Source organism: Haliotis cracherodii, unplaced genomic scaffold (genome assembly GCF_022045235.1).
Source record: "Haliotis cracherodii isolate W230 unplaced genomic scaffold, xgHalCrac1.p SCAF_12, whole genome shotgun sequence".
NCBI classification, from domain to species: Eukaryota; Metazoa; Mollusca; class Gastropoda; order Lepetellida; family Haliotidae; genus Haliotis; species Haliotis cracherodii.
The window spans coordinates 44,841,415-44,983,095 of record NW_027266267.1 but is presented as its reverse complement, the minus strand read 5'-3'; the positions used below and the strand labels follow the sequence as shown (position 1 = coordinate 44,983,095).

The 141,681-nt window shown below is 40.7% G+C and overlaps 7 protein-coding genes and 1 pseudogene across 7 annotated transcripts; 7 read left to right on the top strand and 1 right to left on the bottom strand.

Moving 5' to 3' along the window:
* Window positions 1-24,457: 24,457 nt before the first annotated feature.
* On the top strand, window positions 24,458-28,051 carry LOC139457934 (funoran endo-beta-hydrolase-like). The gene is made up of 3 exons (XM_071239276.1): window positions 24,458-24,737; window positions 25,830-25,974; window positions 26,579-28,051. The coding sequence occupies exons 1-3, from the start codon at window positions 24,504-24,506 to the stop codon at window positions 28,039-28,041; spliced, it is 1,842 nt and encodes a 613-aa protein (XP_071095377.1). The 5' UTR covers window positions 24,458-24,503; the 3' UTR covers window positions 28,042-28,051.
* Window positions 28,052-40,503: 12,452 nt separating this feature from the next.
* On the top strand, window positions 40,504-46,903 carry LOC139458456 (beta-porphyranase A-like). The gene is made up of 3 exons (XM_071239897.1): window positions 40,504-40,762; window positions 44,929-45,073; window positions 45,422-46,903. Exons 1-3 carry the CDS (start codon window positions 40,529-40,531, stop codon window positions 46,882-46,884), a joined length of 1,842 nt encoding a protein of 613 aa, XP_071095998.1. The 5' UTR covers window positions 40,504-40,528; the 3' UTR covers window positions 46,885-46,903.
* A 5,213-nt stretch (window positions 46,904-52,116) lies between these two features.
* Window positions 52,117-54,994, top strand: LOC139457933 (beta-porphyranase A-like). Its single transcript, XM_071239275.1, has 3 exons — window positions 52,117-52,413; window positions 53,002-53,146; window positions 53,495-54,994. Exons 1-3 carry the CDS (start codon window positions 52,180-52,182, stop codon window positions 54,973-54,975), a joined length of 1,860 nt encoding a protein of 619 aa, XP_071095376.1. The 5' UTR covers window positions 52,117-52,179; the 3' UTR covers window positions 54,976-54,994.
* A 4,422-nt stretch (window positions 54,995-59,416) lies between these two features.
* Window positions 59,417-61,993, top strand: LOC139457932 (funoran endo-beta-hydrolase-like). The gene is made up of 3 exons (XM_071239274.1): window positions 59,417-59,653; window positions 60,062-60,206; window positions 60,546-61,993. Exons 1-3 carry the CDS (start codon window positions 59,420-59,422, stop codon window positions 61,991-61,993), a joined length of 1,827 nt encoding a protein of 608 aa, XP_071095375.1. The 5' UTR covers window positions 59,417-59,419.
* A 9,537-nt stretch (window positions 61,994-71,530) lies between these two features.
* LOC139458455 (beta-porphyranase A-like) lies at window positions 71,531-75,484 on the top strand. The gene is made up of 3 exons (XM_071239895.1): window positions 71,531-71,807; window positions 73,191-73,335; window positions 74,000-75,484. The coding sequence occupies exons 1-3, from the start codon at window positions 71,574-71,576 to the stop codon at window positions 75,463-75,465; spliced, it is 1,845 nt and encodes a 614-aa protein (XP_071095996.1). The 5' UTR covers window positions 71,531-71,573; the 3' UTR covers window positions 75,466-75,484.
* A 6,530-nt stretch (window positions 75,485-82,014) lies between these two features.
* LOC139457931 (beta-porphyranase A-like) lies at window positions 82,015-86,026 on the top strand. Its single transcript, XM_071239273.1, has 3 exons — window positions 82,015-82,272; window positions 83,970-84,114; window positions 84,325-86,026. The coding sequence occupies exons 1-3, from the start codon at window positions 82,045-82,047 to the stop codon at window positions 85,782-85,784; spliced, it is 1,833 nt and encodes a 610-aa protein (XP_071095374.1). The 5' UTR covers window positions 82,015-82,044; the 3' UTR covers window positions 85,785-86,026.
* A 2,947-nt stretch (window positions 86,027-88,973) lies between these two features.
* LOC139457930 (funoran endo-beta-hydrolase-like) lies at window positions 88,974-94,022 on the top strand. The gene is made up of 4 exons (XM_071239272.1): window positions 88,974-88,993; window positions 90,811-91,039; window positions 92,092-92,236; window positions 92,465-94,022. Exons 2-4 carry the CDS (start codon window positions 90,812-90,814, stop codon window positions 93,922-93,924), a joined length of 1,833 nt encoding a protein of 610 aa, XP_071095373.1. The 5' UTR covers window positions 88,974-88,993; window position 90,811; the 3' UTR covers window positions 93,925-94,022.
* A 5,552-nt stretch (window positions 94,023-99,574) lies between these two features.
* LOC139457436 (beta-porphyranase A-like) lies at window positions 99,575-111,470 on the bottom strand (annotated as a pseudogene).
* Window positions 111,471-141,681: the final 30,211 nt, after the last annotated feature.

The following is a 141,681-nucleotide window of genomic DNA, read 5'->3' as shown; positions in this document are numbered from 1 at the left end:
GTTAAAGCGTTCGCTCATCACGCCGAAAACACGGGTTGTGTGCTTTGATTTTGTTTCGAGATGAGTTATGTTTCAGCTACAGCTACAAAATAGGTTATTCTTTTATTTAAGACGTTGATCCTGAACTTGGTAAAGAAAAACAAATTGCAACGATGTAATTTTTGTGGTGGGCATAAAATCTCATGCTCTCCAAGAATAACCAATGATAGGTCCCAAAACAGAAAAACTTTTAATTTATTACTATTTACACACATCTTGTTAACACTACGCCAAGTACAGTCAGCCATTATATTATTATATGTCTCAGTTTCAGGAGATATTAAGATAATATCATTAACATAATCTAACATATTTGTGTCATTAAAAGACACAACTAAGGACATGTCACCAAGTTGCAGGTAACAGCGCCATGTGCATCTTGAATAACAGTGATGCCAACACGTAGCCTTGTTAAATCCCAAACTGTACATGTCACCAAGTTGCAGGTAACAGCGCCATGAGCATCTTAAATAACAGTGATGCCAACACGTAGCCTTGTTAAATCCCCAACTGTACATGTCACCAAGTTGCAGGTAACAGAGCCATGAGCATCTTACATGTAAATAACAGTGATGCCAACACGTAGCCTTGTTAAATCCCAAACTGTACATGTCACCAAGTTGCAGGTAACAGAGCCATGTGCATCTTAAATAACAGTGATGCCAACACGTAGCCTTGTTAAATCCCCAACTGTACATGTCACCAAGTTGCAGGTAACAGCGCCATGTGCATCTTAAATAACAGTGATGCCAACACGTAGCCTTGTTAAATCCCAAACTGTACATGTCACCAAGTTGCAGGTAACGGCGCCATGTGCATCTTAAATAACAGTGATGCCAACACGTAGCCTTGTTAAATCCCAAACTGTACATGTCACCAAGTTGCAGGTAAACAGCGCCATGTGCATCTTAAATAACAGTGATGGCAAAACGCAGCCTTGTTAAATCCCAAACTGTACATGTCACCAAGTTGCAGGTAACAGCGCCATGTGCATCTTAAATAACAGTGATGCCAACACGTAGCCTTGTTAAATCCCAAACTGTACATGTCACCAAGTTGCAGGTAACGGCGCCATGTGCATCTTAAATAACAGTGATGCCAACACATAGCCTTGTTAAATCCCAAACTGTACATGTCACCAAGTTGCAGGTAACGGCGCCTTGTGCATCTTAAATAACAGTGATGCTACACGTACCCTTGTTAAATCCCAAACTGTACATGTCACCAAGTTGCAGGTAACAGCACCATGTGCATCTTAAATAACAGTGATGCCAACACGTAGCCTTGTTAAATCCCAAACTGTACATGTCACCAAGTTGCAGGTAACAGCGCCATTTGCATCTTAAATAACAGTGATGCCAACACGTAGCCTTGTTAAATCCCAAACTGTACATGTCACCAAGTTGCAGGTAACAGCGCCATGTGCATCTTAAATAACAGTGATGCCAACACGTAGCCTTGTTAAATCCCAAACTGTACATGTCACCAAGTTGCAGGTAACAGCGCCATGTGCATCTTAAATAACAGTGATGCCAACACGTAGCCTTGTTAAATCCCAAACTGTACATGTCACCAAGTTGCAGGTAACAGCGCCATGTGCATCTTAAATAACAGTGATGCCAACACGTAGCCTTGTTAAATCCCAAACTGTACATGTCACCAAGTTGCAGGTAACAGCGCCATGTGCATCTTAAATAACAGTGATGCCAACACGTAGCCTTGTTAAATCCCAAACTGTACATGTCACCAAGTTGCAGGTAACAGCGCCATGTGCATCTTAAATAACAGTGATGCCAACGTAGCCTTGTTAAATCCCAAACTGTACATGTCACCAAGTTGCAGGTAACAGCGCCATGTGCATCTTAAATAACAGTGATGCCAACACGTAGCCTTGTTAAATCCCAAACTGTACATGGAACCAAAGCGTGAGTAAACCGTTCAGTCCAACAAAACACTGAACATTTGTTTATAAATATAGACAACAGCATTAAACATTTCACACATAGAATGGTCAGATGACAGTCTATGAACATGATTAATTATGAACATGTTTCTTGGTAGATCGGCCTCTCCTAGAGTTACACACAACCAAATGTTTTCCCATAGACTTCTATAGTAACGTTATATATATATATATATTTTTTTTATAACTTAGCACTCAACAGCTATTACCTGTACGTGTGTGCACAGTTTGGCCTTAGAGCAGCAATAAAAACATAAAAAAATGACTAGCTTAGCCAGCTCCTTTTCCGAGTACAGGAAGCTAAACACACCACCCCCAGTTTCGCACCAAATGTCACCTACTTGAAAATAGCTGTGGTCACATTCAGCATAAGTCATTATGTTGAAAAAAAACAGTACTAAATATATAGAAAAACATGGTCAGTTTTAATAACTGGATGGATGTACAATTGAAAGACATAAAAATCTTACAGAATATTCTCCAATCACAGCCTGCAGATATCCCTCGATCTGCACTGAAGGCTCCCTACGAAAACCGCACTGTCCAAACTGGTTCTGATTTGGTGTAGTAGAACCTGAAACCTTTCTTGATGTCCTCAATCAGCGAGTAAGACTCAAAAAAAACACTGAGTCTGATATGCAATACTCCACAGTAACGTTTGTACCCAACACTAGCATGTGTGAGAGCAGATCAGTAACAAATCTGAGCCAGACAGTGATTGAAAGAATGAATGAGTATGGTTTTACGCCGCTTTTAGTAATATTCCAGCAATATCACGGCGGAGGACACCGGAAATGGGCTTCACACATTGTATCCGCGTGGATTCGAACCCGGGTCTTCGGTGGGCAGAGCGAACGTTTTAACCACTAGGCTACCCCACCGCCCCGAAAGTGATTGTCTTATATGAGTGTTGATGTTGTGTCAGAGAGCAGATCGTCACCATATGACAGACAGGCATTGTCTCACGTGAGTCGATACTCTGTCAGAGAGCCATTCATCTATCTGTGTCAAACCAATATGTACATTCATCATTTACCTTCAAACGTGTATGCGTCACTTCAAAGACATGTTGCTATTCTACGAGTGTGCATGACAACATGTCAATAAAAGAATTGAACCTGCAATCACAATCGCACACCTTGGTAGGTTACATGCACACTGTGCATTGTCTTCTTGTGACATGTAAATTTGATGCATCAGTTACAACATTGATGTCCGATGCAATTCCCTATTTTGACTTGTTCCATATGCTCCAGTGTTTTTTCAGGTGAACAATTGACTTGTCTTTGCATGTGTTTGTGACGAGTAGAATTGGTGGGACAGGATAGGCCCACCTTTTCGCAAACACCTGGCATCATCACTATTTGATAGTGATTTATAAACACATACTCATGAGATAGTCGGAATCGTACAATCGACTCTGTTTGAGGCAGATATTTCTTATGAATACGGAATTGGTTCTGTCGCTTTTATCGACACAATGTGTATTACAGATTGTATCTTCATCAGGCTAGGGACTATGTAAGTGCATGTGCTTCTAATTGTACAGAAGTCCATGAAACCTAAATTTACATGTACTTTGATTATGCTAGAAAAGTATCAGATTTGAAAGAACTTTCTCTTTTACCAAAATAACACTTACACTGTAAAAGCCTTTAATTAAGCTGCGTCAAGGCAATAACAGTCCGTCAATCTAACAATCATAATATTAATTCAAAAGCATGTAATCATATCTTCACACATCAAAATGTTTGCCTGTGCCCTAATATTGGTTTGTTGACATGTTTTCACAAGCCATTAGTGTGGATATCAATCCTTCAAGCCGCCAATTGTCTAACGTTGAATATTGCAGAAAGTGCCGAGGGAAAACAAAAATATGTTCTTGAAACAATGTATCTTTTTGTGACAGACAATGTCTCTTTTTCAACTTTCTGAATCATAATTAAAGACCAAAGAAAATCTCTAACGCATATGTTTATAACGCTTTCAAACTACATATTAGTCCTGCACCATGACCGAGGAATATATTTATTTTATGAAAAAACATAATCTAGAAATGCATACAAAAGCAAGTCTAGCCAGCTAATCAGCATAGGGATTTTTTTAAAAAAAATTAGAGTCAAGAAGGATCTTGTGTAATATAAGATTTCAGAGACTAAATGTTAGTCTAACTACATATCTACGTAAAGACTTTTAAAGGTAGGGGCTAAAACATATGGTGTATTAAATAATGGTCATTTGAGAGGAAGGCTATGGAATGCACTTAAAAACTAACATGAATCACACAGGTTATGTGTTGTTCTGGCACATCTTCATTCATCAAAGTAGTATTCAGGATAAAGGCATAAATAACTATTCGTTGTTCTGATGTGACTGGAAATAATAACCTATTTGATAAGGTCATATTTGAACACATTCTCAAAAAGAAACGTCTGTTTCGACAATCTGTCATTTGAACATTCACGTTCATTTAATCATGACGTGGAAGTCATCAACATGTATTCTTCAAAACAAGCTTTACAAATCCAAACTAGAGTATTTATTGTTATTCAGTGGCCCCGCTCACCCAAGGTACCATTTGTTTGATTGGCATTACTTAGAAGTTGACAGATGACAACGTGGTACCTCAGGGACCACGCACTCCAGACCAAGATATGGGCGTCCTATATGCAACGACTAAATGGATATGGGAGTGTCATCGACACGTTCTGAGAATTAACAGGTTTTGTAAGTCACTAAATGGATTCAAGAAGTACTGTTGCGTCGATGTAAAAGTTTGGTCCTTTGCTTATTCCATCTCTATTCATCATTGTCGGTTGTATCGAATCTCGGATAACTCGAAATATGTATATAGGTCCCTTCAAGTTCGACACACCGGTGTTTGCTTGTATATGTGTTTGATGGATATAGATTTTGAATGATAACTGAAGACAAATCAGAACGTGGTGTTAAATACACCACGAGTTGTAAATGTCTGCAACTTCATCAATTTATTTGTTTGCTTTTGTGTTTGTTTGTTTATTGTTTCAAGCCACTCTCATCAATAATCCGACAACTTGATTGCGGCCTCTAAATAATCGGGTCTTGATCAGACAATCCAGTTAAGACGTATTCTTTTATTACAAGACAATGTGTGTACCCTGTTAGAGGGTCTGTTTCACTGCTGCTTGAAGTGCAAGTAATATTGTGTAGTACATTATACATACTAGTATCTTAACACTAAACATACTGGGTTTTCCAGATTGTAATAAGCGAAGGGGCTTAATTGACGTAAACCCACCCCCAGGTGTACATTCCGAAATTTATTAACATACTATCAGCGTTTACCAGATAGGTAGAGTTTGGTGATGGCTATCCCGTTGTATTATAAAGGTTACACTAAATACTAAATACCCTAAATATATAGCAGGGCAAATCACAAGTAATTGCAATGTGAAACATTTACGTGCTTACTATGAAATAGAATCGGGGTTGACTCGAAATAGATAATACATTATGCACACATTTTTACAGGAATAAATAAAAGATACGACATTCTACCAGGGGCTTTACGATATGGTTTACTAAAGTCAAGTTTTGTTTACGTATTTACGTTTTATACCATGTATTCCTACCTGCATGCCTAGCCATGCACACCTGACGAAAAGTAAAGTCGTTGAGCATTTGATTTATGGTTGGTATCGAGTACCTGAATTTTTGCTGTGTAGGCTTGTTACTACCTTTCTGAACTCTGCATACTACACGGGAATTTGATAGACTACTATTACGAACGCATATCGAAACAAAAACTGAAACAGAAAAATAAACATCCATGTTCGATAGTAAAACGAACAATACATGATTATTTGATAGTGATGTATTTGATACGGGCATCAGTTTGTGTTTTGGACCATAAGTTTGCAGCGTTTTGGTGACTGGTTCAGGATATAAACGTTTTGTTAACGATCGTAATGGTTTGGTCAAATCTGAAATTCCAGTGTATATTTCCTTTTGTTGGGCAATTTATCTAGAATTCCAGGAACAAAAATTCTTCAATTATCTGGCGGCACATGTATTATTACACACCTGTTTCTTCATACTTGATAACGTGTGTGCTGCATTCGGAGTTACACATACTGACACGACTTATCTGTCTGTCCAAGGTCGACAGATAGGCTTGGTGTGCTGTTAACAAGCACATACGAATGAATCAAAGGGCATGGTTCATGGTCTCCACTCAACACAACCCCTAAGACTCATTCAAAAGGACATTTATATACTTCCACGCTGATGCCCTTGTCAGGCTTTTTTTACTAGTAATACCTGTGTCTCTTGCCAAAAGAACTAACCTAAATGGACGTCCAATTGCTGACCTTGCACAATCTGCCAATATCCCACAGAATGACCTGAATCATTGCTGTTTCTATCAACCGATCGGTTATCTTATTTATTCGATTATACAGACATACTTTGCAGGATGTGTGTTACTTCTTATGCCAAGTCTATTAAGTGGAATCTGCTCTTATGTTACAGTTGCATATTCTCCATTTTGTCAGTTTCACATACAAGTTTCTCCATATTAAATTTAATTAAACTCAGGGTTTTCAATCAACAGCAGCTCAAATGCGTGGAGACCATGTTTGAACTAGTCAAATGCTCTCTTGAAGAGACAGGTTTTCAGTGTCTTTTTAAAGTTTGTCAGATTTTCTGTTTCTCGGATTTCGTTTGGCAGCTGTTCCATAGCAATGTGCGAACATGTTGAAATTACCTATCGCCATATGTTTTGGTACCTAACTTGGCACCACTAGCAAATGTTGATCTTTTGATCGGAGAGAACGTGCAGGCTATTATGTACTATAAATTCCAAACTACAAATTGCCTTGTTGCTGTATCGATGTTGTGTGTATGCTTATAACGAATTACGGTTATAACGAACTAAAATTAGTGGCCCATTTGAGTTCGTTATAACGGGTACGGTAGATTACTATATTTAATTCACTCTTTCTTTACATGGTCTTGTTTCAGGTGAGCTTTCTGAGTTTCGTTGTGTCAGAAAGCTGCTCATCAATATTTGCCAAACAGACCTTTGTTCATATGTGTGGTGATATTATGTCATAGAGCATGTTATATTTGTTGTGTGTGTCAGACAGGCAGTGTCTCGTATGTGTGTCGATATTTTATCAGAGAGCAGATCATCTTTTTGTGTCAGACAGGTAGTGTCTCATATGTGTGGTCAGAGAGCACACCAACAGTAACTTTTTGTGCCAGACATGGATTTTCTCATATCTGTGTAGATGTTGTGTCAGAGAGCAGACAGTCTCCGGCTTGCATATTCCACAATTGTGTTTAATCAATCATGTTGCAGGGGTGAGTTCCCACAATATGTAGGCATGTAGTACCTCTTGGAATCCTTTCTGAACGATTGTGGCCTTGTGGCAATACTTGCCGTAAAAGGCGATTATGCTTGTCGTAAAAGGCGACTAACGGGATCGAGTGGTCAGGCACGCTGACTTGGTTGATACATGTCATCGATACCAATTGTGGATTGTGGATGACTCGATTATTTTACAGACCGCCGTAATATAACTGGACTATTGCTGAGTGCGGCGTTAAACAACAAACAAACAAATAAACGATTGTGGTATGAACAATGAGAAATCAAGCATCTCATTACCCGCTTTCCTAGTTACTCAAAGTCATCGACATTCCACTGCACATGCATTTGATTGATTCTCAAGGCACAATGGATTCCAGACCCGACAGATCTCAACTGAAAGATTTCTTGACTTTGGTGTTGACGTTTCATAGGAGGATTATGAACATGCTTTTGTCACTTTGATTTATGTGTGGATATTAATGCATGGTATATTAGTACTAAGATGTCCATTTAGAATGACATAGGATATATTTATAAGATTATTTGTTTGGTCATTGTATCTACAACAAGTCTGTACAAGCCTTTATGTGAAATTATGTTATGTGAAGGATTCGATCTCCTAATAATATTTCTCTGAACTTATGTTTGCAAAAGATCCAATGTTATCTCCATTTACTATCCATTACATTTGTTCAATAATGAGAAGCGGACGTAGAATATACAATCTCATTTTCACCTTTCAACAAAGTCGTAAATAGAACTATATTCAATAAACACATATTTATAGTTTATCCTAAAATATAAGATCTATGACATAATTCAATATAAATTGGGAAAAGCTTGTGTAAATTCTATATCCACACAATTCTCAGCCTACAGCCAAAGTTTACAAAATCATAAAGTAAGGATCATAATAAGAGACGCCTGGGCCTAACGTAATTTGGTTTTCATATTATACTCCGGCCTGAAAATAATCGATTCCTGGGCTGACAAACCAGTGATTGATCTCATGAGCCACATCCCACAAACAATGACATACAATCAACCGTCATTCTGCCTCTTCCAGAAAATACAATGCAATAACACATTTTTGCGCTTTAGACTAAAACGATAACGAGCAGCCCACAGTAGGTCGACCGCAAAATACTTCCATTGTTTTGATTCCCTCTCTTCGCTATATACCAGAAATGTACAGTAAACTTTGAATAGCAATGATTTCAGAAATAGAGGTCAGTGGCCAGAAGACTATACATACGTTATGTTTAGGACTATACGGTTTCGAGCGAGTAACGAACGTAATATGGTTCCTTGTCAAAAATATACTGCTTGCCCTTGATAATTACAAACGACTTGTTCATGGTTACATGTTTATTGTTGTGTTCAAAGCATAATTATATTCTTACTAAATGTTCACGTTTTGCTTATGTTCCTCAATTGTGGTCCTTGTTAAACTAAAGGATCAACGCATATGTGATGATGGTGTTGTTTTTTGCGGTGTATTTTATTGTTTAACAATGGTTGTTTCTGTTGAGATTCGGTAGACGCTCATTGCCTTTTTGTTCGGACAATGATCAGTCGTCAAGAAGTAACTATTTGTCTATGCTAGTGTGGCGTGTAAACTTCCGATAGGCTGGGAACTCATGAACTATTCTGTAATGTTCTAGTGCAACTAGAGTGGCGAGGGCACTGTTTGGAACTTTCCAGTAGCTAGTTTGGCAATATTTATAATGGGACAAGAGCGTGTTTAAACATCTTTCTCGCATCTCATCACGTCAAGACCAGCTTAAATGTGAGGATCATTCATCATCCCTGATTCTCTACCTTGCCCATCTCAGGATTTTGACCACCGTCGCCGCTTGGTGAATATTTACTATTGTCATTGACTTTTGCTATCACCACTGTATTTTTGTATTTAATACTGACCACTGCCATCATATCATATACTGTCATTGGATATCGTACAAACATTCCATTGTTCACTGCCATTGTAAATGATGTGCAGTAATTTGTGTTCATTTGTAAAACAAGTTATTTTTATAATATAATTGTTAATGGTATACCATTAGTTGTTTGCTTTTCGATTCTTTTACGTACATATTTTTTGGAACACATATTGTTTTTTAATTTTGGATTGCGACAGGTAAAAGTTTCGCTTGCATGTAGGATCCCTACGTTGCCTGTGGTTTCTTGTTGAAATATGTCTGCATATTGGACTGCGGTATACCAGTCTGGTAGCTAAGGCTAATCTTTGTTTCCACACAGGCTGAGTTGTGCGACACCTGCAGCCACAAGGGTAGACATAAAATTGACATCAACGTCAACTCTCTCGACGAAACGCCTCCATCTCCTTTTGTACCGTCCGAATGTATTCTGAATCGTCACCCGGACACTGCCCAGACGGTAGTTGAAGTACGACTGCTCTGCTGTAAGCTGTCCTCTATTAGTGAGTAGTTTCGGGACCCAGGGGAACAATGGGGCTGGCTGAGTCGCCAATGAGATCTAATGGCATGTCCACAAGAGTATTGTCCATCCCAACAGGTGTTATCCACTCAGGTGACATTGTCAGGAGGCTTCCACTGTCAGCCATCGTCTGGCATAGTTGGCAATGTCTCTTGCACTCGGCATAGTCAGCCAATGAAGACGTGTGAATGGGTATGCATCATCACACAAGGTCTGCATCATGATGGATTACAATCTTTTTCTGTTCACAAAGTCAGCATGACATTAGTTTGGAGCAATAATGGAAACATGTGTAGCATCAATTGCTCCAGCACTTTTAAGTTTCATGTGTCATTATATCCACCAATAACCTCCCTTCAATAACCTTCATCACGGGGAAATCTGATCCTTGAATATATATAAATATATGGCTTCGCAGACGTTATGGGCGTTATCCTGAAAACCGTACAATATTTATTCACCAAACGAGGCACATAACATAGATCTAGTGGTGAACTGGTGCCTTTTGATAGTTTGGGATTTTAAAAAAATGTTTTTCGAGTTTCTATGGCAACGACTTTGACTTAGGCTGTAAATGGCCCTAATCCTCGTTTCCGGGGTAGATCTTGAAAATCGTACAACATTTCTTATCCAAACGTGGCACATAATGTCATCTCGCAGTATTGAATACATTTCCTTTCTTGTTGGCAAGTTCTGCATTGCTTGTGTGTATGTTCCTCCTAAAGTGTCATGGACACGGTTGTCGCATTCACTTACTAACTTCATGCAGAAACTTCAGGATCTCTCCAAGCAGTATGAATGTGAACATGTTCTAGTTACTGCGGATTTCAACTTTGATCTGAGTGAAAAATTGAAAGATTTTTAATGTGCGGAAAATGACTCAACTCATTCACTCTCCAACTCACTGTCTTGCAGCTACACTGGACTTGTTGTTTACTGATCATGCCAGTGCTGTAGCATTTCAGACTCCAGTCTACTACTCAGATCATCAGATGATTGGTGCTGTACTTCTCAGTACACATCATGGTGACCCCTGCTCTTATTGATCTCTAAGTAAAGTAAGAACTCCCTTCCTTCCCTGATTATTGTTCAAGTAATAACACAACTCATTACAAATACAAAAGTGTAACTGCACCTTAAACTTACTCACCTGTATAAACACTGCCTCCTATCCTGTATATATTTTTGTCAACCATACTCTGTACTTCACTTGCTTGATAACAGTGTTATAACCTACACCGAAATGACGCTCCTAATTGTAATAAAGAAGTTGTTCGTCCATATGTCTCATCCTTACTCATTACAAATTCAGTTACGTGTTCTATCATAAATTATTTGACGACAGTGATATACCAATAAAAAATATTCTCATACAGAAGCAACATGTTTCATGTATCCATTAGTTACAATGAGTTACATTAGCTGTAACAGACATTAGCCATAACTGGATACAAAATTTGTACAACAGATGATTTAAAACAATGTGGCCTCCACATACCTTAACTTTATCTGGTTTGGAATGCCTGCCAACTACGTACATGCTAAGAATTATCCTCACCATATTATGACATCATTAATTCATCTGAATGCGACTGATAACATAGCAGCTAAATGTGAGAGGAGAGCTATCAAACCTGGGGTGGTAATCATGATTCATCTCGTTATTCCTATCATAGTTTTAATCGTAGAATGTGTGTTCTTTTAATTTCGGCTAAATTTGCCAACGTTTGAAGGGATGATGTAAATCCTGCTGGGGTCCATGCAGGTAGCAAAAGTACTGTAAGTCCCCATGGACCCCAGCATGGTGATCTACCTTCAGCTGCTGGTGATCTATAGCCCTTTTTTACATTGTACTGTTTCATGTCCGTTTAGTGATATCTTTTTATAGTGGTATGCTAGTTTTGAATAATGATATGTGATATTCTAGTAATTAACTGTCGATCGATGACAGGTTTTTAAATAGTTTAAATATATATATGATAATGTATAACGTCTCGTCACGGTATGGCTGAAATACTGCCGATATCACGTAAAGCATAAACTCACTCACTCATGATTCATCTGGGTTCCAACCCAAGAGGCTGTTACTAAAAACATTACATAAAGGTCAGGTGTGAGAAGCAATTTTTTCCTTTTTACCTGTGAGCTAGTCGTTTTACCCTATGTAACTGGACCTCGATTTTAAGTTGTGTTTATCGCCTTTATCTTTTAGCAAGATCATTCAGATGTTTTGATCGTTTGTTTGTTGTTTAACGCCGCACTCGCAATATTCCAGCTATATGGCGGCGGTCTGTAAATAAGCGAGTTTGGACCAGACAATCCAGTGATTAATATCATGAACATCGATCCACGCAATTTGGATACGATGACATGCATCAACCAAGTCAGCGTGCCTGACCACCAGATCCCGTTAGTCGCCTCTTACAACAAGCAAAGTCGCCTTTTACGGCACGCATGGGTTGCTGAAGACCTATTCTGCTCCAGATCTTCACGGGTGCCATACAACAACAAAAGTTTTTTTTTGTATGACATTAAATACATAGACTCACCATTGTGTTCCTTGTGTAATCTGGTACCAGAGACCATAGAACACTTATTGTCTGATTGTACTTCTGCTGTAAATGTTTGGAAAGATATGAAGAAATGGCTGGAAAAGAAGGAAAAATTGATTTTACAAGTAAAAATCAGTTAAATGCAGTGTATTTCGTCATAAAACAACAAACTAATAAAATGAGCGGAAATGAACACAAACATTTTTTTTTTAGCAAAGAGAAATATTAAAGAACTACCAAATATCTAAATATATTGCCTTTTTAAATTGTAATCAGACAATTATGCCTTTCATTCCCTATTTTTAGACACTGATACATATATTTTAGGAGAAGGAGGAATGTATATACTCAGTGCTAACTGGTAACACTTCTGTTAGGTTGAACTGAATGTTTTGGAACTATCACTATACTTTTTACAATGTATACACAGTTTCAGCTGATGCAAATATAAGGTTACATATATAAAATGTACTATGGGGAAATTAAAAAACAGTTTCATTGATCACAGTACTGGCTTACATAATAATAACAAAGGGCATCCTAGCAATAATGTTGGCAAAGCAATATGGCATTATTAAAACACAAAGTCTTAGACACTAGGGGTATGATTCTCCAAGTCTGCGTCATACATCATTGTTGCACAGTTGTAAATAGTTGAAGGCGCTTCAACAATATCTTAGTTTTTGTCAGCCCTGACATGGTTACAATTTCACACACAGAGTAACATAATAGATGGAGGATGTAACACATCAGGCTGTTTCACCACCAAATTACAAACACCATTGCCCTTCTTCAATAATCACAAGTGTTTTAAAATGCTTTGCCGATAAGCTATCTACTTTCACCGAAACAAAAAATCTATTCGATTGAATCAATCTGTACATTCAATTTACATGAAATTCACTCAGCTGGATGCCCCTTGCCTAAAGTCAAGTCTAATGGGAGGTCTGATGTTCTGCGAGTCTGGTGTTGGTCCATCAGTGCTCATCTACGAGCAAATGGCAGAGGCGCAAGGGGCGCAAGTCCCAATCCCTAAGGATGTATGTACCAGATACAATGCAACTGTGACCACCAATACATTGGAAAAACCCGCAGACCCCATCAACACAATGACTCAAAGAACATCAGACCTCTGCCAACAGACTAGACATGAGATCCGCTATTTCCGAGCACATCCTCAAGAACCAAGACCATAACATCATGAACAAGAACTGGCGAAAAAGAAAACTACAAGAAGCCATTGACATCAGGAGACATCAGCCAGCCTTTGAATCGTGACCGGGGAACCTATCTGCCCAATGATTGCAATTTATTGCTTTGATCATTGTCGGTGCTAATTATCCAGATTGTTTCGATTTGTCCTTTATCATATCCATTCTATTACCTAAACTAGAAAACTAGAAGCCAGGACTTAAAATATCACTGATTGGTATTTGGTAGTTCTTACATCTCTATGCTCTCTGCCTCATAGCATTCATTCACCTGTTGAAGGAGTAAGCATATACCCCGAAACGTTGTGTTCCTCATAATAAATAACTTGACATCCATACATTCTCTTCCTTATGTGTATCACTTCAAAATGCCTTTCAAAGACTTCATTCTTATCAGTTCCACATAAAATCCCCAGTTCTTGAAGTCTTCAATGATAAGGTCGTTTTGATTCCTGCAATTGCCAATATAAGGTTCATGCTGCAGGTGCGCTTTCTGCGGTCCGCGACACTTGCACCATATTGTCCAGAAGCATACATTCCAAAGTTCAGATAAGTCGACAATCAATCATTCTTTAGAGTGAGTGAGTATGGTTTTACGCCGTTTTTAGCAATATTCCAGCAATATCACAGCGGGGGTCACCAGAAATGGGCTTCACACATTGTACACATGTCGGGAATCGAACCCGGGTCTTCGGCGTGACGAGCAAACGCTTTAACCACTAGGCTACCCGACCGCCCCTCATTCTTTAGAACTGTGTTTCCAAGCTTAAAACAAAGGAACATAATTCTTGTAGGCAAAGTGTTATCAAAGGCAGGATCATTATCATCTTTGTACCGTTAAGATTCTAAGTTTCATATAGATAATCTCACCCTCGTGTCTTTTGATATCAAATATATCATCGAGTGTTGATATATTTGATATCCAAAGACACGAGGAGGACATTGTGTATATTTTGTTATATCATCAAACATCATTCTTCCAACTGGTTCAGTTTGTAGACAGTAATAAGCAGTGTCTTAAGTGTAAAAGGTACTGCTAACAGCTTCAGTACCAGAGCCATCAGTGATCTCATTTGATCGTGACGTCATGGTAACCAATGACGTCACAATGGTCTGCAAAGCATTGTGATGCAATTTCATTGCAGTGATATCTGCAATATAGATATCGCTTGATCTCACCTAAGCGATATCTCCTGTGGGAGCCAGTTTCGAAAGGTGAAATAATATAATAATTGTGTCTTGTGACATGAGCTCGTTTGAAAACAATTTCTACGCCCCTCTTGTAAAATTAACATCATCACACCAACTCACTAATATCTTCTTGTGGAGAAAATAGTAAAATAGTTCCCCTTCAACCTGTGCTTGTCGTAAGAGGTGGCCTAATGGATGGTGTCGTTAGCTACATGTATATGAAATGTTGAATAAAGTCTGCACCAAAAACAAATAGGAATAAATTTGACTAAACCCACCAACGCCGTCGTACACACACTCAACCAAGGCAACGAGCCTGACCACCTGATATGTTTAGTTTAGGGGTTGCTGGGGACCCCTTGTCCGGAATCACCACAGCCACAAATGTTTTATCAGTTATGCACGGTAAATGTGTTGGAGCAAGAACCTGTATGTTGTTGTTTTTGTTTAACTTTACAACAAACAGCATCATTTCATATTCCATATGGTGTTTTTGAATATAACACTTATTAGTGCAACCAGTCTGAACCCTCTTGAAAGGGTGGGTTTTCAATTTGTAAAACTGACGGAGAGACACAATCTGAAGATCATATTGACGTGTATTGACTATGCATTTCATAACAAACCTAAAGGAGTAGGTCAGAGTATATTTTTAGATCCAACTGCCTTGTTATCTATGGCAGGAATGTTGCCACGCTCCTGTCGACCTAGCCTAACTATCGAAAGAACTATCTTGAACACAAGGACACCAAATTGGCATGATACACCCAAGGCTAAAACCTCCATGTGCTTCTATTCACACAAAGACCACACTTATGTATAAGACAGCTTCAAACCTATTATCTTGATTAACATGCTGCTCTTATTAGAAAATGTTGGTCAACAAAATACGTTCAGGTGCAATGCTTTCCTGCGTTGCTATCACGCTAACTTAAGTTAATGTCATAAATTGTTACCGCCCATGCATTCTTTCAATAAACACTTAAAACAATGTGATGTTAAACACAAACGTATTAGAATATGACAGATATGATTTCATATCTTTCATGTGTTGACAAATCGAGATTGACCATTTCTAAATAAAAGACCCTGTTTATTGTATTAAACTGTTCGTAGACAATACTATGTGACTGGACTAGGTTTATTTTTTCGTTATACTTAAGAACCTTATATCCCCCACTTATTGATGATTGTAGAACGTACAAAAAGAAAACTGAATGAGGGTGTGTGTAATCTGCTTCATACCACGTTTAGCAATGTCCAACAAATGATTTGAAGATATTTATTTTCACAAAAATGTGAAAATGGATTGGTAAACAAATGGTAAAGAAGCGAAGCGCTTATGTTAGTACCGTTCCATTACACAGAAGACATGGTACAATAAAAACATCAATGAAGGTTAGATGTAACAAATGAATTGTACACGCCAAGCTAGATGTGTATATATAATAAATACATTTGCAGTTTATCTCAAACAATTCATTCAATTGAAAATCTGCCAGCTTTGAATAGAATCTAGTGTTTGGATTTGCCCTTCCCTACTCAAATGAGAATTTCAAATAGCATTGTTTGTAAAGAATAACCGTGTTGGTAAAAATACATTTCATTTCGAAGAACAGAGTTATTTGTACACACAAAAAAGAAGTGTAAAGCATCTTCGATATGATATCCTTAGGAACAATTTTTTGTATCCAAAATATATCTATCATACTGATCTGCGATACGATCGCTGCAGCCTAGTTTGAGGCGACTGCCAAGTTTGACATAACCTGTTTCCATAAGTTTAATCCCAGTGTGTACCATTATCTCCCCTTATGTGAAGCAAATTCTACATTTGTGTAACGGTCTCTGGTTTTCTGGTAACATATTTGTTGTGTTATAGCTGGTATAAATGAATCTGCATAAGCTATTGATTTACGCTTCACTTTTTGGTGATAAGTTTTATCCCTTAAGTAATAATTTGTGTTTTACGAAACTTTTAGGAATAAGCCTGCAAAGATATTTCGGGGAGAAATTAGTATTCATTTTGTAAAACATTACCAATTTTGAATTGTATCTTCGGTCTTTTAGTGACTTACAATTTCTCTTATTGTAAATCTTTTGATGACTCGTACCCCGTATAACGCCACATATGGTTCTAAGAACATCTAAGTTTATTTTTTCAATGAATTGGCATGTTCATTTTAACAGCTGTCCCAAATATGACAACAATAGTAAAGAATGGTAAAATAAATGATTTGTACATAGTTTCTAAGGTAGTTCAGGATAGACGATATTAATAACTTCTTAAACATTTGACCAGAGGACAACATGTCCTTGCAATATCATCAATGTGCATTTTCCATTTACGCATACAAAGCCGACCATGAATTCATGACATGAAGTGTCTCTTTTGTGTGTTAGAGCAACGAGGCTACATCTGATCATCATGATCACTTCCTGTTGAAAAAAGAGCCCGACGCACGAAAACAGATTTCGGAGAGGCCCTTAACATATAAACAAGCTAATGTATGCGTATGGGCATATGAATGGAAATGGTCGAATAACGAAATTACATGTAGTTAGTTATTTCTTACATTAAATAAAACCGAACCTCTTAATGCTATGTATCACTACTATAACTATTCACTACATGTGTACTGCGCCAAAGAATATCACAGGATCTACCGAACCTCTTAATGCTATGTATCACTACTATAACTATTCACTACATGTGTACTGCGCCAAAGAATATCACAGGATCTACCGAACCTCTTAATGCTATGTATCACTATTATAACTATTCACTACATGTGTACTGCGCCAAAGAATATCACAAGATCTACCGAACCTCTTAATGCTATGTATCACTACTATAACTATTCACTGAATGTGTACTGCGCCAAAGAATATCACAGGATCTACCGAACCTCTTAATGCTATGTATCACTACTATAACTATTCACTACATGTGTACTGCGCCAAAGAATATCACAGGATCTACCTGGACAATTTTTATTATCCACCAGTGGTGAAATATAATCTCGAGAAGATGTTTAGCATGCGGCATGGACAAAGATAGATTCTCCGAATTGAAATTATTTCATACAAAAGTTTAATTGTCATTAGCTATATTTTCAAAAGTGAAGTCTCAAGGAAAAAATGTAGAAAAACAATTATAGACTCGCATGGGGTCTTTTGGAATGTTGTGTTTCAAGAATAGACGAATTATCATTGAAAACATATCATTTTAATGGAAATATGGCTTCTTCATTTACGACCCGTGAAGATCCGGGTGAGAATTGGTCTTCAGCATCCCATGCTTGCTGTAATAGGCGACTAATGGGATTAGGCGGTCAGGCTCGCTGACTTGGTTCATGCATGTCATCGTATCCTATGCTTGTCGTATAAGAGGAGACATAATGAGTGAGTGATTGAGTGAGTGAGTGAGTATAGTTTTACGCCGCTTTTAGTAATAGTCCAACACTGTCAAAATCAGAAATGAGCTCCACATGTTGTACCAATGTCGGGAAAAGAATCCGGGTCTTTGGCGTGACGAACGAACGCTTTAACCACTAGACTACGCTACCGCCCCAAAAATTAATTGGGTGGTCGGGATCAATGTCTTGGTTGATTGCGTGTCATCTAACTCCGGCTTGGCGGATAGTTGCTCATGATATCGATCACTAGATTAATAACTGGCCGCTGTCATATCGCTGAAATATTGCTTACAAACAAATAGGTAAACAGACACACAGACATCTGTCACAATTGTAATTCTTTTGTGACTGATCTAAAGGACACTTTTGCATATTCGTGTTAGGCGGTTCTCATAATAAATGTGTAATTAGGACAAGACACGTTCGCATTGTCTTTTACAGTTTCCAGGCTATCTGTATCGCTTGTAAAAACTGTAGCGGATCCTTGATTTTCAGTCTCTATAGATGACAAGCAGGCAGAGTTAGACAATTTAAAAAAGAATATGAATTCTTAGTCTTTGGCTATGTTTGGTTAGAATGTAAATATTAGTATGTCACATAAAGATTGTCCCTATAAACTTTCAGATAAGACTAACTATAGTTGTCTTAATTGATGAGTCGTAGTGGTTGAGTTGCGTGGGGACCACAGACATGTTTCAAGGCTGTGTGAGTCTGTAATATGTGCTGGATAACGCTACACCAAGCTTATCTGTGAACCATTGGATAGAATTGCAAGTCGTGACAGTAAAAACACAGTGTATGTCAAAATGTGTAACTCCGCATGCGACTCACATGCTATCAAGTGATAATAGGCAGGTGTGTCATAAAACAGGTGTTCGAGGAATGTGACATAAATTGTCCAGCAAAGAAAGTATACACTTGAAACTTGGTTTTGACCAATTGATATGAAATGTTTCTAGGATGAAAACAGTCACCAACATTGTGCAAACTTAAGGCCCATAACACAACAATGTGCCCCGTATCAAATACACATCTCTCGAATAATTATGTATTGTCTATTGAAGTGTTGCAGGCTGATCTGTCTGCATTGGTAAGCACCGTCAGTGCATCATGTGCCGTCCCCATGCAATGAAGTCAAAGGTCAATATTCAAAGGTCAATACTGAACGTACGGACTGCTTTATAACATCCTCCGGTGTACCACGGGGTTGTGTTTTAAGTCCGTTGTTGTTTATATTTTTCATAAATGACCTTGCTATAGAGTTGCAAAATAGTTGTCAAGTTGGGATACTTGTAACACAAGAAATAATGGACATTAAGCTCCTTCTCTTTGCTGATGATGTTGTAATGTTTTCCTATTCTGTAAAGTGTTGAGTGTAGTCACTTACTATAAATATTTAGGTCTTATGTTCTCCTCTAGATTGTCATGTAAGCAATTAGCTGTTCAGACGTCGAAAGCAATTATGCCTCTTTATAATTTATTCAGGAAAAATAGTAGTGTGTCTTTTTCCACTTTTGTATGGTTCTGAAATATGGGGTGCATAGAATTACGCTGCAATTGAAAAAGTTCACACTTCATATTTGAAATGTTTTCTAGGTGTTGGTAAGTTTGCCACAAACAAGGCAATCCTTGGTGAAACAGGCTGTAGTAATATTGTTGTAGCCAGCCAATTAAGGGTAATTAAGTATTGGATTAAGTTACTTAGAATAATGCCTGATAGATACCCATATCAGTGTAACAAAATGTTGAAGGTACTTGATGATAATTGAAAAAAGTAATTGGGTTTCAGATGTTAGAAATCTATTATTTGTTAGTGGCTTTTCATACGTATGGATTTCTCAAGATGTGGGAGATCCACAGTTATTTTTATATTCATTTAAGCAGAGACTGAAGGATATATTTGTCAACAGTGGCACCAAAGTATTTCTGAATCACTTTATCTTAGCAATTACAGCAAAGTAAAATCATTGTTACAAACTGAAAGATATTTAACTTGTTTAAATGATACAAGTTTAATCAGAGCTTATTGTAAACTTGGAATTTCATTACACAATTTTAATGTTAATGTATGTCGCAGGTCCAAAGACGGTGATAACTCAAGCTCCATTGGTACAAACTGTTCATCCGGAGAAGTAGAGGATGAATACCATGTCTTACTTATATGTGAAACGCATTCCCATTTAAGGTATACATTTTTCCCAATGTTTCAAGGTATATTTAAAGACCGTCAGTTAATGATAAATCTGTTAAACTCTGAAATCCTGATATAATCCATGCTGTTTCTGTATTCTTAAAACATGTCTTTGTAATGAGGAATGTGTAACTTGATTTAAAATCTAATCATGTACATAACGTGACAAATGTTAATATCCAATCTGAATTGTACTATGGGCCTCGATGCCTAAATTACTGAATAAACCGTCTGTCTGTCTGTTTGAAGTCAAAATGAGCCCTTGCCTTCCATCTGAGGTAGAGACACGGGGCTGCGGTATCTTGTGGATGCAGAGGCTGGTGACAGAGTTTGAAGCTCTACATGTTGCATCCCCTTGGTCACCTGCTCCCCAAATCGCTTTATCACAATCCAGTCCTTCCTCCTTAGATTAGCCATACACAGGCACAAATGCAGGGTCACCTGGCTCGATGATAATATCGTCATCCTCCATTTCATATGTTTGGCTGAAACATCATTCCCGATTGTCAATGCTGGACCCTTTCCAAGGCAAAATGGGCGAACAGTGGTATAACAACCAATAATTGCATGTAAATAAGAACACATACTTCTTTGGCGAGCTGGGGCACGGGTGGCCCAGTCGTCTAAGGCGCCGGGATTCGCTGTGCAGAGTTGCGTCCCTTGGGCACGCCAGAAACCTATGATTGTGGGTTCGAATCCCAGTTCGCCCAAATTATGTTTCTAGGTTTGTCAGCGCCATACCCGTGCTCGTGGGTTTCACCGAAGTAGTAAACGTCTGAGACCTGCATCACGTGGGGCTTTCCTCCCACATTAAGCTGACACGCCGCGATATAACTGGAATTATGTTCAAAGCGGCGTTAAACCTAACTCACTCACTCACTCACTCACTGATCCTTCCAATTATCGACCCATTTCATTGACTAGCTGCGTTTGCAAAACCATGGAACGCATGGTCAATAATAGATTAACTTGGTTCTTAGAATCCAATAACTTAATCACAAATATTCAATGTGGATTTCGTAAAAATAGCAGTTCCATCGACCATTTAGTTCAATTGGAGTCATTCGTTAAGAATGCCATTATAAACAAACAACATACAGTGTCCATCTTTTTCGATCCAGAAAAAGCATATGACACTAGATGGAAGTATGGTATTTTAAAATATTTACATGATTTTGGATTGCGAGTCCGTTTGCCTCAATTTATATCCAAGTTTTTAACTGACAAGCAATTTCAAGTCCGCATGGCGTCCACCCTGTCAGATCATTATTATCAGGATCAGGGTGTCCCACAAGCAATATTTTGTCTGTCACTTTGTTTAGCATCAAAACCAACAGTTTAGCAAAGTTTTTAAAAGATTCAATTGATGGATCGTTGTTTGTGGATGACTTTAATGTTTCTTGTCGTGGTAAGAACATGCATACGATTGAGAGGCAATTGCAATTGTGTTTAGATAAAATCCAAAAATGATGTCTAGAAAATGGCTTTAAATTTTCCAAATCTAAAACTAACTGTGTTCATTTTTGCAGAAAATATAAACCTCACAAAGACCCAGAACTAATATTAGACAACACCAGCATTAAAGTTGTAAAAGAATCAAAGTTTCAAACTATACCGAGCTCTTATACGCTCTAAACTTGATTATGGCTCCACCATCTATGGTGGGGCTCATAAGAGCAATTTTAAATTATTAGACACCATTCATCACCAAGGCCTGAGGCTTTGTCTTGGAGCCCTCCGAACTTCACCTATTCACAGTTTTTATGTGGAGGCTGATGAGCCATCCCTCAAACACCGACGCATTAAATTATCCTTACAGTATATCTCTAAATTACGTTCTACTAAATCAAATCCAGCATATGACTGTGTTTTAAATCCTCTGTACAATAATCTCTACAAAATAAAGACATCTCTTTTTCCACCACTTGGAATAAGAATACAATCTGATGTTTCTGCTGCCCAAATCAATCTTGAAACCGTAGCCCCCACCCGGCTGTTCACTTCTCCACCATGATAGTTAGTGAAGCCAGGGGTGGACATAACATGAAGTAAACTCAATAAATCCGACACAAATCAACTAATTTATCAACATCAATTTAATGAATTACGAAGCACGTATGACACTATATTTACAGATGGATCCAAGGATGGTGACACTGTTGCCAGCGCCACCGTCATTGGATCCAGAACTATCTGAACCAGATTACCAGATAAATGTTCTATTTTCACAGCAGAGGCAAATGCTATTTTAACAGCTCTAAAATACATCCACAACCACAATAAACATAAACAGTTCATTATTTTTTCAGACTCTCTTTCTTGCATTCAAGCTTTTTAAAACATGTCTTCCACGCATCCACTTTTAATAGAAATTGTTGAATTGTTTAATGATGTTGCTACTGGCCAATACGCCATCGTTTTCTGTTGGCTACCCAGCCATATCGGTATCACAATGACCTATGCTGCTGCAGAAGCAGCACTCAACAAATCTGTGACACCACTTTTGCTCCCATACACTGATTACAAGCCAGTGATTAGATCCTATTTTCGTGATCTGATGCAAGTGGGACACCCAAGTAGGTATTAATAAATTACATGAAATAAAAACAACTCTTGGTTACACCTACTGGGGATGTCAGTCCACATTTGAAATGTCATAATACAACGATGTCGTATTGGCCATAGCAGGTATATTCATGAATATCTCTTGAGGATCCTCCATTGTGTATCCCTTGTGATTAGAGAATCACAGTCAAGCATATCCTGCTTGACTGTATTGATTTTGCCATCACAAGGGATAAATATTTCAAATCGTCATTTGTTAAGGATCTCTTTAGCAGTATCAATTCTTTTAGTTCTAAAAAAATTGTACGTTTACTGTCCTTCGTTGGCAGGTTTTTATATCAGTTTAATTGTATTTATAAATTTTAACCCTTGATAGTCACGATATGGCTGAAATATTGCCGATTTGACATAGAATTTCAACTCACTCACTCACTCACTCAACGCCCGGACTCTTATTGCTCGACTTGTTCAGGATTCTCTTCAACAAAACAACGTGAATGTCATCCCCTGGCCGGCCAGCTCTCCTGATCTCTCACAAATCGAGCACATGTGGGATTAGATGGATCGGCGCCTTCGACGTCAACCACGTGTTCCACAGACACTCCAGGAACTTCGAAACATGCTCCAGCAGATATCCCACAGGACTTTGTGCGACGCCTGGTCCATTCCATGAGTGAGTGAGTGAGTGAGGTTTTACGCCGCTTTTAGCAATATTCCAGCAATATCACGGCGGGGGACACCACAAATTGCCATTCCATGAGACGAAGATGTGTTGCTTGCATCGCAACCAGAGGTGGATTTGTAAATTGACATTTTGGCATGTTCATGTTTTTTTTTATGAAATCACGCATTTTCTGAAGTCAGTATGGCAAATTCAACCATTTGAATACTTACAGGAGTCTTTTATCTGTTGCAAACCGAAATTGTTTCAGATTTGGTAAAAAACATAACTTTGCAGTCAATCTTATTCAATGTCACAGGAACTTTTGTTGTTCAGTATATATGTTCTGTATTCCTTGTAATAAAATCTACAAAACCTTTAACTGCTTATAAACGACATCTTGGTCGGTTGGAGCAGTTATCTTGATAAATTTACAAAAGGAAAACTGTCTCACCTGGTTATGTCCTCTAAATCTCATAGCATCGTGATATAAATTTGATGGGCCGTTAAAATTCTTACTTTTGGTAACAAAAAGTGGAAAGTACTGCAACTTCAGACAATCTTCAACACGGTACGTTTCAAATCTCATGAAACAAACAGCACAATTTCGAGCTATCAACATGGGATTTACAATAGTACAATATGCCGTGTTGATAAGAGTGTTCAATGTATTTTGATGTCAGCATGTCATTTGATGTCATCTCGACGTGACCCTGTACCGATGGTATGGTATGTACTTATCATTCGACATTCACTTTGTCTACACTTATCACAAATGTATTTTATTAATAACCTGACAGGTGTCAAGTGCTGCGATCACGTCGAGATTACAACCTTGAATAAAACATTTAAGAGTCCATGTTGTTGAACAGAGGTTTCCATATTTTACTGCAGAATGTTACTACTGGTTCTGTGCACCTTGTTGCTGTGGGAGGAGGCCTTCTCTGACACAACCGTCACAATCCACAACGAGTGGCTTGCCCAGGGTGGACGTGTCCATTATGAACCCCAAAGATGGAACAAACACAATGGGCTCACCGCACGGGCCCTAATTGCGAATTGTAAATCTATCGGAACGGCTCCCGGGCGTTGGGTGAACAGTGACCTGCGATATAATCTCTTTGCAAATGTACGTATAAAGTAAAAAACATCTTCCATGCAGAAAGATTTCAGGAAATATCATTCAAATATTATGATTTCAATATCCCCGAGTGCCCATCGATCCTTGCTTTAACTGGCATATTGCGAGGAGGCGTATTGAAATGTTAATGAGGCGGTTGGAATGTGTGAGCTATTATATATATTTATACATGCTCACAGTGCAGATCAGATTACATTTTCCAATGTGTTCCTTTCCTGCAAATGATGGTTTCAATCCCAGTAGAATTCAGGGTGTCACATATTGGCACTTTAGATCAAAAACAGAAAATCGCCGAAAGGCGTCACTTTGCAAAAAAATACATTAACCTTGACCTGTGCAATCTAGACCTGCGCTATGCCTGCGTTCACTGATAATGTGTAAAGAACGTAAAACAATCTGCGATCAGGCATGTATCACTGTACGAATATATTATATGCATGCAAACTTGTAGTGAGTGAGTGAGTGATTATGGTTTTACGCCGCTTTTAGCAATATTCCAGCAATATCACGGCGGGGGACACCAGAAATGGGCTTCACACATTGTACCCATGTCGGGAATCGAACCCGGGTCTTCAGCGTGACGAGCGAACGCTTTAACCACTGGGCTACCCGACCGCCCCTGCAAACTTGTAAGTAAACTTGTCAAATGGTTTGCAAAGAAATGCAACTCGACATTCATCAGGTGACAACATATAAATTGAGTTGTTAGAACATATCGTGTATTTCTCAATGATCTTTTAAGGAAAAGCATTACACTTAAACAACAATAATGAATCACAGGACTCATATTCATACCATCAATGTACTCTTTTCAAAATAAAGGCATGAATGACTATTCGCTATGATAAAGTGACTGGAAAGTCTTCTTGTCATATATAAAACATATACATATACGTTACATCAAAAATGAAGTAGCATGCAATCATCATCGATGTTTCATACCAGTATTACTTCGACAATGCTGCTTGCGATAACTTATGTTAATTTACTCCCAACATGGAAGCCATGCAAAAAATGAAGATTTATTCTTTCATAGGGAAAACTGGCAAATCCATACTATATTATTATTATTTTATTCAGTGGCCTCAAAACCCTCATCGCCATGGTTACCCAGACCCAGCCTATCTCCAGGACCATGCACTCCAGAAAGGGACATGGGATACCTATATGTTTCAACTGAATGGCTATGGGAGTGCCATCGACAACATGGTCTGGGAAATGAAAGGTCTTAGTCATTTAATGGGCTTAAGAAGTGTACATGTATAAAAAGAGGAGGATAAAGATTAAAAGATAACTGTAAGGCGAAGCTGATGCAGAACTGGTTTTGCAGTGCATCTAGCATTACTGTTCCATGGGTCGTCGGTTAGATCGGTTGGCTGGTTGGTTTGTTGTTTAACGCCGTACTCAGCAATATTCCAGCTATATGACGGCGGTCTGTAAATAATCGAGTCTGGACCAGACAATCCAGGGATTAATATCATGAGCATCAATCCACGCAATTGGGATCGATGACATGCATCAACCAAGTCAGCGAGCCTAACCACCTGATCCCGTTAGTCGCCTGTTACGACAAGCATAGCCGCCTTTTACGGCAAGCATGGGTTGCTGAAGACCTATTCTACCCCAGATCGTTGCTTAGAATCTAGTTTAGCTCCTAATATTTCTGTCGCCGAATAACCATGACCTATATTTTCTCCAAATGTGTTATTAATGTGTGCAACTAAACCTATCCACACACACTCATTTATAAGTAGTTTAACACGGGATGAATATGTTTGGGTCACATTTGTTATGATTGTACACGTAATACATGTTAAGATTCTTTATAGGTTTGAGCTGGCCAAACTGGATGAATACGTCTAATCACCAAGGTTCATTCCCAAACAATGTTGATGCTGCAACAGAGTTTGTATCACTTATGGTTCAGAGTGCCAAGGACTACATAGGAGGACGAATTCCCCGTATATTTGAAGTCATCAATGAACCTGATTGGTCCCCAAAGATAATTGACCCACAAACGAATATAAACTACCACAAGGCAGTCGCCGATAAGCTGAAGTCGAGATTTGGAATGAAAGTTGCCGGACCATCGTACACCAGTATGTTGTTACGACAAGCAGACGAAAATAACTTCAGCAACTGGAAGAGAATTGCAAAGTTTCTGGACATGTCTCTTGATCACTTGGACTTTTTTTCTTTCCACTCCTACAACCGTCTGCATATAACAGGTGGAAGTCATACCTACTCGGGCATTAACCAAGCTCGTCTGGTTGCTTCTCTTGACATGGTGGAAAATTACTCTTATCAAAAGAAAGGACGAAATGTTCAGTTAGTTAACACTGAATTTGGATTAGATCTACTTAATCTTGGAGTTAGCCCCAATTTTGAAAACGGAATGACAGACTTTGAAACCATTTATCAACAAAACGGCTTCATGTTTACTTTCCTTACTCTGAGAGAGTTTATTGACAGAGTCACAGCGTACCTCCTCTCAAATGAGCAGTACCCGGGTCATACTTCCCTTCGGAATTCCATATTTACCAAGGATGGTCATCCTCTTCCAGCGGCCAAATTCTACATGTTTTGGAAAAACTTTATTTATGATCATAAGTTTCTCAGAGTCTCAAGTCAATACGATGGACAGGAGAGAATAGTTGCACCACTTGCCCTTGCCAACCCTCACACCAAAGAGATGGTGGTCCTTCTTCACAACTTTGACAGTAAAATTGAGAATGTAAAACTCGACTTCCCCAACAATTGGATAAACCCTTCTACAGGTGAAGAAACTTGTGTTGTGTTCGAAAATGGTAATCCAGCTATTCATTCCGGTTACCATTTCGACAGATCTAAGCTTCATGGTGCCGTCAGTCTCCCTGGATCATCAACCTGCTTCTACAAGTTTAAAACCAACTACAACTTTGACGGAATACACACGGACAACCAGATCACATACTATGGCAAGGACATGGTCATCCCCATCATCAACGGACATGCTCAGACCAACATCCATCTACCTAGCTCTGGCTATCATACATCTCATCTTAGAGTGGGAGTTAGCCGAGACAAGAATGCTAATGCAAAACCTCGTAGTGTTGTTTTCAATGGCCACACGCTGTCTACAAGCTACATGCTGTTTGATGCTGAGAAGACTGTGGGGAAAACAAAATGGAACGTGTGGGTGTTCATGGTCCCTCCCTCTCAGATGAAAACAACAAACACCGTCAGTATGACCTATGATGGGAACGGTGGCCACGTGACATCCGTCGCACTCGTTGCTGGAAAACTTCAGTAAATAAAATGCCCTCAAAGAATAGTTTGTTTGTTTTGATTCATATTCTACACGAGGAATGATGTGCCAAGAGAAGGTGGCATGTTGGTTGGTTGGTTGGTTGGTTTGTTGTTTAACGCCGCACTCAGCAATATTCCAGCTATATGTCGGTGGTCTGTAAATAATCGAGTCTGGACAACCAGATCACATACTATGGCAAGGACATGGTCATCCTCATCATCAACGGACATGCTCAGACCAACATCCATCTACCTAGCTCTGGCTATCATACATCTCATCTTAGAGTGGGAGTTAGCCGAGACAAAAACGCTAATGCAAAACCTCGTGGGGTTGTGTTTAATGGCCACGCATTGTCTTCAAGCTACATGCTGTTTGATGCTGAGAAGACTAAGGGGAAAACAAAATGGAATGTGTGGCAGTACATGGTCTCTGAATCACAGGTCAAAACAACAAACATCGTCAGCATGACCTTTGATGGGAACGGTGGCCACGTGACATCCGTCGCACTTGTTGTTGGTAATCTTCAGTAGATAAAATTATCTGAACGGATATATTGTTTGTTTTGATTCTACTTTAGGATTGATATCCCAAGAGAAGGTGATATGAGGATACAGATAGATATGTTCCACTATACAAATTGAATGATACCATTTTCTTAAGCCATCTGGAATAGATGGTTAGTGTTTTCGAGATATATTTTGTATCACAATCCAATAAATATGCACTTAGCAGGAATTTTGAGTAAGCTCATTATGCAGTTTTTCCTTGCCCAAAATGTGCATAGCATTCGATAAATGATTAGGTAACTGTTCATGTGAACAAACCTGGCTACACATCAATTGGCATTAAATCATAAATAAGGCACTCTACTAAGACAAAGTGAATAAAAATACGTCTTAACATTTAATCATCTTGAACATTACATTTTATGATGAAGATATTATCACCTTCGTGACGTCCCGTATTATAATTTCACTTTTTTGTTCCCAATATATGTTTTACAGTGCTAGTCAAAATGGTCTTAGCCAAACAAACAAAACCAACAAAAGTGAAAGTGTTTTAATTATATTTTTCAATATAATCTCCTTGTTGTTTTCATTTTCTTCTCATAGCTATACTGAAGCTTTTCAGTTCCTGCCAGGAAGGAGTTTTTGTCATAATGCTTTCCATGAGGATGTTCTTTCAGTTCAGGAAACATGCGGAAATCACTTGGTGCCAGGTCCAGCGAGTATGGAGGGTGAGAAAGATTTTCAAATACACATTGCCACACAGCAGCCATTGCAAGTTGAGACATGTGAGAAGAGGCATTGTCATGGAGTATTAGAACTCCGGCAGTCAGCATTCCTCGCCGCATTCCTTCTTTGAAAGAATCACTCAGATGATGAAGCAAATCAGCATAGTAGGCACCGGTTATCGTCTTTGGACTTTCTAAGTAATCAAACAGTGGTCATAACTTTCTTCAGTGATCTTGAAGACTTGGTGCCAGAGAAGTGGAATGATGCCATTCCATGGATTTACTTTTTGACTTGGGATCATAGTATTAGAGACCCATGTTTCATCACCCATTACTAATCTCTTTTTGAATTTTACAAAATCCACCTCAATTAGCTCTTACTTTTTTTCTAGCAATGTCAATTTTTTTACCTTAAGATAAGAATTTAGAAACGTTGGCACCCAACGAGCAGTATTCATCTGTAAATGTTCATGAATAATAGTTTGATGGCTCAGACCTGAGTATTCCTCAAGTTCAGCAATGGTAAACCGTACATATGACTGTATAGCTTTTCTATCTCCTTGATTGAATCTTCTTTCATGGAAGTTGGACGTCATCAAAAAGGCTTGTTCTCCAAGCCTCAAACAAAACTGCCAAACGTTTAACAATAAAATAGCTATGGCACTTATCTCCATACACGTGTGACATTCGGTCATGAATTTCTTGGGGAGTACTTTTCTCAACAGTCAAAAACTTGATGACTGTTCGGTACTCGTTCTTTTCCATTTCTATGTTCATTTGGACCCCTATCACGTTCAACTAGCTGCCACTTACATTCAAACGGTCTCAACAGACCAAATAGCCTTGCAATGAAACACTACTCAAACAAAAATTCGATTATCTCGTGCATTGTTTGGAATATAATAAATAACTTTATTAACAACAACTCTGAAACAGTAGAGGTAGATTGATTTGATTACAATGTTAATTGATTTTGAAGTCACAAATCCAATTTAGCTTGACTAAGGTACATATATTGTGATTCTGATTCAGCACCGGCCTTTAATAGTCACTGCCGGAGAAAACTAAACAATATGCAAATTGTTTCTGCTCAACATAATTTTCATCAGAACATGTTCTTTACAACAGAGTCGATTGTACAATTCCGACTATATCATGAGCATGTGTTTTTGAATAACTATGAAATAGAGATAAGTATTCTTGTTCGAAAAAGTGAGCGTATCCTGCCCCATCGGTGGCGCCTGTCACAAATACATGCAGAGACAAGTAATTTTTTCACCTGAAAAGAGAGGGGAATATATGGTACACGTCAAATTATTACCTGATGTGTCAAAATTGATAATGTTCTCTACATGTCTACCTTAAAAAGGTTATGGAAGCTTTACCAAGGCCTTGGATGTCCAGCATTTCACATATTTGACCTTAACCTCTGAAGATGAATATGTTACTGTGTCTATGGTCACCACTTTTTGTCACAAAAGCCACATGGATCAAGGTTTTTCCTTAAGTTTGTCATGTGAGATAGTAGTGTATAAATTTAAAAAATCAAATGTTTTGCCACAATTGAACATGACGTCTTTAAAAGGCATTTACAAGTGACACACATCTGGAAGAGAATTTATGGATGTTAACTTTTTCACGAGGCGAATGAAGGATATGAGGCAGGGAGCATATATATATATATATATATATATATATATATATATATATATATATATATATATATATATATATAAGAACAACAAAAGTAATAAGATAACAAATGGTGGCAACCTAAGGAGGGAAGCCAAAAGAAAACAGATTACTTAAAAACTGGAGGCTGAAATACTGCCGATGTGACGTTAAGAATAAACTCACTCATTCAATCACTTAAAAACTGGAAGCCAGGACTAAATTATCACTGATTGGTAAATGACAATAAAAAAATGGACACACGGTAGGCCGGGATAAATTAGCACTGATAGGTAAACGCGAGGCTGGGGTTATTTAGCACTGATAGTGAGTGAGTGAGTGAGTGAGTTGGGTTTAACGCCGCTTTTAACAGTATTCCAGTTATATCGCGGGGTTTCAGCTTAATGTGGGAGGAAAGCCCGAAGTAATGCAGGTCTCAGACGTTTACCACTTCGGTGAAACCCACGAGCACGGTCATGGTGCTGACAAACCTAGAAACATAATCGGTGCGAACTGGGATTCGAACCCACAATCATAGGTTTCTGGCGTGCCCAAGGGACGCAACTCTGCACAGCGAATCGCGGCGCCTTAGACGACTGGGCCACCCGTGCCCACTAGCACTGATAGGTAAAAGAATAGCAATAGTAATGGGCAAATGGAAGTCAGTAAGATAACTGGCACCGACAAAGATCAAATCAATAAGTCTCAAGCACAAGGCAGATATTATTCCGCTGGCTGGTGTCTCCTGATGTCAATGGCTTCTTGTAGTTTTCTTTGTCGCCAGTTGTTGTTGTTGGTAGACAGGATTTCGGTGGCTTCTTCATGATGATATGGTCTTGGTTCTTGAGGTTGTGCTCGGATATGTGGTTTTCAGGTCTCTCTAATGTACTGATGGCCACAGTTGCAGGAGATCTGATATATACACCCTCGGGGGTTAGGACTTACTCTGCTTGTGCCCCTGCCACTGGCTTGTAGATGGGTTTTCATGTTCTTGCCGCTAAAAAAGGTAACATCTATGTTAGCCTTGTTCTTGAAGAGGCGGTAAATCTGATGAGGATATGGTTATTCTGATGGTCAGTGACGAAGCAAGGGAAGCGAATTTGTCGAGGATGATTATTATGATTTAACTGACAAATCATTAAAAGGATTTACCGAGAATGTAGTAACTTCAACTATCTTATCATATCTCCACAAGTTAGGTGTACAGACAATGTTGCTGACAAACGCAAGACGGTCTCTACCTCAATCTGCAGGTTCACTACAACAGTGTGTGTGATCAATTCACTGGATCTCGTCAGTATATGTTCAGTCCACTACAAACTACCAAAACACCAACGGGCCTAACAGCCAGAAAATGTGAGAATGGTTGTAATGGTGCCGATGTAGAGCACGACACGTCATAACAGACAGAAACATAGTTGACACTCATGTTGGCAAATGTCAAATACTTTTTTAATTTTTTTTTTAGAAAATACATGAAGAAATATAATGTTCACATCTATAGATAGTAGCACAATCGGCCAATACATGTATAACACATATTGTTTTGTAAAATGTGACGTTTGCATGGCATATTATTAAACGTTTTTGGAATTTTTCAATATCACACTCGATCTATCTATCTATCTATCTATCTATCTATCTATCTATCTATCTATTTATTCATCTTGGAGCAGTGCCGCTTCCTTTGCCGAGACACGTCTGTCGGCTCGATGAAAAGGACGAGTAACACACTCGTCAACAGTATATATGCATACACAGCAATACAATCCAAGTTTTTTACCTCCCCGTCAGATGGACCTGCAGGTTTTTTAATTGCATTTTCGGATTCATTATTACACACATTAAACACTAAGTGTTTTACCTCGGAACTGTAAAACATGAATTCAAACCATTGTCTGGGCGAATAAACGTGTTCCAAACCACGTTCTACAAGTTTATTATGAGATCGAAAACTCACGTTTTCTCTTTCTTCTGGCCTGGTCATTACTCCAGATGAAGATGTTACGGGCAATTCGATCTTGATTAAGATTTCCAAAACATAATCACAATATAACAGCACTTCGAAATAACGAACTATAGGTATGATCCATATTGCAAAAGACCCGTGAAGAATCCGGGGTAGAATAGGTCTTCAGCAACTCATGCTTGCCGTTAAAGGTGACTATGCTTGTCGTAAAAGGCGACTAACGGGATCGGGTGGTCAGGCTCGCTGACTTGGTTGATGCATGTGATCGATCCCAATTGCGTGGATCGATGCTCATGATATCAATCACTGGATTGTCTGGTCCAGACTCGATTATTTACAGACCGCCGTCATATAGCTGGAACATTGCTGAGTGTGGCGTTAAACAACAAACCAACCAACCATATTGCAAAGTAGACGCAATTTAAGGATAACAACTTCTTTAATCTTGTAAAGGCGACGTTTCGGTATAGATCCTTATACCGTTGTCAAGCAAGGCTGCCTCATTCGTCAATGTCTATAAGTAATGCCTCTCAAACAATGAATCATTTTCTCATCTAAAGCCATGTTGGGAAATATTATATCCCAAATATCTTCTTTGTTACACGGTTCTGTGCAGTATTGACACAGCGACCGAGTCAAGACAACCGTTGTTTCGAATAAACATCCATTTCCAAAAGCTAATTACCAAATCGTTTTTAAGAGAATGTTGTACATTTCAGCGAAAACAGTCTCCACAAACTTATCATGATCTATATAGTTCTGTCTACACTGTGGAGTGAGTGAGTGAGTGAGTGAGTTAAATTTTACATCGCATCGGCAATATTTCAGCCATATAGCGATGGGAACTAGGTATTAAATCTAAAAGATCTGTCGACAAAGGACAGTAGAATAGTAAGGTATATCACAGTTTTTAATAAAACAAACTAGATCATAATTACATTTAAAAAACATATAGCAATAAGAGATTAAGTCCTATCAATTAAAACAAGGCTATAGACCACTAATAACCAAAGTTAGACCACCTTACTGGAGATCATGGGGACTTACAGTACCTATGCTTCCTGCATGACACCCCAGCAGGATTTATATGGAGATTTTAAGTTGTATGTAATAATATCTTGTGAGATGAGCTCGTTTGAAAACATTTTCGCATTTCGTCTTGTGAATTTAATAATAGATCACTGCGAGACACAACCTGAAGATATGACATAAGGGTGTGCCATATATGCACCTTTAAAGATAAAACGTAAAGTACAGAAAGTTAGAGAATATTTTTAGCCCCCACTGCTTTGTTATCTCTAGCAGGAATGTAGCCAGTCCTATGTGAGCCTTTCCTAGCTAGCGAAAGAAATATCTTGTACCCACGAACACCAAAACATGATATACTCAAGGCCATAACGTCCATGTGCCACTACTCACATAAAGAATACAGGAAACCATCATAAAATAGAGTGAGTGAGTGAGTGAGTTTGGTTTTACGCCGCTTTTAGCAATATTCCAGCAATATCACGGCGGGGGACACCACAAATGGACTTCACACATTGTACCCATGTCGGGATTCGAACCCGGGTCTTCGGCGTAACGAGCGAACGCTTTAACCACTAGGCTACCCGACCGCCCCTCATAAAATAGAACATATTCATGAGCCATATGTTTCTTCAGCGTATGCTCACCTTGTTGTTGCGGGGGTTGCACGTAGACACGACTGTCTACAACGAGTGGTTGTCCCCGAGATGGCATGTCCGTTGTGAATTACGATTGGATGAAGACGTCACGATCCTCCAGACCATGATAACTGTTAAATTAACCATTCCCATCTACTCATTTACCAACCTCAGAGTTTCCCTATACAACATCAACGCTGTTACAAGACAAGTGTCTATATTTACATTAAATCTATTATGACAGACAATCAACGCATTAAAAAACAGTTTAAGGGATTTAGTCAAATATCTTCTCTTGTCCTGATTTCATTCTATCAGATGTCTCGTCTTGGTTGCATAAACAACTGCCTGGTGGTTCCGGGCTATAAAGGTCCTCAGTAGCACAACGCAAACAACGGACTAAGAGTTTCGTCTGATTGCCTGCAATGGTGCCATGATGGAGTGGATTAATAGTGCAAGAATTTAGACATTTGTTTACCTCGTCCCGAATCGATTATTTATAGATTGCTTTTGCTTAACCTTGAATATTGGTTACTGAGGCATTTAACAATATTCACTCCAAAGAGAAGCAACACGACGGGAATAAAAGTAGTATTGCAATGCAATTTCGTTGGTCAAGATTCGAGTACCCACATATTACCACCATATTGCTGAAATATTGCTGACGACGAGGCAAACCAAAACAGCATATTAGAAAATATGTGTCCTGTGAATGCATAAGCATATCCTGAAAGGGTGGTATCACAGTGTCCAGCGTTTAGCGGTAATCAGCAATCAGTACCAGACATGCATTATGTCAAAGGTGATCCGACATTGTGTCAGAGAGAAGATCAGCAATTTGTGCCAGACAGTCGTTGTCTCAAAGATGATCCGACATTGTGTCAGAGAGAAGAGCAGCGATCTGTGCCAGACAGGCATTATCTCAAAGGTGATCCGACATTGTGTCAGAGAGAAGAGCAGCAGTCTGGGCCAGACAGGCATTATCTCAAAGATGATCCGACATTGTGTCAGAGAGAAGAGCAGCAATCTGTGCCAGACAGGCATTATGTCAAAGGTGATCCGACATTGTTTCAGAGAGAAGATCAGCAATATGTTCCAGACCGGCATTATGTCAAAGGTGATCCGACATTGTGTCAGAGAGAAGAGCAGCAATCTGTGCCAGACAGGCATTATGTCAAAGGTGATCCGACATTGTTTCAGAGAGAAGATCAGCAATATGTTCCAGACCGGCATTATCCCAAAGGTGATCCGACATTGTGTCAGAGAGAAGATCAGCAATCTGTGCTAGACAGGCATTATCTCAAAGGTGATCCGACATTGTGTCAGAGAGGAGAGCAGCGGTCTGCGCCAGACCGGCATTGTGTCAAAGGTGATCCGACATTTTGTCAGAGAGAAGATCAGCAATGTGTGCCAGACAGTCGTTGTCTCAAAGGTGATCCGACATTGTGTCAGAGAGGAGAGCAGCGGTCTGTGCCAGACAGGCATTATGTCAAAGGTGATCCGACATTGTGTCAGAGAGAAGAGCAGCGATCTGTGCCAGACAGGCATTATCTCAAAGGTGATCCGACATTGTGTCAGAGAGAAGAGCAGCAGTCTGGGCCAGACAGGCATTATCTCAAAGATGATCCGACATTGTGTCAGAGAGAAGAGCAGCAATCTGTGCCAGACAGGCATTATGTCAAAGGTGATCCGACATTGTTTCAGAGAGAAGATCAGCAATATGTGCCAGACAGGCAATATCTCAAAGGTGATCCGACATTGTGTCAGAGAGAAGATCAGCAATTTGTGCCAGACAGTCGTTGTCCCAAAGATGATCCGACATTGTGTCAGAGAGAAGAGCAGCAATCTGTGCCAGACAGGCATTATGTCAAAGGTGATCCGACATGGTTTCAGAGAGAAGATCAGCAATATGTTCCAGACCGGCATTATCTCAAAGGTGATCCGACATTGTGTCAGAGAGAAGAGCAGCAATCTGTGCCAGACAGGCATTATGTCAAAGGTGATCCGACATTGTTTCAGAGAGAAGATCAGCAATATGTTCCAGACCGGCATTATCACAAAGGTGATCCGACATTGTGTCAGAGAGAAGATCAGCAATCTGTGCTAGACAGGCATTATCTCAAAGGTGATCCGACATTGTGTCAGAGAGGAGAGCAGCGGTCTGCGCCAGACCGGCATTGTGTCAAAGGTGATCCGACATTTTGTCAGAGAGAAGATCAGCAATGTGTGCCAGACAGTCGTTGTCTCAAAGGTGATCCGACATTGTGTCAGAGAGGAGAGCAGCGGTCTGTGCCAGACAGGCATTATGTCAAAGGTGATCCGACATTGTGTCAGAGAGAAGATCAGCAATCTGTGCTAGACAGGCATTATCTCATATCTGTGTTGGTATTGTGTCAGGGAGCACATTATTAATATGTGCCAGACAGACATTCACTAATATGTGTTGATATGTCTTTTGTTTACTTGACCATGTCGCATGTTTGACGTCACACAAAGAATCTGCACGTAATATTCTCTAATCACACCCCTCTCAAACATACTGTCGTAATATTTAAGACGTCATCAAGTTACGAGAGCATGTTGTAATCTCCAGAAATAACGTCATGATCGAACAATGCCTTATCGTGAAATAAAGTATGCTTCGTTCTTAATTTTCTTTGCAATTTATCGTGTAACATTCATATATCATGATAATCATCATGGCCATTATATAGGTTTTGGCATGGTTGGGTAGCCAGGCCAAGAGGTGAAATCATTCGTTCGTCAAGCGGTTCCCCACAATGATACAATAAGTGATTGCTGGTTGTAGTATGTGTATTTCCCACGTGATACCGGATATACACTCACTCTTGTTATTATTTTGTCTGTGGCATCAGGATCAAAGGCACATTGAAAACCCAGACCCGCATAATCCATCAGACTATGGACGGAAAAGAGAACATTTGGTTCTCAAATGCAACAAGGGAATGCAATTGGAAACGACATCAACAACATGGTTTGTAAAATAAAGGATAATACCAACACCACCTCATGCAACTGCAATCACTCAAATCATTTAAGTCAATGTAACGAGTTCAAGTGGAATGTCTGCATTTTGTCTGTGTTTCTCGAAGAAGAGAAAGAAATCTGCCAAAACCATGCATCAGGTCTATGCATCAATTTTTGACTTGACCCTAAATCATTGAACACATGTCAATTTGTCTTTTGTACTGGCTTCCAATGGTCAAGGGGGCACGGGTGGCCCAGTCGTCTGAGGCGCCGCGATTCGCTGTGCAGAGTTGCGTCCCTTGGGCACGCCAGAAACCTATGATTGTGGGGTCGAATCCCGGTTCGCCCCAATTATGTTTCTAGGTTTGTCAGGACCATACCCGTGCTCGTGGGTTTCACCGAAGTGGTAAACGTCTGAGACCTGCATCACTTCGGGCTTTCCTCCCACATTAAGCTGACACGACGTGATATAACTGGAATACTGTTAAAAGCGGCGTAAAACCCAACTCACTCACTCACACTCCATTAGTCAACTTTCCCATATATTTCCAGCAATTTTCCAGCAGCTCAAGTCTTTGGAGTCAACATTCACAACTTTTGAGCTGGAATCTACGAAATTTGCAAAAGCTGTTTCAACAGGGTTACAACACCCGAGATTTCAGTTAAGCTGTCAATACGTTTAATGGTATACATGTAAAGTGAGTGAGTGAGTGAGGTGTGGTTAACGCCGCTTTTAACAGTATTCCAGTCATGGCGTGTCTGCTTAATGTGGGAGGAAAGCCCGAAGTGATGCAGGTCTCAGACGTTTACCATTTTAAGTGAAACCAACTAGCACGGGTATGGTCCTGACAAACCTAAAAACATAATAGGGACGAACCGGGATTCGAACCCACAATCATGGGTTTCTGGCGTGCCCCAGGGATGCAACTCTGCACATCGAATTGTGGCGCCTTAGACGACTGGGCCACCCGTGCCCCCGGTATACATGTAAAGGATTTTTCCAAATTAATGCATCACTTAAAAATGATGCCTGGTGAAATTGACTTGGACCATTCTGTGTTTTTGTCAAGGGAATAGTTCACTTGTCTTCGCATGTGCTTGTTTCATGTACCTCCAATGGAGTAGGATGGGGTATCGTCACTATTTTACATTGAACACATGCTTATTGTATAGTCGGAAGTTTGTCGTTTCTCTTCTATAAAATAATGTATTGTTGTGAAATATATATTCTGTATACTTTGTATTGAGATCTACAAAACGTTTTAACTGCTAATACGTCACATCTGTATCTGTTATAGCCGTGTCAAATTTACAAAGGGTATGCTATCTCAGCCGGTTATGTCCTATAAAACTCACAAGGGCGTGGCATAAACTGTGATGAGACGTTTAAATTCTTATCGTATCCTTGATAACTAATAATAGAAAGTAATGTAACATTCACACATTCTACGTTTCAAATCCCATGAAATAGATAGGATAGTTTCGAGCTTTGAACATGAGAAAATTTACAAGCGTAAAATATGCCGTTTTGATAAGCGTGTTAAATGTATTTTAATGTCAGCATGTCATTTTATGTCACTGCGACACGACCCTGTATCTTATCTTTTTAATTTTAAAGTTAATTTTGTTAGCATACATTTGAGTTTTTTTATATATGAATCACCACGCAAAGCAATATTTCATGGTAAGTTAAATTCGCTTTTTTTTTAGCAAATGCGGAGATATGTTTCTGTATGTACGCCTACCACAGCTGCTGAGTTATGTTAACGCAGCATTTGTATAACATGTTTGACAGTGATTTATAAACACATGCTGATAACATGGTTGACAGTGATTTATAAACACATGCTTATAACATGTTTGACAGTGATTTATAAACACATGCTTATAACATGTTTGACAGTGATTTATAAACACATGCTTATAATATGTTTGACAGTGATTTATAAACACATGCTTATAATATGTTTGACAGTGATTTATAAACACATGCTTATAATATGTTTGACAGTGATTTATAAACACATGCTTATAACATGTTTGACAGTGATTTATAAACACATGCTTATAACATGTTTGACAGTGATTTATAAACACATGCTTATAACATGGTTGGAATCGAACACAATGGACTCTGATTTCTGATTTTCATAAATGTACATCACTATTTTGCTCCCTTACGCTGGAAAATGATTGATACTTGACCAGGGAACAACAATCATGCTTATGGAATGATGCTGTAACGAAGGACTTCGACAATGAATGTTGTCATGATGCTTTGTTAAATTTGTGATGATCTGATTCTCAATACTACAATGTTTGCATTATTACTATGATATAAAAGTGAGAATTCATATGCACTCTCCCTGTCAAACATATTTTGGTTGAAAGTCCAGCGATCCTGTCCCCACTTGATGTTATTACTGTTGTATGTTAATTAAACACTGTCATCGTTTTATGTGAATTGGCTTTTTAATTGTACGAACTTCAATGAAGCTGTCATACATGTACTTCATTTTTCAAGAAAATTATCAGAAATGAAAATACCTCTTTTATTAAAATATAATTTATATAAAAACTTTGCAGCAGTCTTTAATCAAGTTGGGCCCAGGCAAAAAGAGGAGTATATATTTGATAATATGAGCAGCGATAGCATGGCACAGTACGACCCTCATGACATGTCATGTGTTGTTATCTTTGTTTAATATCCCGATGATGTACATAATGATGTATTTTTAAAACAAGTGGAAACAAACCTTGGCTGGCACAGATTGTTGCAGAAAGGGTAGAGGGAACCTCTTTTTGTGTCTGACACACACTTCCTTATCTTTCACTTTGTCTACGCTTATCAAAAATATATTTACTAAATACCAGAAAGCTGTCAGGTGCTGCCATCACGTGTAGATTACAACCTTGAATAAAAGTCCATGTTCTTGAACAGACGTATCCATATTTCACTGCAGAATGTTACTACTGGTTCTGTGCACCTTGTTGCTGTGGGAGGAGGCCTTCTCTGACACAACTGTGACAATCTACAACGAGTGGCTCGCCCAGGATGGACGTGTCCATTATGAACCCCAAAGATGGAACAAACATAATGGGCTCACCGGAAAGGCCCTAATTGCTAATTGTAAATCCATCGGAACAGCTCCCGGACGTTGGGTGAACAGAGACCTGAGAGCAGATCTCTTTGCAAATGTACGTATGAAGTAAAAAGAATCTTCCATGCAGAAAGATTTTAGGAAATGAAATAGTTCATATATGATTTCATTATCCTAGTTTGACTACCGTATCCATGCTTTAATGGGTTTTTTGTTGCAAGGGGTCGTATAGCAACATGCACAGCAAAAACGTAACATAGTTGGTTTTCGTATAATGGCATTGGACGGAACACGACTACAAATTCATTAAAATTGATTAATTGGTGAGCGTCCAGAAAGTGTCCGGAAAAAACATCGAAGTTTTCAATTGGAAAATATATGGAAAAACAATGCTTTTTCCTCTGCCTTTAGCAAATGTTACGAGTCGTAACTGCCTATTACATTGCGCCAGCCCCCTGACGTACATGATGTCGACGGCTGTCTTTAGGAAGTAGCAAGTTTCCTATTTCTGACTGCCATTGCAAGCTGTTCTCTAATATCTGTCCCGCGCGGTACAGCAAGATTTGCTGGCGAGTTTTAGGATTTGTAACCTGTTACTGGAATTCAAACATGCGTCGATAAATTAAACTAAATCACAATTCCATGTTTATTGATACACATATCCCTCTGCTATGCACATGTAATTCTATCAGACAATCGGTTGTCTATTATTTGGTTACAACAGTAAATGAAAGTAAATCTTATGAAATATGAGATGTTGCTTACAGCGATTTGAATGGACTATTATTAGTTCAGTACTTTAGGTACTTACACTCAACATTGTTTTTGTTATTGTTTGTCATTGCAATTATCTGTCCTCAAGATCGAATATCCCAACCACTCTCTGGAGACTCCTGCCCACTCTCTACCCCCTCACGTCACATTGGTCAATGGTTCGAGACCTTAAAGTGTGGAACTAAAAAACACAAATTTCAGTGGACAGTAGAACCACACATAGGGCGTCATCTACTTTCTCATACAGTGCAGTTCGCTTGAACTTTATGCACAGCTTTACGTACCAGTGCATCTATTATCTATTATCGCCCATAGCGCAGTTTGAAAAGTGTTATCAAAACATCTTTCTGCATCAGTGCATTATGTAATTTTACGTTTACCAGATACGAATAGAGTTTCTACGTTTAGATCCATAACACACTATTCATCCACAACAAACAGAGACCACACAACAATTTAAGAACACTTTTGCTGGTATTTATTGCTAACATATTGACCTATATCCCATGAAGCTCCGATGAATTTCACATGGCACATAAATCGATCTAAATACAGTTGATACATTGTGGTACATTTTCAAGCACAACCTGGGTTTTCACATTGACTTAACACTTATTTCCCTCCCATTTGAAGTCGAGTTATAAGTGTGGTAAATAATTAATGTTTCTTGCTTTTTGGTAAGCCTAGTGTTTGGTGTTACTAAACAAGAGTGGGACTCTACTCAGGAGTGAAGTTTCTTTTAGAAATCTCCCATAACTATTTGTTGTTTTAGATCAGTTGGTCTACTCCCTGTAACTTAACTAACTGTTGCCTATCCAGAACTGGTTCCTCAAGAGTCAAACTATGAGAATGCTCAGTACTCTCCATCGAAAATGTAGACAGGTCAGGAGATCGATCCATTAAGGTGCCTGGCAAACCTTAGCCGGAATCATTATCAGAAGGACTTTGCTTTGTAAGAACACATGAAGGAAAAATACCTGGAATTTCTTTTTCAAGATCTTCAGTACTTTCCGAAGTGCTGGACTCAAGACAAACAATAGAATCAGCCAAACATCTTTAACCTGCCAAATCATTCCCAATAAGTAAGTCTACACCTTTAACAGGTAGAGTTTCTACAACCTCGACCTTGACCAACAAAACCGAAACATCAAATGGAGATTCCCCAGAAAGTGGCAAAATACCATCCAAAATCAGAGTTTGAAGTCAACCAGTATCCCTAAAAACGGTAATTGGTTTAACACGGTGAATGCTGGTTTTTCTGACGCACATTTTCCCAAGATTTGAAAAGTGAAGGTTGTGTGAGAAATGCGCTCACTCAGCACTGAATCTCCCTCAGGCTATAACATTATGCAGAGATGTAGACTATTAACTTTCCTATCTTATGGTGTAAATGTAACTGCAAATCTGCAAAAACTGGTTTAGAAAAAAGACACTGCCAAATGTTGTCTGAGAATTTATCCTGTTGAAAAACAGCAAATGTTTCTGCTTTTTATGGTACACGTTAAAAGTACTGTGCAACAATGTTTTGTATATGTAGCAGCTTTTTTTAAACTCTGAGTGAACACAATCCTCCCTGTAAACTGCACCTGAGGTGCTATTGTTGTGTACAGTATATATCTGCTATTCTAAAACAGAGATTTCCCCGATGTTGATTGCCCTGACATGACCATCGTTATCATTATCCGTGCTACTGATTAGAAACACTAAACAAACCATCTTCGCTTTATATTCCTACATGTGCATGTATATGACGTAATGAATGATTACATGAAGAGAATGTGACTTGGATGAGTGCCAGAAGTAACACCACGCTACCTACAGGCAATCTGTTGCGGTCCTATTTGTTCAGTTTGAATCAGCGTTTAACACTGACACCATGCTGTGATAATGCATAATTTGCTTGCTGACTTCATAGTAGTTAGATCAACAGTTAAAGTGAAGTTTGTGAAAATAACAACATGTATCAATCGAACGTCTATTGTTTGCTGATTGGTTTGTTATAGTTTAGAGGGAGGACTACTTGCATTGATGTCATCATGCATTTTAGGCCGGGGGTTGACACTTGCATTAATTTGGTGACTCCTTAATTTCATAATTCAAAGTATTTATGAAGAACATTTCATGCAGAACCAACAGCTTGGTGGAATATGATATTCATGCTCGTTAAATAAAACACCTTTGATTTATATTATAGAAGCCACAAAATAATCGTAACGCATGCTCACATGAAGAGAATGTGACTGGGACGAGTGCCTGAAGAGACACCACGACCTTGAGGCGGTCTGTGAAAATGAATGAATGTTGCGGTCCTTTATTTCAGTTTGTAACTGCATCAGCGAGTGAGTATTTCCGGGGGTCTTACAATCAGTTACCGTTTGCACATGTGTTGACGCTTAACATCTACACAAAGTCACTTGAGGCGTTAGAGTAATGTGTTCCTCACTATTTTAACATATAGTACACACACAATAGATCTCACGAACAGCATCTGACATGACTCTGGACTTTTATCTATTTACTGTTTAAAGCGCCACAATAAGGTTAATGTTTGCAAACTGTACAGGTTGTGAGCTAGCCTAATGATTTTAGAGGAACAAACAACTACATTTAAATTGAAAAGGAGCCACAGTGAGATGGGAGATTCAGGAAAATCTGGAGTTGCTTCTTAATTCAGAACTAAAGTCATCACAGTTAGGGCTTGTAGGAAAATAATATGTTACAGGAACTGTGAGACAGACAGGTCCCGAAAACGTATCTTCTCAGGAACGTTATTATCTTGTCTTCGTTCTGGCAAACTGCTCAAACAAATAGAGCTCTGTGTACATCATTTTCGCATCCGTTTAAAGCTGAGAACATAGAAGTAACGGTAAACGATGATGCGTGATTGACATTTAAGGGAGGAGCTTCATAGCATCGTTCTCTCGTAGTCAATTCAGATGTCAAATAACGGCGTTATTTGGATGGAAGACCGATGGAAACAAAGCGTCCAAAAAACGTCGTTGTTTCGTTCAAAGACAACATACGGATAAAAACGAAAGCCTTCTTGTTTGATGTGATACCTTGAAATGGGAATGAGGCGGTTGTAGTGTGTGAGCTATTGCATTTATATATACTCACGGTACAGATCAGATTACATTATTTAATGTGTTCCTTTACTGCAAATGTTGGTTTCAATTCCAGTAGATCTCAGGGTGCCACTTCGTAGCATATTGGTTTATAAACAAAAAGCTTAGCCCCAAACCATGTCAACCTTGACCAGTTCAGTCTATGCCTGCCATAACTGATGCGCTGTATAGAGGGGCATAAATGTTGGTGGAATATATAGTGTACTTCTCAATGGTCATTTCAGTGTAAATGTTTGTTTTGACAATGCTGGCCTGGATATTTTTTGTTGATTTACTCCAAACATGGATGTCATGCAAAAAATAACATTCATTCTTTCATAGAGAAAACTGGCAAATCCATATTACTTTTTCTTATTTTATTCAGTGGCCTCAAAACCCTCAACACCATGGTTACCCAGACCCTGCCTATCTCCAGGACAAAGCACTCCAGAGAAGGACATTTGATTCGTATATGTTTCAACTGAATGGCTATGGGAGTGCCATCGACGACATGGTCTGGGAAATGAAAGGTTTTATAAGTCATTTAATTGGTTTAAATAGTATATAAAAAGAGGAGCATAAATTTTGAAAGCTAACTGAAGACCAAGCATATGCTTAACATGATTCGCATTGTCTGTTGCTCCAAAATTCTCTGAGTTCAGTCCTTTAGCCTTTAATTGATGCTCCGTTGGCTAGAATCCAGTTTAGCTGCTAATATTTCTGTCTGAAGAATACCCAAGATCAATTATTTCACCAAACGTCGTAAATGTGTACAACTTCAGCTTTCCAGACAGACTCATTTACGCATGAAGTAGGTTAACAGTAGATGAATATGTTTGAGTTACATTTGTTATGACTGTATATGTTGTTCTTTATAGGTTTGAGCTGGCCGAAGTGGATGAATAAGTCTGATCACCAAGGTACATTCCCAAACAACGTTGACGCTGCAGCGGAGTTTGTGTCACTTATGGTTCAGAGTGCCAAGGACTACATAGGAGGACGTATTCCCCGTGTATTTGAAGTCATCAATGAACCTGATTGGTACCCAAATGTAATTGACTCACAAACGAATATAAACTACCACAAGGCAGTTGCTGATAAGCTGAAATCAAGATTTGGAATGAAAGTTGCCGGACCAACGTATACCAGTATGTTCTTGGAACAAGCAGACGAAAATAACTTCAGCAACTGGAAGATAATTGCCAAGTTTCTGGACATGTCTCTTGATCACTTGGACTTTTTCTCTTTCCACTCCTACAACCGTCTGCATATAACAGGTCAAAGTCACACCTACTCGGGCATCAACGAAGCTCATCTGGTTGCTTCCCTTGACATGGTGGAAAATTACTCTCATCAAAAGAAAGGAAAAAATGTTCAGTTAGTTAACACTGAATTTGGATTAGGTTTACTTAATCTTGGCGTTAGCCCCGACTTTGAAAATGGAATGACAGACTTTGAAACCATTTATCAACAAAACGGCTTCATGTTTACCTTTCTTTCTCTGAGAGAGTTTATTGACAGAGTTACAGCGTATCTCCTCTCAAATGAGCAATACCCGGGTCATACTTCCCTTCGGAATTCCATATTTACCAAGGATGGTCATCCTCTTCCAGCGGCCAAATTCTACATATTTTGGAAAAACTTTATTAATGATCATAAATTTCTCAGAGTCTCAAGTCAATACAATGGACAGGAGAGAATAGTTGCACCACTTGCCCTTGCAAACCCTAACACCAAAGAGATGGTGGTCCTTCTTCACAACTATGGCAGTAACATTGAGAAAGTACAACTCGACTTCCCCAACAATTGGATCAACCCTTCTACAGGTGAAGAAACATGTGTTGTGTTCGAAAACGGTAATCCAGCTATTCATTCCGGTAACCATTTCGACAGATCTAAGCTTCATGGTGCCGTCAGTCTCCCTGGATCTTCAACCTGCTTCTTCAAGTTTAAAACCAACTACAACTTTGCCGGAATACACACGGACAACCAGATCACATACTATGGCAAGGACATGGTCATCCCCATCAGCAACGGACATGCGCAGACAACCATCAGTCTACCCGGCTCTGGCTACCATACATCTTATCTTAGAGTGGGAGTGAGCCGAGACAAGAATGCTAATGCAAAACCTCGTGGGGTTGTGTTCAATGGCCACGCATTGTCTACAAGCTACATGCTGTTTGATGCTGAGAAGACTGTGGGGAAAACAAAATGGAACGTGTGGCAGTTCTTAGTCCCTCACTCACAGGTCAAAACAACAAACACCGTCAGCATGACCTTTGATGGAAATGGTGGCCACGTGACATCCGTCGCACTCGTTGCTGGAAAACTTCAGTAAATAAAATTCCCTCAAAGAATAGTTTGTTTGTTTTGATTCATATTCTACACGAGGAATGATGTGCCAAGAGAAGGTGGCATGTTGGTTGGTTGGTTGGTTGGTTTGTTGTTTAACGCCGCACTCAGCAATATTCCAGCTATATGTCGGCGGTCTGTAAATAATCGAGTCTGGACCAGACAATCAAGTGATTGATATCATGAGCATCGATCCACGGAATTGGGATCGTTGACATGTATCAACCAAGTCAGCGAGCCTGACCACCCGATCCCGTTAGTCGCATTTTACGACAAGCATAGTCACCTTTTACGGCAAGCATGAGTTGCTGAAGACCTATTCTACCCCGGAATCTTCACGGGTCGAAGGTGGCATGTGATTAGGGGATACAGATATGTATTTCTCTGAGGCACAATACAAATTGAAAGATGCCATATACTCAAGCTACCACGAATAGAAATAAATGGTTATTGTTATCGAGGTGATGAACCAGTCAAATACATTTTCTATCTCAATCCGATAAATATGCAAATGAGGTTACCTCGCACGAACTTCTTTTACAAAACCTCTTTACATCGATGCGGTGTTTGCTTGCCCAAAACGTGCTATCGGTCATCAGATCATTTGATAGCGGTTTCCCGATGTGTGAGTGATTATGTTTGTTTGTTTGTTTTAAACGCTGCACTCAGCAATATTCTATATAACGGCGGTCTGTAAATAATCGAGTCTTGACCAGACAATCCAGTGATTTATATCATGAGCATCGATCCACGCAATTGGGATCGATGACATGCATCAACCAAGTCAGCGAGCCTGACCACCCGATCCCGTTAGTCGCCTTTTACGACAAGCATAGTCACCTTTTACGACAAGCATGGGTTGCTGAAAACCTATTCTACCCCGAAATCTTCACGGGTCGAGTGATCATGTGTACAAACCTGACTTTAATTCCGTTGGCATTATACCATAAATGAGGCAGTCCACTAAGACGAAGTGAATATCAATATGTCTTAAAATTCAATCAATTTCAACTTTTAATTTCATGATAAAGGGATTATGAGAGATTCATGTCTTTCCATATTGTAAGTATCACATATCAGGAATACACACATTGTAATACGTTCACATAGCCCATTCTTTTGCACTCAACACATGAGAAGTACAAGACGAAACTTTACAGCTGATAACCTCTATATGTGGATTGGCGGTGGTGCAGTTGCTAGTGCCACTGTCATTGGATCCAGAACAATATCTTCCCGATTACCCGATAACAGTTCCATATTTACAGCTGATAACCTCTATATGTGGATTGGCGGTGGTGCAGTTGCTAGTGCCACTGTCATTGGATCCAGAACAATATCTTCCCGATTACCCGATAACAGTTCCATATTTACAGCTGATAACCTCTATATGTGGATTGATGGTGGTGCAGTTGCTAGTGCCACTGTCATTGGATCCAGAACAATATCTTCCCAATTACCCGATAATAGTTTCATATTTACAGCTGATAACCTCTATATGTGGATTGATGGTGGTGCAGTCGCTAGTGCCACTGTAATTGGATACAGAACAATATCTTCCCGATTACCCGATAACAGTTCCATATTTACAGCTGAAGCACATGCCATTTTTACAGCACTAAAATATATCAGTCATCAATCTAAACATAAACAATTCATTATTTTTTCTGATTCACTTTCGTGCCTTCAGGCGATTAACAATATGTCTTTGAAACATCCACTTTTAATCCAAATTCTTGAATTATTTCATGATCTTGCTACTGGCCAATATGACATCGTCTTTTGTTGGTTACCAAGCCATGTTGGTATCACTGGTAACACAATGGCCGATGCTGCTGCTAAAGCAGCACTCACCAAATCTGTGACACCACTTCTCATACCCTACACTGATTATAAACCTGCAATTAGATCTTACATTCGTGATCTGATGCAAAAGAAGTGGGACACCCAAGTAGGTATCAATAAATTACATTTACATCAAATTAAACCAAATATCGGTTACACCTACTTGGGCTGTCAGTCCAGATTTGAAGAGGTCATTATGGGACGATGTATTGGCCATTCAAGATATACAAATGAATACTTATTAAAAGGTGAGGATCCTCCGTTTTGTGTCCCTTGTGATGAAAGAATCACGGTCAAGCATGTCCTGCTTGACTGCATTGATGTTTTCATCACAAGGGTTAAATATTTCAGTGTTAAAATAATTAAGGACCTTTTTAATGATGTTAATTCTCGTTTAATATTATGTTTTTTTAAAGATATCGAACTTCTTCATAAATTTCGATGTGTTTAATGTATTATTTTACATATTGGTAGTGCTAATTAATAACTTAGATTGTTAGTGGCTATACCCTCGAAGGGGGTTAAAGTAGTGTAAAATTAGTGTCCCCCTAAGAGAGTATGTAAGTCCCACATCATTCAAAGTATTGTTATGCATGCCAGAATTTTAAAACGTAGGATTTTTGTCATTTTATTATAAGGCTTAACTGGTAAATTATCGCCAGTGACTGAAGGGCTGATATGAATCTTGCCAGGATCCATGCAGGAAGCAGAGGTACTGTAAGTCCCCATGGTCCCTGGTATGGTGATCTCCATTTAGTTACTGACGATCTCTAGCCCATTTTTATATTGTGTTGTTCCTTACTACTTAATGCTTTTAAATGTTCCGCAACTAGTTTTAAATCTAGTTATCATACAGTCCTTCGATGACAGATTTGTATAAAGTTTAAATATATGTATATTTCATGTATAACTTCTCGTCACGATATGGCTGAAATATTGCCGATGTGACGTAAAGCATTAACTCACTCACTCACTCACTCCCTATATGTTGATTAGTTTAGTCTCACTTGGTCTTGAGACAATAAATCAACAGTTTAAACAGGTGTTAGTTTAACATATTTTTTTCATTCCAAATTTATCGTCTCTTCGATTATCTAGTGTTTTGTGTGGGATATGATGAATACCTTTCTCCCAAAAGAACAACTCTGATACATAAGAGAGATATGTTGCATTGATTACTATGTTAATTGATTTTGAAAAAATACCCACAAATTCAATATGGCTTGAAGAAGGTACATTTAATCTTATTCGGATTCTGCACCGGCTTTTAACAGTCACTGCCAGAGTGAATATTGTGTTTTTGTAACACAAAGTGTTTCAACATGTATGAAACTGCCATGAGTAAATTATCAACAAAACGTTTGATGGGACAATGTTGTAATTCATGGTTTTGAGTTCTTTCATGGAGAAACACAGAATGACCCCAATCAACTGGTCAGAGAATGAAATATCATTCAACAAGATAAATGTGCAGTTCATCAGTTGCTCGTGATTAAGCTGGAAATACCTTCCCAAAGACCATACCACCTCTATTAATGAATACAACGAGCTTAAGATTCAAACCTGAATGGAAAGTGTGTTTTATTTGACAGCTTCTGAATAAGAGGGATAGTAGACTATTGGAAAGTTAAAGCCATCACTCTTGTCATACAAGATCGTTTTGTCACTGAATCGTTATGCGTAGATCTAAATATTAAAGAGATGACTGGTCTCCTTTACATGTAGTTCAGGTGGGTAAATCAGGGGAAGGGATTCGTCTATTAAATGCTTATTGAACGATATCAGATCATCGATATACCTGGAGTTTAAGTTAAACTTCTTGGCTGCATGACCTTGTGATGACTTTGCCAATCCCAGCAGAAATTCTGATTCATATGCATAAAGAAACAGATCAGCAAGAAGGGGTGCGCAATTGGTGCCCATGGGGATGCTTACCTCTTGCTTAAATGTCTTACCTCAACATTTTACATTGGTGGTATGAATGAGGAAGTCCAGCATTTCAAAATTCAGCATTTTCTCAGTAAAGTTCAAATGACATTTGCTTTCACTTTTTACTAATTGACCCTAACATGAGGATATTCATGTAACTATACCTATGGTCACCACGTTTAGCCAGCAAAAGCCACATGGCTCAAGACATAACGTTTGTCCTTAATTTTCTCAAATGAGACAATGGTGTACAAAGTTAAAAAGTCAAATGTTTAGACACAGTTCAACCTGGTTCTTTTATGAGATTGTTAACAGTCAAGCAAATCATATAATTGTTTGAAATTCCACATGGTATTAGTTCACTTGTCTACCATGCTTGTCATAAGAGGCGACTCGCGGGATCGTGTAGTCAAGCTCGTTAATGAATTACCCTATTTCAGTGTATGATACTATAATATATTCATGTGAACAGTGTCACATATTTTGCTAAGACGCGTCTGTGGCTCGGGGCAAAAGTGAATTACGCACTCGTCAACAGAGTATTCTTGTTTTACACGGCAATACAATCTAAGTTTACAACCTCTCCTGTCAGATGGACCTGCGGGTTTTGTAATTGCATCGTTATATCATATTTTGGACATTTTTTGTCGCACCCAAATATCACTTTCTAGCATGGTTCTTGTGCAGTATTTTCACAGGGACCGAGTCATGACAACCATTGTTAAGAAGGATCAATAATTCCAAAAGCTGATTTATGGCCATGACATTGTTATAATGCTGAGCAATGATTCTAACGGTATTACATTGTTTCTGTTGGGATTCGGTATATGTCCATTGCATTGTGTTTGGATAGTGATTAGTTGTCAGGAATGTAGTACTTTTTAATGTAGGCAGTTTTGAGGAAGTAACTATATTCATATGCTAGCGTCATGTGCACGGGCGTTTCCTTTCGTATTTCTTAACACATGTCAGTACATCACGACCAGCGTTCGTGTGAAGATCACTCATCACCCAAGATTCCCTGCCTAGACTTTTTCTCAGAAGCTTGACATTTTAAACATTTGACTTACATCTGTAACAGTGCAAGGTCAGTTTATAAGGAACAATGAACTATTTTTACCACCCCATACAAGCATAATTTCCAAGGGACTCCTAACCCGGAACAATAAACGCTCAAATGTGTAAATAGCTATGCAGTGTAAAATTCGCACCGAACAGCCCAGCATAGGAATGTGCCAGACTCTGATTGACAGTAAAATGAACAATAGCAAAACGTTTTCGTTTTCAAGCTGCCTGACGTGTAAATGGTGCAGAAAGAGCAGAGGAGACGTCTGTCGAGACTGACACGCCTTTGCCTTATCATGGACTTTGTCTACTCTTATCTCAAATATGTTTCACATATTACCTGGCAGCTGTCACATACTGCATTCATGTGTAGATTACAACCATGAATATACCATTTAAAAGACCACGTTTTTGAACAGAAAAATCCTAGTTTCACTGAAGAATGTTTCTACTCGTCCTGTACACCTTGTTGCTCTGGGGAGCGGCGTACTCTGACACAACCGTCACAATCTACAACGAGTGGCTCTCCCAGGGTGGACGTGTCCATTACGAACCTCAAAGATGGAACAAACATAATGCTCTCGACAAAAGGACACTTATTCCTAATTGTAAATCTATCGGAACGGCTCCCGGGCGTTGGGTGAACAGAGACCTGAGAGAGAATCTCTTTGCAAATGTATGTATGAAGGAAAATACATCTTCTATTCAGAAAAAAAGAGTTTAGGAAATGAAATGATTCATGTATAATTTCAATGTCCCAGTACTCTTGAAGATCCGGGGTAGAAAAAGTCATCAGCAACCCATGCTTGATTTAAAAGGCAACTATGCTTGTCGTAAGAGTCAACAAATGGGATCGGTTGGTCAGCCTCGCTGACTTGGTTGATGCATGTCATCGCATCCCACTTGTGTGGATCATTGTTAAGAGGGGCAAACAATCTCAGATGAGGCATGTATCACTGCATGATTATAGACCCATGAACAGTAAGTGTGGTCAGTAAACTCATCAAATATTTTACAATGACACGCAACTCTATATTTATCCCGTGATGGCGTATAGAGTCAGTGTGTAGAACATATCGTATATTTCGCTATTGTCATTTGAGAGGACACATATACGTTGAAACACCAATGGTGAAACTCAGGACTATGGGTTAGGTGAGGGAAAATATATTCTTGCACACATTCATATGATCAACATATGATCCAGTTGTTCTGTCTCTGAGAAAATTGACAAATACCTACTTTATATTATTTTTTTATTCAGTGGCCTCAAAACCCTAGTCACCATGGTTACCCAGACCCCACCTATCTTCAGGACCATGCACTGCAGAGAAGGACATGGGGTTCCTACATGTTTCAACTGACTGGCTATGGGAGTGTCGTCGACGACATGGTCTGGGAAATGAAAGGTTTATGTTTCATTTAATAGGTTTAATAAGTATATTAAAAGAGGAACATAGTTTTGGAAAGATAACTGAATACAAAGCAGATGCGGTACATGTGTTGCAGTGCCTAAGGCAGTCCAGTCTTTAGTCTGTAATTACTGTTTCATTGGTCGTTGATTAGAATCACGTTTAGCTGTACTAATATTTTATTTTATTTCGGCAGAATACCCATGGTCTATTTATTCACCAGAAATGTAATTGTCTGCAGCTTCCCCTATCCGCACGTACTCAATTACCTAGAAAACCATTTGACATGGAATGAACATGTTTGATGTACAGTTTTTCTCATTACATAATGTATTGTATATTTAGGTTTGAGTTGGCCCAACTGGATGAATAAGTCTAATCATCAAGGTGGATTCCCCAACAACGTTGACGCTGCGTCAGAACTTGTGTCGCTGATGGTGCAGAGTGCCAAGAGTTACATAGGAGGACGCCTTCCCTACATATTTGAAGTCATCAATGAACCTGATTGGGCCGAAAAGATTATTGACCCACAAACAAATGTAGATTACCAAAGGGCCGTCGCTGATAAGCTGAAATCAAGATTTGGAATGAAAGTTGCAGGCCCATCGTACACCAGTTTTGCCTTACGACAAGCAGATGAAAATGACTTCAGCTACTGGAAGAGGACTGCTAAGTTCCTGGACATGTCTCTTGATCACTTGGACTTTTTCTCTTTCCATTCCTACAACTATCTGCATATACCAGGCAGAAATCACACCAACTTTAGTAATTATACCTACTATGGTATCAACGAAGCTCGTCTGGTTGCTTCTCTTGATATGGTGGAGAATTACTCTCATCAAAAGAAAGGAAAAGGTGTTCAGTTAGTTAACACTGAATTTGGATTAGGTTTACTTAATCTTGGCGTTAGTCCCAACTTTGAAAATGGAATAACAGACTTCCAGACCATTTATCAACTTAACGGCTTCATGTTTACTTTTCTTACTCTAAGAGAGTTTATAGACAGAGTTACAGCATATCTCCTCGCAAATGAACAATACCCAGGTCATACTTCCCTTCGAAATTCCTTGTTCACAACGGACGGTCGTCCCCTTTCAGCGGCCAAATTCTACACCTTTTGGCATAACTTTAATTCTAATCAAACGTTTCTGCGAGTCTCAAGTCAGTACAATGGGCAGGAGAGAAAAGTTGCACCACTTGCCCTTGCAAACCCTCACACCAAAGAGATGGTAGTTCTTCTCCACAACTATGGCAGTAAATTTGAGAATGTGAAACTTGACTTTAACAACAGCTGGATCAACCCTTCTACTGGTAAAGAAACATGCATTCTGTTCGAAAATGGTAATCCAGCTGTTCATCTCAATTACCCTTTCAACATGTCTGAGCATAATGGAACCGTTGGTCTCCCGGGATCTTCAACCTGCTTCTACAAGTTTAAAACCAACTACAACTTTGCTGGAATACGCACTGACAACCAGAACACATACTATGGCAAGGACATGGTGATCCCTATCAGCAACGGACATGCGCAGACAACCATCAGTCTACCCGGCTCTGGCTATCATACAGCTCATCTTAGAGTAGGAGTTAGCCGAGACAAGAACGCCAATGCAAAACCCCAGGAAGTTGTGTTCAATGGCCAGGCAGTGTCTGCAAGCTACATGCTGTTTGATGCTATGAAGATTCTTGGGAAAACAAAATGGAACGTGTGGGAGTACATGGTCCCCGAATCACTGGTCCACCCAACAAACAATGTCAACATGACATTTGATGGAGACGGAGGTACTGTGACGTCCGTCGCACTAGTTGTTGGAACACTTCAGTAGATAAAATTATCTTGAAGTATTTTTTGTTTCTTTTGATTTAAATCCTACACAAAGCAAATTATTCAAAGAGGTTCACATGCTATTTAAGAAATAAGGTTCGCGCTACCCCTATTTGTCGTGTAATAACTAATAGCTTTGCCCTGAGCTATAATAATTAAAGCAAGAAGTGCTTTTAAATTATAATAGTTTAAGGAAAAAATACAATTAATTACACTTCACACTGGGGTAGAGCAAACTATTTGTTTTCTAAGATGTCAATTTTTTAGACTAACCTTGTGTTTTAATGGAGATGGTACAATTAAATTGGTGCCGTAAATTGAAAATCCTCGAAACAAGGCTGAGTGAAGAGCTGTTCCACCTAAATGCTTCCCTTACGTTAAGGGACGAAGTACGTTTTAAACATAATAGAACACCACTCAAGTGGGTACTTTATGGCTAAGTGACATTTAATAATCCAGAGTGTGATTATCCATAACCCCACGCAGCAATAAGAAATATATACTTCAGTTTAATCACATGGCGTGAAATATTTGACAAATGCATTATGGCGTTTTGAGACTCCACTTCGCATGATGTACGGTATGGTATACTGATATCTGATCTTATTAACGCATTGGAACAATTGTGTACGTTTAATGCAGAAAGCATACTGAAATATTCCCTCCTACATGTTTGTCATGTACTGCGAACGAAATATATATTTATCCACATTTTGTATACAAGTGCTACCTTCATCTTGAAAGTAGCTACTTCCGTATATATGTTACCTAAATGTTTGATGTTTGTATGCTTGTACCTTCCGTACCATATCTTCCACACTAGGAAACATTGTTTTCAACCGAATTTGAAAGACTACTACAACAGATACAATCTGTCGGACAACAGAAATAATACATCCATGTTTCAAAGTGACTACCGTCACGACGTCAGTCTATTCAAGATTCCCAGATAAGCAGTGTGTTCTGAATTCATGGATCTAATTGCTAACAATATTGCTAGGCTTCCAAGAAACTAAAACTGATATAGTGATTGATATCCATATTGAGTGAGTGAGTGAGGGTTGTCATGTCTATCTCCAACATAGGAGCAGCGCTTTAAGAAGACCAGGAGGTGTCGGTTTTGCAATAAAAGAAAAATATGCTAAATATGCCAACCCCATTGAGGAAATGTGTGAGTATATTCTCTGGGTTAAAATTTCCAAGGAGCTATTTAATACTGAGCAAGTCCCGTATGTTGGAGTAGTATATATTCCACCCGAAAACTAAATACTTAAACGAAGAAGAATACTATAAACTTGAACAATCCATATAACACACTCTATCCTTAAGTGATTATGTTGTATTGATGGGCGATTTTAGCGCTAAAACTAGTAACTTGTGTGACTATTGTACCATAGAGAAATACATACTTGAGGAGTTGGACATAGACATAAGTGATTTGAGATCTGAAGTCGAACCTGAAGCCGTACTCGATGATCTTTTTCTTCCAAGGGTTAGGTCGTCAAAAGATACATCACGAGTTGATACTTCAGGTGCAAAATTGAAAGAACTATGCAAGAATCAGAACTTATTTATCTTGCCAGACAAGAGTGTAAACGATTACGTAATCTCATCGACTTCGTCTTCCTTTATTAAAAGATTTGAAATTAAAAGTTACTACTCATTGTTGTCTGATGTACGTTGACCAGTAAGATTTTCTCTTGATCATTCAAAGTCAAAACCCCGTTACAAAAACAGTGAAAAATAAGTCGGACTGTGAACCTAAGCCCAAAAGATTTGAGATTACTAAAAGCCAGACATATTTTGATAATTTGTCCTGTCAAATTAGCAAAGTAATCGCGTTTGGGAGTCCCTGACCCAAGCACTATGAATGATATAGCTAAGGAAATCGTACATGTACTTGTCGACGCTGCACGTGCAACATTCGGGGTGACACCTTGTTACCAGCGTGATGCGGACGCTCCCACTAAGAGGAAGTAAAAACCTTGGTTCGTTAACGAATGTAAAAAACAAAGGAACTACTTCCGTAAGGCTAAAATAAACTTAAGAAAACTAACACTACTGACAATAGAAAGTTTTTCCCAGAGCATTTGAAGTCATATACGAAATGGCTAGACAAACACATCAAGAAACATAGAAACTGTTTATATAATTTAATCAGAGCCCATCGAAAACATAGTCCACATGAATTCTGGAAGGCTCTGAACAAAAATAAGAGTAAGGTAAATAACACTGAGCCTGAAATTGAACACATTTTATGAATTCTATAAAGATATAAATAAAGACATGAATACAGACACAACTATTGATGAAGAATATCCAAATACTACTAGGCACGATCATGAAATGCACAATAGTGATATCACAATAGAAAAAATACACAAAGCTGTCACAATGCTGTGTTCACTACCGGAAACATACGAGAAGCCTGCATTTGAAATGAAGTTAACCCACTAGATCCGAACTCTTACAGACCAATCACAATTTTGAGTTGCTTGTGGAAACTTGTTACGAGTATATTAAATACACGATTGTCATCTTTCACTGATAACAAAAACACCATGTCTCCCGCACAAGCTGGATTTAGCTGGAACACTACTCAACAGTAGACAACATGTCTATCATAAATATGTTAATGCAGAGCCTTAAGCATAGCAAACAAAAGTTGTATTATGTTTTTATAGATTTTACCAAGGCTTTACACAAAAGTGTGGAGAATAGGTCTTTGACACAAACTGTTGAAAAGTGGCGTTAGAGGTAAATTTCTCATCCTAATTAAAAACTTGTACAGCAGTTTTAAATCGTGTGCTGTTGTAAACAATGAAATATCAGCTTTTTTCCAAGCCTTTCCGGATCTAGACAAGGAGACAATTTATCCCCATTACTATTTCCATTGAACATAAATGACCTCGAGCAATCTCTATTGAAACATAATCATCACGGTGTTAATGTTGATTATAATCTTGGTGATGAGGCAAACCTATTATTACAATTGTGCTAATTGTACTGTATGCTGATGATACAGTCTTATTTAGTAGATGCCCTGCAGGAAATGAAAACTAAACGTTAACATTTCAACAACAAAATTATTTTATTTGACAGTGGCCCTGCTAAACGAAGTAAACTCCAGTTTATGTTTGGTCGAAAACACCTCGAGATAGTAGATAGCTATATGTTAACCTTGGCATAACATTCCATAGAAATCGAAGAATGATAAGCACAATCAAATCTATTGCCTCTTATGCTAAGAAAGCTATGTTCTGCCTCCAGAAGAGAGCAAGAAATATTAATTTACCACTCGATTGCCTTATCTTGGCTTTCGATTCTATGGTATCACGTATCTTGTTATATGGTTCAAAAATATGAGGATACGAACATTTACAAATTATTGAGCGTGTTCATTTAACAGTTTTAAAATTTGCTTCTGGATGAAGACTGGATGGTTCAGTGATGAGTCGCGGTTCATGCTGTATCACCATGATGGTAAGATGCATGTCTACAGATGGAGAAATGAACGCTACACTTGACACTGTATTCATGAAGTCGACCGATACGGCGGTGGAAGTGTCATGATGTGGGCAGGCATATCCGTGAATGGTAGGGCAGATCTGGTGCACGTGCAGGGAAATTTAACTGCTGTACGCTACCTTGATGAAATCCTGAGACCACATACTGCACGTGTTGCCATGGATTCTCTTACCCACAACAATGTTACTGTGCTGCCATTGCCCTCCAAATCGCCTGATCTAAACCCCACTGAACATTCGTGGGATCTGCTAGACAGACGTGTACGACGCTTCAACAGCTGAACCATGCATTGCAGGATGAGTGGAGAAGGATTCAACAACTCCCATAATACAATCCCAATGCTGGGCAAATCCTCTTTAAGAATAGGGAATTGGTTGGTTTCTTGTTTAACGCTGCATGCAGCAATATCTCAGCTATATGACGGTGGTCTGTAAATAATCAGGTCTGGACCAGACAATCCAGTGATTAATATCATGAGCATCGATCCACACAATTGGGATCGATGAAATGCATCAGCCAAGTCAGCAACCCTGCCCAGCCCATCCCGTTAGTTGCCTTTTACGACAAGCATAGTCATGATGTCGATTGCTGGATTGTCTGGTTCAGACTTGATTATTTACCGACTGCTATCATATAGCTGGAACATTGCTGAGTGCGGCGTTAAACAACAAACAAACAAACATGAAGACACGACAAGCCTTTTGTTTGACGTATACATTTTGCTGAAAGAGCAGAAGGGAACTCTGTTTAGCCTTACATACCTTACCTTATCATTCACTGTGTCTATTCTGACGTCAATTATGTTTTTAGATTACCTGGCAACTGACAAGTGTTGCTTTCACATGTAGATTACAACCTTGAATAAAACATTTAAAAGCCCATGTTGGTGAACAGAAAAAGCATAATTTCATTGCAGAATGCTACTACTGGTTGTGTGCACCATGTTGCTGTTGGGAGCGGTGTTCCCGGACACAACAATCACCATCTACAACGAGTGGCTCTCTCAGGGTGGACGGGTCCATTATGAAGTTGAAAGATGGAACAAACACAATGGGTTCACCCACTCGAACTTAATTCAAAAGTGTAAATCTATCGGAACGGCTGCCGGGCGTTGGATTCACGTAGACCTGAGCAATAATCTGTTTGCAAATGTAAGTTTGTCATAAAACAGATTTGGCATACAGAAAACATTTTGATTTGAATTTAAAGTCTTCGTTTGTTTAAACGAACCAATGAGTTTATGGGTATTTTGTAATGAGCCCTATACCCCTTCCTAACTTAAAAAAGGGAATCAGACTGTGAGAGCTAGGTTCTAATGTATTATCGCGCTCACCGTTGCTCATACTTTCAAATACTGGTTTCTCATGTCCAGCTTAAAGTATCAAATGTTTTCCATTGGGGGTGCTGGTTTGGAGGGGTGTGTGTGGGGTGTGGGGTGTGGGGTGGGGTGGGGTGTGTGTGTGGGTGTGTGTGTGTGTGGAAGCAACATTTCTGGGACATTTTAGATTGTTTGATAGAATGACGGCCAAATCCAAACCATATTTTTTTATGTTATTCAGTGGCATCAAAGCCCTAGTCGCCATGGTTACCCAGACCCTGCCTATCTCCAGGATCATTCACTCCAGTCAAAGACATGGGCGTCGTATATGATACAGCTAAATAGCTACGGGAGTGTCATTGACAACATGGTCTGGGAATTGAAAGGTTCCATAAATCGGATTTATAAATACACATTAAGAGGAATATATATTTTGAATCAACACTAAAAGCAGTTACGGAACGGTCGTTCTGGTGTCTGACACTCCACAGCTCATTGCGTTGAGTCCTTTAAACAGTAATTACAGTTCCATTGGTCATTGGTCCGAATAACATTTTGCCTCAGATATCACTATCAACACAATATCAATGATTTCCTATTTTACCCAAAGTTGTAAATGTCTACAACTTGAAATAGCCACACACACACACTCAGTTTCGTATAACACAGTTCAACACAGGGTGAATTTATATGACTCAAATGTTTCTTACGTTACTTCTTTACAGATCTGACGTGGCCCGACTGGATGGCTAAGTCTAATCATCAAGGAACATTCCCGAACAACCTTGATGCTGCATCAGAATTTGTGTCGCTGATGGTGCAGAGTGCCAAGGACTACACAGGAGGACGCATTCCCCACATATTTGAAGTCATCAATGAACCTGATTGGGTGGAGAAGATTATTGACCCACAAACGAATATAGACTTCCACAAGGTCGTCGCCCAAAAGCTCAAATCAAGATTTGGAATGAAAGTTGCCGGACCTACGTACACCAGTATGGCCTTAAGAAAATCTGACGAAAATGACTTCAGCTACTGGAAGAGAACTGCAAAGTTTATGGACATGTCTCTTGATCACTTGGACTTTTTCTCTTTCCACTCCTACAACTACCTGCGTGTATCGGGTGGAAGTCACACCTTCTTTGGCATCAACGAAGCGCGCCTGGTTGCTTCAATTGACATGGTGGAGAATTACTCTCATCTCAAGAAAGGAAAAAATGTTCCATTAATAATCAGTGAATTTGGAAGAGGCAACGTGTTTGGAGTTCCCTCCAATTTTACAAATGGAATGACAGACTTTGAAACCATTTATCAGCCAAACGGCTTCATGTTTACTTTCCTTAACTTGAGAGAGTTTATAGAAAGAGCTATCGTGTTTCTACTCTCAAATAATGATAAAAACCTTCGAAGTTCCTTGTTTACCAAAGATGGTCATCCGCTTCAAATGACCAAATTCTTCACGTTTTGGCAAAACTTTATTTATGATCAAAAGTTTCTCCGAGTTTCAAATCAATACAGTGGACAAGAAAGAATGGTTGCACCACTTGCCCTGGCAAATCCTCACACCAAAGAGATGGTAGTTCTTCTACACAACTATGGCAGTAAATGGCAGAATGTAAAACTTGACTTCCACAGCAGCTGGATCAACCCTTCTACGGGTGATGAAACATGTATCCTGTTCGAACATGGTAATCCAGCTCTTCATCCCAATAAGCATTTCAACATGTCTAAGCCTTTTGGCACTGTTGGTCTCCCTGGGTCATCCACCTGTTTCTACAAGTTTAAAACCAACTACAACTTTCCCAGACTACGCACAACCAACCAGAATACATACTATGGCAAGGACATGGTCATCCCCATCAGCAACGGACATGCACAGACCACCATCCATCTACCCAGCTCTGGCTATCATACATCTCATCTTAGAGTAGGTGTTAGCCGAGACAAGAACGCCAATGCAAAGCCCCACAAAGTTGTGTTCAATGGCCAGACGCTATCTTCAAGCTACATGTTGTTTGATGCTATGAAGGTTGAGGGGACAACAAAATGGAACGTGTGGGAGTTCATGGTCCCTGAATCACAGGTCAAAACAACAAACACCGTCAGCATGACCTTTGATGGAAATGGTGGCCACGTGACATCAGTTGCACTCGTTGTTGGAAAACTTCAGTAGATAAAATTCTCTTTAAGAATATTTTGTTTCTTTTGATTCAAATCCCATATGCCGAATAATATTCCAAGAGTGGGTCTTATTTAAGAAATATAGTATGTTCTGCTCACAAGTGTTGAGAAATGAAGTACAATTTTACTCTGAAGTATTATAGTTAGCGAACGAAGACGCTTGCGTGCGAGTGATTTGATGTTATTATACTTCAGTGCAAAACTATACTTCATTACATGACGCATGAAACTCTTTTACTTTACTGAGATGCGGAATGTTTTTGGTTTGGTTTGGTTTCTTGTTTAACGCCGCACTCAGCAATATTCCAGCTATATGACGGCCTTCTGCAAATAATCGAGTCTGGACCAGACAATCCAGTGATTGATATCATGAGCATCGATCCACGCAATTTGGATCGATGACATGCATCAACAAAGTCAGCGATCCTGACCACCCGATCACGTTAGTCGCCTTTTACGACAAGCATACTCACCTTTTACAGCAAACATGGGTTGCTGAAGACCTATTCTACTCCGGAATCTTCACGGGTGGACAGATTTAGGACAACCTATGTTTCGTATGAAGATTCTATTCCAAAAGCAATTTACTGAGATGCCGAATGTAAGATTAACCTTGTGTTTTGCTAGAGATGGTTTAAAATTAAATCTGTAATATGCTGTGCAGTAAATTGAAAATCCTTGAACGGGCCTACGTGACCGCCCATTCCACCCAAGTGCCTAAAGCCTAACGCTAAGAGTGAGTGAGTGAGTGAGTATGGTTTTACGCTGCTTTTAGCAATATTCCAGCAATATCACGGCGGGGGTCACCAGAAATGGGCTTCACACAATGTACCCATGTCGGGAATCGAACCCGGGTCTTCGGCGTGACGAGCGAACGCTTTAACCGACCCAACCGCCCCCCTAACGCTAAGAGACAGTTTGAACATACTATAAGAGCACAAAGACTGTGTGTCCCAAATGCCGTCTGGGACAACTTTGTGGCCGTCTGGGACAACTTTGTGGCTGCTGTGGCTCGGCCACAGTGGTTTAAATATGTTTGGGAAAACCCTCTGTCATGACAGATGGTTGACATCATCTTGCCATATTTCCCTCCAGGTAGTATTAATCAATTATTCCACAAGTTTAAAGAAACTATTAAACCAATCTAGTGATTAGGGTGCGCCATCTTCTTTGACAGTATTGAAAGGACGATGTTTTATACTTTATTGCAGGATTTTCTTTGATCTTCTGGCAAAGCATCTTCGATTAGAGAATACAATTACAGTAAACTACGGTTATAACGAACTCAAATGGACCACTAATTCTAATTCGTTATAACCGTAGTTCGTTATAAGCAAATGTACGGAATATATACAGCAAATAGACAGGACCAAAAACATAGTTCGTTTTATCCGTCAGTTCGTTATAAGCGTGTTCGTTATAACCGTAGATCACTGTACATTGTAGATATGTTCCTAGGGCACGATACAAACGGAAGGATTTACTCAAACAATTAGCTTGGTATCAGGATCAAATAAATATTCAAATGAGTCACCTGGAAGGAATTACATTCAGTAAGCTCAGTACATCGATGTGTTTTTTATTTGCTAAAAAACGCATTACATTCCCCGAACCATAACATGGTAGTTTCCGGATGCGTAAGGCTTTGTTTCTATTCGGTTTCCAAAGTTGCTACAGTAAATATCAATATGTCTTAAAATTCAATATTTTAAGTACGACATTGTAAGACAAACAGAGGTTATTATGCGAATGTGTATTCGAATAATAAATATCCTGCATTAGGAATATACATTGTATGTTTGTTTGTTCCTAATTGAGGATATTGTCCATCCCAAAACACAAAAGCATGATAACCTCTTTATCATATAATGCCATAACATTAAGAACATTCATTTTGTGTGGGACGGTGGTTGGAGGAGAGAAATCAAATTAACAATAACGGAGTGAATTAATTGGTTTTAACGCCGTTTTTAACAGTATTCGTGTTACATCTCGGCATGTCAGCTTCATTTAGTAGGAAACGCGTTTGTTGCAGGTCTCAGACGTTGATCACTAAGGTCTTGATGGACCTGCAGGTTTTGTAATTACATTTGTGCATGCATTTTTGTACGCATAAGACACTGATTGTTTAACCCCTGAAACTCTTAAATCTTAATTAAACCAAATGGCTTTGGGTGTAAATTGTTCCCAAACAAGTTCTGCATGTTTGATATTAATGCAAAATTTCAAATTCCTCTTTCCTCTTGTCATTTCACCAGATGGATATGTCACGGTCGATTCTCGGTTTAGATTTTTAAAAAGACGTTCTTACAGTTTGACAGCATTTCCCTACTGACGAATTATAGGTGCGATTCATACACTATCCCTTTTACAGCCAAGTTTGGGGTAGTTGTTATCCAACCAAAATATAATCTTTTTTACTCGGTTCTGTACAGTATTGTCACACCGACAGATTAAGGACAACCTTTGTTACGTATGAACATTCTTTTCCAAAGGTTATTTACCCTGGAGCCATGACAAGTATATGTCTCCATCATTAAAAGGTCATTGACCTATTCCCCATTGTTAATTCTTATTTCTATTGCATTAAATATAGAATGTCAGACAACCTGTACTACGATGTCACTTTTCATTAATTAGTGTTATTTACATTATGATATTTACATTCTTAACCAATTATTCCCTTGGCTGTGCAGGCAATCACGTCTTTAACCTCCATTTCCAGGGCAACGGGAAATGGTCAGTGTCGTCTATTACTAAATATGTGTTTGTATTTATACTGTAAGTCTGGTATCCCGAGCAGGATGTGCAACTTGAAGGAAACGCCCTGGGAATGAGTTTTTACTCATGTGTGTTTGAGCTGATCGCTCATCGTTGTTATTGAGATTTCGTAGCAGGTATTTCGTTCATTTTTGTTGTTGTTGATTGTCTATATTGTGAATTGAAGGGGTGTCCTTTATTTACCTGTAAGTGTGGTGAGGTGAGGTGAAATTGGGTTTAACGTCGCGTCCAAGATTAATGCACTTATATAGCGACGTGCATGCACGTGTGTGTGTGTGTGGCTGCTTGTACTAGTCCGGACTGGTGCCGATTTATAGTGCTAGCCCACTACCATGCCACAGTTTAACATGAATACCCCACTCAGACACAGCATACTGACTCCGAGCCGACCAGTCCTTGTTTTAGCCCCTTAATGCCGAGCGTCAGACATGGTAACTACAAGTATCATCTTTTAACGTCTTTTGGTATGGCGCGGCCGGGGATCGAACCCCGGACCTTCCGCTGTCCGGGCGGACGCTCTACCACTAGACCACGGAGGCGGTCTACCCATAAGTAAACACTTGTACAACAGTGTCATCAGCGGACACGACTTGAAACAAGTTATCTTTTGCAGGTAACAAATCATGTATGTACAAAGTACATAACATCCGAGGAAACAACCAGCCTTGTTTAAGCCCAAACTTTACCTCGAGGGAATAACCATGATGTTACCCTGCTTTTAGCAATATTACAGCAAAATCACAATAGGGGACACCAGAAATGAGCTTTTCCCCATTGTACGAACCTTCGGGCTGACGAACGAACACTTTAATCACTAGAATAACCCAGGGCCCCACTTTACATCGGACAAAGGCGTAAGTAAACCCTTCCGTCAATCACAACGCTGTGGATATACTACAGCACTAAATCTTTTACCATCACCAATGTCTCATTTTTCGTCTCCTATAGCATTTAATATATCTGAAAAAGTTGTATAGGATCAGGAGCATTCCTAAAACTGTCAGGTTTTAGTTTTTCAGTACATAGTGTTTGGAATAGACCAGTTGGTCTTTGTAAAGTTCCATCTTGTTGAAGGCGGTTCATCAGACGGATTAATATAAAAAATATAACTATTGTTGGAAAATGGTCACTTCCGCAGAGGTCCTCATGGGCCGACCATTCAAATTCATTAAAAATATTTGAATCTGGCAGTGGAGATCTAGGGCAGATTATGTGTCAATGGCAGGATGTAGATATGTCCTAATACCGTCATTGAAGATGCATAAATCATTGTTTGAGATAAATTCTTCAAGGACTTTTTCACTGGTTTTTGTTTGTGTATCTATTTGATGGTTAACGCTGCACTCAACACTATGCCAGCTGTATGGTGGAGGTCTGTAAATAATCGAATCTGGACCAGACAATCTGGTGATTGACATCATAAGCATCGATCCACACAATTTGGATCGATGACATGCATCACCAAAGTCAGCGAGCCTGACCACCCGATCCCGTTAATCGCCTCTTACGACAAGAATAGGTCTTCAGCAACCCATGCTTGCCGTAAAAGGCGATTATGCTTGTCGTAAGGGGCGAGTAACGGGATCGGGTGGTCAGGCTCGCTGACTTGGTTGATGCATGTCATCGATCGCAATTGCGTGGATCGATGCTCATGACATTAATCACTGGATTGTCTGTTTCAGACTCGAATATTTACAGAGCTGTTGCATTCTTCCAGGCTGGTTCGGCCCATGACAGTCAATTGGGGAAGTACATCATTCGAAGGTCAGCATCACCAGATTGGCCCATGAGCCACTGCCTTCAAGACATAGGGCTCTAAACAAGTTTACAGATACAACCAGATATTACCGTAATCGACGAAATAAGCGCCCTGCTCTAATAAGCGCCCACGGCGATATTTGCTAATATATTGGCTGGTGAACAATCCCATTTAGCACCCCTTCCGATTGATCAGTGTACACAAGACTTATCTATTTGCGCATAATACGCACTCGTGTGTTATATGCTCCATTAATTATGGGCATTTAAATTCTTGAAAATATATATGTCGTGTAAAATACGCACAGACTTTTCTTTTGTATCATATCAGGCTGTCAACATAAACCACAATATTACAGATCTTTCAACTCTTTTTTTCTTACCAAAACTATATTCTAATAAGAGCCCCCTTTTTTCTAATTTTGAGAGCGCCCGAGGCGCTTATTACATTGAATACGGTATAGACATTTTAATCAATTTTAGTTTTAAATACAAAACGCTTGTGTGAAATAGTATATGCACAGAGCATGACATGACCAGCCGAATGATAGAATCAGGCCCATCCTACCGCCCGTCTAGGGTCGAAGTGGCGTGTTGGACTAGGGAGCACTATTGCCGGTGTAAACTCTCACCCGTCCAATTTCCCATCCGGAGATTTTATACCGGTACAGATTCTCCCCCGGGGAATCTGTTCTGAAATAAATTCTACCCTGGGCGGATATATTTCGCGCCCCCCTCCGTATAAAGTCTCCCCCTGATTATTCGGTTTGTTGCAATGTCTTTAAGTACTATATTCTTTAAATAGATATCTTTAATGTAAGGAGGGTTACTTTAAAAAATAGATTATGAAATATGGTCATAATGAATTGATATTTCAGCATATTTTATTTGGTAACTGTACCTTCCATCCTAAAATAATTATAAGACGTATATCACAACAAACATATTTGAATGAAATGACTTAATGTGACAAATACATGTACGGTTACTGTTGTAACTGAATTCAGAAATCTTATTAATCCTCGCAAACATTAACACTAACTACGTAAAAACTGTCAACATATCCACGCCCGCCTCCAGCTCAGGCTGTCCGTTATACTCTGATTTAAGATCTAAAATATATTACTTAATACAGGCTACTGAACCGGAACTGTACCGGTATAAATTCGCCGGGGGGACATTTTATTCTGGGGGCGAATATATTTCGTGACACCGGCTCCTCTGCGTTCAACCACTTCTCCCTTCCTCTCCCGACACAAGGTCGCAACCCACAGCAAACAGGCAGCCTAATTCGGTCGCCCTTTACGACCAGCAATTGGGTGTTGAGGACACATTCTTATTTATCCTCCCCGGGATAAAATGAAACAAACCTTGCACGATTATAGATGGTGATGTATTATATACGTGCAACACAGTTGTGTTGTGCACTTTCCGTTTATATATGTGGCGGTGGCTGTTTTCAACCAACAGACGTTTTGATAGCGTTTGGTCAGTTCATTTTCCAGCACTTACTTTCTTTTGCTGGGCAGATTAAATTAAATTCCGGTTCAAAACCCGTTCTCTTATCTGGTGCACCTGTATTGTAACACATCTACTACATGATACTTGGAAGCATGTGAGCTGCATGTTGAGTTACACAAAGTGACATGCCATATCTAGAGACTCTTACGACCTTGGAGTCTTGTCATGGTAGACAGATAAGCTGAGTGTCCTGTTAACAAGGACAGAGCTCCAGATAAGCTTTTGGTGTTGTGGGTATTTTACCCATGCAATTTAACATCATTGGGTATCAGTAATTCTATCTGGGTATTCAAATTTCTGTTACCCACTAGCTTTTACACATGTGGGTATTTAAGTTAAATATTTAAAAACACTATTCATCTAGTTCCTGCAAACTGGTGTCGTGTGGGTTCTAGAGCTTTATAGGACTCAAAAATACCACGATACTTCCACAAGAAATTTCAAAATAAGTTGCTGATTTGCTAATCGAATACGCAGGGTTACTTCACAATATTTTGATGATACGCACAAGTTTTATTTTTGTAGCGTATCTGTAATGTTCGTTGCCTATTTGATACGCTTGGATTTTATTTTACTGCGTATTTCTGCATTTCTGATGCGTATTTCACGCAGATACGCAGCTTATCTGGAGCTCTGCAAGGATATACAATATTTAATCACACGACGATGCACATGCCCGTGGTCCCCACTCAGTTCAACACTTAACACTCAGCCATTAAAAAGACACGTGAAGATTCCGGGGTAGAATAGGTCTTCAGCAACCCATGCTTGCCGTAAAAGGCGATTATGCTTGTCGTAAAAGGCGACAAACGGGATCGGGTGGTCAGGCTCGCTGACTTGGTTGATACATGTCATCGATCCCAATTGCGTGGATGATGCTCATGATGTCAATCACTTAATTGTCTGGTACAGACCGCCGTCATATAGCTGGAATATTGCTGAGTGCGGCGTTAGGCATCAAACAAACAAACAAAAACATCCATTATAAACGTATCCATTTTGTCATATTTAATCGATTATACAGACAAGTTTGATCGGAGGAACAATTATTTACATTCTCACCGAATTAGGTCATACACTATATTAATTCATATTCTTTTTATTTTTTTCTAGTTCTTACATGGAAACAGTTCAGATCTTTATGCTACATTTGTATCCAGAGAAGAAGGGGCGGTCGGGTAGCGTAGTGGTTAAAGCGTTCGCTCGTCACGCCGAAGACCCGGGTTCGATTCCCGACATGGGTATAATGTGTGAAGCCCATTTCTGGTGTCCCCCTCCGTGATATTGCTGGAATATTGCTAAACGCGGCGTAAAACCATACTCACTCACTCACTCACTCACTCTAGTCAGCTTTTCGCGGAGACTGAAAATCAAGGATCGGCTGATTCAAGGATGAATTTTTTATAAACATTTCAGATGGCCTAGTAACTGTGAGAAAGTATCTGAAGGTGTCCTAATTATTTTTAAATATTTATCGGGAGAATCACATGACTACCCATGCATCACTTAGGTCAGTCAATAACGAAACATAACCATGTGTTTGTTTGTTTGTTGGTTGTCTGACACCGCACTCAGCAATATTCCAGCTATAAGTCAAGTCAGCGTCCACCTACGTCTGTGTTGAACGTTTTGACAAGGAATTTCCTTCAGAATGCGGGAGTAAATATCATGGACTGGCCGTCAAGGTCTCCCGACCTCAATCCCATCACGTCTGGGACGCCTTCATGTTTTTCGTAGCGTGTTAACCCCCCGGGATGTCACAGCGACATATACGTCCCTCCTCTTCAACCCTCAATTCGAAGTCGAATACAGTTTAGAATACACCATGCACACTAATACATTTCACAGTTTTGAATTGAAAGTCCCCTTTTTGTGATCATCCACTGTCATTTAGGCAAAGCAACATTACTGAAAGTAACCTCTAAAAATTATGTACATCGTAAATCTTGCCATGTTTATACATTACTAAATCACCATTCACAGCGTTATATACAGTGTGTTTAGAAATCTAAATATCGCATGTTAATTCCATGGACGAATTCCAGATATAGCATGTTAGTGATCACGGGTACCTGAATTTCATCAAATCACAAATGGTAATTCTTCAGTGCACTTTCCGCCATATTGGATAGTGTTTACAAGATCACGTTTCACGTATGCCGGTTATGAGACGCCCATTAGATCACATATATTTCAAACTCAGCTGAGATACATGCATCCCTGAATAAACCGTGTATTTCAAAATCAAATAATTTCGTCGCCATACAAATTATCTAGATGAAATCAGCCGAAATAAATTAGGTGTTGAAACGAACACTGTGCTCGGAAAATTGTACTTATTGAAATGCAAACAAAGGGACAATCGGATTTTACACCGTTTAGTATTTCCTCCTATTTTGAGGGATGCATTCGTTGCATGCATTGGCTGACGTGTTTGAGAATATTTGTGGGAAAGAATATTGTAGCACGAATTATGAAATTAACAATACATCACAATGGTCAGGTAAATTCAACAGAAAGCGGTAAATTTTCCGTCCTGTGTGACGCAATGACGCCGTATGCCGCAATGACGCCGTGTGACGCAATGACGCCGTGTGACGCAATGACGCCGTGTAACGCAAAGTTACGCACATTGACGACGGTGGTTATCTGCATTTCTGACTTGTCTCATCTTTACATTTGACTGTAGTCGTCAGATATTGTCTCATAGTCCAGGCAAAATAAGGTTTCACTTGGAACAAATTGCAACAGAATTTATTTTATCACAATGCATTTCTACAAGGTCCCGAAAACAACATACTAAAAGTCCCAAGCAATCCCAGTTTGGGAAATGTGTCTAATTTGCATAATCTAATATGGCCACCAATTATCACTATATCTTCCATATGTCAGATGAGGGTCAATGCTTTGATGAAAAAAAACATGTGTTGTCTTGCGAAATAACCATATTATGTTTCTAAAAAGATATTCACAACAACTGAACGTTTTCGACAATTGACAAATATGCAAAAAATCAAGATGGCCGCCAATCTGTTCATGTAGTATAGTACCGCTACTGCAGCATTGGTTACGAGCAAACAGAATGTACCATTTAAACATGTTTCATGATCTAAACTTGATATCACGTAATGCTACTGCCACTACGGTCATGTTTATGGGTTTTTTTCCGAAAACTCCAGACTGACTGACTGAGTATGGTTTTACGCCGCTTTTAGCAATATTCCAGCAATATCACGGCGGGGGACACCAGAAATGAGCTTCACACATTGTACCCATGTCGGGAATCGAACCCGGATCTTCGGCGTGACGAGCGAACGCTTTAACCACCAGGCTACCCGACCGCCCCTAATGTTGTAGAAAGAGCATAGGGAACGACTGTTGAGTTTGACACACATTTCCTTATCAATTAATTAGCATAATCTTATGGTGCTTTCACACGCAGATTACAGCCTTAAATAAAACGTTTGAAAAGCCCATGACTGTGAGCAGAAGTAACATAATTTCACAGAAGAATGTTACTACTTGTTCTGAGCACCCTGTTGCTGTGGGGAGAGACGTTCTCTGACACAACCGTCACGATCTACAACGAATGGCTTGCTCAGGGTGGACGTCTCCATTATGAAGTTCAGAGATGGAACAAAATTAATGGCCTCACGCAGTTGAACCTTATTCCAAAGATTAAATCTATCGGAGCCGCTCCTGGACGTTGGGTAAACAGAGACCTGAGAGATGATCTCTTTCCAAATGTACGTATGAAGTAAAAGCACCTTGAATGCTGAAACCATTTTATGCAATGATATGATTCATGTATGATTTTAGTATTCTTGTATGTTTTAATGGGTACATTGTATGGAGCCGTATTCCTACCTACCTTGAAACTGGAATGAGATGGTTAAAGTGTGTGAGCTTATGTATCTATATATGCTCCCCGTGCAGTTCAGATTATGTCACTCAATGTGTCCCTTTACTGCAAATGTTTGTTGGTTTCAATCACTTTTGAATTCAGGTTGCCGTTTGGTGGCATATTGGTTTCAAACAGCCAAAATCGCCGAGTTGCATCACGTCACATCCACACCAACTGTAACCTTAGATCTGTAAAGTCTATACCTGCAATCACTGATACATTGTAAAGAGCAGGAAACAATCTCAGATCAACATGTTACTGCATGAGTGATTGAGTGAGTGAGTATGGTTTTACGCCGTTTTCAGCAATATTCCAGCAATATCACGGCTGGGGACATCAGAAATGGGTGTTACTGCATGATTATATGATATATGGATTGAATGAACACCCATGAAGAGTAAAGCAAATCAACTCGTAAAATGCTTTTCAATGTAATGCAACTCTATATTAATCACCTGATGGTGTTAAAATGAATGTAAATAGCATATGGAGCATTTGACAATGGCCTTTTGAGAGGAAAGCTATGTGCAAGCAATACCCTTAGACACCAATGACGAATCATAGGTCTATGGGTTAAGTGATGGGCAGAAATGCATACAATCAATGTATTCTTTATTAAAAAAAACATAAAAAAATATTTGTTCTGTCTGGAAACACTAATTGTCTTATATGACCCGTGAAGACGCCGGGGTAGAATAGGTCTTCAGCAACCCATGCTTGCCATCAAAGGCGACTGTGCTTGTCGTAAATGGCGACTAACGGGATAGGGTGGTCAGGTGGACTTGGTTGATGCTGGTCGATCCAAATTGCGTGGATCGATGTTCATGATGTCAATCACTGGATTGTCTGGTCCAGAGTCGATTATTTACAGACCGCCGTCATATAGCTGGAATATTGCTGAGTGCGGCGTTAAACAAGAAACCAACCAACTTGTCTTATATAAAGTACAGATATGGTCTATCAAAATATATCCGATAACAGTATCATTAAATGTTACATATCGATATAGCACTGCAGTTCAGCTACCAAAATGTATGACGATATGGTAATCTATTTGTTAATAACATATTTGAACACCCTTTCAAAACAAATGAATGTTTCAACAATGCTGTTCTGGGATAATGTATGTTCATTTACTTCCAACATGGAAGCCATGCAAAATGAACATGTATTAGTTAATTGGGAAAACTTGAAAATCTATACTATATTATTGTATTTTATTTAGTGGCCTCAAAACCCAAGTCGCCATGGTTACCCAGATCCTGCCTATCTCCAAGACCATGCACTCCAAGCAAGGACATTCGGATGGTATGTGCAACAATTGAACGAATATGGGAACTACATCGACAACATGGTCTGGAACATAGAAGGTATCACAAGTCATCAAATCCTAGCATTTAAAAAGAGACACAATTTTTTCAAACATAACTGGAGACAAAGAAAATGTGTTAAAAGACTCTGGGCTTAGCCTTTTATTACTGTTTCAGTCATCGTTGAAGCTAATCCTATTTCGGGGGCACGGGTGTCCCAGTCGTCTACGGCGCCGCGATTCGCTGTGCACAGTTGCGTCCCTTGGACACGCCAGAAACCTATAATTGTGGGTTCGAATCCCGGTTCGCCCTAATTATGTTTCTAGGTTTGTCAGCACCATACCCGTGCTCGTGGGTTTCACCGAAGTGGTAAACGTCTGACACCTGCATCACTTCGGGCTTTCCCACCACTTTAAGCTGACACGCTGCGATATAATTGGAATACTGTTAAAAGCGGCGTTAAACCCAACTCACTCACTCACTCATAGATGACCACGGCTCATACTGTCAACACTTGATTTGTCTGGGTGCAGATTCAGGTATTCAATGTGTCCTTTTGCTGACCTCACTGTCTGCAGAATACACATGCTATTTTATTTCACCAACAGTTGTAAATATCTGCAACGGCACCAATCTACTCACACTGACATACCAATCACGTAGCTGAACACAAAAATGAATATGTTTGACTTATTCTCTAATTGTATATGTTACTTCTTCACAGGTCAGCACTGGCCCAGCTGGATAGATAAGTCTCACCATCAAGGAAAGTTTCCCAACAACGTTGACGCTGCATCAGAGTTTGTGTCACTGATGGTGCAGAGTGCCAAGGACTACACATCAGGACGCCTTCCCTACATGTTTGAAGCCCTCAATGAACCTGATTGGGTGGAAAACATTATTGACCCACAAACGAATATAGATTTCCACAAGGCCGTCGCCGACAAACTGAAATCAAGATTTGGAATGAAAGTTGCAGGACCATCGTACACAAGTATGGCCTTACGACAAGGAGATGAAAATAACTTCGCCTACTGGAAGAGAACTGCTAAGTTTCTGGACATGTCTCTTGATCACCTGGACTTTTTCTCTTTCCATTCCTACAACTATTTGCAAATGTCGGGTGCAAACCACACCTTCTTTGGCATCAACGAAGCTCGTCTGGTTGCTACTCTTGACATGATAGAGAATTACTCTCATCAAAAGAAAGGAAAAAATGTTCAGTTAGTCAACACTGAATTTGGATTAGGTTTAGATAACCTGGTAGGAGTGGACCGCGAATTTGAAAATGCAATGACAGACTTTGAAACCATTTATCAACCAAACGGCTTCATGTTTACTTTCCTTAACCTGAGAGAGTTTATAGACAGAGTTACAATCTTTCTCCTCTCAAATGAGCAATACCCGGGTCATACTGCCCTTCGAAATTCCTTATTTACCCAGGATGGTCATCCCCTTGAAATGACCAAATTCTTCCTGTTTTGGAAAAACTTTGTTTATGATCAAAGGTTTCTCCGAGTTTCAAGTGAATACAATGGACAGGAGAGAATAGTTTCACCACTTGCCCTTGCAAACCCTCACACTAAAGAGATGGTAGTTCTTCTCCACAACTATGGCAGCAAATTTGAGAATGTAAAACTTGACTTTCCAAACAGTTGGCTCAACCCTTCTATAGGTGAAGAAACATGCATTCTGTTCGAAAACGGTAAGCCAACTATGAATTCCGATTTCAAGTTCGATAGATCCAAGCTTCATGGCACCGTCGGTCTCCCTGGATCCTCAACCTGCTTCTACAAGTTTAAAACCAACTACAACTTTAACGGAATACACACGGACAACGAGATAACATACTACGGCAAGGACATGCTCATCCCCATCAACAACGGACATGCGCAGACCACCATCCATCTACCCAGCTCTGGCTACCATACATCTTATCTTAGAGTGGGAGCTAGCCGAGACAAGAATGCCAATGCAAAACCTCGTAGTGTTGTTTTCAATGGCAACACGCTGTCTACAAGCTACATGCTGTTTGATGCTTCGAAGATTGTGGGGAAAACAAATTGGAACGTGTGGGTGTTCATGGTCCCTCCCTCTCAGATGAAAACAACAAACACCGTCAGTATGACCTATGATGGGAACGGTGGCCACGTGACATCCGTCGCACTCGTTGCTGGAAAACTTCAGTAGATAAAATTCTTAGAAACAATGGTTTGTTTGTTTTTATGCACATCCTACGTGAGTAATGTTTTACGAAGAGAGGGTGACATGTTACGAGAGGATACTGGTATATATGTTCCTGAGGCACGATACAAAACTGAAAGATACCATTTACTTAAGTCATCAGGGAAAAGATTGATCAAGTGAATGTAAGTGTCATCGATGTTAAAAGCCAATCCTGTAAATTTTGTATTACGATCAGATAAACATGCAAATTACGTCACTTGGCAGGAACTACTTTTAATGAGCTCTGTACATTGATGTGGTGTGTACTTGCACCAAAGCTGCATAGCATTCCCTAAATCATTAGACAGCGTTTTTCTGTTGTGTGAGTAATTATGCAAATACATGGCTGCACAACAGTTGCCACTATATCAAAGACTGAGACTTTTTTCCAACATGGTTGGACAAAAGTGAATAACAATGTGCCTTATCATTCACTCATTTTGAGCATGACAATTCATGATAAAGAGATTATTACCTTTGCGTCTTTGCGACCATCTTCGTGATCTAGTGGTAGAAATCTGCCTGGACAGTGGAAGGTAGGGGTTCAATTCCCGGTCGCATCATACAAAAAATGTTTCAAGATGGTACTTGATGTTACCCTGACTGTCGTTCGGGCTAAATCAAGAACTTATTCGCTTGGAGTCAGTATGCTTTGTCTTAGTTAGGTGTCCATAATAAACTGTGGCATGGTATTTGAGTATGTTAGCACTACAAATTCGACCTTAGTCCCTACTAGCTACACAAAAACACACGACGCTATAGAAGTGCAATCATACTGAACGCGACGCCAAACCCCATTTCCCATTACCTAACCACCTTTCCATATCGTATGTATGCTATAAGAGGGATACAAATTTTGTATTAAGTTGCCAACGTAAGAGATATACAATACCAAACTTCACAACTGATAATATACATTTGTGGAAAGACGTCATCTCACTGGGAACAATAAATCAGAAGTTGAAAGTGGTGTCGGTGTAACATACTTGTTGGTTCCAAATTTACCATAATCTTTCCAGTACATTGTGTCGGATATGATAAAGAACTTTCTCCCATAAAAACATGACACGGGTTGCACTGATTACAATGTTAACTGATATTGAAACAATCACAAATCCAATATGGTTTGAAGAATGTATATGTAATCTCATTCTGATTTAGTTCTAGCCTTTCACAAACATTGCCAAAATGAATATTGGATATAATTATACGCCCACGTGTCAAAGTTGTCATATGCTCTCTTCGACATTGATGAATGCTGGATTACTGTTGGTTGAAAAGGGGTATCCTTGTTCAACCACATCATAGATCGGGGTTGTCATGTTGCTTCGTTTAACGTCGCAGAAGCACGGAGACCGTCATTAGCAACACTTGCAGCCATTGACAGTTGTGATCAGTAAGCTGGTCCGTTCGTAGGTTAAGTGAAACCAAGGTGGAGAGGCATTTATTTTTTAATTGGCATTATTTACTGGCCGCAAGTGATTACAAACTAATAGAGTGAGTGAGTGGGTTGGGTTTTACACCGCTTTTAACAGTATTCCAGTTATATGTCAGCTTAATGTGGGAGGAAAGCCCGAAGTGATGCAGGTCTCATGATCAGACGTTTGCCACTTTGTTGAAACCAACGAGCACGGGTATGGTGCTGACAAACCTAGAAAATTAATCGTGGCGACCGGAATTCGAACCCACGATCATAGGTTTCTGGCGTGTCCAAGGAACGCAACTGTGCACAGCGAATCGCGGCGCCTTAGACGACTGGACCACCCGTGCCCCCTGCCATTATATGTGAGCATCACTACATTAATTGTTTGATCAAATAACTTGGTATAAATGATATATCAAATAATGCACTATATAAGCAAGAATGTTTACGGTGGAAGAAATCTGCCAAAACAATAAATCAGTACTGCAAACTTTTGACTTGACTCTAAAACCTGAATATATATCCATTCCTCTTTTGCACTGGATTCCAAAGCGCCATAAAACATATATCGTTGGGTTTAGCAAATGCACCACCAAATCACTGTCTCAAAGACGGACCAATCGTTAATACAATCAAGGAAGAATTTCCTTTATATTCACAGAAAGTATTCGCGACAAGTGGAATTAATGCCATGTAGATTCTTTTGCGGATCTGGTTTTTTAAGCGTATGAAGTAAAAACAAGGTAATTTGGCCAAGAAGTTTAACTTGAGCTTCAGGTATATCGATGATCTGATATCGTTCAATAAGCATCAAATAGCCAATACACTTCTACTGATTTACCCACCGGAACTAGAAATAAAGGAGATTATTGAGACCTCCTCATCTGTTTCATATTGAGATCTATGCATAAAGATTCAGAGTGAAAAACACTCTCCACAAGACTGTTTGACAAGAGGATTGACTTCAACTTTCTAATAGTCAAGCAATATTCATATCGAGCAATATTCCTGCATCTCCAGACTTTGGTGTTCACATTTCGCTATTTTTTTAGATACAGTCGAGCATGCTCAAGATTTCAAAGAGCGTCATTCGACTCAGAAGTTGTTTGATCAAGGTTACAACATTCAATGCCTGAGTAAAGCTTTCAAAAAGTTTTATGGTAGACATGTGCATTATATTGATTACAGGAGCGGATCTGTATCAATTACGAAGTGAAATTAATATCATCAGAGGATCCTGATTGGTTTTGTTAGGTTTGACACGCCAAGGTCACACTGCAACCCCATCTGTTTAACGGTATGTAAACCATTGTCGAGAAATTGCACTTTCTGATTTGACCAAAATTCGGGTATTGACATCCCTCCCTCTGTCATTCCCACAATTTGCCATTTTGCCTGTTCATTGAGATACTGTCTCTGAAGCATTTTTTGTGCGTACTCAGCTCAGTTGCATTTTTGATTGTGAGTTACCCTTTATGTCCACATACTTTGTCTTTTGTGTGCTGATTTGAAAGTTCATTGTGGTTAGATGTTACTTTCAGATGCTACACCACGATCATGTGAGTGTACAACTCAACTCCCTTATTTTTCTTCGTAAGTAATCATCCATTCTGTTACACCCAGCTGTCATCCAAATTCTGGCTGCCTTACATTACAAGTTTGCAGTTGTTCCTATTGAGAAGGCCTTAAATAATACAGCCATCATCACTACATTATCTTTTCTTCATAAAAAAAGAATCACTGCATGTATATGTCATGCAAAAAAATGCCCCATATAAGGCGAGTATGCTAACTGAGGAAGATATCTGCGAAAAACATTTATCAATACTTAGATTTCAATCTGTGATACCATGCTAATGTTTTACTGTCCTTTGTGGCAAATATTTATCTTTCAATTTGTTCTCGTCACTATATGGCTGAGATACTGCCGATGTGACGTAAAACTTTAACTCACTCACTCATTTATCAATACTATCAACTTTTGAGCTGACTCTGAAACCTGGAGACATGTCCGCTCCTCTTTTGTTATGGATTCTGAAGCTCCATAAACATACGGACAAACTAATATATAGTGTTGGGTCAAGCAAATGAACCACAGAATCCCTGTCAAGATCAACCATAATCCTCAGCACAATCAAAGAAAGACTTTCTTTATTGTCACATATTTTATATGAGCCAAGTGGAATTTTCAAAAACTCAAAGAATTTCCTTGTATTTTTGCAAGCCCAGAAAAGAAACTCAATCATCATTATTCATTCTTTGATCTGTGAAAGGCATTTGTCACAAAACCCGGTGACCATAGATATTGTTACCTCTCTGTTTTCAAAGGTTAAGAACATTTATTTTGTCAAAAATGAATATAGCCTAGAAAGTTCACTTTAGCTTGAGGTATATCGTTGATAACATATCTTTCAAAAATAGCCAAGTAGTAAAACCTTTCTGCTGATATAACCACCTAAACTAGAACCTGACCTGTGAAAGAGATCTAGATATTTAGAGCTGTGCATTACAAGTGACAATGAGGGTGACTTCACATTTCCAGTAATAACTTTTCAATAGTGTTTTCTTTTATGTACAAAATTGTTCTTGCAGTTCAAGCCTCTGGTGTCTACATTCACAACAGAGCATGCTCTTTCTACGAACATAGGATCATAACATTCAAGGCCCTTATAACTCTCGGAACTATGATGAGCTGATTAAATACATATCTGTACTTACCAATAGAAGAGATTGATGTAACTCAACACAATCTGCTATAAAGGTATATATACATTTCAGTCCTCATGAATCATAGTTTCGAGATGTCAACATTAACAAAGTATGTTTTATCAGTCCGTTACATGTAATTTAATGTCAGTATGTCATTCAAAGCCAATGTCGCATGACCCTGTATCAGTGAGTGAGTGAGTATGGTTTTACGCCGCTTTTAGAAATATTCCAGCAATATCACGGCGGGGGACACCAGAAATGGGCTTCACATATTGTACCCATGTCGGGAATCGAACCCGGATCTTCGGCGTGACGAGCGAACGCTTTAACCACTAGGCTACCCGACCACCCCCTGTATCAGTGGCATTGTATATGTGTTGCATTCTGTGTTACATTCTGACATGTTGTTCGCCTCCAACTGTGTTGTATTGATCGCCATACGTATCAACATTGTAGCCAACCATTAACAGAGACCAAGGCATCCATCTACCTCGCGTGTACTAAACTGTGCTTTAATCACATCATCAACCACAAACGTATATCGGATTGCTTGTGTCACAATAGTCAGCCTTCGGGATATTTAATGGTAGCAATATCGAGCTATTTCCACATTTAGCTTCTCACTGACCAAATGAGGTCCATTGCAACTGACTTGCATGATGTTTCGTGTTTGCCAAGTGAACAGTTGACTTGCCCTTGCATGTGTTTGTGGTACCTACATTGGGGTAGAATACGCTCCCGTTTTATTGAATACCTGGTATTGTGACTATTTTATTGTGATTTGTTAACACATGTTAATGATATATTCGAAATCGTGCTACGAATGACCTTTTTAGAAGATATTACTTATGGTTATGGAAAGGGTGTTGTAGGTTTTGTTCGTAAAGTAATATACTACTCTGAGATATATGTCATATGTTCTTTCTAATGAGATCGACCAAATCCGTAACTTCTAAATACATTAAATTTTTTGTCAGTGATAATAGTTACCTTGACATATTCACAAAAAGGAAAACTGGTTACAACTGGTTATATTTATGTTATTTAAGTCACATGGGATCGTGTTATGGATAGTGACGAGCCGATTAAATTCTTATCTTTACTTACCACGAGTAGACAATGATGTCACTCAACACAAAATGCAATGAAAGGTACCTATCAATTCGCACGAAGCATGTAACCTAGTTTGGGTTGTCTCTTTGATAAAATAGTTAAATGCGGTAACATGTCAGTATGGCATTCGATGTCAATTTCCCATCAGTCTGAACTAGTGGTAAAGTATATGCGTAATATTCTGACATTTCGAAAAGTTAATCTTGATAGCCTGCAACTGTGTTTTAATTGATCTTCATACCAATCAACACTGTAGCCAAGCATTAACAGAGACCAAGGTGATGAGTTGAGGTGAAATAGGTTCTAATGTCGCGTTCACTTATATGACGACGTGCATGCACGTGTGTGTCTGTGGCCAGTTCTACTGGTCCATCCTAATACCGATTTTACATTGTGCAAGCCGACTAAGATATCATGTCGAAGTTTAACACGAATACTCCACTCAGACGGTATATACTGACTCCTAGTCGACCGGTCCTGGTTTAAGCACCGTGATGCCGAGCGCCAGGCAGGGTAATAACAATTACAGTATTTTAACGTCTATTGGTATGTACCAAACTGTGCTTTAATCACTTCATCACCTATACATGGTGAGGTGAGGTGAAATGGGGTTTAACGTCGCGTCCAAGATTATTGCACTTATATAGCGACGTGCATGTACGTGTGTGTGTTTGTGTGGCTGCATGTACTGATGCCGATTTAAAGTGCTAGCTCACTGAGATACCATGCCGCAGTTTAACATGAATACCCCACTCAGACACAGTATACTGACTCCGAGCCGACCAGTCCTTGTTTTGGCCCCTAAATGCCGAGCGCCAGACAGGGTAACAACAAGTAAAATCCTTTAACATCTTTTGGTATGACGCGGCCGGGGATCGAACCCCGGACCTTCCGCTCTCCGGGCGGACGCTCTACCACTAGGCCACGGAAACGGTCTTCTGGAACAGAAGTTTCTTTTGCGGCATAAGACGAACTAGTAAAATAGTATACTATTTAGTTGAGCCTGATGTCATTACGAGTTACGTCACTTGTTTCATATATCCTCGGTATTGTTGTATTCTGAAAGTGGAAACACACTTTATATACAACCCTCAGGCTGCCGAAAGGTTGAGGTTTGAATATTGCAGAAAGAGCAGAGGGGGGCCTCTGTTGAGTCTAACTTCTCTTATCGCAGATGTGTTTTATGCAATTCATGCCACATGTCACATGCTGCCTTCACGCACAGATTACAGACATGAATTAAATAGTTGAAAGCCTGTGTTGGCCTGTGGACAGGAGTATCATAATTTCACTGAAGAATGGTACTGCTGGTTCTGTGCTCCTCGTGGCTCTGGGGAGCGGCGTTCTCTGACACAACCGTGACAATCCACAACGAATGGCTCGCCCAGGGTGGACGTGTCCATTATGAACCTCAAAGATGGAACAAAATTAATGGACTCACCCAACTGAACCTAATTCCAAAGTGTAAATCTATCGGAACGGCCCCCGGACGTTGGTTGAACAGCGATGAGAGTCTCTTCCCAAATGTATGTATGATTTGGTTGGTTTGTTGTTTTGTTGTTTAACGCCGCACTCAGCAATATTCCAGCTATATGACGGTCTGGACCAGACAATCCAGTGATTAATATCATGAGCATCGATCCACGCAATTGGGATCGATGACATGCATCCACCAAGTCAGCGAGCCTGACCACCCGATCCCATTAGTCGCCTTTTACGACAAGTATAGTCACCTTTTACGGCAAGCATGGGTTGCTGAGGATCTATTCTACCCCGGATCTTCACGGGTAAAATGTATGTATGAAGTAAACAGAATCGTCTATGATGAAAATGATATGATTCATGTATGGTTTCAATGTCCAAGTATTCCTACCGAATCTATGCTTTCATAGATAGGAATATAGCTCATTACAATATACCTACCTTGCAATGCAAATGGGGCAGTAAGTGTTCGGGTCCGATGTCTTCATAGCTGACCGGGGGCACGGGGGCCCAGTCGTCTAAGGCGCCGCGATTCACTGTGCAGAGTTGCGTCCCTTGGGCACGCCAGAAACCTATGATTGTCGGTTCGAATACCGGTTCGCCCCAATTATGTTTCTAGGTTTTTCAGCACCATACCCGTGCTCGTGGGTTTCACCGAAGTGGTAAACATCTGAGACCTGCATCACTTCGGGCTTTCCTCCCACATTAAGCTGACACGCCGTGATATAACTGGAATACTGTTAAAAGCGGCGTTAAACCCAACTCACTCACTCACTCATAGATGACCACGGCTCATACTGTCAACACTTGATTTGTCTGGGTGCAGATTCAGGTATTCAATATGTTCTTTTGCTGATGTTTGTTAGTTCAAAACTATGTGCATATAGATCTTATTCAATTAAATTCACGGTGCCGCAAAGAAGAACAGATGTTTAAAAATAAATACAGAAAATCGCAAAATGTCGTCACTTTGCCCACATCCACACCAATTATTACCCCTAATCCGTACAGTGTGTACCTTCCCTCACTGATACGTTGTCAACAGGGCCATAACATCTCAGATCAGGCATGTATCACTGCACAGCAATATCATAGGGATTCAATACACCCATGAAGAATACATATGGTAAGTAAAAAAGTGACAACAGGTCGTTAACATAATTATTTGAGGAGCTTAACACTTAAAATCCTTGAATCAGATGTTTAAAATGCTTTAACATGAAACGTAACTCTATATTTATCACGTGACGACATATAACATGAGTTGGTAAAACATATGTGTATTTCAAAACGGTCCTAATAGAGGAAAGCTGTTCAAGCAAAACACTTATCTAGCAATGTTGAACCACAGGACTAAGGGTTAGGTGTTTTGTAACATCTTCTTCCACATATCAATGTAGATTATTAGAACAAAGACATGAATAACTGTTTTATGTTATGATGTGACTGGAAAGTATGCTAGTCTTATATATTGCACACCTATTTTCCATAAAGAAAGCGAATCAAATTGAGATATTACACCAGTTTTCTTTCAATATTAGATAAACAATGTAGTATTGAAGCTCCGTCACGGGTATCAATATATGATTGTCTATTAGTTCATATAAACAACCTTTCAAAACCAATGTTTGTCCTGGGAACATTTATAATAATTTAATTCCAGGAGGGTAGTCATGAACCTTGGAACATGTCTACCATAGTGAAAACTGCCAAATCCATTCCATATTATTTTTTTATTCAGTGGCCCCAAAGCCCTAGTCGCCATGGTTACCCAGACACTACCTATCTCAAGGACCATGCTTTCCAGTCCAGAACATGGGCGTCATATATGCAACAACTGGCTGGCTATGGGAGCAGTATCGACAACATGGCCTGGAACATACAAGGTTTTGCAAGTCATTAAATCGGTTTGAGAAGTATATGAAAAGAGTAAACAGAGTTTTCAAAGATAAGATTCCAAACGTGGCAGATACATATCATCTTTTATTTCACCAACACTTCACCTATCCACTCATACTCTTTTTGCCCAATAGGGTAGATGAAAAAATATACGACTTCCATTTTCTTTTCCAATTGTATATGTTTCTTCATCATAGGTTTAACCTGGCCCAACTGGATGAATAAGTCTCTTCATCAAGGTAAATTCCCCAACAACGTTGACGCTGCGTCAGAGTTTGTGTCACTGATGGTTCAGAGTGCCAAGAGTTACACAGGAGGACGCAGTCCCCACATATTTGAAGTCATCAATGAACCTGATTGGGTGGAAAACATTATTGACCCACAAACGAATATAGACTTCCATAAGGCCGTCGCTGATAAGCTGAAATCAAGATTTGGAATGAAAGTTGCAGGGCCAACGTACACCAGTATGGCCTTACGACAAGCAGACGAAAATGACTTCAGCTACTGGAACAGAACTGCTAAGTTTCTGGACATGTCTCTTGATCACTTGGACTTTTTCTCTTTCCACTCCTACAATTATCTGCGTGTATCGGGTGGAAATCATACCTACTTTGGCATCAATGAAGCTCGTCTGGTTGCTTCTCTTGACATGGTGGAGAATTACTCTCATCTCAAGAAAGGAAAAAATGTTCAGTTAATTAACACTGAATTTGGAAGAGGTAACGTTTTCGGAGTGGCCCCCGATCTTGAAAATGGAATGATAGAGTTCGAAACCATTTATCAACCAAACGGCTTCATGTTTACTTTCCTTAACATGAGAGAGTTTATCGACAGAGTAACTGTGTTTCTCCACTCAAATGGGCAATGGCCAGGCCATAATTCCCTTCGAAATTCCTTATTCACGAAGGAAGGTCATCCCCTTCAAACGACCAAATACTTCACGTTTTGGCAAAACTTTACATATGATCAAAAGTTTCTACGGATCACAAGTCAATATAGTGGACAAGAGAGAATGGTTGCCCCTCTTGCTCTTGCAAATCCTCAAAGCAAAGAGATGGTAGTTCTTCTACACAACTATGGCAGTGAAAGGCAGAATGTAAAACTCGACTTTAACAACAGCTGGATCAACCCTTCTACGGGTGAAGAAACATGCATTCTGTTCGAAAATGGTTATCCAGCCCTTCATCTCAATAACCCTTTCAACATGTCTAAGCTTAATGGAACAGTTGGTCTCCCTGGATCTTCAACCTGCTTCTACAACTTTAAGACCAACTACAACTTTGCTGGAATACGCACCGACAACCGGAACACATACTATGGTAAGGACATGGTCATCCCCATCAGCAACGGACATGCGCAGACAACCATCAGTCTACCCGGCTCTGGCTATCATACAGCTCATCTTAGAGTGGGAGTTAGCCGAGACAAGAATGCCAATGCAAAACCCAATAGAATGGTGTTCAATGGCCATGCGCTGTCTTCAAGCTACATGCTGTTTGATGCTATGAAGGCGGAGGGGAAAACAAAATGGAACGTGTGGGAGTTCATGGTTCCTGAATCACAGGTCCACACATTGAACACCGTCAGCATGACCTTTGATGGAAATGGTGGCCACGTGACATCCGTAGCACTGGTTGTTGGGAAACTTCAGTAGATAAAGTTAAAAGTCCATAAGAATATTTTACTTGTGTTTCAATCCCGGATGAGAAATGAAATGCCAAGAGAAGGTGACGTGTCACAGAGAATAGAGATAGATAGGCCAATACAAACTTTAAAGAGATAATTTTGTCAATCCATCAGAAATAGATTTATCATATAAAGGTTGGTGTTATCGACTAATCCAAATAACTTTATTGACGGTATTGTAGAGCGGAATATGTCAATAAAACAGATAGATATAGGCTTTACAAGTCTCGTTCCAACAACATACGTGCTCGTGGGTTTCACCTAAGTGCTCAACGTCTGAGGCCTGCATCACTTTCTTTCTACAATGTGCTGACGTGCTGTGATATAACTGCAATACTTTTCAAAATCGTGTTAAACCCAACTCTCTCACTCACCCTCTACATGTCCCTAACAGTTCTGACAGAACCATTAGGCAAATTAATGGGAATATGTTTCCTCCTGTTAAATCCAACCCGACCTGGCATATCCATTTTCAAAACTCATTATCATCAGTTCAACACAAGTTCTCTTGGCTCACGATGATGTGAGGTGAGGTGAAATGGGGTTTAACGTCGCGTCCCAGATTATTGCACTTATATAGCAACGTGCATGTACGTGTGCGTGTTAGTGTAGCTGCTTGTACTAGTCAGGACTGATGCCGATTTATAGTGCTAGCTCACTGAGATACCATGCTGCAGTTTAACATGAATACCCCACTCAGACACAGTATACTGACTCCGAGCCGACCAGTCCTTGTTTTAGCCCTTTAATGCCGAGCGCCAGACAGGGTAACAACAAGTACCATCTTTTAACGTCTTTTGGTATGACGCGGCCGGGGATCGAACCCCGGACCTTCCGGTCTCCGGGCGGACGCTCTACCACTAGACCACGGAGGCGGTCCTCACGATGATGGGATCGTATTGCTTACTGCAAGTGTCTACACACTGTGTCGTACGTCTGCTAGCATCATCACACAGGATTTGTATTTTCTTAAATCATAAATATTCAACAAAAACACTTGAAATTAGGATGAGGTGAATATTTATAAGTTGTGAATTGTTTCCTGCAAATTTAATAACATTAAATGTTAGATTAACCCGAATGTTCGTATTTCTGCAACTGACCTCGAAACTTTTGGTTTAACGTTTTGATCATAAATTTACTGAAATGGTTCATAATTTACCATTGGGATATTATTTACCAGTAAACAAATCGACTTCATAAATCAGTTAAAATTAGAATATCAGAGATATGATCACTGAAATCAATTTGCACAAATTTAACAAATTAAAAAGGTTCCTAACATAAAACGCAAACCACCTTCAATAGCGTAAATCAGGTAAGTTCAAGAAAATTTTGTGTTCGCTTTGGTCAGATTAAGAACATCGGGATAGTTTTATATAGTCCTGTGTAGTTTTCTATCAGGAATGAATATGCAAAATATTTGTTCAATTGATCCTTGTTCAATGAAACACGGACTGCTTGAAATCGTCGACTCTCTTTAGATTGCCTTATGTTAAAACAATACGGCAGGCTAAAGATCAATGCCGAGCGCCGACCTTCCAATCCACCAGACCACAGAGGTCTTATACAGAGTAGGAAGTATAATTGAAATGGATACTTTAATTATTTCCCACCAATGGTGTTACTAATAATGCAATAAAAATTACTTTTGGTGCACAGCCAACTGATGAAGGGGTCAATTAGCTTATATCGTTTATGAAACATATTTTGGTTTGATATATTGGAGCAACTTTGATTTGGTAATTGATTTCACATGTCACTATGAATTATCACATATCTGTTTACTCATTAGCATAATTGAAAACAGTATTACACACAAACTGAGCTTTTGTGCTACTACCCATGATGTATATAGCTGTAGATGAAATTATGTCAAAGAACCAACAGCAATAAGAACTCAGCACTGGCACAGAACTGATTTAACCTTTTTAAATAAAACGCACAGCCTTCGCGTTGGGTCTTGGACTATTGTCGTGAACTTGTTGGTAACATTCATCCCAAACACTTCATAAATGAAGAGAAAGTACAAGGGATATGTTAACGTTTACCTTTCCAAATTCCTTTCGTGTTATGCTCTTCTCGGAGTTACTTATCCCGCCGCTACAAACTGGTATCCAGATTATCTATATTTAGCTGTGAATGGCAGTATGCATAAACTGACAAAGAGGAATTATGTCTAACAAACAACAAAGGAAGTGGTGAAATGATATTCAGGTTGTAATGACGACAAATTTCTGTAAAAGTAATTTCTTTTTATTGTGTCAATGTATAGACACAGCACATCCCACAGACGCTGATAATGGGTAATGACCTGGGAACGATGTTGTCTTGCTGCTCAAAATTTCTGCCGATACGTCTAGCAATTGGAACAACGACACGACGCAGATTTTCGTCTGTGAATGTCCATTCACAATAACCAAATCAGTTCGCATGTCATGTATGTGATACCGGCCAACACCATGACACTACTGCCCCCATACAGATCATGATCCAGATTCAGATTTTTTATCCTGGCGCACTGTTCGCCGCTACGCCGTCAACAACGTTTTCTGCCATTTGTAAAAAGTAGGCAAAGCCCTGATTCCTCGCAACTCTTCCTTGGTTTTGACTTGCCCGTACCAATGTTTGCTGCCTATGGGAACCGTTAAAGGGCACGTGACGTCTTGCTTTCGAGTGAACTGCATAGACCTGTTTTTAAAGGAAGATGTTGAAATTCGCCTTCCTATTATTTACTGAATTCTCTATTGATAACTGGAGCAGATTAAAATCCATGGTGTAGTGTAATTAATGTAACCGGACGATCATGTCCATGCGTTGTTGTTTTGAGGTTTGGCACGCCTAGGTATAACCACAACTACGTATGATTTACAGTATGTGTCCCATGGTCACATAAATGACACTTCTTAATTTGACAAACATTCTGGCATCCTCGGAAATTGTATATTATAACACTGAGTGGTCACTTTAGAATGTCACCGGAAATAGCTATCACGTATTTTGTTTTGTGATATTATCGGTATTGATTTCCGCATACTTTCTTCAAGCAAGTTGTGTTTTGGCTTCACTTGACTTCAAGGATATTTCTTATTAAAGTTCTCTTAGGGCGTTCCCCAGTAGATAGATCTAGAGTGTCCATTTGTCAAGGCCAAGGCCCGGGATTGATTCAACACATAGGTAAGCCGAGTTTGGACGCTGCCATTATGATGTTGCTTAAATGTGAAAAGCCACAACCATCCACCCACCCAAGTTCCATATCGTTACATATCTCTCAATACTTTACACCAGTCACATCGATAAGCAATCAGGGAACTACAATCATGCTTATGAAAGTAAGTATTATGAAGGACTCTGGTGATGAATATTGTGACATATTTTACTTATACCGCATCTCTGATCCTCAATTCCTCGATGCTTGTGTTACTACGGTATAAAAGTGAGAATTCAGATACTCTCTCCAAGTCAAACATACGCATTTGATGTTATTGGTGTTGTATGTTAATTGATCATGGATGTCTTATAATATGTATGTGTTTTTAATTGTTCGAAATGCAATGAAAGTGGATAGATTGTTCGTTTGTCAAGGTTAGACCCAGGACTTGATTCCTCAAATATGTGAAAATCATTTTTGAGTGTGCTGCTGTTATATTGCCGACATATTACTAAAGCTGTGAAAAGCCCGAAAAGTATGAAAATGCCTCATGTCAAAATATCATTTACATCGGAACGTTACAGCAGCCTAGTAAAATAGGAAACTGAACCGCAAAAGAAACGCCACCATGGATAAATATATGAGAAAACGTATTTGTCCAAACACTCTAAATATACTTTGAGACATATACTGAACCGCAAAGGAAACGTCACTCCAAGTAACATTGCTTGAAAAGTTGTCATTTAAATATCTGGGTAAAAAAAATTCAAATTTTCGAAAATTTCACATAACCTAGTCCGGAAAAGGGAAATTTGATGATAAAAAACAAAGCAGATGACAATAAAACCGATCGCCCAAACGCATGGCAACGGCCATGGTAACCCGATGCACGTGAGTTTGAAATCCACATGCGTTCCACCATTCCTTGCCATATAAAAATCCACCCAGATCGGATAACATTCATTCGTTAGTGAATTGCTACCACATGCCAAGATTGACAAAAAATCAGCGACACCAAGCCCTTGGACGATTGCAAGCTGGACAAACCGCCCGGCCTTTAGCCAATGCATTTCAAGTCCACGTAAGGACCATATACAAGCTCCAGCAACGGTCAAGACCACCAACACTACAGATGACTGACCTGGTAGTGGAAGACCAAGGGTCACCCCTCGCGATCGACGTCAGGATCGTCAGATTGTGCGACAGCATCTTCAAGAACGCTTTGTTACTGCTGCGTCTGGCCTCAGTCCCGAGTTAAATCCCATTGAGCACCTGTGGGACGACATTCAGAGACGGCTGAATGACGTCCGACCAAGGCCGACAACTGCAGCTGAACAGCGTCAGGCGTTCCTCAGAGTGTGGGCTCAAGCGCCTATGGCCTTCATCAACCGCCTCATCCATTTCCTGTATCGACGTTGCACGGCAGTCATCAATGCTGAGGGCGGACACGCGAGATACTGACTTGTGGTGCCATTTTCTCAGAGACTAGTGTTGTGTTTCACTTTAAAAACATTTGACACTTTGATTTCAACCTTGATGATCAGTTCGCCAAGTTTCATCTTTTTACATGTCACAAAGTATGTTTACAGTGTTTGGACAAATAAGGTTTCTCATATATCTATCCATGGAGACGTTTCTTTTGCGGTTCAGTATATCAACAAGATAAAACTTGGCAAACTGATCAAGGTTGAAATTAAAGTGAACTTACTATGATTACTCTTATCTTATGTTTTATACATCGCCTGACATCTGTCACGTGCTGCCTTCACACACAGATTACAGCCTTGAATATAATATTTAAAAGCCAATATTCGTGAACAGGATTATCCAAATTCCACTGCAGAATGTTACTTCTGGTAGTGTGTACATTGTTCCTGTGGAGAGCGGCGCTCCCTGACACAACCGTCACAATATACAACGAATGGCTCTCCCAGGGTGGACGTGTCCATTATGAACCTGAAAGATGGAACAAAGTTAATGGACTCACCCAGTTGAACCTAATTCCAAAGATGAAGTCTATCGGAGCGGCTCCCGGGCGTTGGATGAACATAGACCTGAGTCTCTTTCCAAATGTACGTATCTTCAATGAAGATAAAATTTTAAGAAACAATTTTATTCATGTATGGTTTCAATGTTCTAGTACGCCTGCAGAATCTGTGCTTTGATGGGTACATTGTAAGGAGCCGTATTTCTACATAACTTGAAATGGGAACGAAGCAGTTGGAGCTGATGTATCTAACGTATACTCATACTTTCCACTATTGATCTGTTGGGTACAGATTCATTCATTTTGTGTTTCCCTTTGCTGCAAGGGGCGATTGGGTAGTCTAGTGGTTAAACCGTTCACTGGTCATGCCGAAGACCTGGGTTCAATTCCCGACATGGGTACAATGTGTGAAGCCCATTTCTGGTGTCCGCCTCTGTGATATTGCTGGAATGTTGCTAAAAGCGGCGTTAAACCATACCCACTCACTCACCTTTCCTGCAAATGTGTGTTAGTTCTAATACCATGTTTACAAAATTACAGATTTGAGAAGATGAATATATCTGAACCAGATGTTTAAAATGCTCTACAGTAAAACACCTCTATATTTATCACGTGACGACATATACAATGAGTTGGTAAAACGTATGTGTATTTCACAATGGTCCTTTGAGAGAAAAGATTTGCTAGCAATGCACTTATGTAGAAATATTGAACCACAGGGCTAAGGGTCAGATGTTCGAACATATTCATACAATCAATGTCGATTTTTGGTATCAAGACATAAATAGCTATGTTTTTATGGTGGGACTGAAAAGTCTGCCAGTCTTATGCACGTAGCCCATATAAGTTCCATAAAGACAATAAAATTTGGTATCATGCAATAAAAAATGAGATTTTATACCAGTTGTTTTTAATATTAGACAAACAGTGTAGTATTGAAGTTAAGCTGATTCACAGGTATCACCGAATGATAACATAGTAGTTCATCTCCTATTTGAACACCCTATCAAGACAAATGTTTGTCCTGGGAACATTTTTGTTAATTTATTTCTAGGATGGAAGTCATGCACATAATAAGATGTCTCCTTCCAAAGTGAAAACTGGCAAATCCATACCATAACATTTTATTGTATTCAGTGGCCCCAAAGCCCTAGTCGCCATGGTTACCCAAACACTACCTATCTCAAGGACCATGCACTCCAGTCAAGAACATGGGCATCCTATATGCAACAACTGGATGGCTATGGGAGCGGCATCGACAACATGGTCTGGAACATACAAGGTTTTGAAAGTCATTAAATCGTTTTGACAATTATTTGAAAAAAGTAATGGAGAATTTGAAAGATAAGATTCCATTTGCGGCAGAATACTCATGACATTTTCACCAACAGCTGTAAATGTCTGCTACTTGACCTATTCACTCACATTGTTTTAAGTATTTGAAAACGGGATTAATAGAGTTGTCTTCCATTTTTGTTATTGCATAATTGCATATATTCCTTTGTTATAGGTTCGGCCTGGCCCAACTGGATGAATAAGTCTAATCATCAAGGTGGATTCCCCAACAACGTTGACGCTGCGTCAGAGCTTGTGTCACTGATGGTGCAGAGTGCCAAGAGTTACACAGGAGGACGCCTTCCCTACATATTTGAAGTCATCAATGAACCTGATTGGAAAGAAAAGACTATTGACCCACAAACGAATATAGATTTCCACGAGGCCGTCGCCGATAAACTGAAATCAAGATTTGGAATAAAAGTTGCAGGGCCATCGTATACCAGTATGGCCTTACGAGAAGCAGACGAAAATAACTTTAGCTACTGGAACAGAACTGCTAAGTTTCTGGACATGTCTCTTGATCACTTGGACTTTTTCTCTTTCCACTCCTACAATTATCTGCGTGTACTGGGAATAAATCACACCGTCTTTGGCATCAATGAAGCTCGTCTGGCTGCTTCTCTTGACATGGTGGAGAATTACTCTCATCTCAAGAAAGGAAAAGGTGTTCAGTTAGTTAACACTGAATTTGGAAGAGGAAACGTTTTCGGAGTTAGCCCCGATGTTGAAAATGGAATGATAGAGTTCGAAACCATTTATCAACCAAACGGCTTCATGTTTACTTTCCTTAACATGAGAGAGTTTATCGACAGAGTAACAGTGTTTCTCGCATCAAATGGTCAATGGCCTGGTCATAATTCCCTTCGAAATTCCTTATTCACGAAGGATGGTCATCCCCTTCAAACGACCAAATACTTCATGTTTTGGCAAAACTTTACATTTGATCAAAAGTTTCTCCGGGTCACAAGTCAATATAGTGGACAAGAGAGAATAGTTGCTCCTCTTGCTCTTGCAAATCCTCAAAGCAAAGAGATGGTAGTTCTTCTGCACAACTATGGAAGTGAAAGGCAGAATGTAAAACTCGACTTTAGCGACAGCTGGATCAACCCTTCTACGGGTGAAGAAACATGCATTCTGTTCGAAAATGGTTATCCAGCTCTTCATCTCAATTACCCTTTCAACATGTCTAAGCTTAATGGAACAGTTGGTCTCCCTGGATCTTCAACCTGCTTCTACAAGTTAAAAACCAACTACAACTTTAACGGAATACACACGGACAACCAGACCACATACTATGGTAAGGACATGGTCATCCCTATCATCAACGGACATGTGCAGACGAACATCCATCTACCCAGCTCAGGCTATCATACAGCTCATCTTAGAGTTGGAGTTAGCCGAGACATGAACGCCAATACAAAGCCACATGAAGTGGTTTTCAATGGCCTGACGCTGTCTTCAAGCTACATGTTGTTTGATGCTATGAAGATTGAGGGGAAAACAAAATGGAACGTGTGGGAGTTCATGATCCCTGAATCACAGGTCAAAACAACAAACACCGTCAGCATGACCTTTGATGGAAACGGTGGCCACGTGACATCCATCGCACTCGTTGTTGGAAAACTTCAGTAGATAAACTCCTCGTTAAGAAAACTTTGTTGATTTTGATTCAAATTCCACATACCGAGTAATATGCCAAGCGAGGGACACATGTTCTTTAAGATAGAAACTTGAAAAAAAATAATTCTCAATCCATTAGAAATAACAAAATGCAGATAATGCTGTTATTGATGCGATGAACAAACCCAATTCACTGGATGAATATGAAACTCCGATAAATATACATTATTTTAACATGCTCTGCAACTAAAGGTATTGAACAGTGGTATGTTCCCTGAGAGTTGTAGAACCACGCTACATGATGAAGGTGATCCTCATAACCTTTACATTATATTCCATCATCATGGACAACAACTTCTGGTTTCTTGCATTTAGCGAAGTTTCGACGTGGATCAAGTGGTAGTGACTACAACAATATAACGAGAAGTATATACATGATATGATGTGAAAAGCAGCAAATAGTGATGAAACCAATTCTTTGCAAAATGGTGAGTGTATCCTGGCCCACATGCAAAGACAAATCAACTGACAGGAACACATGAACATATGTTTCAAGTAAAATAGAGAAAGGCATCGGACATCATATTTATTACTGACGCATCAAATTTGAAAATATCCTCCACATGTCCAACAAAACAACTTTAGAAAATGTACTTAGGCCTTGGATACTGTAACACTGACCAGACAACTTTGATAAAGAGTAGTATGACGCTCTTTGAAATCTTAAAGCTAGTCAAAGGGTCTATCTGAGAATTATAAATTATCTACGTTTACCTTAAATATATTACATATTCAGCACCAGTCCTCCATCGGGTATGAACAACATTATATTTGTCAATATTTAGATTGGCGAGAGACTCTCCTCACGCCAGATGTCCTCAATCAGCGAATGAGACTCCACATAATTATTGAGTCTCTTGTGCAATAATCCACAGAAGCTTGTCGCAAACACCAGCAAAGGTGAAGCTTCGATAGGCTAAAGGGTATCTTGGATTGTCTGTTTAGGTGGACCACGTCCTTCCTGAAACAAGCATCGAGGAATGATAGATATTTATCATTATTAATAACATGGAATGGTGTCCACACCTTAGTACCTACCTGTAACACGTGCTGTACCTCTGTGGACATAGGTTAGTTTATTTGATTGTCAACGACATCACCTGTATCAAACCCGTGAAGATCCGGGGTAGATTTGGTCTTCAGCAACCCATGCTTGCCGTAAAAGGTGACTACGGTTGTCGTAAAAGGCGACTAAGGGGATCGGGTGGTCAGGCTCGCTGACTTGGTTGATGCATGTCATCGGTCCCAATGGCGTGGATCGATGCTCAGGATATTAATCACTGGATTGTCTGGTCCAGACTCGATTTTTTACAGACCGCCGTCATATAGCTGGAATATTGCTGAGTGCGGCGTAAAACAACAAACAAACAAACAAACAAACCAACCACCTGTATCATGTTGAAGAGTGGAATCTACACTGACGTTACAGTCTTTCCATGTCCTGACCTGATTACTTTTCTAGGTTTGTTCGCACCACACCTGTGCTCATGGGTTTCACCGAAGTGGTCAACGTCTTAGATCTGCATCACCTAGGACTTACCTTCAACATTAAGCTGACGTGCCGTGAGATACCTGCAATACTCTTCAAAACCGCGTACAACCTAACTCGTTCACTCACTCACATTCGATGTCCAAAACACTGTATCAGTGTCAGTCCTGACAGAAACGTAAGGCAACTTAACCTCAATGGGAATATCTCTTTTTTCCTATCAAATCCAACCCGATCTTGCATATCCTTCTCCAAAACTCATTATTCACTTAAGTTCTCTTGTCTAACGTCGAAAGGATCACTTCGCATTCTGCAAGTGACTTCAACAAAGTGTCTACTTTCTTTTACATGGCTTTGTTTCATATGGACTTTCTCGGGACAATGGCACGTATACCATATTTTACCAGCAGCACACATAGTATTCAAAAGTTCAGATAACATGACAGTGCACAAATGCTTACGACTACAGTTTAGTTAGTTTCCAAACAGAGAAAAATGTATTTTTTTACAGGCAGACTGTTTTACATTTTAGCGGATACACTCATCCAATTACAAAAGTTGTCTACAAACGTATTCAAAGTAGGCCCTTTATCCTTTTGTCTTTACATAGAGGATTGTCTGGTCCAGACTTGATTATTGACAGGCCGCAAAAGAATAACTGTAATATTCTGCGGTGTTAAACGGCAAATAGACAGACACACAGATACAATATAGAGGTATGCCAATTATGTATTTAAGATAAAACTTAAGAGAAGGAAGGTTAGAGTTTACTTTGAGATCCCACACTTTTGCTATCTATGGACGGAATGTTGTCGGACTACAATGAGTCTATCCCAAATATGGAAAGAAGTATATCATTTCGCTGTCACAGACTGCTCCTGGTGGTGTGATTTAAAGGACAATAATACAACCAGTTGTAACCAGCTTTCTTTTTTGTGAATATATCAAGGAAATTGATATCGCTGAAAATTATTTTAATGTATTAAAACGCAGAATATTACAGTTATACCTTTGCGGCCTGTCAATCATCAAGTAAATTATATATATATATATATATAATTGGGGAGTCAGGATTCTGTGTGTACGTCTACTTAAATTATGTTAAAACATTATTTCAATAACACTTTTGACAGTGCTTCATAAACACCTTGCTTTAATATGGTTAGAACTGCACGGTGAGCTCTGATTTCTGATTTTCATCCATGTATTAATTTAATTTCTACCACTGTTGTGCCTTTTAGGCCAAATGGAATCTGTTCCAGTGAATAATCGAGACTCATTCTTCTCTGGCATTGACGTTGCATATTAGGATTATGGAAATGGTTTTGTCACTTTTATTTATGTGTAGATATTAAAAATTGCATATTATTACCCCGAGGGGTCACTTTAGAATGACATAGAAATAGTTGTCAAAATATGTGTTTGGTGAAAATTATCGGTATTGGTGACAGTAATTTCCACAGACGTCCTTCAGGCAAGTAGTGTTCTGGTCTCACTTCACTTCAAAGAGTTTTCTTGTGAAAGTTCCCTCAAGGCGTTGGTTTAATCTAGTGGACAGAGTGTTCGTTTATGGAAGGTAAGACCAGGGATCGGTTCCTCACATTAGTAATATGTGTGAAGCCCATGTTAGTGTCTGCTGCTGTAATATTGCCGAAATATATAAGGTCTCAATCACCCACCCACCAACTGGTTACATAGTTACGTATCTATTCACAACTTGCTATACCTTTACACAAGTCCCTTACATCAGCTGCCAGTGACCAAAATCATTCTTATGGAATGAAGCTGTTATGAAGGAGTGAGTGAGTTTATGCTTTACGTCACATCGGCAATATTTCAGCTATATCGTGACGATGTTATGAAGGACTATTGCGATAAATGTTGTGACAATGGTTCGTTATATGCTGTTTATTAGTGAATTTCTTACCAATAATAACACGATGTTTGTGTTCCTATGCTGTAAAAGTGAGAATCCATATACTCCCTCCCTGTGACAACGGATTCCTGCGATCCCGTCCGCTTTTGAGGTTATTACTGTTCTATGTGAATTGAAAACTGATATCTTTTCTTGTGTTTTCATGAATTTCAAAGGTAAAGTTGGTCGACGTTTCTGTGTTTCTTTAAATCATGCAAGAAATAATTTTCGAGTGTGACGTAACATGCCCGGTTCGATTCTAAAACCAAAACTATAGAGCTCCCCATAGCAAAGCCGATAACGCAAGAGCTGCGTTCAATCAACTGGCTCCACTGATTGTTTTTTTTATATATTGAAGACAAATTGAAGAAAGAGATTGTGTGTTTTTCATACTGATGAGTTTCAAAATAATAACTAGCCTGATTAGATTAGAAGCTAGCGTTTATCAAATCCTAGAAGAAAAAAATATATGCCTCGTTCCATGTCGATTCCCAAATTGACACAATATGTAAATCCAGAAATCTCTACGTAAAATAACCCAGTGTCAAAACAACAAACAAACAACAAGTGGTACACAATAAACAAATATATTACAAAATACACTAAGTTCACAAAACAGTACAAATTATTGCACAGCAATTACAATGGCAGTACACAATAGAGCAGTTGTACAATATTTAATGACAATGTATAAAATGATGGCAGTGGTCAGTATCAAATACAAGAATACAGTGGTGATAGCAAAAGTCAGTAATGATGACACATATTCACCGTGGCCAACCCTCACGTGGACGGGGCAGGGAATCAGGGATGTTGAGCCATCCTCACATGATTCCAATATGTGACAGATATGTAAACACGCTCTTGTCCTACTTTATATATACAAGCTAACAAGCTACTGGAAATTTCTGTAAGTGCCCTTACCAGCCTAACGGCAAAAGAACATAAAAGAACTTTCTGTTACATACTCTCTCCGTCTGCGGTATACCGGACCAGAAGTTACATACAACACTAGTCTGTTACAAACTCTCTCCGTCTGCGGTATACTGGACCAGAAGTTACATACAACACTAGCATCTCAATAGAGTAACTTCCTGACGACTGATCACCTATCATAAATGAGGAAGTCCACAATGAATATTTATTCTCTAAGTTCTTTCTCAAGTTAATATATAGAAAATCAATAAAGCCTAAAATTCAATCATTTTGAGCATGACATTTTGTGACAACATGCTAGCAAGTATTAAGTAACAGGTGTGTAATAATACAGGTGCATCGGACACTTGCAGATCACTACAGAGCATCACTAAGAAAACTCTGTAATCTCCCCGTCAACAATCTCAACCCTTTGTGATCAGCCTCCCCTACATGGGAACAGTTAGACACTAAATCCAGAGATTCTGAAGCCAAGCCAACACTGACGTACTTTTCAAAAGAAGTCACAGTATTCAGAACACAATTAAAGCCATAGGAGAACCTCCATCCAGGCACAAGCTGGAACCACCAGAGCAGTGTACCACATTTTGTGCAATGGTGGACAAACTTATACTGGCGAAACATCAAGGCCCCTCAAAACCCAAATCAAAGAACATCAAATTTCAGTGGGATAAAGTCAAAGCCATCACCACCAACCTCAAAGACTTCAAATCAGAAAACTACAAGAAGCCATCAACATCAAAAGAATCCAACCATCAATAAACTGTGACCAAGGCTACAACATACCATCGGCGTACCACCAACTCATCAAAGACCCCAATCAGTCACAATCCTTTTGTTGTTTATATTACTAGCTTCACCCTTTTGTTTTATATTACAGGTTTTACTGGCCAATATGTTTACTCTTCTGTGTACATAACAGGCTTCTCCACTCAAACAGTGTGACTGCATCTAAACCTACTCAACTGTTTAAAAACTGCCTCCTATCCTGTATCCATACTTTACAACCATACACTGTACACCACTTGCTTGATAGCGGTGTTGGAACCGACACCGAAACGTCGCACCTAATTGTAATATAGAAATTGTTCATCCATATTTCTTATCCTAGCTTATTTATGATGGTTTGATGAAATCTTTCCACTTGTGTCGCGTCTACCGATCTGCAGCTTATTAAAACAATTTTGACCATCTCTCGGAATATTATATATCATGTAGGATTTGAACCAAAACCAACAACAGAGTTTGTAAGAGAATTTTATCTACTGAAGTTTTCCAACAACCAGTGCAACGGATGGCACGTGGCCACCGTTTCCATCAAAGGTCATGCTGACGGTGTTGTTGTTTTGACCTGTGATTCAGGAACCATGAACACCCACACGTTCCATTTTGTTTTCCCCTCAGTCTTCATAGCATCGAACAGCATGTAGCTTGAAGACAGCGTATGGCCATTGAACACAATCCGACGAGGCTTTGCATTGGTATTCTTGTCTCGGCTCACTCCCACTCTAAGACTAGATGTATGGTAGCCAGAGCTGGGTAGATGGATGGTGGTCTGTGCATGTCCGTTGCTGATGGGGATGACCATGTCCTTGCCATAGTATGTGGTCTGGTTGTCCGTGTGTATTCCGGCAAAGTTGTAGTTGGTTTTAAACTTGTAGAAGCAGGTTGATGATCCCGGGAGACCAACGGTGCCATGAAGCTTGGACCTATCGAAAGAGTTATCCGAATTCATAATTGGCTGTCCGTTTTCGAACAGAATGCATGTTTCTTCACCTGTAGAAGGGTTGATCCAATTGTTGGGCAAGTCGAGTTTCACATTCTGCCATTTACTACCATAGTTGTGGAGAAGAACTATCATCTCTTTGCTTTGAGGGTTTGCTAGGGCAAGTGGTGCAACCATTCTCTCTTGTCCGTTGTAGTGTGAGGGTTTGCAAGGGCAAGTGGTGCAACTATTCTCTCCTGACCATTATATTGACTTGAGGTTCTGAGAAACTTTTGATCGTAATAAAAGTTTTTCCAAAATGTGAAGAATTTGGTCATTTCAAAGGGGACGGCCATCCTTTGTAAATAAGGAATTCCAAAGGGAAGTATGGCCCGGATATTGTTCATTTGCGAGGAAAAACACTATAGCTCTGTCAATAAACCCTCTCAGATTAAGGAAAGTAAACATTAAACCATTTGGTTGATAAATTGTTTCAAAGTCTATCATTCCATTTTCAAAATTGGGTCCAAGTGCCTTTTGGGTACCTAAACCTAATCCAAATTCAGTGTTAACTAATTGAACATTTCTTCCTTTCTTTTAATGAGAGTAATTCTCCACCATGTCAAGAGAAGCAACCAGACGAGCTTCGTTGATACCAAAGAAGGTGTGACTTCCACCCGATACACGCAGATAATTGTAGGAATGGAAAGAGAAAAAATCCAAGTGGTCAAGAGACATGTCTACAAACTTAGCAGTTCTCTTCCAGTAGCTAAAGTTATTTTCGTCTGCTCGTCGTAAGGCCATACTGGTATACGATGGTCCGGCAACTTTCATTCCAAATCTTCCTTTCAGTTTATCGGCGACGGCCTTATGGAAGTCTATATTCGTTTGTGGGTCAATAATGTCTTCGTACGAATCAGGTTCATTAATTACTTCAAATATGTGGGGAAGGCGTCCTAATGTGTAGTCCTTGGCACTCTGAACCATCAGTGAGACAAACTCTGTTTGGGAATTGCCCTTGATGATGAGACTTATTTATCCAGTTGGGCCAGTGCCTACGTGCAAATGAGTGAATATATTGTACATATCCTCTTATTGTATGTGGGATGAGCCCATTGTTAAATTATTTTATGAGTAAATACTTGTGTCTGGATAGGTGAAGTGGCAGACTTCAAATGTTAGTGAAACAAAAGAGCATAAGTATACTGACGACAGAGATATTAGGAGCGGAATAGGATTCACATCAACGATCAATGGAAGACTAAATAAGTGAGGTGAAATGGAGTTTAACGTCGCCTTCAAGATTATCGCACTTATATAACTACGTACACGTGTAGGTGTGTGTGTGTGCGTGCGTGCGTGCGTGCGTGCGTGCGTGCGTGCGTGTGTGACTGTATTTGTCTGGACTGAAGCCGATTTATAGTGCTAGCACACTGCCGCAGTTTGACATGAATACTCCACTCAGAGACAGTATACTGACTCCGAGCCGAACAGTCCTTGTTTTAGCCCCTTTGTTCCGAGCGCCAGACAGGGTAACATCTTTACCATCTTTTAACGAACCCCAGCTCTACTACTAGGAAGGCTAAAGGACACACTAGGACGCTCGTTCCACATCTGCATTGTCTTCAGATATACTTCCAAAAACTATTCTACTTCTCAAGATACTTCTCAAAAGGATTTCATGACTTATGAAACCTTCTATGTTCCAGACCATGTTGTCGATGTTATTCCCATATTCTGTCAATTGTTGACAATACCGCGTCCACATCTTTGACTGGAGTGCATGGTCCTGGAGATAGGCTGGGTCTTGGTAACCATGGTGACTTGGGTTTTGAGGCCACTGAAAAAATAACATAATATGGTATGGGTTTTCCAGTTTTCTCTATAAAAGAACAAATGTTCTTCCATGGTTCGAGTGAATGTTTGTTGTTTGTATTTTGTTTTGTTTATTGCCTCACTCAACAATATTCCAGTTTTATGACGGCGGTCTGTGAATAATCGAGTCTGGACCAGACAATCCAGTGATTGAGAACATAAGCATCATACACGAATTGGGATCGATGACATGCATCATCCAAGTCAGCGTGCCTGACCACCCAATGAAGACATGTTCTACCTCGGATATTCACGGGCCGTTCGAGTGAATGAACATACATTATACCATGACAGAATTGTCGAAATAAACAATAGTTTAAACAAATGTGTTCAAACATGAGATCAACAAACAGGTAATCATATAGTGATAGAAAAAAATACATTGATTGTATGAATGTGTTTAAGAATATGGTCCAACACCTAACCATTATGAAATGCGCCATATCTTCTACCAGTTCACTTCATATGTCGACACATGATAAACATAGAGTTGCATTTCAAATATTCTTACCATACTTACTCTCATGGGTGTACCTTGAATGCATATAATATAACCGTGCAGTGATTCAGACCTGATCTACGATTGTTTGCACCTCTTTACAATGTATCATTGAGGTATTGACTGCACGGATCAAGGTCCACAGTTGGTGAGGACTTGAGGTACGCCACTCGGCGATTTTCTGTGTTTGAAGCACCCTATGGAGCACCCTAAATTCTACTGAGATTCAAACCAACAAACATATACAGCAAAGGGACATAACGAAATGTTTTGTTTGTTTGTTGTTTAACGCCACACTCAGCTATATTCCAGCTATATATCAACCAAGTCAGCGAGCCTGACCACCCGATCCCGTTAGTCGCCTTTTACGACAAGCATAGTCACAGTTTAAGGCAAGCATGGGTTGCTGAAGACCTATTCTACCCCGGAATGTTCACGGGGCAACGAATCATGTAATCTAATCTGAGCCATGAGCATGTATAGGTACATCAGCTTACATACTTCAGTAGCCCCATTCCCATTACAAGGTGGGGTCAGGGGTGGCCCAGTCGTCTAAGGCGCCGCGATTCGCTGTGCAGAGTTGCGTCCATTGAGCACGCCAGAAACCTATTATTGTGGGTTCGAATCCCGGTTCGCCCCGATTATGTTTCTAGGTTTGTCAGCACCATACCCGTGCTCATGGGTTCACCGAAGTGGTAAACGTCTGAGACCTGCATCACTTGGGGCTTTCCTCCCACATTAAGCTGACACGCCGCGATATAACTGGAATATTGTTGAAAGCGGCGTTAAACCCAACTCACTCACTCACCATTACAAGGTATGAGGGAATGCGGCTCCTTCTCAGCTAAAACACAACGATTATACAACGTTTTCTGTGGGGTTCCCATGGCAATGTTTCATGCAAACATTGTTTTTACGTTTAAATACGTTTTTGTGAACGTCAATTTAAAACGTTATCAAAACGTTGCCTAGAAAAAAAAAAAAATTTTTACACACCGACGCTGTAGAAACGTTATTGAAAACTTATTCGAAGGTTTTCCTAAAGTTTGATTGAAACCGAATTACGACGTATACAACGTAACGTTGTTAAAACGTTATTGAAACTGTTCATACTAATATGTCGCCGAGCACTGTAGGAATGGAAATGAACTTGACTCTAATGCTTATGCAATTACATCTGTACGTAAATGATTGGTATACATTAAAAATGATAAACAAACAATGACAATAAAACTTACACAATCAATATACCCAACTTCCCAAGGATATCCTCACGTCCAGACCAACTTCTCTAGGATGTCTTCATGGCCCAGACCAAGTTCTCTAGGATATCTTCACGCCCAGACCAACTTCCCAAGGATATCCTCACGTCCAGACAAACTTCTCTAGGATGTCTTCATGGCCTAGACCAACTTCTCTAGGATATCTTCACGTCCAGACCAACTTCTCTAGGATGTCTTCATGGCCCAGACCAACTTCCCAAGGATACCTTCAAGACCAAGACCAGCTCTGCTGGTTACTATCTACGTTTTGTTGCCAATTTTGCAAATCGCCAGACCTTGAAGTAAACTTCTCCCTCATCCCCCACCCCCACCCCTGTCAGTATTGTCTTGATAATGTATGTCACGGATTGTCAAAATACAATATCATGAATATATGATGTTTTAGCGTGTATATGATTTATCACGAATCATTGTATACACCTTACACTCGCGATATTGTGTATTATCGCACATGTAATTTCTCGATGTATATAGTAGCATCATACCTTTATATATTATGTAGACCTTCAAACTCAAAACAATACTGCTTATATTTTCATTGCGGAGCAGACTCGCACCCAACCGGATAATGTCATTCAACTACTTTTACGTGTATGCATCATTTCTAAGCATAAATATTATATAAATTTAAATGATAAGTCATAACCCTGGCGCACTGACGTCACACAGTAAAAGTACTATTATATAATTAGACGATGTCCATCACTTGTCATTGGATTGTTGATTGACGCCCCAAGTGACATGCCACCTGTCATGCATGTCAAGTCTCAGCATCATTATATATTAGATAGACTTGATTGACATTTATGCATAACTCCATTCAAATGAAACTGTAAAATATCCATTGCGTACATTGTCCTATCAGAATGTTTACTACTGTAAATACATTCACTATCATGTATAACACTGACTGTATACTTTGTTGTGCGCGAAATACGCATATGTCGGAAAGCACACGTTAAAACCCAAACTAAGTAAGTTAAACAAGTACTGGTATGGGGAGAGACACAGCCGGTGTGACGGTCGACTCACGGGACTCGGGACCTATGGTCCCAGGATCCCCCGGTCACACTCATGGTCGATTCCTACCAGTGTCTGTGTGATAAAGGCTCTACATACAATAAGACTTAGGTCTTATGTTCGATCCCATATGGTCAGTCTATGACCTTGCTACGCCATTACTTCAACTATACTTGGGATACGTACATGACACAGTGAAGGGGCGAGTTATAATATTACATCGTCGTACGTGTCACAAGTAACAATAGAAACATTTTTTAAACATTTTTTCTGTAAATACCATTATGTTCGCTTTGTTGGTTAAAAAAACACCTTTATGGCCTATTAAACATGTGGTACCTTGTTACCATGGTTACTTGTACTCATTTTTGTTTGTTTTTATTTTGCTGTGTGTTCTATTTATTTGTACGCTAGTTGTCTTTCTCACTTTGGTACGATCGTGAGAATGTCATGTTTCATTGACTGACTGCACTGTATTATTAAACTCCCGGACGTCTGATGAAACCTCCTGGTCGTTTCCGGACGCCCCCGGACGTTCCCGGACGTTTAATAGTAGGACCCCTATTTTGCTGTATGAAGGAAAGGAATTTGGTGTATTGAGCTTTACATTTGTTTGTAAAAGTAAAAACCACTCTCCATTGCAGCCAGAGACCCCACTGAGGAAGTTGATATAACTGAAATGTTCAAAACGGCGTCAACTTCATGTGGGAGGAAAGCCTGAAGTGATGCAGGTCCCACACATTCATCACTGGTGAAACCAGTCAGCACGGCCATTGTTCTTACAAGCAGGTGACAAGTTGACAACACGATAAAGCTTATTTCTATAAAACTTTATTCAAAACAAAATTACAAACGTTATGAGTGAAAGCACCAAGTAATAAATTAAACAATTATTTGTCTTTAAGTGCTCCAATGATCAGGGGTGTCATTAAACAAGAAAAGGGAATAATGAAAATGTGGTAACAGCTTCACAGGTTTACTACTAACAACTAATTGTACCAATAGACGACAATAAACATGATGAAATGAGCCAAATCTGCGCTAACAAAGATCTGATAAATTAAATCAGAGCAAATACACATGCGGCTGAGCCAAGCAACTGTATTACAGTAATAACATGAGAGTAGCTAAAACAACGCTTTGACAACACAACAACAACAAACTTATCATATCCTGGGGGATAAAGACACAAGATCTTGAAGAAAAAGTAGATGTATATACAGGGCGCAGACCTGAGAGAGGTCAGTCTCTCCTTGACTGCCGGGGAATACAATAGTCTGAGGCACTTAACCAACGTGTTTCGTAACACCCGGAAAACACGAATAACAAACTACCATGTCCATACTAATGATGTAAGTATCAAAATAAAGCACTGAACATAAGCTATCCAATGGTATCATTAAAGATTACAACAAGCTGTGTACAATTATTGGGGAGGCAACAACGATCAAAAATACATGAGAAATATCGGAGTGTACATATTATTTCCCCTAAAGTTTGAAAATCATAGTTACAAAAACATTTTCAAAATATGAATAAGGTAGTGAACACACAGGAGATAAACAAACAAACTAATGGCACACTCATGTATTGACTTGGTGTTTGTTGTTGAACGCTGCACTCTGCAACATTTCTGCTGTATGACGATTGTCTGTAAACAAAGTGTCTGGGCCAGAAAATCCAGTGATTGACATCATGAGCATCGATCCACGCACTTCCAACAAGCATAGTCACCTTTTACGGCAAGCATAGGTTGCTGAAGACCGATTCTACCCCAGGGAGTATGCCATTAGATCACAAGAGAATGAAATAGTTGGGGCACTAATTCTCTACCACAGAATACAATGACACTGAACGACGACAACTGGTGTCGGAAATATAGCAGGGGAGCGGTGCTGTCACTAGACCTTTACAAGGGTAGATTTTGTGACCCAGTGACAAATGATAGCATACCATCACTCAGACAATGAAGACAATATTTGACACGTGACAAGAACTATTAACATATTTATCATGAGCTTGTGGATTTTGACTGCTTTCAGCTCTATTTAAGAATATCGGGTCAGCTGAAGACCTATTCTATGCAGGTCTTTGTACTCATCTGGATGACTGGAATTTGCAATGACAGAGGCAAAATGTGACCCAGATATGTTGAACGATTGAAACTCGGTGTAAGTGTCTATACTCATACTTTGAAGGATGCTAGGCTTGTTTAGAAGGTATCAAATGAATACATCCAGAGCAGCATGGCTCAACCACATCTGTATATATCCATTCTTGTGACAGGCCGAAATAGAGTTTCAAAATTAATATGACAAATGCAGACTGAATTTGAAACATGGCAGAAACCGATGTGTACAGCTATAAACACTAAACATTTATCAGTGTGGCTTTGAATTCCCAAATTATACTAAAATTCCTAATCATTAACGTTTGATCTATGTATGCTTTATATATATATATATATGTAATAAATTTCATACGTTTATTGGGGAGGCAACAATGATCATAAATACATGAGAAATATCAGAGTGTACATATAAATTCCCCTAATGTTTGAAAATCATACTTACAAAAACATTTTCAATATACAGGAGATAACAAACATCAAGTCAATACATGGTATGAGTGTGCCATTAGTTTGTTTGTTGTGTAACGCTGCACTCTGCAATATTTCAGCTATATGACGATTGACTGTAAATAATCAAGTCCGGACCAGTCAATCAGTGATTGACATCATGAGCATCAATCTATGCAATTGAGATACCATGACATGCATCAACCAGGTCAGCGAGCCTGAACACCTGATCTCGTTAGTCGCCTCTTACAACAAGCAAAGTCACCTTTTTCGGCAAGCATGGGTTGCTGAAGACATATTCTACCCTGGAGAGAGTGCCATTAGATCACAAGTGAGTGAGTGAGTGAGTATGGTTTTATGTCGCTTTTAGCATTATTCCAGCAATATCAAGGCGGGGGACACCAGAAATGGGCTTCACACATTGTACCCATGTCGGCAACCGAACCCAGGTCTTCCGCGAGATGAGCGAACGCTTTTACCCCATCGCCCCTACAAGAGAATGAAATAGTTGGGTCACTAATTCTCTACCACAGAATGCAATGACACTGAAGGAAGACCGCTGGACTTTTCTGAGTGGTGTCGGAAATATAGCCAGGGAGCGATGCAGTCACTAGACCTTTACAAGGGTAGATTTTATGACCCGGTGACAAATGATAGTATACCATCATTCGGACAATGAAGGCAATATTTGACACATGACAAGAACTATGAAAATATATATCATGGGCTTGTGGATTTTGACTGCTTTCAGCACTATTCAAGAATATCAGGTCAGCAGACATTGTGACATGTGAGAAGGTGAGGTGGAATGGGGTATAATGTCGTTCAAGCTTATTGCCGAGCTCCAGGCATGGTAACAACAAGTGTTATCTTTTAACATCATTTGGTATGACGCAACCAGGGAATCAAACCCCGACCATCTGCTCTCCGGATAGACTCTATCCACTAGACCACAAAGGCAGTGACACGTGACAAATGGAACCCAACCCAGCAAACACTTTACCCACAATGCTAGGCTGTTACCTCAAGTTAAAACTGTTATACTTCTTAAATATTTTATGTATATGTGAATGTATTGCTATGAATATGAAATACATTAGTATTGTCATGAATGTCACTGGAATTTGCAATGACAGAGGCAAAATGTGACCCAGATATGTTGAACGATTGAAACTCGATGTAAGTGTCTATACTCATACTTTGAAGGATGCTAGGCTTATTTAGAAGGTATCAAATGAATACATCCAGAGCAGCATGGCTCAACCACATCTGTATATATCCATTCTTGTGACAGGCCGAAATAGAGTTTCAAAATTAATATGACAAATGCAGACTGAATTTGAACATGGCAGAAACCTATGTGTACCTTCACAGCTATAAACACTAAATATTTATCAGTGTGGCTTTGAATTCCCAAATTATACTAAAATTCCTAATCATTAACGTTTGATCTATGTATGCTTTATATATATATATATATATGTAATAAATTTCATACGTTTATTGGGTAGGCAACAATAATCATAAATACATGAGAAATATCAGAGTGTACATATAAATTCCCCTAATGTTTGAAAATCATAGTTATAAAAACATTTTCAATATACAGGAGATAACAAACATCAAGTCAATACATGGTATGGGTGTGCCATTAGTTTGTTTGTTGTGTAACGCTGCACTCTGCAATATTTCAGCTATATGCCAATTAAGTAAGGGTAAGAATTTATGGATGAACAACTTCTTTATTACAATTAAGAGCGACGTTTCGGTGTAGGTTCTAGCACCGTTATCAAACAAGTGATAACGGTGTTAGAACCTACACCGAAACGTCGCTCTTAATTGTAATAAAGAAGTTGTTCATCCATAAATTCTTACCCATACTTAGTACTCCAACTTCTAAATGTCTATCAAAGAAGTTATATGACAATTGACTGTAAATAATCAAGTCTGGACCAGTCAATCCAGTGATTGACATCATGAGCATCAATCTATGCAATTGAGATACCATGACATGCATCAACCAGGTCAGAGAGCCTGAACACCTGATCCCGTTAGTCGCCTTTTACAACAAGCAAAGTCACCTTTTTCGGCAAGCATGGGTTGCTGAAGACCTATTCTACCCTGGAGAGAGTGCAATTAGATCACAAGAGAATGAGTGAGTGAGTGAGTAAGTGAGCAATATTCCAGCAATATCAAGGCGGGGGACACCAGAAATGGGCTTCACACATTGTACCCTTGTCGGGAACCGAACCAAGGTCTTCCGCGAGATGAGCGAATGCTTTAACCCCACCGCCCCTTCAAGAGAATGAAATAGTTGGGTCACTAATTCTCTACCACAGAATGCAATGACACTGAATAACGACCGTTGGACTTTTCTGAGTGGTGTCGGAAATATAGCCAGGGAGCGGTGCAGTCACTAGACCTTTACAAGGGTAGATTTTATGACCCGGTGACAAATGACAGTATACCATCACTCAGACAATGAAGGCAATTTTTGACACATGACAAGAACTATTAAAATATTTATCATGGGCTTGTGGATTTTGACTGCTTTCAGCACTATTCAAGAATATCAGGTCAGCAGACATTGTGACATGTGAGAAGGTTAGGTGGAATGGGGTATAATGTCATTCAAGCTTATTGTCGAGCTCCAGGCATGGTAACAACAAGTATTATCTTTTAACATCATTTGGTATGACGCAACCAGGAAGCAAACCCCGACCATTCGCTCTCCGGATATCCACTAGACCACAAAGGCAGTGACACGTGACGAATGGAACCCAACCCAGCAAACACTTTGGCCATAATGCTAGGGTGTTACCTCAAGTTAAAACTGTTATACTTATTAAATATTTAATGTATGTGTGAATGTACTGCTATTGATATGAAATACATTAGTATTGTCATTAATGACACTGGAACTTGCAATGACAGAGGCAAAATGTGACCCAGATATGTTGAACGATTGGAACTTGGTGTTAGTGTCTTTACTCATACTTTGAAGAATGCTAGGCTTGTTTAGAAGGTAACAAATGAATACATCCAGAGCAGCATGGCTCAACCACATCTGTATATATCCATTCTCCTGACAGGCCGAAATAGAGTTTCAAAATAAATATAACAAATGCAGAGTGAATTTGAAACATGGCAGAAACCAATGTGTACCCTCACAGCTATAAACATTAAATATTTATCAGTGTGGCTTTGAATTCCCAAACTATACACTAAAATTCCAAAACATTAATGTTGCCTTTAACTATGCCTGTATGTATCAATCCTGAGAGAGGCTGTAATAAATGTCATATGCTGGTTTAGAAGTGACTAAGTAAGTGAGTTGTATTTTACGCCGCTTTTTAGCAATTTTCAGCAATATGACACCAGGGGACACCAAAAATAGGCTTCACATATTGTACCCATTTGGGGAATGGAACCCTCGTCTTCAGCGTGGCAAGGGAACACTTTAACCACTAAGCTACCCCAACGGCCCCTCGGTTTTGGAGTAGACTGTAACACAACATGGAAGTCCCATTTAACCCACTCCTACACTAACCTAAGTGATACAGTCAAGTACAACGTGCTGACTATAATTATACCGATTGTGGTGTTGGAGTCTTCAGTGTGACAATCACACAGAGTTGAGAGCAGCATGGCTATTGGACACACTCAAATCCATCATGGATTAACGAAGTCCAAAACTAGTCCATTGATATTCGGAGGAAATGCCTGTTGGAGAGAAAGATACATTTATTCTATAAAATTTCAGAGATGGGACGGTTAAACGTGCATGTATATAGTCATGTCTTAATTATCTTCGCCGAAACATTTTACAGATTATTGAAACAGGACTGAATACACATTTTTCAATATTTTCTGTGAAAAATGACAAATAGCACATAGGAGAACCTACGTGTCATAAATAATGGATAACGTCATTAATTATATGCAAACAATGCGTTGATATGACTTGGCATTGCTATGGGATGCTTCGCAAATAATAAAATAAATGGGATAATGGAATTACAAAACAGTATAGTTGCTAATCCATGCTGACTCAGTGAGAATTAATGAAAATGTTTGTACCAATATCCTTGCCCCAATGGATAATTTGCTATATTACTATGTTGTTATAAATACTTGCCTACTGATATTTGATGGTGCAGTGCACCATAGCAGCATCCTCGAGGTCTGTAATCTTCATCTTGTATGCTACTGCAGTGACTGAGCGTACAGACAACTCCCCCTGGCAAGAGCGGAGACAGGTACAGCGTGCAGACACCTTCCCCTGGCAAGAGCGGAGGCAGGTACAGTGTGCAGACACCTCCCCCCTGGCAAGAGCAGAGACAGGTACAGTGTGCAGACACCTCCCCCTGGCAAGAGCGAGACAGGTACAGTGTGCAGACACCTCCCCCTGGCAAGAGCGGAGACAGGTACAGTGTGCAGACACCTCCCCCTGGCAAGAGCGAGAAAGGTACAGTGTGCAGACAACTCACCCCTGGCAAGAGCGAGACAGGTACAGTGTGCAGACACCTCCCCCCTGGCAAGAGTGGAGACAGGTACAGTGTGCAGACACCTCCCCCTGGCAAGATAGGAGACAGGTACAGTGTGCAGAACCTCCCCCTGGCAAGAGCGGAGACAGGTACAGTGTTCAGACACCTCCCCTGGCAAGAGCGGAGACAGGTACAGTGTGCAGACACCTCCCCCTGGCAAGAGCGGAGGCAGGTACAGTGTGCAGACAACTCCCCCCTGGCAAGAGTGGAGACAGGTACAGTGTGCAGACACCTCCCCCATGACAAGAGCAAGACAGGTACAGTGTGCAGCCACCTCCCCCTGGCAAGAGCGGAGGCAGGTACAGTGTGCAGACACCTCCCCCTGGCAAGAGCGAGACAGGTACAGTGTGCAGACACCTCCCCCTGGCAAGAGCGAGACAGGTACAGTGTGCAGACACCTCCCCCCTGGCAAGAGTGGAGACAGGTACAGTGTGCAGACACCTCCCCCCTGGCAAGAGCGAGACAGGTACAGTGTGCAGACAACTCCCCCTGGCAAGAGCGAGACAGGTACAGTGTGCAGACACCTCCCCCCGGCAAGAGCGGAGACAGGTACAGTGTGCAGACAACTCCCCCTGGTAAGAGCGGAGACAGGTACAGTGTGCAGACAACTCCCCCTGGTAAGAGCAGAGACAGGTACAGTGTGCAGACAACTCCCCCTGGTAAGAGCAGAGACAGGTACAGTGTGCAGACACCTCCCCCTGGCAAGAGCGGAGACAGGTACAGTGTGCAGACACCTCCCCCTGGCAAGAGCGGAGACAGGTACAGTGTGCAGACACCTCCCCCCTGGCAAGAGCGGAGACAGGTACAGTGTGCAGACACCTCCCCCTGGCAAGAGCGGAGGCAGGTACAGTGTGCAGACAACTCCCCCCTGGCAAGAGCGAGACAGGTACAGTGTGCAGACACCTCCCCCATGACAAGAGCAAGACAGGTACAGTGTGCAGACACCTCCCCCCGGCAAGAGCGGAGGCAGGTACAGTGTGCAGACAACTCCCCCCTGGCAAGAGCGGAGACAGGTACAGTGTGCAGACACCTCCCCCCTGGCAAGAGCGGAGACAGGTACAGTGTGCAAACACCTCCCCCTGGCAAGAGCGGAGGCAGGTACAGTGTGCAGCTGCGGCAAAGCTACCTGTAAACATACACATGGCATTGCATGCACACAGGAACAATTAATTAGGTGAGGTGAAATGGGGTTTAATGTCGCGTTCAAGACTTTTGCACTTATATAGCGATGTGCATGCACGTGTGTGTGCCCGTGTGAGCCTGCTTGTACAAGTGCGGAATAATGCAGATTTTCAAAGTGCTAGCCCACTGAGCTACCATGCCTCAGGTTTTAACATGAATACCCACCTCTCAGACACAGTATGCTGACTCCGAGCCCACCAGTCCTTATTTTAGTCCCTTAATGATGAGCGACAGGCAGGGTACCATCTTTTAACGTCTTTTGGTATGACATAGCTGGGGTTCGAATCCCCGACCATCCGCTCTCCAGGCAGACGCTCTATCCACTAGACCATGGAGGCGGTTGAACAAATAAGTAGAATAGAATTGACGAAAGGAGTGTTCTGAAAAGAAAACGACAGGTAGGAGGTCGTGTAGTTCTTCAGACAGTTGTTAGGAAGAGTCTGTCTGCAACTACTTCAAATGTAACATGATATTTCTTCAGCGAGATCTGACACACTCATTTCAACGAGTGAGAATTTCCTGTTTAAAAAGCATTCAATCAATTCCTGACAAAAGATCTTCTCCAAACACAAGAAGCAAGAACAACAGCCTAAACGTGTCAGACTCGGTTATCAAAGTAGTCTGAATTCATCGTCCACAAAAGTCTCAGTAACCAGTCCACACACAGTCAACAGGCCATTGGTCTCACAGTCAACAGGCCATTGGTCTCACAGTCAACAGGCCATTGGTCTCACAGTCAACAGGCCATTGGTCTCGAAGTCAGCAGGCCATTGGTCTCACAGTCAACTGGCCATTGGTCTCGAAGTCAGCAGGCCATTGGTCTCACAGTCAACTGGCCATTGGTCTCACAGTCAACAGGCCATTGGTCTCACAGTCAACAGGCCATTGGTCTCACAATCAACAGGCCATTGGTCTCACAGTCAACAGACCATTGGTCTCGAAGTCAACAGGCCATTGGTCTCACAGTCAACAGGCCATTGGTCTCACAGTCAACAGGCCATTGGTCTCACAGTCAACAGGCCATTGGTCTCACAGTCAACAGGCCATTGGTCTCGAAGTCAGCAGGCCATTGGTCTCACAGTCAACTGGCCATTGGTCTCGAAGTCAGCAGGCCATTGGTCTCACAGTCAACTGGCCATTGGTCTCACAGTCAACAGGCCATTGGTCTCACAGTCAACAGGCCATTGGTCTAACAGTCAACAGGCCATTGGTCTCGAAGTCAGCAAGCCATTGGTCTCACAGTCAACAGGCCATTGGTCTCGAAGTCAGCAGGCCATTGGCCTCACAGTCAACTGGCCATTGGTCTCGAAGTCAGCAGGCCATTGGTCTCACAGTCAACTGGCCATTGGTCTCGAAGTCAACAGGCCATTGGTCTCACCGTCAATAGTTCAGCAGAGAAAGAGAACTTTCTCCTTCACTGTCGGGGACCACGTCAACCTGGTGTTACCTCTCCACATGCAGTAAGTATAACTAAGATATAAACGAATCATTAATACTGAGGAAGGTGGTAACTGAGGCTCTTGGCAACTAAGGCCTCTGAGGTCATTCAGGTCGTTGTCAACACCCCTTTATGGGACTCCCTCCACGGTCGAAATTATAACGTGGAGGGACCCTGAGGTGATGTCAAGTCATCAACACACCTTCATGGAACTCCCTCCACAGTCAAATTAGAATGTGGAGGGAGCCTGATGTGTTGATGACTTGAATGTAAATGACAGTGACACAATCCATTCCATAATCATAAGAAATCTCTGAGGCTGGTGGCAACTGAGGCTGGTGGCAACTGAGGCCGGTGGCAACTGAGGCAGGTAACTTGTGGCAACTTAGGCTGGTGGCAATTGAGGCAGGTGGCAATTGGCTTGATGCTCGTGGCAACTGCGCCTGGAGGCTGGTGGCAACTGAGGCAGGTGATAACTGAGACTGATGACAACTGAGGCTGACGACAACTGAGGAAGGTGGTAACTGAGGCTCTTGGCAACTGAGGCCTCTGAGGTCATTCAGGTCGTTGTCAACACCCCTTTATGGGACTCCCTCCACGGTCGAAATAACTACGTGGAGGGACCCTGAGGTGATGTCAAGTCATCAACACACCTTCATGGAACTCCCTCCACAGTCAAATTAGAATGTGGAGGGAGCCTGATGTGTTGATGACTTGAATGTAAATGACAGTGACACAATTTAATCCATTCCATAATCATAAGACATCTCTGAGGCTGTTGGCAACTGAGGCTGGGGGCAACTGAGGCAGGTGGCAACTGAGGCAGGTTACTTGTGGCAACTTAGGCTGGTGGCAATTGAGGCAGGTGGCAATTGGCTTGTGGCTCATGGCAACTGCACCTGGAGGCTGGCGGCAACTGAGGCAGGTGATAACTGAGACTGATGACAACTGAGGCTGGTGGCAACTGAGGCTGACGGCAACTGAGGAAGGTGGTAACTGAGGCTCTTGGCAACTGAGGCCTCTGAGGTCATTCAGGTCGTTGTCAACACCCCTTTATGGGACTCCCTCCACGGTCGAAATTATAACGTGGAGGGACCCTGAGGTGATGTCAAGTCATCAACACACCTTCATGGAACTCCCTCCACAGTCAAATTAGAATGTGGAGGGAGCCTGATGTGTTGATGACTTGAATGTAAATGACAGTGACACAATCCATTCCATAATCATAAGAAATCTCTCAGGCTGGTGGCAACTGAGGCTGGGGGCAACTGAGGCAGGTGGCAACTGAGGCCGGTGGCAACTGAGGCCAACGACAACTGAGGCTGGTGGCAACTGAGGCCGACGGCAACTGAGGAAGGTGGTAACTGAGGCTCTTGGAAACTAAGGCCTCTGAGGTCATTCAGGTCGTTGTCAACACCCCTTTATGGGACTCCCTCCACGGTCGAAATAACTACGTGGAGGGACCCTGAGGTGATGTCAAGTCATCAACACACCTTCATGGAACTCCCTCCACAGTCAAATTAGAATGTGGAGGGACCCTGATGTGTTGATGACTTGAATGTAAATGACAGTGACACAATCCATTCCATAATCATAAGAAATCTCTGAGGCTGGTGGCAACTGAGGCTGGGGGCAACTGAGGCAGGTGGCAACTGAGGCCGGTGGCAACTGAGGCAGGTTACTTGTGGCAACTTAGGCTGGTGGCAATTGAGGCAGGTGGCAATTGGCTTGTGGCTCATGGCAACTGCACCTGGAGGCTGGCGGCAACTGAGGCAGGTGATAACTGAGACTGATGACAACTGAGGCTGGTGGCAACTGAGGCTGACGGCAACTGAGGAAGGTGGTAACTGAGGCTCTTGGCAACTAAGGCCTCTGAGGTCATTCAGGTCGTTGTCAACAAATTATAACGTGGAGGGACCCTGAGGGGATGTCAAGTCATCAACACACCTTCATGGAACTCCCTCCACAGTCAAATTAGAATGTGGAGGGACCCTGATGTGTTAATGACTTGAATGTAAATAACAGCGACACAATCCATTCCATAATTATAAGAAATCTCTGAGGCTGAGGGCAACTGAGGCTGAGGGCAACTGAGGCAGGTGGCAACTGAGGCCAACGACAACTGAGGCCGGTGGCAACTGAGGCCGACGGCAACTGAGGAAGGTGGTAACTGAGGCTCTTGGAAACTAAGGCCTCTGAGGTCATTCAGGTCGTTGTCAACACCCCTTTATCGGACTCCCTCCACGGTCGAAAATACAACGTGGAGGGACCCTGAGGTGATGTCAAGTCATCAACACATCTTCATGGAACTCCCTCCACAGTCAAATTAGAATGTGGAGGGACCCTGATGTGTTGATGACTTGAATGTAAATAACAGCGACAAAATTGATTCCAAAATCATAAAGGGGCAACTGAGGGTGGCTGCAACTGAGTCTGGCAGCAACTGAGGCAGGTTACTTGTGGCAACTTAGGCTGGTATAACTGTGGCTTGTGGCTTGTGGCTTGTGGCAACTGAGGCAGGTGGTAACTGAGGCTGATGGCAACTGAGGCAGGTTACTTGTGGCAACTGAGGCTGGTGGCAACTGTGGCTTGTGGTACCTGAGGCTGATGGCAACTAAGGCTGGGGTAGATAGTACCTATTGAGGGTGATGGTAATTGTTTCTTTAGAAGTTTTCCTTTGCGATCTCTGGCAAAGAAAACAATCACAGAAAAGTCCAACTGGCTGTTGTGGCACACCTTAGAGCTGAAAGCTTCCATGCATTCTTAAGACCATGTATTGACTCCTTTGAACAATACATTTCTCAATCAAGAATGTGGTATGTTGGAACATTGGCAACAGAACTAGAAATACTTGCAGCTGCAAACCTACCAGGCACTGACATTTGTATGTTCACTGATAACAGATGGCTGAGATATTCAAGCAGGCAGATAGACACAGACACACAAAACACTGGCAGAGGCATATATCTAAATCATGTTTGTGGATCACATTATGAAGTGGTTGTTTGTGTGAACACAGTTGATGCCTTGAGAAACTCATGTACAGACAAATATTGGGACAAACATTTGAATATCAGTGCTTGTACAAGGAGTAAGAGAAATGCTGACCAGTTATCTGTAGATTTGCTGGAGGACAAACAATCAGTTTTCAAAAAACAAAACACTTTACAGCACGAGGGAGACCTGAGAGCAAGGACAAACAAAAAAAACAAAAGGAAAGTATGCACAGGCAAAAGCTAAGAGATAAAATATGAGCGCCAAAAGAAAATTAGAGAAAGATAAACAATGAATATGAATGTAAAACAGAAAACACTTACGAAAGATAAAGAAAATTTCGATACTGACCCTGAATTCAGAAACAAAAGGAAACAGAAAAGTTCAAAGAAATACAAAGAAGATGAAGCACACAGGGAATTTGTCAAAAGCTACAGCGGGAAACAGTATGCTGAAGATGCAAAACACAAAGAAACACTTAAAAAGTACAGCACTGAAACTTTCATATCACAACCTGCAGGTCAAGACAATGAACCCAAAAAGCCCCAAAACCCTGGACCAGTGCTGTGAAGTACTAATAAATATGAAAGTGATGACGATAGCAGGTGGTCAAACAATTTTGTAACTGATTTGGCAAGGATTAACAGATGAGCAAACATTTGACTCGGTTGATGCATTGTTCATTGCGAATGGTATTTCACAAGATATGTTTCAGCTAGCTTGTGATACTCTAGCCAATAAGACAAACATTGTGATGAAATGCAACCCTAATGATGTATGGGTGAATCAGTACCCAGATTTTCATGAACAAGAATCCAGAAAAATACTACCACAGTATACTACAACTATTCTTGCCATACACATTTGATACACAGCCAAAACAAGCCACATTCAATTCATATAAAGATTTTTATCAAACTGGTGCTGTTCAGATTGAAAACTATCCTTTGGAAACTTTGAAAGTGATTGTTGACAGAAACAAAGCAATGTTTGAGAAGGATGGTGATGTTAATGATGAAGCAGAGGAATTGTTCGAAAGATCAGGTCAATTGGAAGATGATTGGGCTCAAGTTTGTCCAGAAACTGAGTCTGAAAGAATAGCATGTGAAGATGCACATACTCGTACGTCTGAAGAGGTAAGTGGAACTGAAACTGCTAGAAACACGCCGGATTTGCTCCAGACTGATAACACCCTATCAAATACAGAGGTGCTTCAGATACTATTCTCAGATCAATGAATGAGGGACAAGCTGATGTTTTCTATAAAATAAGACAATTGTGTTTGGATAAAAAGAAAGATCAAGATCATGATGCATTTAACATACTTCTGACAGCTAACCCTCATTCAAAATAATCCAGAAGATATATCTGTTCGTTTGGTAGCTCCAACTGGTATTGCAGCATTTAACATTCATGCATCCACAATACACACAGTACACTGTCCTTTGGAATTGATGCAAACGGATCAATAGTCTGCGAGCATAGCTGCAAAGTATTCATATTCTCATCATCAATGAAAAATCAATGGTTGATCACAAGCTGTTATCATACATTCATGGTAGACTGAAATAGATCAAACAAACTGTTGATTATTCCCCATTTGGAAATGTATCTGTAATTGGTGTTGGAGACTTATCACTTATCACCCGTTGAAGGAACACCATTATATATTGGCAGAAATGGATATGGCCTGTGGAATGATAATTTTTCTATTGCAGAATTGACCAAGATCATGAGACAAAACGACCCTGCATTTGCACAACTGTTGCATTGATTATGGACACGGAAAATGCCCGAGCTTCTTGAAACAAGTCATATAGATATGTTCAAACAACAAAAACTGGTGAAGATGATCCAGATTGCATTCACGTTTTCGTAACAAATGCTCAAGTTGATGAATTCAACATCACTGCTCTACATTGTAAATGCTCAGATCCAATTTCCATTGAGGCACAAGATTTCTAACGAAACTCAAAAAAAGGGGAAAAAGAGAAAAACCTCATGAGAGAATTTATAGCTCAGAGTACAAGTGTGAGTGTTGCACTGGTTGCTCATGTGAGGATCACAAAAACAGCTACAGATTATGTGTGTATTTGCGTAAAATACCCCCCAAAACTATTCCAAACCCAATTACATTCAATTAGCTTGCATACAGAAACGCATGCATTAAATGGAAAACTCAATTGTTTGAAAATAGCATACGAAAATACCCAGTAAAGCTTTTTCAGCATGCGTACAACAGAGCTAACTTCCGAAACACAATTACAAGCCAATTTACTTTCCGAGTCAAGCTCATAATTAGAACTGTTATGTACATCTAAAACATTATTTCATATTTTTTCAAATCTTAAAATGCTTACTCATTTTTGGAAAAAACCAATAGAGTGATAAATGGATGAGTGTAAAAATATTAGTTACCCAATGAAAAATGAAATAACCCAATTAAAATAGAAACCTGGAGTAAAACCTCAATTGCTCGAAAAGTTATCTGGAGCTCTGCCACTGACAAATTAGTAGCACGATAGAGATGATGAGACCATTGTTGCAAATCCCACTCCCACGTGATGTGCAGCAAGAGATGCACGTACTTTTCTAAAGGTACAATATATCCCACAATTCATCTGTATGAACATCAAAGCCATTGAGTATGTAACCCACAAATATCAGTTTGTAAACAGAGATACACAGAAAAAAGTGAAAGCCTAAGATTTATCGTATTACGCCATTTCTGTCTCACACAACAACACGCTGAATATGGCTGTCAAAGGGGTTGGAAATACGTGAGCTCATGACATGGGTCAAATAGAGTCACCTCCTCTAGCAATGACTAGTTAACAGGTTGTGTGAAGCTGGAAGCACAGGACTAATGTGCATCTTCCTTTCAGTTGCTTATCTAAGGGGACCAGCGCCGAAACAAACATATTTAGTCGTAGAGAGAAAACTGTACGTCAAAACGAACAGGTGAAATATCACATTGTTATAAAATGGCATTGTTTAATCATTTGCAAAGCATTTAACAAATGGATACAAATTAGAACTACATAAGTAAATTTATATTTTCACTTAGCATTTGCTTAACATACACTTCCTGACAGATAGATGGATAGAAATCAGATGTCAAATATAATTATGTAAGGTGTTTCTTTCGACACTGCAAGCTTGTTTTTCATAATGCCATGATTTTCTTGGAACAGATTTCGGCACTAACCATTCAGCTTTATATAATGCCAACCTGGTTGTAATACCAATTCCAATGGGTTTCTTTTTAGAACAAATGTCCCATTTCCCTATCCATAATGCTGGAGGTAATGTCACCAATGTGTATCACTATCGTTCTCCTCTTAGGTGCATAGGGGGCACGGGTGGCCCAGTCGTCTAAGGCGCCGCGATTCGCTGTGCAGAGTTGCGTCCCCTGGACACGCCAGAAACCTATGGTTGTGGGTTCGAATCCCGGTTCACCCCGATTATGTTTCTAGGTTTGTCAGCACCATACCGGTGCTCGTGGGCTTCACCGAAGTGGTAAACGTCTAAGACCTGCATCACTTGGGGCTTTCCTCCCACATTAAGCTGACACGCTGTGATATAACTGGAATAATGTTAAAAGCGGTGTTAAACCCAACTCACTCACTCACTCTTAGGTGCATTGATCTCAGTTGTGTTCACAGTTAATCCTCTTTTTATCTTTGCTAATAATTAAAGCTTAAATGACCGGCATTTCTTTGTTAATTGCTTCAATTTCTTTAACAAGAATTGACTGACATGTTGTTATTGTTAGACAATGCACCAAGCCACATTATCCCTGAGGACGTGTCAAATGTCAACATCCATTGACTTATAACTACACCAACAAATCACCTTCAAGTAGCAATGACGCCAGCTCCAGCTTGGTCACTTGTTATATTCTATTGACAAGAAAGTGTCCCCCGTGATCCTCCTGAGATGTGTTTGATGTTGATGAAAATGACGTCAGCACTATCAACAATTCCGTCAAAAACAGACCAGTTGAATAGCAAATTATTAATTACACTATATCATACTCATGTGTACTGTATTTATAAAGTGGATTCAAGTACGCTTGAACTAGATGACTTATTGGTATGAGAAATCATAGAGCCCGTCATCGCTGCTCGCAGCTATATTTACAATGTTGTAGGTGCAATATAGTGGTGTCTCTAGATGTTTCCATATAAAGTAACAGAGGCAAGATTTGCAGAACGGGCCCTGTATTAAGAAATATTGATCAGTGGCGTTTCTCACACCCTCCCCCATAGTCTCCCCCCTAGCAAAACATGAGGGGGGGATACACCTTTGAACTACCGTTGACCTGGCTAGAACATGCATGTTAGCCACGGAGGGACGTCTAAATAGGGGGTGAGAGAAGTCAGGTATATTCCTAGAACTCAGGGATATTCTTGGAATACAAGTCCAAAAAGGAAATATCCTGATGGTCACTGCATTGATAACAAGGGGGATTGCAGACGAGGTGCTACTGGTCAGGAGGTATAACCTTATTGGGACCATGATCAGGAATGTAAGATATGTTGAGAAAATATATATATGATTGTGAACCAGCCGAGCGGGGCAGTCGAGGCTAAGAGTCAGAGCTTCACGTTGTAACTGTGTCTCAATACAATCATTGTGGACCCTCAAACCGACTTGTGTCGTATATAGAAGGAGTCAGGAAGACGTATCCCCTAGAACACAAACGTCTACGGCGGATATATTGGTGGAGAAAAGATTCCTGTACCTCCAAGCCTCAAGAACACTGAGGTTAGTGTACCTATTATCTTCATTAATTTCGTCTGGGGTCCACAACCAGCACTAAAATTCAATCCGACTGCCTGTAAACACCATTCTAGAGCACCAACAACTTATGTTCCGGTACAAACCATACCACTAGTGCTCAATAAATCAAGAACTTGTGTAAGAAATAACTGGACCTCAGTCCTAACAACGTTCGCCCAACAGGTGACCCCGTCAGGACGCTGCTCATATTATACTTAAACAGTGTGTTTCAGCAGTGTCAGACAAATCTTTCATAGCACTGACGACATCATTGTGCTCACCTTCGACGGACCAGCCACAAGAACTCAACTCCACTCCAGCAGTGACAATCTCATTGTACTCACTGTTGACGCTTCAGCTCGAGTCCTCCACCCCCCGTCACTAAAGACGATCTCCCAGCTATCAATATAGTCATCCAGCCACAAATCTACCGCTGCAAAGTCTGTTTGTCACCAACGATAGTGCAAGGCTTCCATCTGTGCAGTGACAGTGCAGCCGCCAAGGTTTCCATCTGTGCAGTGACAGCGCAGCCGCCAAGGCTTCCATCTGTGCAGTGACAGTGCAACCGCCAAGGCTTCCACCTGTGCAGTGACAGTGCAACCAACAAGGCTTCCATCTGTGCAGTGACAGGGCAACCGCCAAGGCTTCCATCTGTGCAGTGACAGGGCAACCGCCAAGGCTTCCATCTGTGCAGTGACAGTGCAGCCGCCAAGGCTTCCACCTGTGCAGTGACAGTGCAGCCGCCAAGGCTTCCATCTGTGCAGTGACAGGGCAACCGACAAGGCTTCCATCTGTGCAGTGACAGGGCAACCAACAAGGCTTCCATCAGTGCAGTGACAGGGCAACCGACAAGGCTTCCATCTGGGCAGTGACAGTGCAGCCGCCAAGGCTTTCATCTGTGCAGTGACAGGGCAACCGACAAGGCTTCCATCAGTGCAGTGACAGTGCAGCCGCCAAGGCTTCCATCTGTGCAGTGACAGTGCAGCCGCCAAGGCTTCCATCTGTGTAGTGACAGTGCAGCCGCCAAGGCTTCCATCAGTGCAGTGACAGTGCAGCCGCCAAGGCTTCCATCTGTGTAGTGACAGTGCAGCCGCCAAGGCTTCCATCTGAGCAGTGACAGTGCAAGCGCCAAGGCTTCCATCAGTGCAGTGACAGTGCAGCCGCCAAGGCTTCCATCTGTGCAGTGACAGGGCAACCGCCAAGGCTTCCATCTGTGCAGTGACAGTGCAGCCGCCAAGGCTTCCATCTGTGCAGTGACAGTGCAGCCGCCAAGGCTTCCATCTGTGCAGTGACAGTACAGCCGCCAAGGCTTCCATCTGTGCAGTGACAGTGCAGCCGCCAAGGCTTCCATCTGTGCAGTGACAGTGCAGCCCCCAAGGCTTCCATCTGTGCAGTGACAGTGCAACCGCCAAGGCTTCCATCTGTGAGGTGACAGTGTCAAGAACCACGAACTGTGTAAACTACCATAACTGCTCCAGATCTCTCTCTCTCCATTTTGGTGAGAAACTTGTTTTTGTTCTCCCTAAGACTCAGTTATTTTACCTAAATTTTGTTAATAATTTTCTGAATATTTATACCATGTCTGTCTATAAGGCCGACAACTGCCTACCACTGCTCATTCCCGAAATTCAGTATCAGAGTACACCTGTTAGCGAGCCACATCGTTTTATCAATCGTCCCACCATGTAAATTGTTCTTCCCCCTCCCAGGACCCCTTCTCTCCAAATTGGGCCACATTCGATGAAACTGGGCCTGACACATCCCCTTCCCCCCAGCCCACAGCAGCGAAGCCTATTCCCCAAGCCTCACCCCTATTGGATATACAGGAGTCATATGTGCAGATACACCCTTCATCTTTCTCAATCGGCCCCAACCTCACTCATCCCCGCCCCCGCGCCCAGCACCCATCCAACAGCCCCAGGCCAGTACCTTGCTACATTGTCAAGGGCAATAAACTGTTCTCGCCTCCCCCTACCTATGTATGATGGGAAAGATCCCATAGCAGCAACAACTTGGCTCCACCGCTATGAGAAATTTGCTTCTGCCTAACACTACGATGATAATGACAACCAAAATATCTTCCCACTTTATCTAACTGGAATGTCCGCCAAATGGTTCGAAGGTACCAAGAACACTGCATCAATGTCCTGGCCAGACTTACGAACTGCCTTCCTACAGCGATATACCCCATCCTCCATAAGCCTCCGTACTCGCCAAAATGCTCTTCTGGATCGTAAACAAAAGGCTGGTGAACCATTTTCCCCATTTTTACAATCGATTTGTCATGAAGCCGAACTTCTCCATAGAAATGATGATCCTTATATCAAAGATCTTATAATCCGTAATACCTTGCCCCATATTCGTCAGTTTATTCTTACCCATCCCCACAACTCGCTAGACCAGGTAATTGACAGTGCGGAGATTTCTGATGCAATGTCAGGGCTATCAGTTTCCAAATCTGATCAGCTGATGTCTGCCATCCTTGACCTTACTGACAAGGTAATTAACGCCCCCCACTCGCCACACATCAATGCAGTGAACTCGGGCTATCGCTCCCAGCCATATGACCAAAGCATAGATCATAATACTGCTTCTCACCCCAAAGACTACGTAGGTCAAGGTCATAATTTTCAATCTTCATTTCGGCCACGTCCAATAACTAACAGAACTTCCTTCACGTCAACAACCAGTATTCCAAGGTGCTGCAGCACAGAATTCCTATTCAAAACAATTCCATTGTCATGCCTGTAGCTATTTTCATTTATCGCCACAGGAATGTAGGGCCCAATATCTCTGCTGATATAAATGTAACAAACAAGGTCATCTTATCCGTATGTGTCCCTTTCAGTAACAATATAGGCAATGATGCCAGAAGAGCGTTGTACTAAAGTCACAGCAGAAACCTACTTGTACACCTCGACTCATATCTAATACCCTAAACAATATCAGCTTGGCACATAGCACTGTGTTGGTCACTATCACCAATACCTCCTTCAATTCCCTTGTTGATACTGGAGCTAGTGCTAGTTGTATTGGCCTCTCCCATTTCAACAGTCTAGGGGGGTCAGATAAATTCCCTCTCACTCCAAGTGGTCACGCTCAACTAGCAGGACCAGATGGTAGAATGCTTAGGGTCAGTCGACTTAGTCCTGTACATTGCCAATCTTAAACTAACCCACAAGTTCCATGTAGTCGAAGACCTACAGCAAGATGTTTTACTTGGCCTTGACTTTTTAAAACAGCATGCAGCTTCAGTAGATTACTCCAACAACAAGCTTTGCCTTTACAATGGCCTAGGTGAGGCGCCCTTCCTCAGCCCCCATGCAGATAGCCTCTTGGCCAGATGTCCCACACATGTTAGCATTCCCCCAAGGTCGGAAATATGTTTCGTATTGGACATGCCAATTAACACCCCTGCCAACTCCTCTGGTACACTACAGCCCAGAGCTCCAGATATGCTGCGTATCTGCGTGAAATACGCATCAGAAATGCAGAAATATGCAGTAAAATAAAATCCAAGCGTATCAAATACGCAACGAACATTACAGATACACTACAAAAATAAAACTTGTGCGTATCATCAAAATATTGTGAAGTAACCCTGCGTATTCGATACGCAAATAAGCAACTTATTTTGAAATTTTTACAAACCTGTAGAGGTTATGAATTCTCTGATGAAATCCTCCTTGGGGCACTTATTGCATTTTCCTTGCTCAAGAAAATCTACATGACATAGTTGTAACCATTTTCCTTAATAAAAAATGTTACCACACAAAAAACTTCGTTTTTGTATGATATACGACCACCCTTACGGGGCCTCACCACCAACGGCGCCTCACGCCAGGGGGAGCAACTCTCACCCAAATCACTTTCCATATGTCAAATGCTGACGGAATGTGGGGAGGTGGGTGGCCGTGCCCCAAGGAGGATTTCATCAGAGAATTCATAACCTCTACAGGTTTGTAAAATTCTCTTTCTGATTAAATCCTCCTTGGGGCACTTATTGCATCAGGACAGACTCCCAAAGATAATCTAGGAAGTGGCATCCGTCAGCAACAGGCGTAAATAAATACATCGTATTTGATTATTCAACAGAATAAAATATTGAGTTCAATAAATGGAACCAACCTTATCGTGAGGCACCACCGTCGAAAGGCGGGGGCTAGAGACAGGGCGTGGTCGACCATATATTATGATAAAGCCTATTTTTGCGGCTTGTCATAAGTTGAGAACTCGAAACACCTCCCACCCCCACACTTTTTTTGAACAAGTGATATAGGGGCGTAGATCACGAGAGACCATAACCAGCGCTGAGCTAGGCCAGAGGGTCCCCGAGGATCGAAGGAGCGCGTGCGCAAAATACGAGTATTATCGAGTAGTACGGACTGATATTTATCGACCGCAGAAGATAAAATCCGGACCATTACCGAGCAGTATAACCGGAGGACTGTCTAAAATCTCGAATGCTCAATCGGCTAGACATTAGAACTTTGCCCCGTTCGGAGAACTGACTGACCAAACCGAGTACGCTCGCTTGAGTGTTTGTCGAGTTGGAAAGGTTTGATGAATCGTGCTCGGCTGGCTCCAAATAGCCGCGGAGCAGATCTGCTCAATGTGCAGAGCCGCGGCGTACGCTTTTGACGCAGCCACTGCTCTAACCTAATGAGCCTTCAACCTGGTAGGGGGGGTCCCTGCCTGTAAGCGTATACGCTGTACAAATGGTTGAAACTATCCACCTCGAGATAGATTGTTTACTCGCAGGTGAGCCAACCTTCCTACCGCCGTAACAGCAAAATAGTTGGTTATCCTTACGGACACCAATATTTCTGCTGATATAGGCCTTGAGAGTCGTGCGGACATCCAAGACATGAGCATGTCTTGCAGTGGTCCCCGACGAGGAAGGCTGTGAAAGAGCAGGTAGCTCAATCATAGGAGCCGTTCACGTGGAAGCGTGTGCGACCCTTTGACGGTAAGAGTCCGGTAGTCGAAAACTGACTGTCCCGGTGATATTTATCGACCGCATGGAAGACAGTTATTTCGGGATCGGCTGACATAACACGAATGTCGCCTACCCGTCTGCCGGACGTTACCACCACAAGGAACGCCGTCTCCCAGCTCAACAGCTGAAGAGAGAGAGACGACAGATCCCGAAAGGAAGGACCGGACAGCCAATCGAGAATGATTGACAAGTCCCAAGGGGGACTGATCCGCCGGACTGGCGGTCGGATCCTGTCCACACCTGCTAAAAAGCGCTGCACTAATGGGTGTGCACCCAGAAGTGCCCCGTCGACAGTGACGTGAAAAGCTGCGATAGCTGTAGAGTACCCCCGGACTGTTGATGCGGCCAGGCCGTCATCTAGTCGCGACTGGAGAAACTCAAGCACGGATACGAGATCTGCAGAAAAAAGATCTGCAATCCCTCTATCGACACACCAGGGCGCATAGCAGGCCTATCTATCGTACTGAACGTTTGTCGAATCTCTCCGCGAAGCCAGTATTGTGTCTGCAACTCGTGCAGGAATACCGCTCTTCTGGAGGCGATTCCTGACAGTGGCCAAGCCACCCATTGAATCCTGGGATTCGGGTGGAGGGCCCCGTTCTGGGATAGGAGGTCCGGTCATAAAGGTAATATAACAGGAGGCTGAGCCAGAAACCTGAGTATTACTTGAAACCCACTCTGCGCCGACAAAGAGGTGCCAGGAGCACAATTAGTCGCGCAGGCTGAGTGCTTAGCTGAGACAGGACCTTGGAAATCAGAGGTACTGGGGGGAATGCCCACAGAATTCTGTCCGTCCAATCTAGCTGGAAGGCGTCCGGTGCCACCGACCTTGGGTCGTGGACTCGGGAGCAGAACGTTGGTGTCTGGTGATTCATCACAGACGCAAACAGATCCACCTGTAACGGCCTGTATAACAGGGAGAAAATCCCGAATATCCCCGGGTCGAGCCTCCACTCGTGAGGAGCGAGGATCCGGCGAGACAGAGCGTCCGTACGGACGTTGTCCACCCCCGGGAGATAAACAGGTAGCACCCTGATATCGTGAGAGTCGCACTATAGTAGGAACTGCCACGTCTTTCGTCGAAGCGACGGAGACGCCGTTCCCCCCTGCTTCCGGATGTAAGTCATCGCCGTTTGGTTGTCCATCTCTAGACGAACCACTTGGCCACGAAGCAGACCCGGGAAGCGTTGGAACACCAACCTGACCGCTCTCAGTTCTAGCACATTGATATGCAGTTTGATCTCCTGCTGGGACCATAGTCCCGAGGCAGTGTGATCATTCAGAACGCCTCCCCAGCCGGAGAGTGACGCGTCTGTTTGAACTGTGAGAGACGGAACGGGAGTGTCGAGGGGGAGCCCCCGGGACAGATTCCCGACCTCGGTCCACCACTGGAGGTGTGTTATGAGCCACTACGGAGTCTCGAGCACAGTCTCGAGATCTTCCGAGTTCGCCCAAAGTCGACAGAGTGCTTGTTGAATGGGACTCATTCTCAAGCGCCCCGCCAGACCAAATCCACTGTCGCCGCCATGTTGTCCAGTAACTGGAGCTATGTACGAGCAGTGTGACTTGCGCTTAAGGGACTTGATATCTTGTGACAGAGATACACGTCCTCTCACCGTGTTGAAATTAGCCACTAGGAAGACTAGATCCTGAGTGGGGCTCAGATCTGACTTCTTGAGACTGACCATCCACCCTAGAGTGATCAGAATATCTATCACTTGTTGTGTAGCTATCTGACTCAGGGATTGCGATAGAGCTCTTAGTAACCAGTCGTCGAGGTACGGATGGCAGAACCGACCTTTTGACCTGGCCACTTGGGCGGCAATCAACATCAGCTTGGTGAACACCCTCGGGGCCGTGAAGATCCCGAATGGTAGAACCCTGAACTGATAACACCTCCCGTCGAAAGAAAACCTCAGGTATTTCTTGAACTCGGGTTTATTGGTATTTGGAGATAGGCGTATTTAAGTCTATTGACGTTAGCCATTCTCCTGTCTCGACAGGTGAGGTCACTGTTTGGTGACTAGGAAACAAGTCGAGTAGAAGCCCTCGCTTTCCTGTCCCTCGGGACCCGGTTCGATCGCAGCTTTCATAAGTGCGTCGACCTCGGCACGGAGGAATTCCGCCTTCTCTCGGGTAGCAGGCACCGGAGTGTGCTTTATCCCGGAGAAGGGGAGGGGCGGATGATGTTTCCACCGAGGCAAATGGCCATCCCTTAAAATGGACGGGGTCCGGGGATTGTGATGTAACCGTCTCCGATTCCTTCAGGAATAGAGCCAGTCGGTCGCCTACGGGGACATCCGGCTGGAGGCAGTGGACCCCGGCTGTCGGCAGTTCGATAACTTGCGACTGTGGGTTCACCCGGGGCTCTTCGGGCGCTAATGGGAACCCATCGTTCCCAGCCCCGCGAATAAGCTGTTGGTCTCGACCAGCTGCCTTGCCCCGGCCCGTGCCTCTCTTGCTCCTCCCGGCGCCCTTATACCTGAAGGAAGCGGCGGCTTCCAAGCAGGTGTGGACGTATGACCCGTGCGTTAGCGTAGGAGGGGACAATTGGAGAGGCCCGCTTATGCGGTTTTAACGCTTGATACCTCCAACATGGCCTCATGAGTCTTTGATGGAAGTATACAATTGAGCGGCCCCTCGGACCACCTGCTGAGCCCCAGGGAAGAGGGTGGCACCCTCTTATACGGCAAAGCAAGTAAGTCTTGGCGTGTGTAAGTCGAGTATTTAGATACCGACATGCACCGCCTGCGCATGCCCATTACAGCGCACATCATCTGCGAGGGACAGCTACGAATAGCGTCCCGCGTAAGATAACTGAACTTCCGTTAGTTGCGCGGCCAACTCCGAAGAGTCGACCGGCCCCTCTCCCGCTAACTCCCTCTGTACAGCCGACAGATACACGGAGTGTACGGACACACGGAGCTGTTGGCATGCATTATGATATTGCTCCTCGAAGCATATGTTAGCAGCCTTCAACTCCGCACCGCACGCGGGAAAGGGGGGGCAACAGCCGGCCCTGCTTGACCTTAGTCAAGTTGGGTGTCTCCGACTCTGGCATGGGCGCAGCCACCTGAGGCTGTACCTGGACAATCCTGTCCCGCACGTGCCTCTGCACCCGGCCCGATGCCGAGGTGCCGGAGGTTCAAGGGAACCCACCTGGCACCGGGCTAGGTATCCACTAGTGGAAGCCTCGGCCTCGGAAGAGGCGTCTGGCTCCGCTAGGGAAAATTGTGCGTCGGTAGTGCACGGGCCGAGCCGGCGCCCGCCACCACTACGCTGGGGATCGACCGCGAGCCAGAGCCGAAGCTCGGTCTCGGATCGTCCCCGAGACAAAGGGAACCAACCTTGCTCCGGGGCAGGTATCCACTAGTGGAAGCCTCGGCCTCGGAAGAGGCGTCTGGCTCCGCTAGGGAAAATTGTGCGTCGGTGGTGCACGGGCCGGCGCCCGACACCACTACGCTTGGGAGCGACCTCGAGCCGGAGCCGAAGCTCGGTCTCGGATCGTCCCCGAGACAAAGGGAACCCCCCTGGCTCCGGGCTACGAATCCACTAGTGAAAGCCTCGGCCTCGGAAGAGGCGTCTGGCTCCGCTAGGGAAAATTGTGCGTCGGTAGTGCACAGGCCGGCGCCCGCCACCCCTCCGCTGGGGAGCGACCTCGAGCCGGAGCCGAAGCCCGGTCTCGGATCGTCCCCGAGATCAAGTGGCCTGCCTCGGCCGACGCCGGGCATAACACAGATCTCGAAGTCGCGTCTGGCGCCGACAACGGGGAAGGCTCAGCCCGTAGCTCCTGCCGGAGCCGAGACTTCACCTCCTCCATCATCGACGCCATCGGCGACTTAAGTAACGCAGAACAGTCTGCCAAAGACAGTGCAGGAGAGGGTGCAGTGCTTACTACGGGGACCCTCTAGCCTTCTCCCCCCGGCCCCCGGAGAGGGAGCGGGGGAGACAATCTCGGCAGCTTTTTTACCCTTTTTAGATGGGGAGGGGGGATGTCTTAGTAGATCTGATATCTACCCCAGCCTTTATAGACCTCTTTAAAGTGGAACAAGTCAACTTGTCTCTTTTGGGGGGTAAAGGCAATGTCCTCCGCCAGACATATCAGGCAGCGTTCGTGCCTGTCTTAGAATAACCCGTACACAGTTCGAAGGTCTTTGTAAACAAGACCGTAATTTCTGAGGTGGGCGGGAAGGGTATTAACGTGTATCAGTGCGATATAAAGATTGGAAAGATACGTGCTTAAATTGTGAAACTAGAAGCAAAGGCGTAATGTAGAATGCGATTTGTAACGCGATACTAATAGCCAATGTCGTAGTTTAATTAGAACACCAAAGGGGCGTGTTACGCGCTAAGGTGTAAAACCCGTAAAAAAGGTAAGTGTAGTTTATAAATTAACACACCACCTTGGGTTTTGTAAAGGAAAAAATTGTAGACCAATGCTGTATGATATAACAAAACCCCAAGCCGTTTCTTAATGGCCTTGGTGTTACATGTATCAGCCCGTGGAACTACAATATGGACGCCATTACGGCCATTTGAATTCAAAGGTACCGTGCACGTGGCGTCAATTACAACTCTATAACTTCACAATGCGAGGTATTACGCCTTTGCAATGAAAGAAATGTACCATACATACAGTTTGGTCAGCCATGGTTCTTGTCGAACGATAGATTTCTCTTATTTTGTCTTATGTGAAAAATCAACACGTCTGTCTCTTACAGATGACATAAGGAAAGTGATTTGGGTGAGAGTTGCTCCCCCTGGCGTGAGGCGCCGTTGGTGGTGAGGCCCCGTAAGGGTGGTCGTATATCATACAAAAACGAAGTTTTTTGTGTGGTAACATTTTTTATTAAGGAAAATGGTTACAACTATGTCATGTAGATTTTCTTGAGCAAGGAAAATGCAATAAGTGCCCCAAGGAGGATTTAATCAGAAAGAGAATATAAACTCCACGATGAAAGTTACATCATGATCATTTGCCATCACACGTTCTTTGGAAGTATCGAGGTTTTTTTTTAGTCCTATAAAGCTCTCGAGCCCACACGACACCAGTTTGCAGGGACTAGATGAATAGAGTTTTAAATTTTTAACTTAAATACCCACATGTGTAAAAAGTAGTGGGTAACAAATTTGAATACCCAGATAGAATTACTGATACCCAATGATTTTAAAATGCATGGGTAAAATACCCACAACACCAAAAGCTTATCTGGAGCTCTGACAGCCACTTATTGACTTAACCCGAACACACCAGGTGATAGGCACTCATTGTGTAGTCAGATGTGTTGACTCTCAAGTCCCACACAGATTACTCAACCCTACCAATTCTACCTTACCGGCAAATGCACCAATTGCTATGTGTGAGTCACTTGCTTCCAACTTTGACTTAGGACCACTCAGACACACTACAGCTGATCAGTTAAAGTCAATCAACCACATCTCATTGACTGACAATTCAACTGCTACTGACTTGAGACAACGAGCAGCTGAACTAGACATTGACCTCTCTCAAGCTGACTTGTCTGAAGACCAAAAATATACTTTGTTAACATTCACTGGTCGATACCGTGACTGCTTTGCTAAAGACATCACTGAACTGGGCCGGACTCATATGTTTTCCCACTCTACAGACACTGGTGACAACCGCCCCGTTCGAAAACGTCCCTATCCAGTACCTACAAAACATAGAAATGACATGGACACTCACATTAGGTATATGTTAGAAAATGACATCATTGAACCATCCTTTTCCCCATGGTCAGCACCTGTGTTACTAGTTAAGAAGAAGTTATGAGATACAGAATCTTGTATCGATTTTCATGAACTTAACAAAGTCACGTCCGTTCAACATTATCCAATAGGAAATATAGATGAATCCATGACGTCGCTAGGAAATAGTCATCTCAAAATTTTCTCATCTCTTGACATGATGAGCGGTTATCATCAAATTCCCCTGTCCCCAGACAGTCACGGTCAGTTGCACTTCAAGGTCATGCCCTTCGGACTGGTCAACGCCCCAAGTTGTTTTGCTTTCATTGCGAGCATTTCTTGGCCTGACCTCCTACTATCGCAAATTCATAAAGGGTGATGCAATGATAGCTACCCCTTTACATCCACATCAAGTGCTTTTATGACTTATCATGGTGTAATATTTATACATCATTTCATATAATTATAGTTTAGCAAGTAATACTTATCATCAGGTAAAATGCATATATAAAATATCAGTAGTTTCAGTTATAGCTTTTTAGATAGATGCTAGTCTAAGGTAATGGGAGCGCATCTCCTAGACATACTATTCAATAAGACAAGAGTTATGTCTACATAGTTAAATAGATTTGAAGCTTTTAGATAAATGTTAGCCTAAGGTATCAAGATCCCATCTCCCAGACAAAAGATATGTCTACATAGTCTTATAGATTACCTTGAACTATTTTATTTAAGTAAATCTGTCATCACCTATATTAGAATAACATTCAGCAATTACTTCATTTTAGACTCATTAAGGATTAGCCCCCATACAAGCTCGTCTATTGGGCATTAAGGATTAGCCCCCATACAAGCTCGTCTATAGTGCATTAAGGATTAGCCCCAACACAAGCTCGTCTATAGTGACACCATAATCTCTTTCAAAGCATCCAGAAAATATGTCAACAAGATTAGTGCCAGTCCAACAGGATTAACAGGATTAAGTATTCCCCTCTGTCTAGCCATTCATTTAGCATAGGGCACAACCCATCATGTATCAACCAATCATATTCCATTTTATTGTTCTAATTTTTGTTAAATACATACAGAAACCACATGTTAAGGCAGAGAAAGGGGTTTGACTCTCATACCAAGCAGACCTCTCTCCCACAGCCCAGAGGGTTGTACAGACTCTCTGTGGCACCCTCAGCTATTTTAAGATATTGTAAATTGTTAATTGTTCTTGTAAATAAAATTGTGATTAGTCTCCTGTGACTCCGGCTCTTTGCTGACTAATTCCCCAAGAAAACAGCACACCATTTGGAAGGTTTTGTTCATCCGAACAGTCCAAGATAATTTGGCGGAGAATCATCATCGGAACCAAGGAGCCCAGGAACTAACTACAACCAGCTACAAGAACCCATTGGAGGACATGTTCAACCGTGATCATCTGATGGAATAACAAGCAAGCTGCATCCACCTCAGTAAGTACAGCATTACATTGTTGATTACTTGTCTTTCTTTAATTTAGTACGTTACATACTAATAGGTGTCATGGCAAATATGGAGTCGGGAATGGAAAGTAACTTAGATAACTTAGAAAGTGAAATTCCAACAGTGTCTTTAGTTACGCCCCTTGCCAAAAGTGTAATCAGGCACAATTTGGTACAAAAACAACAAATTGTTTAGTAGATACAGGGGCATCCATTTGTTGTATTTCGTCTGCTTTTCTTAGCAAAGCTTTTGAAAACCTTACTCTTGGAAACTCACCCTTTCCACAGGTTAAAGGTGTTGGCGGCAAATTGCATAAAGTGTTGGGTTCAGTTGTGTTAGATTTTGTCATTGAGGATCAGGAATTTTCTAAAAGATTCCATATTCTGCCTACACTTTCAGAGGCAGTGATACTAGGTGAAAACTTCCTTGATGACAATGATGCAGTCTTAGATTATCGCTGTCATTCCTTGATACTTAACAACAGCACCTCAGATAGGCAAAATATCAATTTCATAGCCAGTTCAGTGCAAGAGATTTGTGGATTAGCAAAAACAATAGATTAGATTTACATATCCCCTCAGAGTGAAATTCATTTCAAGGTTAGACTATCAGAGACCAAAGAGGATTCCCTCATCCTCATTGAACCCATTGCTTCCCTCACTGCTCATTCTGAAGTAGCAGGTGGCAGAACTCTTTCCAAAGTGAAAAGCAAAACTGCTACATTTAGGCTTATGAATCCCTCCCAAGAAGAAAAGGATCTTGACAAGGGTACAGTTGTAGGCAAATTTAGTTACATTGACAAAGACTCTGTTTTTGAAATCGACTCTGACCAACCATTCATAAATACCGTTAACACTGACAATGAGAAGAAAGACAATGACACCAGGGACTATGTTAAAATTGCACAAGAATTGGGATTTTATTTGAACAACACAAAACTGACTCCAGACCAACGACACAGACTACTTAGATTTTTGGGACAAAATAGAGACATGTTTTCATCGAGTCTAGCAGATTTTGGAAAGATTGACACTAAGAGCCTATTGTAACAAATCTCAAAATGATTGGCCCCTGTTTTATTCCTGGCATCATGATGGCCTATCGGATGGCCCCAAATTCATCAACACAAAAATCCCCATACGTTATGCTTTTTGGCCGATAAATGAGAGCTCCACAAGATGTAGCATTAATCCCAAAAGAAAATTTAGGCCACAATAACAAAAGTTATCTTTCAAATTTGCTTGAGGAGCTGGAAATCACTAGAACAATCGCAGCTGAAAACACTGCTCGGGCTAAGGAGGTGTATTCAGAACAATATAATTATAATCGAAAGGCTAAAGAACCAGAATTCGCCCCAGGTCAAAGAGTTTGGCTTTATTGTCAAAAAGTTGAAAAAGGCCTTTCCAACAAATTAACCAAAAAGTGGTATGGTAGCTATTATATCATCCATACAGGTCCAAATTATACCTACAAACTACGCTGAAGTTCTGATGACAAAATACACAAACCACTGGTCCATGCCAACCGTCTGAAGCCATATTTTGACCTGCTGATCGTCCACAGTATCCTCCAGAACCATACCTCAATGACACCAGTAACATAGATTCAGGAGTCATGGATGACAATGAGGAACCACTCAGTGATTCACAATTCCCCATCAACAAGTTCAACTTACCAAGCCGCTGATCAATCACCTCCACAACAGAAAGGTAACAAGGTCTATTCCAAAACTAAGGCAGGCACTTCCAGCAACAAGAATCTGAAGCAAAAGACCCCAACAAAGAAGAAAAACCCTGCTCCCAATACAACAGCAAAACCTGCAGGTTCCCGCACGGCAACTATGAAGGAAAATCATGTCACACCAGGTCCTAGTGCTCCAACCTAGGTAAATGAAAAGGTAAACAAATGGAAAAGAGGAGTTAATAGTAAGCATCACCAGCCAAAATCCAGAAATCAACTTGACGACAGCCAGATACAACCTCCAAGTCAGAGTCCAACATCAGGTAATCAAACCAAGGATATCCCTCCTATTTTCAATCCAGAGGATATCCACTCAATTGTAAGTTCCAAGAGAGCAAATCGCAAAATCTACTACAGAGTGAAATGGAAGGATCCAGAAAGAGGAAACACATGGGAGTATGGCAGCAGCATTCCAGACTCCATTCGGAGAGAATTTCACCTAAAAAAAAGTATGTCAGGAAAACGACGAAAACGTCCACTGAAGAATCCTAAGTTTTTTGACCAAAAGGAATCAGCACAAGACAATAAATCAGTGAATGTTCTGTCAGGGAATACAATGTCAGGAAATGTCGAGCAAGACAACACCAAACCATGCATAGAATTAGATGTCAAACCATATTCGTTTTTTCCAAAACACCTACGAAAAGTAAATCATTCAATAAAGAGAGCATAAATGGGCATTGAAATTATTCAAGGAGACTGCTATGTTAAGGTCTCATATACCAATAACAAAGATGATCATAATCACCGCACGTGCTATTTTGAAAGTGTTCCTACCTTGATGATAGCTGGAAGGATCTCCGTAAGTGGTCCTGTGGAGAAGATAATCCTCCATATGATCCAGATGAACTACCAATTTATAAATCCAAAAGGGTTATTTTTCCAGATAAAGACTTTGGAAACATCAACACCTTTTTCTACCGTATTTCACATCCGTAGTACACAGACTGTAGTCCCAGTCAAACATGCCATGATCAACTCCCCATATATAGCTGTAGATGCCAAATGAAAATATTCTTGACCAAAATACAAAATCTCCTAAATAAACGGTGCAAATCACTTAACAGCTATTAGCTGTATATGAGTTTTGGTTTGACTCATTTCGATTCCTTATGGTTCACTTTGGTTGGCTCGTTTCACTTCGCTTTTGAGATTGGTTGATCAGGTCAATGCTCAAAATTTGTTGTGATACAAATAACTCAGATGATCAGGCTGATGCCATTTGTTCCCAACTGGCGAAACTGGCGACCCAAAGTGAAAAGACTGGACACAAGTAAACATAACAAGATAAATCTACAGGTATTTTCTTGAGTATAGTGCGCACCTTTTTTCCAAAAAACACAGCTGTGTAGAAGGGGGTGCGCATTATACACGAATTATGAGTTTGGATGTTTTTTTCCCCCATGGAAAGACATTACCGTGAGCACGAAACACCGGAAATACCATGTCAACAAATCCATACTAAAGTACGCAAAATAATCATGTAATTACACTGTCTGTCTGTAAAAAGTGTTCTTTGTATTTCTGGACTTATGTTTGTAACTCACTTCATTAATTTTATTCAAAATTCCTTATAATATTGTTTTTATTAATTTCGGCGAAATTGTGTGTGAAGCGATCGGAAGATCGCACAACACACCGTTATTAACAGCAACCACGGTCCACCGCTATTGACACCTTAAAACGAACTTTAGTTGACAGAGAATGGATACATATATCATAAATGACATACTTTGACTCGTTAAAAGTCATATTTGTTTTTGTTTGACGATTCTATGTCAACATGAATCTCGCGCTCACGTGATCACGTGCGCGTGAGCTTTGACGGTGACTGGTCAGACATGTTCCATGTAAAAAATAATACCCGGGAATAGCGATCAGCTGCTTCGCTTAGGGTTATTATTATTTTAAATATGTTTAGTAAAGGCTGCATATAATTAAGAAAATAATGGAATATATTATTCCTGATAAATAAAATAGTTTCAGATACAATTGTTGCCGATCCTTGCATTTAAAATCCTATAAAGTTATATCATTGGGTGTGTCTTGACCGAATCACCGGTCAATTCCAAAAAAACGTGTGTACAGCTGATTGCTGTTTCCGGCTTAGTTTACGAGAAAATACACAAGGTAATCTTAATCCCTAGATATAAAACAATGCCTAGCAGAACAATAAATACTATTTAAACGGTAAGTAAACATGTCTGGTGATTTTTTATCTCAAATTTCGAATTTGTACTGACGAAGTTTCTCAGCACCCGTTCGTTTGCCGGACTTCGCTGAAAGGGTACGGTGTAAAATTTTTCTGCGCATAATATTAAAATTTCTTTTTTTTTCCAAAATATTGAACCCGCTAGAGGGGGGTGTGCATTATACATGGGTGCGCACTATACTCGAGAAAATACGGTATATGGGGAGTTGATCGTGGTATGGTTGACTGGGACTACAGTCTGTGTAATAGGGATGTGAAATACGGTAGAAAAAGGTGTTGATGTTTCCAAAGTCTTTATCTGGAAAAATAACCCTTTTGGATTTATAAATTGGTAGTTCATCTGGATCATATGGAGGATTATCTTCTCCACAGGACCACTTATGGAGATCCTTCCAGCTATCATCAAGGTAGGAACACTTTCAAAATAGCATGTGAGGTGATTATGATCATCTTTGTTATTGGTATATGAGACCTTAACATAGCAGTCTCCTTGAATAATTTCAATGCCTATTTATGCTCTCTTTATTGATAGATTTACTTTTCGTAGGTGTTTTGAAAAAAACGGAGATGGTTTGACATCTAATTCTATGCATGGTTTGGTGTTGTCTTGCTCGACATTTCCTGACATTGTATTCCCTGACAGAACATTGACTGATTTATTGTCTTGTGCTGATTCCTTTTGGTCAAAAAACTTAGGATTCTTCAGTGGACGTTTTCGTCGTTTTCCTGACATACTTTTTTTTAGGTGAAATTCTCTCTGAATGGAGTCTGGAATGCTGCTGCCATACTCCCATGTGTTTCCTCTTTCTGGATCCTTCCATTTCACTCTGTAGTAGATTTTGCCATTTGCTCTCTTGGAACTAACAATTGAGTGGATATCCTCTGGATTGAAAATAGGAGGGATATCCTTGGTTTGATTACCTGATGTTGGACTCTGACTTGGAGGTTGTACCTGGCTGTCGTCAAGTTAATTTCTGGATTTTGGCTGGTGATGCTTACTATTCACTCCTCTTGTCCCTTTGTTTACCTTTACATTTACCTAGGTTGGAGCAAGGTCCGGCCAAGAAATGCTCGCAACTCACGGATGTTTGTGGGGCGGGGATATGTTTTGCCACTCTCCACTCTCAAGGGATCCTTGAATACCCCTTCCTTAGTGATAACATGGCCCAGAAAAGGAATTTCCATACTGCGAATCAAACCGAAACCGTACCGAAGCGAAGCAAACCGTACCGAAGCAAAATAAACCAAACCCTATCGCATTGAACCGAATGAAAATCAAAGCGAAACGAATCAATGCAAACCATACTAAGCAAAATAAACCAAACCCTATCGCATTGAACTGAACGAAAATCAAAGCAAAACGAATCAATGCTCTTGTTATATGCACATACACATCTATGTAATGTCTCTAATGATTGTAGGGCGGTTGGGTAGCCTAGTGGTTAAAGTGTTCGGACGTCACGCCGAAGACGTTTGATTCCCGACATGGGTACAATGTGTGAAGCCCATTCCTAGTGTCCCCCGCTGTGATATTCCCAGAATATTGCTAAAAGCGGACGCTCTACAACTAGACCACGGAGGCGGTCCTCACTCACTCTAATGATTGTATCCATAAATAGAAGGATATTTTTAATCCATGATATACTTTGTGTAATTTGCCGCCAATACATTCTTCACGGTCATGACACCATTTAGTAATAATTATGTACTGATCTTTTACATCATAATTATCATATTTGTTTTATTTTCTAGTTATTACATACGAACTGAGGAAGTATGGATAATGTTTATATATGACATATTATTTGAACATGCTAACTCTCTTTTCTTTGTTTTTCATGTAAAACCTCTATAACGGATAATGGACACAGCCAACTATCCTAAAACCTCAAACCAGGATGTGGAACTATCTCAAGGCCTCCTACATCACCCATAAACCACCAGTACAGAGTGCCAAGACAAGCCAGCTCCACATCCAGATTCCCTGATGACAGCAGAAAGAACTTTTACATTATGTTTCCTTATATCAAAGATATATCTATAATAATTGTTATTTACTATACTACCAGTTTAACTTAATACATTGTCCACCTAAGCCATAATTATTTTATTTTTTACACGTTTTGGGGGTCCAAACTTTTTCAGACGGAGGGGAAGATATCATGATATAACATTTATACTACGTTTTCCTACAATAATTAGATCCACATCAAGTGCTTTTATGACTTATCATGGTGCAATATTTATACATCATTTCATATAATTATAATTTAGCAAGTAATACTTATCATCAGGTAAAATGCATATATAAAATATCAGTAGTTTCAGTTATAGCTTTTTAGATAGACATGGTTCCCACTTTTTTTCTTCCGAAAGATTCCCTGACATTTCCCTGATATTTCCAGAGAACTTAGAACTTTTCCAGACTGCATTACACGGCCTCCATTATAACAACTGGGAGTGGTGTTTTAACTTTATTATATAAACAGCTTTAAAATAGACCAATGGAAACGGTTTTTTTAGATATGTCTGTACAAAAGTGTGTTATGTTTGGTTTAAGGAAAACTAAGTCACCAAGTAATTATCCTCCCCTTAAGGCCATCCATCTGCCACCATTTAAAGAGTTCAAAGTACAAATTAACTCCATCAATCAATGCCTAATCAAAACAAGTATTACAATTTTTGAAAATGGACTTCAGGACTAGGATCTCACAACTTTAGAAACATGAACTTTCCATGAAGTAATTAGTAACATTATAATAAAGTAAATACCATCACTACTTTCAGTGCAACATTCATGCACAGCATTTCACAAACTAACCATTCAAATATACATCTGCACTTTCAAAAGGTCACCAGGGAATAGAGAATTATAACCACAACTGAAGTCACCCTAAGTTTTTCCAATGATTTATCTAACACTGATACACTTTTCTTTAACAAAGAGCTTTATAGAATCCTAATTGCATTATTTTGTTTGTTCTTGAACAGTAGAGCTTTATGAGATTTGAAATTTTACATTCAAATTGATTTCTGAAATTCAAATGGTAAACTAATACCAAGGCAATGTAATATTTTACTCAAAATATTTTAATTTATAATTTAGTTAGCTCTGGAGGTAAGGGGTGCAAATCCCTATCAGCCACATTGACCTTGACCTTGATATAGTAAAATTTGACAAATACCTCTTTTTCAAACGAATAAACTCCATTGCTTAAATTTGAGTGGCTGCCATAATAATTAGATAATAGAGAGTATGAGTTCCAAGAGCAAAAAATCCCTGATAAATCCCTGATTTTGAAGTTTTTAGTGAATTCCCTGATATTTCCC

Excerpts from the sequence above, each read along its gene's own strand:
- LOC139457934 (XM_071239276.1), top strand. The coding sequence starts at position 24,504 with ATGTTACTACTGGTTCTGTGCACCTTGTTGCTGTGGGAGGAGGCCTTC. Across the intron at positions 24,738-25,829 it reads GATATAATCTCTTTGCAAAT|TGGCCTCAAAACCCTCATCG; the intron begins GTACGTATAAAG and ends TATTTTATTCAG. Across the intron at positions 25,975-26,578 it reads CATGGTCTGGGAAATGAAAG|GTTTGAGCTGGCCAAACTGG; the intron begins GTCTTAGTCATT and ends GATTCTTTATAG.
- LOC139457933 (XM_071239275.1), top strand. The coding sequence starts at position 52,180 with ATGTTTCTACTCGTCCTGTACACCTTGTTGCTCTGGGGAGCGGCGTAC. Across the intron at positions 52,414-53,001 it reads GAGAGAATCTCTTTGCAAAT|TGGCCTCAAAACCCTAGTCA; the intron begins GTATGTATGAAG and ends TTTTTTATTCAG. Across the intron at positions 53,147-53,494 it reads CATGGTCTGGGAAATGAAAG|GTTTGAGTTGGCCCAACTGG; the intron begins GTTTATGTTTCA and ends TTGTATATTTAG.
- LOC139458456 (XM_071239897.1), top strand. The coding sequence starts at position 40,529 with ATGTTACTACTGGTTCTGTGCACCTTGTTGCTGTGGGAGGAGGCCTTC. Across the intron at positions 40,763-44,928 it reads GAGCAGATCTCTTTGCAAAT|TGGCCTCAAAACCCTCAACA; the intron begins GTACGTATGAAG and ends TATTTTATTCAG. Across the intron at positions 45,074-45,421 it reads CATGGTCTGGGAAATGAAAG|GTTTGAGCTGGCCGAAGTGG; the intron begins GTTTTATAAGTC and ends TGTTCTTTATAG.
- LOC139457932 (XM_071239274.1), top strand. The coding sequence starts at position 59,420 with ATGCTACTACTGGTTGTGTGCACCATGTTGCTGTTGGGAGCGGTGTTC. Across the intron at positions 59,654-60,061 it reads GCAATAATCTGTTTGCAAAT|TGGCATCAAAGCCCTAGTCG; the intron begins GTAAGTTTGTCA and ends TATGTTATTCAG. Across the intron at positions 60,207-60,545 it reads CATGGTCTGGGAATTGAAAG|ATCTGACGTGGCCCGACTGG; the intron begins GTTCCATAAATC and ends ACTTCTTTACAG.
- LOC139457931 (XM_071239273.1), top strand. The coding sequence starts at position 82,045 with ATGGTACTGCTGGTTCTGTGCTCCTCGTGGCTCTGGGGAGCGGCGTTC. Across the intron at positions 82,273-83,969 it reads ATGAGAGTCTCTTCCCAAAT|TGGCCCCAAAGCCCTAGTCG; the intron begins GTATGTATGATT and ends TTTTTTATTCAG. Across the intron at positions 84,115-84,324 it reads CATGGCCTGGAACATACAAG|GTTTAACCTGGCCCAACTGG; the intron begins GTTTTGCAAGTC and ends TCTTCATCATAG.
- LOC139458455 (XM_071239895.1), top strand. The coding sequence starts at position 71,574 with ATGTTACTACTTGTTCTGAGCACCCTGTTGCTGTGGGGAGAGACGTTC. Across the intron at positions 71,808-73,190 it reads GAGATGATCTCTTTCCAAAT|TGGCCTCAAAACCCAAGTCG; the intron begins GTACGTATGAAG and ends TATTTTATTTAG. Across the intron at positions 73,336-73,999 it reads CATGGTCTGGAACATAGAAG|GTCAGCACTGGCCCAGCTGG; the intron begins GTATCACAAGTC and ends ACTTCTTCACAG.
- LOC139457930 (XM_071239272.1), top strand. The coding sequence starts at position 90,812 with ATGTTACTTCTGGTAGTGTGTACATTGTTCCTGTGGAGAGCGGCGCTC. Across the intron at positions 91,040-92,091 it reads ACCTGAGTCTCTTTCCAAAT|TGGCCCCAAAGCCCTAGTCG; the intron begins GTACGTATCTTC and ends TATTGTATTCAG. Across the intron at positions 92,237-92,464 it reads CATGGTCTGGAACATACAAG|GTTCGGCCTGGCCCAACTGG; the intron begins GTTTTGAAAGTC and ends CCTTTGTTATAG.